We start from the raw sequence: 144,179 nt of genomic DNA on the forward strand, positions 1-144,179 counted from the left end.
AAAGATAGATGAGACCACTGAAATAAACAAACAAAAAAAAAGTAAAACAAAACTAGTATGTCATCATGGTAGTTAACTTTTAAGAACACAGTTATTATTACTTTTTAGTCTCTCTAGCCTAATCACTGATTAAATATATTTGCCTCCAAGCACTAGGCTCTGCTCTTGCCTCAAGAAAATTATATACCTCTTTTCCCTAAAAAAGCTTTATTTTGATCCAAGATGTATATATTTCCTCAGGCTACATTTTTAAAGAGGGCATCAGAGGGAGTCATTATTTCTGTTCTTGATAAAGAGGCTAATTGTGAACTTACCTTTTTTTCTATCAGTACCTGGTGACAGGCATTTGCTGAGACATAGTGACAGGTGTAAGTTGACCTCTACAAAATTGTAACCTAGTTTCTGCCCATATAATAACTTACAGGCATCAAATAAAAATGTATTCTATGAAAGCCTAACTTCAGATTATTTCAACTTTAAAAAACATATAGTTAATAATGTACTTAAATTATAAATATTTATCATGACTAACTGTGTGCAATACTTAATCTTTAATTTAGAAAGCAGAGCATATTGTGAAAAAGCTATTGTAACAAGCAGTGGATAAGAGAATGAACATACCTGTCCCAACTCTGATCTTGATTTGTTGTGTGACTTTGAATATAACATGCTTCCTTGTGTTTATGCATTCTACAGATAGCTTCTCTTCTATAAAATTAGATTACCTGGATAGATGAATAATTAGATCCCTTTTAATTCTGGCATTTTTGTGATTTGGTGAAGCTGGGCACCAGAGAACAGTTAGCACGATTCCTAGCTGCAATGGGTAAGTGTTAAGGCTATACTACATGCCAAGCACTGTACCAAAAACTTGAGTTGAAAATATGTGGATTGGGCAGCAGAAAAAGTATACTCTGAGTTGTGTGTGTGTGTGTGTGTGTGTGTGTGTGTGTGCGCGCGCTCTGGAAGATGTACCTAGGCATTCCCTGAGTCATGCACAAGGTTTGGCATTATTGGTTGGAGTGGAATTCACATTGTTGATTGAATGAATGAACACTGGAAAATTCCTTAAATTGTCAGTTCCCAGAAAAGTAGCTTTAAGAGGAATTATCAGAGGTAGAACAACACATGGAACAGAACTTTGGGCCTTACTTTTCAGGGCAAATGCAAAATAAAAAAGCACAAGTTACAATATTAAAGTAGCCTTTGCAACAGAGGCTGTTGTCAAGGATGAGAGAGAAGCTCTTATGAGTACCTGACAAAGACTTTCAGTCACATTCCACACCTTTTAAAGTTCACTGCCATTAACATATGATCCTTAGGTTGTATAGACGCATGCAATTCTTATTTCTGAGGAAACAAGCTTTAAGTCTCTTGTTAATGTCTCAATTCCTTGATCATTGACATTGTGACACTCTTTGACATTAAAGTTGTCACCCTCTGAGTCAAAGCAGGACAGATTTCCTGTCTATAGTACAGGGCAACACTGTTGCCTGTACTTTGAGACTACCACACAATTCATCATGAATACTGTCAGAAGGCACACTATGCCCAGGCCCAAAAGCCTTAGGCAATGATTTGTGCTTGGTTCAGCAGGCCAGATGCAGTTCTGCACGCTTGAGGCTCTTCCTAGGGCACAGGGACATTCTAAGAGATTTTTAAATCTTACAGAATTTAGAGCCCAGAGGGCACCAATCGCTATTCATTCAATTTCTTTATCAGGAAAATTAAAAGTTGAAGCTAAGAGAGATTTAATATTAACTCAAGGTCACATGGCTAATTACTGGAAGAAGATTTGAGTAAAGACTTAATTCTTAACTTCTCATTTCAAAATTATTTGCAATACAGCCCCATATTAAAAAGCAAGACGTTTTTGGTCAGGCGCGGTGGCTCATGCCTGTAATCCCAGCACTTTGGGAGGCCAAGGCGGGCGGATCACGAGGTCAGGAGATGGAGACCATCCTGGCTAAGACGGTGAAACCCCGTCTCTACTGAAGAAATACAAAAAACTAGCCGGGCGTAGTGGCGGGCGCCTGTAGTCCCAGCTACTTGGGAGGCTGAGGCAGGAGAATGGCGTGAACCCGGGAGGCGGAGCTTGCAGTGAGCCGAGATCCGGCCACTGCACTCCAGCCTGGGCGACAGAGCGAGACTCCGTCTCAAAAAAAAAAAAAAAAAAAAAAGTAAGTTTTTTTTTGTTTTTTTTTTTTTGTTTTTTTCTGGAGATAGGTAGAGCATACAAGCACAGTTTAAAACCAGATGATCTACAAAACGGCAAAAGAATCATAAACTCCATTTCACTTCTAACTCTCTTTGGTTTCCAAGGCTCTTTCTAGGACACACAGCAACCATCATAAACCCATTTTGTTAAAACTAGATTTGAAATACTGAGAACTGTAGAGCGGGCCATGGGACAGTTGTACTTCCTGTAATGTCTGCTGGAGGGTCACATTTGTTAGTAAGAGATTTTGAAGGAAACACGCTCCAGCTGCATGCCAGGCTCATACTTATGGTTATATAGAGGTAATGAGCAAAGTATGAAAAGCTGCAGTCGGGAAACCTGTTTAAGGACAGAATCATTGTCTTTAAAAGATATCAGATGTTGGCAACAAACTGAACGATCAGGGCCATGATACCTGGAAGATTAGAGGCAAGTCTAAATTTAAAATACTATAAAATAAAGAGAAGTAAAGTAAAATACAACTACTAATCTACAAGAAGAAGGGATTGAAATGACTCTTGCCTGTATGTTTAGACTTAACTCTCAGTACTTCATATGCTACATTTCATTCACACTGTGTGATTTCTCAAACATTCTCATTCATGTGGTCCTTAGAACACATGATTCTCTCTTCTGGTATATTCTTTCCAGGTTTACAACCTATTCCACTAACAGTTATTCATCATTTAGAATGAAGCTCAGATTTTGTCTCCTTTAAGTAGAGTGATTATATTTTATTCAAACAAGGACAACTTGAAGTGAGAAGGATATACTGTTGATAACCACATATTATAAGAGGTATAAATAGTATAACCAGTTCTGTTCTGGGGAAACTAGTGGGTGAGGACACTTTAGTCTAAAGTCCCTCTTAGCACTATAGATTATAGGTAGTAGTTATCTCAATTCTGATTAAAAATCATTCTCAACAAATAAACCTTTATAAGTCAACTTATTTTTAAATGTTCATAATGTTATTCTGATTCTAGTCAGATACGTTCAATGTGAGAGTTTTTATTATCTTTTTACAAAGCTACAGCTTTTCATTTGAGAGAAAAAAAAACCTTACATTTAATTTGATTGTACATTCTTCAAAGTGTAGAAAGTATTAAACAAAGACTATGTAAATCCTGTGTATAAGAAAAAAAAAAAACTCATTGTCAATAAAAAAAACACTGAAAACTAAAATGTAAGACAAAAAAAAAAATGAATCCTCTTCTAAATTTTCTCTTCATTGTCAATCCTGAAGGGTAGATGTTTGATCACAATTTAGTCTAAAATTTTCATTAAGCTCTATTCATTTGAAAACAACTCTTTAGTGTCCTTAACTGAAGGGAACTATGCTTGGCAGGTGACATAAAGAAGAGTGAACCAGCCATTTGTGTTCTAGATAGACCTGCCTTATGTGTCAGCAAATCAAATTCTTCATGGGACAATAAAGGGTGTATATATATATTTCCCTTATCTTCCAGCACATCTCTTAAACTTTAAATAATCTGCTGTGAATCTCCTGACAATTATGACAAGTGAAATTTCAGTTTTCCCATTGGGGCTGGCATTTTGTTTTGAAAATAGTGACGAGCAACATATGATTGTCAGAGGAAATAAAAGGAAAATATTTCCATTCTATCCATGGGCAAACATACATATAGATTTATACAATAAATTATACTACACAGTATAATTTTTAAAACTATCTGATTTTGTAGAACAGGACATCTGCTCTTTTCAATCAATGAATTCTTTTAACTGTTGGAGCTGATTGAATTCCATTGAGCTGATAGAAAAGCAGATTTTTTATATTATGGGTAGTTATTCTACAATAAATCATCACAATCACCTGCAATAACAAAAGCAATCCAAATATGAAAAGAATTTTAGCCATAATTTGTTGAATGTTTACTATGAGCTACATTTATTCTTATTTTAAAAATCCCTAAAGCGTAGTAGTGTAGTCCTGAAGGCATAGAGTGATTAAATAATATTTCTGAGGTTTCACGTAGCTGGTAAGTAAATAAATACAAATATAAAAAATAGTAATAAAAAATAGTTACAATAATAAAACAATGGAAATACTGGCTGTAATTTGTGTAATCTTTCCCTTGAGCTAGCTATCATTAATCTATACTTACAAAAAACCATTCAGGGTAAATTGCACAGTTCCAATTATCCAGATGAAAAACTGAGAGATAGAGAGAGTGAATAACTAACATGCTAGTAAGTGTATAATAATAATAAAAACAGCAGTCATGACAATTATGAAAAGCTTGAACAATTGATAAGTCCTTCCTAGCACTATAGGTAGACTCTATTCTAAATAGTTTTCAAAAATGTGGTTGAAGGTGCTGTATTTACTCTCCTCTTTCTTTTCGCTCTATGAAAGCCACGCACTGTAGTTTCTTCTAGTAGGTCATCTTGGCCTCCTTGCTAATCAACCTAAATGTTCATCAATGACAAACTGGATAAAGAAAATCGGTGCATATACACCATGGAATACTATGCAGCCATGAAAAATAACAAGATCATGTCCTTTGCAGGGACATAGGTGGAGCTATTGCCATTATCCTTAGCAAACTAACTCAGGAACAGAAAAGTAAATACCACATGTTCTCACTTATCAGTGGGAGCTAAATGATGAGAACACATAGACACATGGAGGGGAACAATTACACACTGGGGCCTCCCAGAGGGTGGAGGGTAGGTCAAGGGAGAGGATCAGGAAAAGTAACTAACGGATACGGGAACAACACACACTGGGGCCTACCAGAGAGTAGAGAGTCGGAGGTGGGAGAGGATCAGGAAAAATAACTAATGGGTACTAGGCTTAATACCTGGGTGATGAAATAATCTGTACAACAAACCCCCTTACACACATTTACCTATCTAACAAACCTGAACATCCTGCAAATGCACCCCTGAATTTAAAATAAAAATTTAAAAAAAATTAGTCATTATTCATTAGAAAAATCCCAAGGTATTATTATTTCTCTTAAAATGATAACAAATTAAAGCACAGACTGGCATGTCTAAATCAAAGGCTCATGATGTCAATTATTATACTAGAAGGCCTCAATCATAAGAGGATAATATGTTGTTCAAAAGATAAAATAATAATAGTAAAAATCTCAGGTTTTCAGATAAATCTGCAGATTTTATTTTAAGCATTGAAATAGTATATCTGCCCCAATTATACAAAACCTTGGCTAGCTAATTGGCTAGTTTCACCATGGAAGGGCTTTTGATTCTTCATATTGAGCATCTATTTAAAGATTATTAACACGGAAAAGCGATCTTGCACCTAGAGCCTTTTTTCATGCAGTCTATTCACAAGCATGCCAATTCATCAAAACTCCTTGTCATCCCTCTCCCCAAAAAAGCCCAGATTTAAATTTATCTATTTGACAACTAATGTATATGGTCCTTAGTACATCAACAAAGTTATTTACACCAAACTGAATTGGGAGATCTTCATTCCTATGCATTTATTTCCTAAAGATCATAGTATATACAAAACCTGCACACATGACCTTTTCATGTATCTATATATTATCCTTAATGGGTTGCCTATTAAAACAGTCTGAATGCACAAATGGCTCCTTTTGACCACCAAACCATCCCAGGGGGAGGATTTCAGCAAGAAAAGAGGGAGAGAGTGTGTGAGAGGGAGAGAGAGAGTATGTGTGAGAAAGAAAGAAAAAAAAAGAAGAGCGAGAGAAAGGAGATAATCCTCAAAGAAAAAGTCTCTATGGAGAAGGTAATACTTTCTATTACTTAGTGAGTTAAAAATTCAAACAATTTATGAAATAAAAGAAATAATTTATTTTTTATCCTTCCTCTTCTTAACAGGATACCCGTAATGTTAATCAGATTCCTCAATTATTCAGAACACTATTGCACACTATCAAAATGTCCTTAAGTAAGTATATACATATCTTTTGTATATGCACCATTTATTGATTCCACAAATGTTTATTAAGTATCCAATGGGTGACATATATTTTTAGATATAATCAAGTATATCCCCTAACTACCTTCAAGTTGTTTTAGTTTTGTCGAATATGCAAAAACAACTAATGATAACATGATAAAGAACATTGGTACAAAATGAAAAGAGATCAGCTGGTAGAAAGAAGTGAAACAGGCAAGAGTTCACATATGGATTTTAATTGCTTTATTATTTCCCTTCCAGACTACAAACCTATTGAGAACAAGCTTCATGATAGAATTGCCATTTTGTCCTTCAACAGGTCTCCACACAAAGTTTTCCTCATAGTAAACACTCTGCATATCTGCTAAATAACTACATAAACTAGAAAGTAACTATGATTTGCCTTCAACTATGGTAGCTTCACTGAAAACACAACATTTCAACAGAAATTGTATACTCTTCAGAACAGCTCTATGTGTGTAAGAAGAAAATTGCTCCATAATTAGAAAAACTGTTCCCCACTCGCTCTTCAAGAATATGATGACCAAAATTGACATTTTCCTAACCTGAAACTACATTCTAGATTGAGGAAAGTAAAATAATAGTGTTTGTTATAACCCTTCACACGCTGTGTGGTTTTTTAAATCATGTAGAAGACTTGCTTTGACTTTTAAAGACAAAAATGAACAAATAAAAAATAAGTTGAAAAAAATCAACCAAACTTCCTATGAGGTAGCAAATATGAAATGAAACTGGCAAATATAAAAATGTATTGGCAACTTTAAAATTTGAAAAACATAACCATGAATCATATTTGATTTTTATAAAGAATTGCATTTGATCTTGTTACCATCATAATAGAGCCTTAGGGTCTTTGAAACTTCACTTTGATAAATTTAATAAAGGGGAAAGGTACATTGAAGAGGAAAAAATATAGCAAAATACACACATACACACGCAGAATGTCTGTCTACATGACTAAAATCATTTTTTAGTGAAACTGAAACAATATTTGCAGATATTAAAGATACAGCATGCATCATAGGAAGTAATACAAATCAGCAATATCATGTGATAAAGAAAGTTATTGAGATACACACACATATAATGGAAGGATAAAGATGTGTGTGTGTGTGTGTGTGTGTGTGTGTGTGTGTGTGTGTGTATACATAACTGCAATGGGAGAAGAACTCGTGCTAAGACAGACAAGCTATTGCCACTTCCCCTGTGACATCTGCTTTCACAAGGAGACATGGTGAATTTCATGAGCTGCCATTAGGAGACAATACTGTAAGTTTTGAGCTGTTTCACTCTCAATATATGACTTATATGAATTACAATTAAAGTGGGAACAAAAGCATAAAGTGTTTCTCAGTTTTGAAGGCTTCCTCAATATCTTAAGAATTATTAACTGTCTTATAATTTATAATATTCCTACCAAAGACTAGAAAAAAACTAATCCCCAATGTCGCCAAAAAGAAAGAAAACATTCTTATTCTACATAGTCACTTTCAATTATATGGGGAGTAAAAGTTGGAAACACAGAATTTCACAGAGCAAGTAAGAAGTCAGGCTGGATCTGAAGACCTTGACTGTGAGTGAGCACATTTTAATTATTCTTCTCCAAAACATCAGATGTTTTTGTTGTCGGGAGGGCATATTTTCATTCATGAAATGAATGTCACCAGCCTAGGTCTGAAAATGTAGTGTGACAAAATCCAATTCTTGCTTTATACAGGTTGTTTTGGCATCAGTGATGAGAACTGAACTAGAATAAGGATAAAAACGGTTGACAAGAAGTTTCCGCCATCATCCAGGTAACATGATGATGACTGACCAGGGGCCAGTGGTGGAAGTGATGAGGAGCAGTCCAATGTTGGATATGATCTGAAGGCAGATCCTAGGGAATGAGCCTACTGGATAATAAATGTGAGAAAACCAAGAAAGAGTCAAGAGTGCTCCCAAATATTGATTGATTGATTTTTGTCTGATCAGGTGGATAAAGGAAATTGCCTTTAATGATCTGGGGTGTGGACATAGTATTGTGAGGTGGGAAGGGTAATGAATTATTCCATTTTAAATGTGACTTTAAAATATCCAATTTTATATGTAAGTTGGAAATTTGGGGAGAGATGTGAGCCAGAGGTTTACACTGGCATGATGAGAAGACAGTACTAATGTTAACATTTGGGTAGAGAGAGGGCCCAGGAGATGAAACAATACTGGCAAAGCTCATGGAACAGAGAATGTGAGCTAATATCAGATCCATTTCTTTTTCCTCTTGGCTTCCCATTTCCATGAAATTTCCTGGCTTCCCCTTGAAGCTTTGTATGACTGAATTGTAGCTGATGTGCCATTCCTAAGCCTGGGGCAAATAAATTTCTTCTGTACGATTCTTCTTGTTCCTTCACCCTCTACCAGCTTGATAACAGAAATGCACAGTGACGTTGGAAATCACGTGTTGAAGATGGTTGTGGAAGACATTGCTGGTGCTCCCTATATACAGTTTCTACTTCTCTATATACGTAGAAAACTGTTTCCAAGAGTCCCTTTTCCAGTTGTGGTAAAAGTGATACTGGTTACTTCTAGACTGAAGAATTTAATTACTAGTGACTTTCCTCCACTTCGTTGACCAAAGAGGCTACATGTTTAAGCCGTGCCTGCAAGATGGTGAAAGTTTCTTCAGATTTGGCCTCATGAAGATAATTTTCCACAGCGAGGGGCTCAGCCTTATGATAGACTTCACGTAGAATAGGAACCTTTGCTGTGTAAAATCAGATTTTTGTGGTTGGTTGTTACCATGGCATAATCTAACACATCCTGAATAAAAGAATAGTGGCACTATAAGCTAGAAGACCTGGTGTAGTGAATTCCAAAAAGAGAGATTTTACTATTACAACAATATATTATTTGAAATTATAAGCTTCGCAATTCTGTGGTTTTCCCTGGAATTATGAATAAAATTTAGAAAAACAATTTTTAACCTATATAAATTATGAGAATGAAGAAAATATTTTAATAGAATCTAATTTTGGTTTGGTAACTTAAGTTCAAATTTGGGCAAATAGGCAAAACATTAAGCCCTGAATATGTACTAACTATCTCTATGTTTTTATCCATAAGAACTATGTTTCTCATAAACTAGAATGAGGATTAAATTGGATGATTCATGTAATGCACTTAGTACCATGCTGGATATGTAGTTGGTTTTCAATTAAGCTAAGTATTATTCTTAGTTTTTAAGTGGTAAAATGTATTTATATTAGGAATAGAATATTTCAGAAGTAAGTTATATATAGTTTTTTTCTGAATCTTATTTCTAGTATTACTTAGTTTAGTTCCATAAACCAGATTAATAGTCAATGGTTAATATAAATTCCAAATTGGTTAGCACTTGTTTAGTGAGAATATTCTACCAACATTCAGGTAAATGGCCTCATTATGAAAATGTGAAGTGTATTACTCAGAGTGAAGACTCATAGAATAAAGTAAGGAGATTTCTTCATGGCTATTTCCCAGGGTTAATGTATGTATAATTCTGTTCAGAATCAGAGAACTCTTACAGATGAACTTCTAAGGATATCATTTCCCATTTGATGATTATGGGGAATTGAGGAAATCTTGGACTTAATCTAATCCACTGAGATTATTCTGAAAAACCCACAGCCCAGAAAGATTGAACAAATTACCCAACATTCCTAAATTTTTAGATAAGAATCTCAAGACTGGACTGGAATTCAAGTTTTTATTCCATTCTTCCATAATTTCCAGTTTGCATACGTCTCCTAACTGGCCAGGTAGTAGGTTAAAAAGAAAAGGACATGAGTGTGTTTTGCTTTGTTAGAGCCATCAAGTTAAAATAGTATGTCTTAGACCTTGGGATCCTATTTATTTCTCAAAAGTTAGTATCTTCTGCAATGTTTGGAAAATAGTGCAAATTAGCTACATGTCAAATGAATGGCATAAGCAGCACTACTCTTCTATAGGGAAAGCATACTTCAACCTTCGGTCCTGAGATGAAACATGTTCAGATAGTCTCAAGATAACTCACACTTCCATGTATAGCTGCTCTATCAAAGTCTAACAAGGGAATACCACTTTTATGGATAATAACTGAGTGGTAACTGAGACACGTTTTTAAAACTTCATATTGAGGCCAGGCACAGTGGCTCATGCCTGTAATCCTAGCCTTTGGGAGACCAAAGCGGGTGGATCACGAGGTCAAGAGATCAAGACCATCCTGGCCAACATAGTGAAACCCCGTCTCTACCAAAAATACAAAAATTAGCCAGACATGGTGGTGCATGCCTGTAGTCCAAGCTACTCTAGAGGCTGAGGCAAGAGAATCACTTGAACCTGGGAGACGGAGGTAAAACATTTCAATATTGATACCAATATCTTCCATATTTTGTGTGAGAAAAGTTTTGTCACATGCTAGTCACCCAGCGGCACTTGTAAGAAGGTACATGAAGTATTTTGTTTCAATGTTGCATAATTGAAAGGACAACATTCCAAGATAACAGCTATTCACGTAAGTATTTATTTTAGCTTGGAAAAAGGGAGAAATCACTGGTTTCAATAGTTGAAAATTCTACTTACTGCTAAATGCAGGTGCTCAAATGAGGGTATTAGAATTATCTTTTTCTACTTTTCTCCATTGTGCTTTTGTTTGTGATGATTTCATTCTCATGCTCACCCTCCCGCAAGGGAGCCAAAAGCTTCTGCCAGCAGCTCTAGGTCTACATCCTAACAATTCAGCAACACCACCAGAAATAGAGTCTTGAGTACCAAAAGGGAGGACAGATTCTAGACAAACCAAATGACACATGTCCAGTACATCTACTTAGCTACCATGGCAAGATTTAGAGAGTCTCTAGAGTGTCAAATATATTTAGGAAGTGTCATAAGCACCTAAGAGCCCTTCATTGCTCTCTTTTTCTAGTAGTCATTAAGTGCCCATGGTTGAATAGCTTTTTTTAATTCAAAAATGATTTTCCCATGTGTTCTAGTTTTCTGAGTACTAAGGATGGAAAAACACAACCACTGATGTGTACAGTGTATTAGGCTTGAAAATACGTGATCACAATGCCATGATATCATTGTCGTAATACAGATGTGACAAAGACCAATTGGTGCTTGCAATAGGCACACATGAGTCTAGGGAGAACAGGAAAGCTTTTCAGGTTAAGTGATTAGGTATTAATAAAAAGGCATTGTGGCTGGGCGCAGTGACTCGTGCCTGTAATCCCACCACTTTGGGAGGCCAAGGCGGTTGGATCACAAGGTCAGGAATTTGAGACCAGCCTGGCCAATATGGTGAAACCCCGTCTCTACTAAAAATACAAAAATTAGCTGGGCGTGGTGGCAGGCACCTGTAATCCCAGCTACTCAGGAAGCTGAGGCGGGAGAATCACTTGAACCTGGGAGGCAGAGGTTAAAGTGAGCTGAGATCGAAGTGAGCCGAGATGGCACGCACTCCAGTCTGCGTGACAGAGTGAGACTCTGTCTCAAAAAAAAAAAAGAGAACAAAAGACTTTGTGACAGTATGCTAAATTAAAGATACTTTTCCAACAACTTCCCCCTATAAAAATATTGTATGCTCTAGCAGCCACTTTGAATTCCCAATGCCACCCAGACGTGGTTCTTTCCTTCTTTGTGGCAAGTCTGGGATAAGGCAGAAGTAGATTACAATGCTGCCCTATCAAAATCAAACAGAATGGAGTCTTGCTTTATCCCTGCAGAGTTGATGCATCTGTATTTTACTGGGAATGTGGAGTTTGGTGTTCAGATATATTGAACATTGAATAATCAGGATTCATAAATCTAAGCTTTCAACAAATCTTCCCTTGTTTTTATTTTGTGTAAAGGGGATAGATCCTGAAAGATTTTATTAAAATCCAACCTAAGAATTTGCTCTAGTCTCTTATTTCCGGGCCATGTTGGTTTTCCTTACTTGTAATGGATTGGTGAAGAGCCAAAATGACAAGCCCAACTTGGTGTATTTTACTCACAAGTAGAGTATGACTTTCAACTAGAAATAACAGTGTCTTCTCAGCAATGCTAAAATACTTTATGTATCCTAAGCCATACTTTTTCAACATCATAATATTTTCATTACATCTTACAATTAATGACCTTCCAGTTAGTGACAATATTTTGGGTTTTTCTCCTTTATAGGTAGAACAAATGATGGAGAATCTTAAGCCAACAATATTAGATTTGGTAAGTTCTAGTATATAGCCCAGGAAGGATGAAAGCTATGTGTGGAGGATCTATTCTGAAGCCAGTCTGTATGTTTGTATCTAGGCTCCAACACTTACTGGTTGGGTGGCCCTGGGTAAGTTACCTTCTCTATGTCTCATTTTCCTCCTCAATGAAATAGGTATAATAAGAGTACTAATTTCAAGGGTTTTATGATATATATATGAGTTAGTGTTTACAAAAACCTTTAATGGCTACCATACAGATAGCACCTTCAGTTAATGTTAGCTATTGTTAGAGGTCCCATTTGTCATACATTCAGCAGACTGTCAATGCCAAACCCTTAAATATTATTTTCTTTATATTGCTTTCTAGTTTCTTTCTATTGCTTTTCCTTCAGTTATAAATGTCACGGAGCTTGTCCCCAGCAAGTTCAGAAAGGCAAGACAACTTAGGGTGTGGAGTTTGATTTGCAAAATGTTCTACTGCACTGTCCAATGTGTAGTTGCTGTCACACATGGCTATTTACATCTAAATTAATTACAATTTAAAAAATTAAAATTCAATTTCTGTGTCACATGGGCCGCATGTCAAGTGTTAACCACACGTGGCTAGTGGCTACAATATGGGACAGCAGAGATAATATAAGACTTCTCCATTATCACAGAAAATTCTAATAGGTCACTGCTGGTCTATGATCCCTAAACCAGTTTCCACCAGAAGCCTCCTTTTAATGATTCCATTATAAATTTAACAATAATGTGGTATATTTACAATTAGGAGATACCAAATCATCATAGCTTTTATAAACTTCCTATTGCAGGGACAATTATTATTTTGTGATAATCAATCTTGTCTTTAAATCTAGATAACCATAATGCATACTCATGATAAACACATTTAGGCTTGGGTATGCCATCTATGACTTCTATATAGAAGAAAAATTATCTAGTCACGATGAGCTGATGTTTATCTTAGTTAAGGAAACCTAATTAGGATGATATTTTCTTTATTTTAACAAATGTCTATTGAACTCATTTCAAGACAAAAGCTCTCTACTTAGTTGTAGGTGGGGAAACCAGCAAGAATATGATACATTTCCTGAACTCAAATGACTTGTTCTATTTGGGTTATAAAAAGAATACAATGAAATACTATGAAAATTAGGATATTATACTTTTAAATGAGATGAAAGAGATGAAAGTTTTCAGGTTCAGATGAGGAGAACATAACAGAGTTTTTCTAACTTGATCTGAAAACTTTCCTAAAGACTGTAGTTATATCTCACCGTCTGTCTCCTTCTCTTCCCGTCTCCATTCCTGACCTGGCTTCTAACTTCCAAAATGAATAAAAAGGTCCAGTTACCTGGATCTTCCACACAGGAAAAATTGAACCAACCATAAGGTAGGTTTGGATAGGTCTCAAACAGGATCTCTTTACCAAAGTCTACTTAACATTTTTATAATTCATATTACTTTAATTATTTTGTATGGTTTACAGAACTTAAACCTGTTTTAGATGTGTTCTTTGGAAAAATGCAATAGAGATTGTGTAACAGTAAGTCATATAACATTGTTAGTTACTGAAAAAATATCAACTTTCAAGAGTAATTGTGATGACTACCATCATGTGTACTGCAAAATCTTTTAAACAATTCTTCAGTATTTGAGTTTTACTTAACAAAATAACATTTCCTAAGGTTTTTAATTAAAAAGTCTTAACAGCTTCCTTGTCAAAAGACTACTTTTTACAAAACGTAATGCAAAGTATAAAACCTACATACTTTCTCACCAAGTGATACACAACGTAATTCAACAAATCACAACTTTTTTCAAAGGATAACTTGAACCCACTGACAGTTGCTTTGTTATAGGATTGCTCCTGGTTATTTATCTGACATTGGATAGTAAAGCAAAGCCTAGGAAAGACAATGAATTCAAATATTTCACCAAGCTGTGTTCCTTGAGTAGGTGAGGGAGAATGGGAAAGATCTCTTTTTAGGCTCACACTCCTTTCAATTTAAAAGATAATACATTAGTAAGAAATGTTTTTATTCAATCCTTTTCCCGTAGATGAAAGGAATATCCACTTCTCAGAAGAATAGGAACAGGGAAGAAGTACTTCCTAGCACCTTGCTTCACTTCCATGGGAGGACTAAGTTGGAAGACGTGATGGAGTAGTTGTGATTCACCTGGTTCCCTCTTGCACAGTAGTGGTTTATCCTTGACATGCATATATTTTTCTCCCTCTACTAGGCTAAAATGGCCTCTCCCTTTAAGGAAGACCCAGTGATGTCCAACTCTGCCTGAGTGTCAATTCAAGTTTGTGTTCTGTTTTGTTTTTTCTTCAATTTATCCTCATAAGTCATGAAGCTGATATTTTGAGTCTCACATGATTGGATCATAATTTTTCTCTGAATGCTTTCAAACTCAAAGGAAGAAGAGGGGAGTGATTTCACAGTACCACTCAAGACCCAGAATCCTTTGGAGTCTATTGACTCTATACATATATAATCCATTAGGCCAATAATTGAATATTGAAGTTGTTGCAAGAAATGTTGTTTTTAGAAGGCTCATATAATCATATATACATAATCATTGAGTTCTTCACTTTTGTGGTGTTTTACAAAAATTCAATACTATTGTTAAAAAAAACCTTAGAAAAATTAATTTTAACAGAGTTTAATTAAGCAAAGAATGATTCACGAATTGGGCAGCCTCCCAAACCCATGTAGGTGCAGAGCGACTCCAGCTCAGCCTTTTGGTGGAAGAACATCTATGGACAGAAAAAGGAAAGTAACTTACAGAAAACAAAAGTGAAGTACAGAAACAGCCAGACTATTTACAACTTGACTTGATGTCTGCCTTGTTTGAGCACAGTTTGAACCGTTGGCCAACTTTAATTGGCCAAAACTTGGTGATTGGCACAAAAGTATGTTACAGTCTGCTTACACAACCATTTAGTCTTCAATTTACTAGGTACAGAGAAACCTTTAGGCTGAACTTAAAATATGCAAGAAGGCAGCTCTAGGCAAAACTTACTTTAACACTATGCTATGCACCTTTAACTACATCTTGCTTTTGATGTTCCCATTTAAGTATAGATTGTAGATAACCTTCCCAACTGTGTCCTAGAGATCTAATTATATCTTTTGGTAATGATTGTATACAATTTTATAGTATGAATATGCCACAATCTTCACAACCCTTCTCTTACTAAGGGAAATTCACTGTTGTTAGTTTTTGCTATTATAAGTAGTGCTGCTATGAATATTCTTGTTTATTTGTCCTTATTTGCTGGTACATTTATTCCAAGGAGATAGATTCTCACAATGGGTTACCATTATACATCAAGGTTCATTTCTCATAATTCCTATTCCTATGCTTTGAACTTCTTTGTTTTGAAGTTTCTATTTTAGTTTGCTATAGTTAGTATTCCATCTTTATAATATCTTTGGATTAGATATTTGGGTAACATATTCGTTGAACTCTTACAAAGTCATACTTTTTTCCTTCATGAAAAATGACAGATAATATGACTGTCTGTAAAATTTAGGATTGTGTTCTTTTTGTATAAATAGTTTTGTAGGTATTGTGTTATTGTTTCACATCTAGTCATATGGCATCTGAGAAGTTGACTCCTTGAGTTTTCCTTTGAAAGTAATATGCTCATTATGTTTGGAAGTATACCAAAGGTTGATTTTCTTTCGTTTTATTCTTTCAATCCACAAATATAGTAAATTTATCTTCTTCAGAATTTTTGTAAATTTCTATTTTTATCTTTATTTTTCCCAGAAATGCTTTTATTTTCAGCTATGTTTTCATTAATTATTCAGCAATTTACTTCAACATAATTGATGTTGAATTTTTTCAGGAGTTTATTTGTACATATTTTATTATATTTATTTGTAAGTATTTTATAATTGTTGGTATTATTTGAAATGGGATTTTTAAAGTTTTATTTCCTAAATATGTGCTGTTAACATATAAAAATGCCTTGTGACTGTATTATATCTACTTTTTAATTCTAACAGTCCATTAGTAAACTCATTGTTATTTTCTATGTAAGCTACTACATCATATGACAATAGGAGGAATTTTTACTTCTTTCTTGAATACTTTTATGAATTTTATTTATTTGTCCTATTGTAGTGTTAAGAATATCCAGTATTATGTTAATTGGAAATGATAATAGCAGGCATCCTTGCTTTGTTTCCAGTCAGGGGAGAAATTTAAGTCTTCTAGTATTAAATATAAAGTTTTCTCTAGGCTTTACAAAGATCTTCATCATCTGATTAGTGAAAATGTCTACTTTCTTGGTTTGCTCAGGTTTTTTTAGTCATAATTGGTGTTGAATTTTTTCAGGAGTCTTTTCTGCATTTATTAAATATCATAAGCTCTTATATCTTTATGGTCATAATATGATAAATCACACTGATTTTTCAATCTGATATTCCTAAGACAATCCCTACTTTAACATGGTGTTTATCCTTTTACATATTGTCAGATTTTATTTGGCATATCTTGTTAAGGGTTTGAATCTACATTCATGAGAGATAATGTTTTATAGTTTCCTAGTTTTCTAATTCTTTGTCAAAATTTAGTATTAGGATTATGCTGATCTTATGAAATGACTTATGCAGAGTTTTTCCTGTTTTGTGTGAAAGTTCATATTAATTTAGCATTAATAATTCCTTGATATTTGAGTAAACACATGAGTAAAAACATCTTCCCTTAGAGTATTTATTTGTGGAGAGTTGTTTTTATTTATAACAAGCAGATTTTATTTAATAGGTATAGGACTATTCAATTTTCTATTTCTACTTTTGTCAATTTTGGTAAGTTGTATTTAACATGAAATTTTGCCACTTTGTCTAAGGTTCACAGTTGATTGTATCAAATTGTTCATAATATTCTCTTTATCCCTTTAATGTTTGTAGAATCTGTAATAATAGCCATTCATGCATGCTTAGTATTGATAAATCTCTTTTTTATTTTCTTGATTAGTCTTGCGAGAGGTATGGTAATTTGGTTAATATTTACATATAACAAGATTTTTATTTACTTTTTCTAATTTTAAGTTTTTTTATTCTTTTCACTTATTATTTTAATTATTCTACTTATGTTAAGTTTACTTCCTCTTCTTTTCTAACCTCTAATGGCATAATATTAGGTCAACAACTGTAGAACATTCTTATAAAATAACAATTTTAAAGATATATGTTTCCCTTTAAGAACTGCTTTAGCTGCGTCCCACAGTTTTGATGTTCCAATTTGTCTATTGGCTTCTTGGTTTTGGTTGTATTTACAAAAGATGATGGGGGAAAGGATATATTTAAAAAGGATACCTTTTTAAACTAACTGTTCTAGGAATTACAAAGCAAAACCTAACTTGTACATGCATAGTTACACTTAATATTTTACCACCTCATGTAAAAAATTAAAAGCTTACATTCTCTAATTATGCTATGATTTTTATATTTCTTGTTTAAACTCTAAAAGACAATGTTTTTTCTTTAAGCAGTCATGCATAATAGAATGAATTAAGAGTAAAATTATCATTTATATGTACCCAGGTATTACCATTTCTGTTGCTCTTTATTTTCAAAGATCCAAGTATGCATCTTGTATCATTTCTCTTCAGCATTTAGCATTTCTTGCAGAACAAGTCCATTGGTGACAAATTTTTCTTAGTTTTTCCTTATCTAAAAATGTCTTTTTGTTTTACTTTCTTTTTTCAATTTCACTTTGAGTTCTGGGATACATGTGCGGAATGTGCAGGTTTGTTACATTGGTATACATGTGCCATGGTGGTTTGCTGCACCTATCAACCCATCATCTAGGTTTTAAGCCCCGCATGCGTTAAGTATTTGTCCTACTTCTCTTTCTTCCCTTGCCCCCATTCCCCTGACAGGCCCCATTGTGTGACGTTCCCCTCCTTTTGTCCACGTGTTCTCATTGTTTGACTCCCACTTATGAGTAAGAACGTGCGGTGTTTGTTTTCTGTTCTTGGGTTAGTTTGCTGAGAATGATGGTTTCCAGCTTCATCCATGTCCCTGCAAAGGGCATGAACTCATTCTTTTTTATGGCTGCATATTCCATGGTGTATATGTGCCACATTTTCCTTATCCAGTCTACCACTGATGGGCATTGATGGGCAACCAATTTTCTTCTATTCTGTAGGTTACCTGTTCACTCTGATGATAGTTTCTTTTGCTGTGCAGAAGCTCTTTAGTTTAATTAGATCACAGTTGTCAATTTTGGCTTTTGTTGCCATTGCTTTTGGTGTTTTAGTCATGAAGTCTTTGCCAATGCCTATGTCCTGAATGATATTGCCTAGGTTTTCTTGTAGGATTTTTATGGTTTGTGGGTTCTACATTTAGGTCTGTAATCCATCTCCAGTTAATTTTTTTGTGTTATGCGCTTAAGTAGAAAAACTTTAAGAAGTAAATTTGGAGCATTCTTTTTTAAGAGTTTAAGTTTATTTCTAGAGGAGATTTTCCTGATGTAAAATTCTGTTTTGGCAGTTCCTCAGTTTTAGAAATTAAAGATATCCCATTCTTTTTGACATCCTTTGTTTCTAATAAGGAGTCCATGAACATTCAAAATATTGTCTCCTAGCATGTGATGTGTGATTTTCCCTTAGTGGTTTTCAAGAATTTTTCTTATCTTTAATTTTCATCAATATGAGTGTAAGATAACCATGATTGGTTTTCTTTAAATTTTCCTGCATGTGGCTGAGTTTTCTGAATTTGTAAATTTGAATCTTTCACCCAATTTGATAAGTTTCCAGTCATTTTTTTACATAATTCTTTTGTCTTTATTTTCCTAATCTTCTGGGACTTCAGTGTCATGTATCTTAGACTTTTCAATATTACCCAATAGGTCCCCCAAGATTATGTCTTTTTTCAAATCATATTTTGGTCTCAAATACAAGATAATTTCCATTTTGTGAAATTTGGTTTCACTCATTCTTTATTCTAGCATCTCCATTTGATGCATATTTCCTTTCTTTAAAACTTTAGTCAGAGTTATTTTTAAATATCTGGTTTTTTCACTAGTGAAAGGAGATTCAGTTCTGCTTTTGTGGTGATTTTGAGTTTACCTTTCAGTGTCAATACCCTGAAGCTCTAAATTCTGCCAAATGTCTTGAGAGACTCATTACCTTTAGTCAGTTTCCCTCCCACGGTCTATTCAAGAAGCTTTCTTCTTAGCTCTCCATCTTCACAAAAGCTGCACCAGACCAGAACTCATCAAAGATTTCAAGTATACAGGGCTTCTTAAAGCAAGCCCATACAAATGTAAAAAATGTACTGGTTTTGTTTTCTACGATAGAGTCCCTCTGCTTTGGCCAAACTTGAGACTCAGTTAATATCTAAAATTGTAAAAATAACTCTTACAGGTTAATTGAAATCATGATCCTTACTTTTACTTATTTATTTTTTAGAGACAGAGTCTCACTGTGTTACCCAGGATGGAGTAGTGCAATCATGGCTCACTGCAGCTTCAACCTCCTTGGCTCAAGCAATCCTCTTCCCTCAGCCTCCCTAGTAACTGCGACTACAGGCACACACAGCCACACTCAGCTAATTTTTTCAAAAATTATTTTTTGTAGAGACAGGATGTCCCTGTGTTGCCGAGGTTAGTCTTGAACCCTAGCTTCAAGCAATCCTTCTGCTTTGGCCTCCAAAAGCATTAGGATTACAGGCATGAGCAACCACACCCAGCCTCATGTCCTGTTTTTCTCCATTTTTATTTTATTTGGGTATGTGAAACATTAACATAATTCTATTATATCATCATTATTTTTCCCTTGTACTTGTAGACTTTTGAAGCCTCCATGTTGCCACTATCTCTTGCTTAGGTTTAATCTTATCTTTGTCAATAATAGAAACCAGCATTTTTTTCTCATTCTTTACTGTAGATGCTTTTCTGCTTCATGTATTGGAGGTAAATTGCCTATTACGAAAGAACACCACCCTTTGTCGATATACTGAAGATGTGAAATCCATTATTGAATTATTTTCTCATAGTTTTACTCATGCTTAATGATTTTTAGAATTATGCCAGCAGAGATTCTTTTTCAAAGTTTTGTGTTCAAGATAGAAAGATTTCATAGTATGGCAATAAAATGTCATTATTTAAAATTACCAGCTAGCTTGCATGACAGCTACTTGGAGTTAGTCTATAATACATCTTCATGAACCGATTACATATTTTTGAATTTACATTTTTTTCTCAAGGTTGAATATTTTTAAAAAGTTGCAACTACTTATTTTAAATTTATAATATTTCAAGGTACATTTAAAGAATATATTAAAAGAGAATGCTCCAAATTCACTTCTTAAACTACAGGTTTTCTACTTAAGGTAAGCACCTTTCATTCTGGTGCATATATAACTGACTTCTCAAAAAAACAAAACAAAACCTTCCTGAAAAGCCCAGTGATTTTGCTGAAGTCTTAGTATAGCTCTTATGGATCTGGGTTTTTTATTTATCTAGATTCAGTTATAGGATGCTAGGAATGCTACAGCAAGTATAAAACTATTATTTGTGTCTGCGAAATGCTTATTTATTGAATTTGTAAATAGAAATTCATTTAGTAGAAATAAGAAAATATGCTTGAAATTACTGGTGTTATTATTACTTTGCCATTTCACATACTTGGACATAAATATGCTTCTGTTGGTATACAGGAGAGCCAATTAATGAAGAGTCTACTGTGTAAATTGTGCAATATTCAGTGAATGTATTTTGTGTGCTCTCATTCTCCATGCTTTTGTTAATAAATCCATTGTATTATAAAACTAATTGTGTTCCAGGGAAAAAGTTATGTATCACTGATTGTTTCAATTATTTTACATAAATGTTAAATGCCTAATACCTGTTAAATATTTAAGAGACACAGAATGGAACACGTTGTAAATCACTTGTTTCTCAGTAGAGAAAATCACATCTAAATTACGAGATTGGCAGAAGTGATGAAAACTAAAGAAATACTGAGTTCTATCAATATGACAGATCAAATAACCTGATAATCCCCCTGGTCAAGCATATTACAGTGTATAATAAAATATAACAAGTATCTTTTTAAGTGCTAACCAGAAAAAAAAAAAAGAAAATTTCTGAGGTCAGAAACAAAAAGCAAACTAAAACTGATTCTGATTTTAGCTGATGCTACAGTTACCCTGCCCTGGTAGACGATGACAAGAAGTATTGGTTTTGTCATCTAAGAGCCAAATTTTTTAAACTTGCATGGAAAAAAATGAGCCTTTAGTCTGTATGATATGGGGAGATAGACCAGAACTACATGAAGAAGGTGGCAGGTTTGAAAGGTTGCATTCTTTGTGGAATACTAGAGGAATATAGAAAAATCCCCACCCCGGCACAGGGAGATAATAAATAATTTGGAATAGGGCATGTGCCATAAAGATTAAGGACAGAGCACATCTATTTTCATATGGTCTCTGAGTGAACAAAATTCTGTATCTACAGCTATGTACCCTGATGGATTTGGAGTTTGAATTTACACTATTTGAATTTTTCAGGAATATGAAACAAAATATGTTAATATTATAAACGCTTCAAGAAGGGACTAAAATGCATTTGGTGTGTTGGAAGCAATTGTGAAACTCCTCTAGACAATCATGTCCTCAAACCAAGTTGCATATTATGCCACAGTAAAATTAAAGCAGAAATAAAAATTAAAATAATTTTTAAGAGTCTAAAACATAAAGGTCACTACATTCTATGACTGAGATAACAGAATCAACCATAGAAGCATCGGACCCTGTATCATTCAGAGTTCCATAAGAAATCAGGTGGCATACTCAAATTAGGATAATTCAAGGAGAATTATTTAAGAAAAGATAGATGACAAAGGAGTAAACTGCGTGTAGAAGAGATAGTGTAGTAATCTTTTCCATGGCAATGGAGCTGAATTCTGAAAGGACGGATGAGGGAAGATTTTCAGAAATCGAAGTAGAAAGAAGTATTTTCAGCAAGCTTTCTGGAGAGGGATAGTCACTTTTTTAAAAGGATACAGCAAGTTTAAATCAATTTTTAAAATAGCAAGCATATACACGAATGCCCTGACCTCATTGCTCCTTCTCCCTTCCTGTAGTTAGTTAAAACCTCTAGTCAGACCCAAACAGAAAACACAAAAATGAGATCCTTTATGTGCAATTTACACTTGTCGATCTCCTGAGTTACAGAGCAGGTGACGTATAAGGAAAATGGAGGTCAACTTTCTGACCTCCAGAAAATGTGAAAAATGGAATGAACTTTTACAGCCTAAAAAGAGAGTACACTGGCGGGTGGTGGCTCATGCCTGTAATCCCAACACTTTGGGAGGCCAACGTGGGCAGATCACGAGGTCAAGAGACGGAGACCATCCTGGTCAACATGGTGAAACCCCATCTCTACTAAAAATACAAAAATTAGCTGGGTGTGGTGGCAGGCTCCTGTAATCCCACTACTTGGGAGGCTGAGGCAGGAGAATCGCTTGAATTCAGAAGGCAGAGGTTGCAGTGAGCTGAGATCACGCCACTGCACTCCAGCCTGGCTACACAGTGAGACTCCGTCTCAAAAAAAAAAAAAAAGTATACTTAAAATGATTAAAAGCATACGTATATTTTTAAATAATGACAACGAAACTTTAGAAATAAAAATACATACTCAATGGAATTAAAACTTCAATGAACAGGTTGAATTCAAAGCAGGTTAAGGAAAGAGAAAAATTTATAAAATGTAATGAGAAGCTGAATAGGTAGGGAATTATCCTGGGTCCCCTAGGAAAAACAACCTGAGCCAAAGCTTACATACTAATGCTTTATTTGGCAGTATAATCCCAAGGATCACAAATGAAGGAAAAAAGAGAAACTGAGGCAAAGAAGAAAGGGAAATAAATTCAATTCAGTACATTAATAAGTGGCTACATCTTCTAAGAAAGCACAGTTGAACTCTCAGAAATGTAAGAGTATCTGGACAGACAATACAGAACCTATGTGCTTCAGAGCCGTCTTTCAGGGGAATGAAAAGAGTTTTTCTGCCTTCCATCAAAGGTGACTCCATGGATCATTAACATTTCCGGCATTTTCACAAAGAAGGGGAAAAACACACTCCAGACTCCAGGCCCCATGGAGAGGTGCTTCACAGGAGTTCAGGTCTAGAATCAAGTCTAGTTCTGAGGAAATGATTCAAGAAGAGCAACAACCAGGTCTCTACAATGATTAAGCTGCCCAGAACCCAGGAGGCAGGTGTGTTTCATTAAAGCACGGGCTGCACATACATTGGGCACAATACAGATGGAGACTAGAAAAGTTAAGAGAATTCCAGAAAGAAAGGATAGACAAAATGATAAATAGATAATATTCAAAGAGACAAAGACTGACAATTTTTCAGAATTGATGAAAGATATGAATCCCCAGATTTAAACAGTAAGAATAACAAACAGGACAAATTAAGCAAATCAACCCATAGACATAGGTTTTTAAAGCTAGAGGCAAAGAGATTTTCAGAACTATGAGAGAGAAAAAAAGGAGCTATATTGTCAGAAAAACAAATGTTTAAAGCATAGGAAAAACATTCACTAAGAGGATTACTTTAGGAAAATGCTAAAACAAAAGAAGGCTGTGAGGTGAGCTGCAAGAATAGTTGGTAGCAAAGACATTTGTAAACGTGGGTTCTTATAAATCAATTTGATTACATAAAACTATAATCACAATAATGATTTGAATAATATATAATTAATGCTGATGTGAACTATCAGAAAAAAATACGATGAAAGACATTAACAGCTAATGAAATATTCTAGTATTTTTGAGGAGGTATAGTTACTAATTAAATTTATTTTTAAGTCAACTATTTATTTAGAAATGTTAAGATGAGCTAAAAGAAATAGAATACGTAAACCAAGCATGGTGGCACATGCCTGTAATTACAGCACTTTGGCAGGCTGAGGCAGTGGAGTATAGGGAATCAACTTGAGGCCAGTAGTTCAAGACCATCCTGGCTAACATGGTGAAACCCTGTCTCTACCAAAAATACAAAAAACAGCCGAGTGTGGTGACGCACATCTGTAATTTCAGCTACTCAGGAAGCTGAGGCATGAGAATTGCCTGGGCTTGGGAGACAGAAGTTACAGTGAGCCAAGATTGCACCCTGCACTCCAGCCTGGACAACAGGGCAAGACTCTGTCACAAAAAAAAAAAAAAAAGAAAGAAAAAAAGAAGAAGAAGAAAAAAGAAGAAGGAAAGAAAAGAGAAGAAAGAAAGAAAGAAAGAAAGAAAGAAAGAAAGAAAGAAAGAAAGAAAGAAAGAAAGAAAGAAAGAAAGAAAGAAAGAAAGAAAGAAAGAAAGAAAGAAAGAAAGAAAGAAAGAAAGAAAAAAGAAAGAAAGAAAGAAAGAAAGAAAGAAAGAAAAGAAAAGAAATAGAATGAAAAACTTTCAAATCAATAAATAATAAAAATTTAGCAAGATAGAAAGCAAACTTGACAAAATATCTAAAAAGTTCAAGGGACAGCAGAAGGAAAAATATAAAAGCAAAAGTATGATATAAAGAAAGGAAAAGGATATATTGACAGAAAAAAGTCTAATGTAAAGATATTTAGGATAAATGTAAATAGACTAAGTTTTTTGGTAAAAAGATGTACAAATTATATTTTATGCACTTATAGGAGATGTATATAATACCAAAAACTTAAATGTACAAAAATATCAAAAGTAAAAAGAGAAATATCTGCTTGTTATACTTAAACTTGGGGAAACTGTAACTAATATGACAATAAAAAGTGTTACTAGGCAAATGTATTACTTCTTCCTGGAATCAAATAATTATCATCATAAGAATAATAGCAGGAATCATAAGGTTAAACACAAGTACAATTTAAATTTGTACTCATTTAAAAACTTTTTCATATTTCATAACTTTTATAACAGCATTACAAATTACTGATCCTTCAAAGAAAAATATAAAACATTCTGTTTATTTTTTTAAAATGATAATAGGAATAAAGAGAATAATTACATATTTACATAAGAAGTGAAATTCAATCGGAAGATATAAAATTCTGAAATTGTGTTTATCTGATTATATAACCTTTAAAATATGTAAAATAAAACTGACTTTAAAAGAATTACAAAGCAACATTAGCTAAGCTATTATAACAGGAGATTTTAACAAATTCCTTTGTAGTTATTTAGAGACTAAGATTTTTTTAAAAGAAATACAGAAAATTAAAGTAATATAAGTGAAAATTGATCTCAGGAATATATCATCTTGATAATGTAGAAAAATAACATTAAATTGAGAAAACAGAAAAATTACATTTTGATGCAAAATGTAAATATACTATATAATAAAGAGGCAGAAGAGAAGAAATTGTTTAAAGATAAATAAAAGAGCCAAACTCAACCAAGAATTATTAAAAAAAATTATATGGCACAAACAAACATTAGAAATATAAAATTATAATAAATTTGAACCTGTTAGAAAATTAAAATGTAGTAGAAATATAGTAGAAACAATATAATACCAATAAAATTAAAATTTTAGGTGATATAGACACATTTATAATAAAATTAAAATGAAGTCTATGATGCCTACTAACATTTCTCTTCAAAATTATGATATTAATACTACTCAAAAGTTATTATAAAGTGAACTAAAATTATAAATATTGGAAAGAAAAAGTAATATGTTTATTATTCACAGGCAATATTACTTCTTCAAAGGAAAGCAAATCATAGATAAAATATTACTGTATAAAATAATACCAGTTTCTCTAAACAAAAGTAACAAATTTTTGGAAATATTATTTTAAAAAATTAGTTAAAATACCAACTAAATTTATAAGGAACCAAAAAATAATTATCCCAAAGTGTGAATAACTAAAAGAAGGAAAAAAAACTACTTAAGGAAATTAACTACATTCATAAATAGAAAGATTGTATCTTAAAAATGCAAATTATTTCTTATTCAATTTTAATTGTATACTTAACTTTTAAATATGTATTGACTTAAAAATAAATTGAATTAGTAAGAATTTTCATTTTTAAGATACAGAGTCTTTCTCAGCATTCATATATAAGGTATGGAATAACAGAATTCATCTTATGTAGTGCCAGAACAAACCTTGATCATCTTTTTGTTTGTTTAACACGAAAAGATGATCACAAAATTCATGTGGAGAACTACAGGCCAAGACTAGCTAAGATAAGAACAAAAGAGTAGAGTTACTTGTCCAACTATACATTGGTATCAATTCAAGAAATGACAAAAAAGAGTCTAGAAACTTTGGCATATATGGAAATATTATACAGAGATGACACTGAAGATTGACAGGGAAGGTAGTAATAATGTAATCAATTGATTAAAATGTATTATACAATTGTTTATTACTCCTGAAATAAACTTCTTATGATATGAAAAATAATATTGGATTCATATTTTATTCCAAATACACATAAATGAAACTAGATTAATCAAGAACATAAAAGTAAAAGCTGAAACTTTAATTCATTTAGAAATAGATATAGAATACAATCACTAAGACCTCATTAGAGGTTTAATTTCTTAAACAATGCACAAACTTCTAAGCATAAAAGAAAACATAATTCTATTCAGATATATTAAGATTAAGAATTCTTCATGCAAAGACATCATAAAGTAAAAACATAACCCACAACCTGGGAGAAGATATTTATGTCATACATAAAAAAGACTCAGTATCCAGAATACATAAACTATTCCTACAAATCAAATAGAAAAAGATAACCAACACAATTCAGAAACGCATGAAAGGCAAGCATTAGGCACTCACAGAAAGAGAAAATAACCCAGGCTCTCTTATACAAATGCTTAGTTGATGTCTCCATTAAGATGTACAAAACTGAACCCATGTTTTCCACCTGTCCGAAAATCTGCTCCTCTGCCATCTTCTCTTCCATGACTGGCAATTTCATCTTTCCAGTTACTCAAATCTCGACACTGGGAGTCTTCTTTCACTCTTACTCAGCGCATTGCACAGTTCATGTAGAAACACATCCCGTACTCTGCACTTTCAAGACGTAGCCAGCATCAGATTGCCACTCACCACTTTCCCTGCTATCACCCAGGGCCAGAAAGTTACCAACATTTCTCATCTATCCACACTGGTCTCTACACCCTTCATTCTTGCCCCATTAATCTTTTCTTAATATATCAGCCAAAAGATCCTATTATCCTTCGCAAACTAATGCAACAACAGGAAACCAAATATGCATGTTCTCACTCATAAGTGGCAGCTGAATGATAAGAACCCGTGAACACAAAGAAGGGAACAACAGACACTGGGGTCTACTTGAGGGTGGAGGGTGAGAGGAGGGAGAGCAGCAGAAAAAATAACTATTGGGTACTAAGCTTAATATGTGGATGATGAAATAATCTGTGCAACAAACTCCCGTGACATGAGTCTACCTGTATAAAAACCTTCATATGTACCTTTGAACCTAAAGTAAAAGTCAAAAACGGAAAAATGTAATTCAGAGCAGGTAAGTCTTCTGCTTAAACTTCACAATAGCTTTTTGTCTCTTTCAGAGTAAAAGCAACATTTTTTTTATGATTTCCTTGATCTGGTCTCCCATTACAAATCCTTTCTTTTCTCCTGCTACTCTCTCCTTCCTACCTACACTCCACTCCGGCCATACCAGTAATTTTACTTTTTCTAATACATGTCAGATACAGTCCTGAATCTGGACTTGTTCTTCAGCCCTGACATATTCATAGATATAGTGTTTCGTGAAGTATTATCTCCCTACATGCATTCAGGTCTTACCCTGAAAACTACCTGAAATTGAACCCCTCCATTTACAAACTTTTCCAATCCTCTTCTTTCCTGCTTTCCTTTTTTTCTTAGCATGTATTGATGTTTAATGTTTTGTGTTTATTTACCTCGGTTTTTTGTCTTACTGCAATGTAATCTTTAGAAAGGAGGGTTGTTTTCTGATTCGTACACGGCTATGTTCCTCATATCCAGAACAGTGCCTGATCCTAGAAGACAAAGTAGAGAAATCTCTTACCTCAAAATACAGACACGAATATAGGGAAAATATGAGACAAATGTCAAGAAAATAAGATGGCCCATTCAAAAACGACAATATCTGAATAACAGAACTCCTGAACAAGGGAACAAAAAAAAAAATGTGAGGAAGGGGAGAAAATTTTTAAATTGACACAAAATATTTCCTTAAATTAAAGGACATGCTTTCCAGATTGAAGCTGCTACTTTTTGTGCAAAAATAGTTCTCAAATTTGTGAACAAAGCCATATAACCTGGAATTTAGAATACAGAGATTACAGAGAAAAACCTAAAACCTCCAGAAAGAAAAATAATTTTAAAAACATAAAGCAGGTTACCCTCAAGTCATTAGGAATCGGGTGAAATCAGGTTTCTCAATTGCAACCACTAGAAGCTGGAAGAATGGGTAAATGCCTTCGAAGTTCCAAAACAAATGAGTACCTAGTACTCTGAGTACCCAAATTATATCTGCCAAGTATAGAAGTAGAAAAAAGGACGTTTTTCGGCATCCATGTCGTACAAGCGAGAGTTAACACAGCAAGCCTGATGTGGTTACTTCCAAGAGGACGTGCTCGAGGCATGGAAGCTTGGGGTCTCTCCTAGAAACTTGGCCCATGCAATGGTTCCCTGCTTTGTATGGATAAGGTTGTTTTGCGTGACTAGGGCACGAAATTTGGTTATACCTGCCTTCTATGTTGTGCAGATGATGTGATTTGTGATGAACACTTGCTTTCTTTCTGTGAGTCTGGAACTTTGGCAGTTCCAGTGAAAAGTGGCCGATTATTCAGGCAAAGAGCGCGTACATGTACAGCCCCCAATAAAAATCCCGGACTCTGAGGTTTAAGCAGGTTTCCTACAGCAGCAGCACTCGACATGCACTGCTGCATTTCACTGTTGGAGGAAGAAGTATTCTGTCTGTGCCCCCGCCACCGTGTGAAGCAGACATTTGGAAGCCAGCTCCTGGACGCCTCCAGAATTTGCCTGATGCCTTTTATTTCCCTTCCTTCAGTGTGCCCTTTTGCTGTAATAAACCGAGGCTCTGGGTAAAAAGAGCCTCTGAGTCTTGCGTGTCCTTTTAGCCAGTCACCAAATGCATGGGTAGGTGGGGGATACCCTGTCCTCCCACGCCTCGTGGTCTCAAAAATTGAACACCCATACATGCTTTCTCAGGAATTTCCCAAAAGCTCTTCACACATTTGACGAAGGATAATTAAATCTTTTAAAAGGAATACAAAATACAATTAACAAAATATCTTGGGGCATATATATTACATATTCAGGTGAAGTTATGATTAAAACTTAGTCTGGGGGTTTCAGCATCATTGGCTTCGGTCACTAGAAAATAATTTGCTGATTAAAAACATAAAGCCGATATTCAAAATGAACTTATTTGGTTTTCCCTTACACACACTTGGCTTGCGTCTACACATATCCACAGTTGTTAATATTACATTCATCCCTCTATGGATCCTCTAGAATTGTATCCTTCCAATTATTTTCATCCTGTCTTTCTCTCTCCACTGATTCTGAGCCCTGGTTCCACAACGGGAAATACAACAATGTATTTCATTAGCATTACCTCCCCATCAATCTAAATTCAATCACAATCACTCTATGCCCAGCCAATCGAACTGGAAGACTAATGAATATTCATGGGCTTCATTAAGACGTAAATGAGAAGGGCAGAAGTGGAATCCCAAATAAAGAATGTTGATTTTATATGCAATGTTTATGCAAGTAGGCATAGTGTTGCATTCTAGGAAAATGACTAGACAGAATGTGGAGAAAAGTTTGATGGGGCATGACTGTGGTTAGGAGCCATGTGAGAAGTATAGGAAAGCAGTTCAGGAAGAAGCCGTAAGCAGTGTATCAGCATGAAGATGCATAAAGAATAAAGATTTGAGCCATACCAGAAAGAAAGTAATGGCAGTCGGGAATTCTCTCAGGTGTTTGGTTAGTAAAAACATCTTCTTTGTAGGGTTACTATAAAGAATCCTACAGGGAAAGGAAAGAAAGGAAATCATCTATTTGAAGCATTTTGTATGTCAATAAATACTACTATTAGTACTATTTAATTAGGCATATGCATTGTTTAATAGTATTAATGTACATAAATAATATTAATCCTTGAATTGGAAGGCTTTTCTTACCAATACAGTGCCAAAAATATTGATAAAACTCTATATGAGGCTCTTTTCCTTTTGTAATATTTAAATAAGCCACAATATCCCTTTCATTAATAGGGATAATTAGTCAGTGAATGAGCTTGGCATTAGGAACTCAATTTTTCTTTCATTTAATACAATGCCCATGGTGCAGAACAAACTTTGGTTTAGGAGCAGAAAAACGGGTCTCAGTCTTTGCTGTATTTCTGGCTACCTATTTGATCAGAAGGCCTATTTGATCAGAAGAAAATTTACCTACTTAAAAGTTCACTTTTAAACTCTCACAAGGGAAAAGATATGCCTGCATCCCAGAGTTTTGAAAAGTTAAGTGAGAACAGGGTGAAAATTCCTAGTTGGAAAGAAGTCCTTTTATCACTGCATGAGTTATTTTGCTGATAGAAGATTCTTTGACTATTTTTCTTGTTTTCTATCAAATTCTCAAGTATAAAAATTCTATACAATGCACAGGTTTAAAAACATGGCTTAATTATAAAATAATGAGTTATAAATTATAAATTTGACTAGGGTGATGACACTTTTAAACATTTTTATTCTCTAGTTATACTTAAAGTGTGCCCCTACAGCCTATACTTATATTTAACTCCCACAGTAAAAGTAAAAATCATTCCAACTCAGTCATTTCAGTTGCTTTTAGGCAGGCTTTCTCTTTCTTGAAGTACCAAAACCAAGGCTGCATGTAGAATCCAAGAGCAAAAGGGTGGGTTCATTTTATTTTCATTCCATTTCTCTCTCTCTCTCTCTCTCTCTCTCTCTCTCTCTCTAAGAATACTTCTTTTATCCAGTTAAAATATTCTGGACCAATAGTGATTAAAAGAATCCTTTTCTGGGTCCTATTCACTGCTTAGAGGTCTTAATTTCAACTGGTTGATCTGAATTATTTTTGACTGAAGTGAAACTTCATGTTTGCCTGCTCTCAAGTTTATCTGTCTGGGCTCTCAGCAGTCGCACAGCCTCTTAAGCCATTGCTGAGGGTTATTCCCATTAGCTTGGCACTTCTCAACCCAGGAAGCCATACTTTCATCTATAAACTTATGATCATCTCATAAGTGGTCCTTCTTCCGGAGCTGTTATGTTAAACTATGTTAAATAAGTCTGCAGAGCCCTAGCACCCGTCCCTGGAGAATACTACTTTTATTCACTCACAAGTTAGAGAAGGCAATATTTTCCTTATTTTTTTTTTCATTTTTAAAAGCCAGTAGCAGCTTAATTGACAAATGCTTATTTTAATTTCATAATAACCGCATTTATAATATACATTCATATTTAACCTTGAAACCATAGCCAGATTTGGAATCTCACTAAAAACAAAAGAGCAATATTAGATACAAGAAACACATGTACAGCATATCTGAGCCAAATAACTTTTTGATTTCTAAAATCACAGTAATGACACATAAGCTCCCTGATTCTATGTCTTAATATATAAAATAAAAAGCATGATATCAACTACTATGGTTTGAATATATTCCCTCCAAAATCCAGGTGTTGAAACGTAATGCTCAATATCATATATATATTTAGAGGTGAAGCCTTTAAGAGGTGATTAGGCCATGGGGGCTTCTCACTTGTGAATGGGATTGACCCTTGTTTAAAAAGTTGGACACAGTGTTGAGGCCTGTCACTCTCCTATCTTCTGCCATGTGAGATCACAGTGTTCCTCTTCAGAGGAAGCTCAACAAGGTGCCTTCTTGGCAGCAGAAACCCTATCCCTCACCAGGCACGGAACCCACTGGTGCCTAATCTTGGACTTCCCACTGTCCTGAACTGTCAGAAATTATTGTCTGTTCTTTATAAATTACCCAGTTTCAGGTATTTTGTGAGAGCAGTACAAACAGACCAAAACAAAAAATTGATATCAGAGAAGTGAACTATTGCTATAACAAATACCTAAAAATTTGGATGCAACTTTGGAACTGGATAAGGCATACAGGCTGGAAGAGCCTTGAAGACTAGAAAAAGCCTGTGTTGCCATGAAGGAAGCATTAAGAACAAATCTGGTGAGGGTTCCAAAGACAAGGATAGCTGCATAAGAACCTCGGTCTTCTTAAAAGTTGTCCAAGAGGTCCAAGGTGCTGTACGGCTTCCTTAAGTGCTTATAGTAAAATGCAAGAGGTGAAAAATGATTTAAAGACAAAATTTAAACCTCAAGACTTGGAAATTTCTTAACCTGGCCATGTAAATAATAAAAATCATGTAAAGGAGAGAAAACCAAGGGTGTGGCCAAGTGATGTTTGATAGGGAGATTGGTGGGCAGATCTTTGAGGCTGCCGTGCCCATCACAGGCCCAGAATGCCAGGGCCTTGGGAGAAGAGTGGTTTTGAGAGAGAGAGGGGTCCAGGGATCCTGTGCGAATTCAGCGTTCACTGTTCAGGGCCTCAGGCCTCTGCTTTCCACATTCAGGTGCCACACTTCTTGATGACTTCAGCTATGGCTCAAGAGGACCAAAGAAGCTTGGACCACTTCTTCCAGAGGGCACGGTCAACAAGCCTTAGCAGCATTCACACGATGTTCACTCCGTAGGCACACAGAGTGCAGGGGCTGTGGAGGCATGGCTTCCTCCATGTAGATTTCAAATGATGCCTCAGAGAGCCTCGGGGCCCAAACAGAGAATTTTCACAGTGGTGGGGAACACCAAAGAGAACTCCCACTAGGGCAAGGCTTAATGATTCTGGGTAAGGACTACCACCAAAACCCCGGACCTGCAGAGCCACCAGCATTGCAATGCCAGCCAGATAGAGCCACAGGCACCCGACTCCAACCTGTGAGAGCTGAGGCATGGAAACTTAACTCCCACCTCAGCGTGTCTGGAATGGGGGATTTGGAATCAAAGATTATTCTAAAACCTCCAGATTTCATGTTTGTCCTGTTGGGTTTTGGATTTTTCTTGAGACCTGTTTTCCCTCTCTTTTTGTCTACTTCTCCCTTTTGGAATGGAATATCTATCCCATCCTTGTTTCATCACTGTTTTTTGGAAGTATCAGGTTGGTGCAAAAGGAATTTTGATTTTTGCCATAATGGCAAAACGCAATTACATTTGCACCAACCTAATAATTAACTTCTTTGATTTCAACAGCTCAGCTGCAGAGAAATTGGTCTCAGGATAAAAGGTGTCTTGAGTCTCACCTATAGCTACTTTAAATGAGACTGACTCTTAGAATTTTGAGTTGATACCAGAATGAGTTAAGACTTTGGGGACTATTCGAAATGTATTTTGCATGTGAGAAGAACATCAATTTATGTGGTTCAGGACAGAATGCTGTGGTATAAATGTGTCCCCTCCAAAATTCAGGTGTTGAACTAAATGGCTAATGTAATAATATTAAAAGGTCTGGCTATAAAGAGGTGATTAGACCACAAGGACTTTTCCTCATGAATGGCACTAAGGCCCCTAAAAAGTGACTTCACACAGCATTTGGCCCTTGCCCTTCTGCCTTCTACCATGTGAGGGCACAGTGCTTTGTCCTCCAGAGGATGTAGCCCTCAACAGACAACTGAACAGGCCAGTACTATAATCTTGGACTTTGGAGCCTCCCAAACTGTATGAAATAAATTTCTGCTCTTTATAAAGTACCCAGTCTCGTGTATCATGTTATAGCAGGACAAATGGACTAAGACACCTATGACACGGACAATTATAAGGATGCAAATCTATATGCCTACTGCATGTTGGCTGTCATAACTATGTATTACATTAATTCATTAAATAATGGCATGCAAGTGACATGAACAAAGAACCACTGTGCTTGATTAATACATGAGAAAACAAGCTGCTCTTCTAGCTCATTAATCTATATAACTACATAGATGGGGTCACTTCTCATGAATATGTTCTTGCAGAAAAGCAAATGAATGGAGAGACAGAGCCTTAGAAAAGAAATGCTTGTTAACATTTTTCTTGGCAGAATCTACTGCTGCTAAGGTGCTAACCTAGTGTATTATGAACAGTAGTTGAGTGGTTCCAATGTTGATGTTCATTTTGAAATGCTTTTGTTACTATGGAAACAATGCAATCTTTGGAAAAGAAAGGGTTTAATGGTACCCACAAGTGTACTGCAAATTGTAAATGCACATAATGTCTCTAAACACCTTACATATGTACAAATTCATATGAGGACACCTTGGAATATTGCACTATAAAAATATATATTTACATCTATTAAGGTATTAACGAACAACTAAAAACTGCAGAGTTCAATTCAAATGTCTCTTCCACATTGGAACCCTCCCCCAGTTCCTACAAAGATGGAGAATTAATTCCTCTATTCTTTGTGATGCTATAACACATTAGATAATTATACTTATTCAAACACAGCATCTGTCTTCGTAGTTATTTGGGGTCATGAATTTCAATTTGTGGTCATGATTTTCTGGGTGGGTGAGTGGTCGTATCTGTCTAATTCTGTCTAGATATGTTAATACACATATATTTTTCTTTGCTGATCAATCAATATGTGAATTATTTTAATACTCAAAAGTTGAAACAACCTTGCATTTTCCATTACTGGAATAAAACAGAGTTGGTTGTGTTACAATATTATTTTTACATACAACAGGTTTTTTGGCTAATTGCTAATGTCTCATGAAGGCAATTAGCAAAATTTTGCTAATTTTCTAATTGCTGATATCTTGTTAAGACTTTTTGTGCTTATATTCATAAGGTATATTGGTCAGTAGTTTCCTTTAATAGTTTCCTGTTTGGGGTATGTAATTCTGGCCTCATATAATAAATTGAAAACATTGTTCTCTTTTATATTTTGGAAAAGTTTACAGAAAATTAGTGTTTTTTATTACTATGGAAGATGTTGTTACTGAATTGAGCCCTTTTTAAATATAAACATTTAATACTATAAATGTCCCTCTCAGCACTGTTTTATCTGTACCCTATAAATTTTATATATTGTGTTTTCATTTTCATTTAATTCAGTGTCTTATCTAATAACCCATGACCTTTCATTTGTCTCTAGTGTTAATAAAAAGCATAATATTTAATTTCTTAATAGTTGAGTTTCCAAATGCTTTTTTGATTGGTGGTTTTATTATCTTTGTAGTTAGACAACATACTTTATACAATTTCAATTATTCTACGTTTGCATAAATTTGTTTTACACCCTAAAGTCTGTACAGAGAATGTTACATGTGCACTTGCAAAGACTGTATTCTGCTTTTGTTGAGTGAGGTGTTCTGTGAAATTTCTAATTGTTCAAGTTGGTTGATAGTGCTATTCAAGTCCTCAATATACTTATTCGTTTTTATGTATTTGTTCTATCAATTATTCGGAAAGGAATGTCAAAATAGCTAAATATAGTTGTAGATTTATCTAGTATTTTTTCATTTTTGTTTCATATATTTTAAATCTTTTGTAATTACACACATTTTTAGGATTGTTAGGTCTTTTGTGCAATTGACCACTATATTGTTATCTAATGTCTCACTTAATTATTGGTAATACTTCTTATTATGAATTCTCCTTTGACATTAATAATTCCATTTGAACGATTTAAAATTAGTATTTGTATGAAAACTCTTTTGTCCATATTTTAGCCTTTTAAATCTATTTCTTGATATTTAAAGTAGACTTGCTTTAGATGGTACATAGTTGAGTCTTTCTTTGGAGAGGAGTCCTGCCTTTTATTGGGTATTTAGCCTATTTGCATTTAATATTTTTTTATCTTGTTGGCTCTAAAGCTATCATATTTTTAGGGTATTTTTTTAATCTTTGACTGTTGATTTTGGTTTTTGTTCTCTTTCTTCCTGTATTGTTTTTGTATTATTTATGTTACATCTTATTTCCATGATTGGTTTTTTGATTATACATCTTTTACTATTTTTAGCATTTCCCTTTTGGTCTAATTAGATAGATAAGTAAGTAGATAGATAGACAGACAGACAGACAGACAGATAGATAGATCAACAGCTAGACTTAAAATAATATAACAGAACATTACATACACTATAATAACATTACAGTATTATATTTCCAGCTTCTCTCATTCTGTGTGTTAGTACAATTATGCATTTTACTTTTACATGTACTATCAACATTATACTCATTCCATTTTTATCTTTACAGTCCTTTACCTTTTAAAGTGATTAAAATTTTAGAATCAGATAATCACTTTTATATTTACCTTTATTTGACCATTTTCTGTAATCTTTGTTTCTTTCCATAGCAAGTTTCTATCTGGTATCACTTTTCATCTTCCTGAAAAACATTCTTTAACATTTCTTTTGTACAGATCCTCTGGCAATAATTTCTCTGAGTATCTTTATTTTTTTTTAAACTATTTTATTTGACTTAAAAAGAAAAGTTTTTCTTATGCTTTATTTTTGAAATATACTTCAATTGGGTATACTATTCTGGGTTTTGTTTTTGCTTTTGCTTTCAGAACTTTAAACATGTCACTGCCTAGTCTTAAAACTTTCATAGTTTTGAAGTAATTTTTACCTTTATTTTGCTGTATATAACACTTAATGTTTTTTCTGCCTTTCTTTGAGGATTTATTTATTTATTTCATTGTGTAATTTGTGCAGTATTTTCTTAATCCTGCATCCATTTCTCTATTTCTATAAGCTTTTTGAATTTGTATTTTAATATCTTTTCTTATTTAAAAAAGGTCTTGTCCATTTTCTCTTTCATTTATTATTTCCCCCTTTCTCTCTTTTCTCCTCCTGGGACTTCAGTGAATGTATGTTAGATAGTATAATTATGACCAACAGCTCTTACATGCTTTTGTTCTCTTTTTTAACTCTTTCTTTCTTCCTTTTTCCATTTCAGTTTCCAAAATTTCTATAGACATATCCACAGCTTCACTAAGTCTTTGCTTAACAGTCTCTATTCTGCTGATAAGCCCATGAAAAGAATTATTCATCTGTTATGTCAAACATTTTTCTATATAATATTTTCCTTTGTGTTTTTTAATTGTTTCCTGTTCTTGGCTAAAATCTGTCATATGTTTATATGCATTGTCCAATGTTTCCAACCACATGCTTTATCATATTAATCATAACTACTTTAAAATTTAGCTCCAATAATCCTGATATCTCGGGCATCTCTGAGTTTCTTTCATTAATTGCTTTTTCTTGTGACAATGGGTTTTTATCTTGCACTCTTTGTGCCTCACAATTTTTTATCAAATGTCATATACTATATAACAGAACAGTGAAGACAGGCACATAATATTATCTTAGGAAATCATCACTCTTCTGTCAGATCATTAATTTAGGTGGTTAAACTAATCTAGTTAAGAGTTGAACTGGGCTTGAATTTTGTTATTGCTCCTATTGCCTTCAGTGTATGACAAGCGTAAAATTTCTTTAGTGGTGGACAACTGTCACCTGATGGTAAGACTGAGTGCTACTCTACCAGAAGGCTTTATTCACAGTCCCACCTCTCTCTCTCAGTTTTGAGCTATCTCTGCACACTAATTCCATGAAGAGTTCTCCCCATACTCTTGCCCCTTGCCCAGAGTCTCTTGGCAGAGACAGAACACTCCATTGTCCTGCCGAAATATCAATATTAAGCAGCCCCTCTGCACCTAGGTCCTAGATCTCAGGGGCAAAGCATTTTCATTGTCTTTTATTTATTTATTTTTTTCTCCTCCTGGCACCCAAACTCCGCCTGCCTATCTGTGGTTGGTCTTTGGTTGGAATTTCCGGCCTCTTCCTCAGCTACATAGACGTCCACACGGTATCAGTGTAGAAAGTGGACCAAGAGAGTTCTCCCCATTCCCTTAGGAATAGAGGTTTTTGGCTTCTACCCTAACTCCAACGGTAATAACTTTTTGTCTCAGAATTGGGATTTTTATTACTCCTAGAGAGGCAGATCACCAGAAGCAGATGGACTTTCCTTTTGTTCCTCCCCAAGAAGCAATGGATCTTTGTCCAAGCTGTATGGATTCGAGCATGTGCCACTCCTTCCCCAGGGGCTTGTAGATTTTACTTATATGATAGAAGTGATTGGGAAATAGGTGGGGCTCTTGGTCTGCTCCTCTCCCACAAACACCATCACGTCTTTCACTTCTCCTTCATGGAGGGCTCCCTCTGTTCAGTCCTCAGTCTTTAATGTGGACTCCCCTTGGAGGTCTCTGGGAAGAGCTTGAGAGTGATAATGACCTTCCTTTTGGACATTCCCAACCAATACTAGCCCACGCTTCGCCTATAAGAATTTGTTGGCGGGGCGCGGTGGCTCAAGCCTGTAATCCCAACACTTTGGGAGGCCGAGGCGGGCGGATCACGAGGTCAGGAGATCGAGACTATCCTGGCTAACACAGTGAAACCCCATCTCTACTAAAAATACAAAAAAAATTAGCCGGGTGCGGTGGCGGGCGCCTGTAGTCCCAGCTACTCGGGAGGCTGAGGCAGGAGAATGGTGTGAACCCGGGAGGCGGAGCTTGCAGTGAGCTGAGATCCGGCCACTGCACTCCAGCCTGGGTGACAGAGCGAGACTCTGTCTCAAAAAAAAAAAAAAAAAAAAAAAAAAAGAATTTGTTAAAATTTTAACTGATTTTTTAACCCCTTGTACAGTGGCCATATCCTTCTTCTGTTCCGTGCAAAAGCTGAGATCCTTTGTGTCCCCATCTTTCTTTGGAGCCTTTCTTTGTTCTTTCATTTCCTTACAACCTCACCTCTCTGATGGGCTTTAAAAAGTTGATTTTTTTGTGTGGATTATCCATATAATTCTCATTGCTGTTGTGGGAGCAACATTTTTGGCAACTTTTTACAATATTCTAAGCAAAAGTGGAAGTCTCAACAAAACATTTTTTAAAGTAACTATGTTATTGCAAACAAAACTAGAAATTATTAACTCGAACAACTATTGAATATTTCAAATTAAAAAAATAATGAGAATGGAAAAAAGTAAAATATGATTGTGAAGAAGGGCATCTTAAAAACTCATATTGATATTCCAATTGTCTAGAAAACAGCCGTCAGTGAAATAAATAAACCATTAGGCAGCGAGAAAGCATAAAATATATGGCCTACTAATTTGCTGTTCTTGATAATGAATTGATCTTTAACTCTGACAAAAATTCACAGTACACAGATAAAACACAATAATGTAATTTCTCTCAGCATTCTGAGATGACATATGTATCAAATAATGAAAATAAACTTCCTTCTCCACTTATTACAATATTTACTAAGTCCCAGGGCTTCAGATTTAAAGTTCTTCTTAAAGTATAAGAATAGAGAAGAAAAAAATTTTTGAAATGCCTGAAGCAAAATGAGATGTAGGCATATTTCTAAGAATGCGTAAGTTACTTCTTACCTTCTTTGATTCATGCTGGAAATAGTGTTGTATAAAAAAATTAAATCTTCCTACTGCATTGCAACAGGGAGACAAAATGAAATCAAGAGATTTCTCAATAACTCTATAGACTTCTAATTCCAGAAAAATCATAACCCACTTGTGTGTGGAGTGGATATTTCTTATGAGTATTATGTAAACATTTCATGCTGTTGAACTCAAATTATTTTAGATTAAGAGGAAATAAGAAAGCATTATGAATCAAATCTCAGAAAAATAGCACTCATTTTCACGCCAAATACTGTTTTATAAATTTTGGGGGAAATTTTAAAATTATATCTGAGGGTATTTTTCTGATTTATTGGTTAAATAAAATGCATCTGTGTTCCTGAATGCAACTGAATTGGCTTGTTTTGTGTTTATTTTTATAGATTGTAAATGAGTAATTTTAATCTAGGTTACTCATTTTAGAATCTATGAGTTTGCTATGATTCAATGTTTGTGTCCCTTCCAATATTCATGTTGAAACTTAATCATCAATGTGATAGTAATAAGATATGGCACAGTTAGAAGGTGGTTAAATTGTGAAGACTCTATCCTTATGAAGGAGATTAGCTACCTTACAAGAGGATGGAAGGGAAATAGCTGAGCCCTTTTGCTCTTCTGTCTCTTCCTCCATGCAAGCACACAGCCTTGAAGGCACCCTCTTGGAAGCAGACTGGGCCCTCATCAGACACCAAAACTGCCAGAGCCTTCATCTTGGACTCACCAGCTTCCAGGACTATAAGAAACAAACTTCTTTTCTTTATAAACTATCCAGTCCAAGTTTTTTGTTACAGCAGCATGAAACAGAGTGTAAAATAAGACAGACTCTAACTATGTCTTACGGAGTAATTTTCCACAAGACAGAATCTAAAAACTTTTTATGCATTGGTATGGTATGGTAATTAACCATAACATTTTAATACCATTTGTGAGTGTCCTTCATCACATTGATGTCTTTATTCCGTTCTTCACAAGTTTAATTCCAAGACCCATCACATTTTGCGCTTTGCATACATACATAATTTTCTTGACTTTTTATCTTATTGGCTTCACAAAATCTGAATTCAGATAAACCAAACTCTAACTTCTAACTTCTCACCTATACTAAAGCAGCCAAATATCATCACAGAAAAACACAGTTGGCTGGCCTCGCTTTAAATTTATAACTGCGGGTCAAAAGTGGGTCCTCAGCACTGGCAGGCTATGAATCACTGTGTATTAATTTTGTTAATTTTAATTTCCACTCTCTGACTTGATTTTTTTTTTTAATTTATTTATTATTATTATACTTTAAGTTGTAGGGTACATGTGCATAACGTGCAGGTTTGTTACATATGTATACTTGTGCCATGTTGCTGTGCTGCACCCATCAACTCGTCATTTACTTCAGGTATAACTCCCAATGCAATCCCTCCCCCCTCCCCCCTCCCCATGATAGGCCCCGGTGTGTGATGTTCCCCTTCCTGAGTCCAATTGATCTCATTGTTCAGTTCCCACCTATGAGTGAGAACATGCGGTGTTTGGTTTTCTGTTCTTGTGATAGTTTGCTAAGAATGATGGATTCCAGCTGCATCCATGTCCCTACAAAGGACACAAACTCATCCTTTTTTATGGCTGCATAGTATTCCATGGTGTATATGTGCCACATTTTCTTAATCCAATCTGTCACTGATGGACATTTGGGTTGATTCCAAGTCTTTGCTATTGTGAATAGTGCTGCAATAAACATACGTGTGCATGTGTCTTTATAGCAGCATAATTTATAATCCTTTGGGTATATACCCAGTAATGGGATGGCTGGGTCATATGGTACATCTAGTTCTAGATCCTTGAGGAATCGCCATACTGTTTTCCATAATGGTTGAACCAGTTTACAATCCCACCAACAGTGTAAAAGTGTTCCTATTTCTCCACATCCTCTCCAGCACCTGTTGTTTCCTGACTTTTTAATGATCGCCATTCTAACTGGTGTGAGATGGTATCTCATTGTGGTTTTGATTTGCATTTCTCTGATGGCCAGTGATGATGAGCATTTTTTCATGTGTCTGTTGGCTGTATGAATGTCTTCTTTTGAGAAATGTCTGTTCATGTCCTTTGCCCACTTTTTGATGGGGTTGTTTGTGTTTTTCTTGTAAATTTGTTTGAGTTCTTTGTAGGTTCTGGATATTAGCCCTTTGTCAGATGAGTAGATAGCAAAAATTTTCTCCCATTCTGTAGGTTGCCTGTTCACTCTGATGGTAGTTTCTTTTGCTGTGCAGAAGCTCTTTAGTTTAATGAGATCCCATTTGTCAATTTTGGCTTTTGCTGCCGTTGCTTTTGGTGTTTTAGACATGAAGTCTTTGCCCATGCCTATGTCCTGAATGGTACTACCTAGGTTTTCCTCTAGGATTTTTATGGTATTAGGTCTAACATTTAAGTCTCTAATCCATCTTGAATTAATTTTCGTATAAGGAGTAAGGAAAGGATCCAGTTTCAGCCTTCTACTTATGGCTAGCCAATTTTCCCAGCACCATTTATTAAATAGGGAATCCTTTCCCCATTTCTTGTTTCTCTCAGGTTTGTCAAAGATCAGATGGCTGTAGATGTGTGGTATTATTTCTGAGGACTCTGTTCTGTTCCATTGGTCTATATCTCTGTTTTGGTACCAGTACCATGCTGTTTTGGTTACTGTAGCCTTGTAGTATAGTTTGAAGTCAGGTAGCGTGATGCCTCCAGCTTTGTTCTTTTGACTTAGGATTGTCTTGGAGATGCGGGCTCTTTTTTTTGGTTCCATATGAACTTTAAAGTAGTTTTTTCCAATTCTGTGAAGAAACTCATTGGTAGCTTGATGGGGATGGCATTGAATGTATAAATTACCTTGGGCAGTATGGCCATTTTCACGATATTGATTCTTCCTATCCATGAGCATGGTATGTTCTTCCATTTGTTTGTGTCCTCTTTTATTTCACTGAGCAGTGGTTTGTAGTTCTCCTTGAAGAGGTCCTTTACATCCCTTGTAAGTTGGATTCCTAGGTATTTTATTCTCTTTGAAGCAATTGTGAATGGAAGTTCATTCCTGATTTGGCTCTCTGTTTGTCTGTTACTGGTGTATAAGAATGCTTGTGATTTTTGCACATTAATTTTGTATCCTGAGACTTTGCTGAAGTTGCTTATCAGCTTAAGGAGATTTTGGGCTGAGACAATGGGGTTTTCTAAATATACAATCATGTCATCTGCAAACAGGGACAATTTGACTTCTTCTTTTCCTAACTGAATACCCTTGATTTCTTTCTCTTGCCTGATTGCCCTAGCCAGAACTTCCAACACTATGTTGAATAGGAGTGGTGAGAGAGGGCATCCCTGTCTTGTGCCAGTTTTCAAAGGGAATTTTTCCAGTTTTTGCCCATTCAGTATGAATGGCTGTGGGTTTGTCATAAATAGCTCTTATGATTTTGAGGTACGTTCCATCAATACCGAATTTATTGAGCGTTTTTAGCATGAAGGGCTGTTGAATTTTGTCAAAAGCCTTTTCTGCATCTATTGAGATAATCATGTGGTTCTTGTCTTTGGTTCTGTTTATATGCTGGATTATGTTCATTGATTTGCGAATGTTGAACCAGCCTTGCATCCCAGGGATGAAGCCCACTTGATCATGGTGGATAAGCTTTTTGATGTGTTGCTGAATCCGGTTTGCCAGTATTTTATTGAGGATTTTTGCATCGATGTTCATCAGGGATATTGGTCTAAAATTCTCTTTTTTTGTTGTGTCCTTGCCAGGCTTTGGTATCAGGATGATATTGGCCTCATAAAATGAGTTAGGGAGGATTCCCTCTTTTTCTATTGATTGGAATAGTTTCAGAAGGAATGGTACCAACTCCTCCTTGTACCTCTGGTAGAATTCAGCTGTGAATCCATCTGGTCCTGGACTTTTTTTGGTTGGTAGGCTATTAATTGTTGCCTCAATTTCAGAGCTTGCTATTGGTCTATTCAGGGATTCAACTTCTTCCTGGTTTAGTCTTGGAAGAGTGTAAGTGTCCAGGAAATTATCCATTTCTTCTAGATTTTCCAGTTTATTTGCATAGAGGTGTTTATAGTATTCTCTGATGGTAGTTTGTATTTCTGTGGGGTCGGTGGTGATATCCCCTTTATCATTTTTAATTGCGTCGATTTGATTCTTCTCTCTTTTCTTCTTTATTTAGTCTGGCTAGTGGTCTGTCAATTTTGTTGATCTTTTCAAAAAACCAACTCCTGGATTCATTGATTTTTTGGAGGGTTTTTTGTGTCTCTATCTCCTTCAGTTCTGCTCTGATCTTAGTTATTTCTTGCCTTCTGCTAGCTTTCGAATGTGTTTGCTCTTGCTTCTCTAGTTCTTTTAATTGCGATGTTAGAGTGTCAATTTTAGATCTTTCTTGCTTTCTCTTGTGGGTATTTAGTGCTATAAATTTCCCTCTACACACTGCTTTAAATGTGTCCCAGAGATTCTGGTATGTTGTATCTTTGTTCTCATTGGTTTCAAAGAACATCTTTATTTCTGCCTTCATTTCGTTATGTACCCAGTAGTCATTCAGGAGCAGGTTGTTCAGTTTCCATGTAGTTGAGCGGTTTTGAGTGAGTTTCTTAGTCCTGAGTTCTAGTTTGATTGCACTGTGGTCTGAGAGACAGTTTTTTATAATTTCTGTTCTTGTACATTTGCTGAGGAGTGCTTTACTTCCAATTACGTGGTCAATTTTGGAGTAAGTACGATGTGGTGCTGAGAAGAATGTATATTCTGTTGATTTGGGGTGGAGAGTTCTATAGATGTCTATTAGGTCTGCTTGCTGCAGAGATGAGTTCAATTCCTGGATATCCTTGTTAACTTTCTGTCTCGTTGATCTGTCTAATGTTGACAGTGGAGTGTTGAAGTCTCCCATTATTATTGTATGGGAGTCTAAGTCTCTTTGTAAGTCTCTAAGGACTTGCTTTATGAATCTGGGTGCTCCTGTATTGGGTGCATATATATTTAGGATAGTTAGCTCTTCCTGTTGAATTGATCCCTTTACCATTATGTAATGGCCTTCTTTGTCTCTTTTGATCTTTGATGGTTTAAAGTCTGTTTTATCAGAGACTAGTATTGCAACCCCTGCTTTTTTTTGTTCTCCATTTGCTTGGTAAATCTTCCTCCATCCCTTTATTTTGAGCCTATGTATGTCTCTGCGTGTGAGATGGGTCTCCTGAATACAGCAGACTGATGGGTCTTGACTCTTTATCCAGTTTGCCAGTCTGTGTCTTTTAATTGGAGCATTTAGTCCATTTACATTTAAGGTTAATATTGTTATGTGTGAACTTGATCCTGCCATTATGATATTAACTGGTTATTTTGCTCATTAGTTGATGCAGTTTCTTCCTAGCCTCCATGGTCTTTACATTTTGGCATGTTTTTGCAATGGCTGGTACCGGTTGTTCCTTTCCATGTTTAGTGCTTCCTTCAGGGTCTCTTGTAAGGCAGGCCTAGTGGTGACAAAATCTCTAAGCATTTGCTTATGTTTAAATGATTTTATTTCTCCTTCACTTATGAAAATTAGTTTGGCTGGATATGAAATTCTGGGTTTAAAATTCTTTTCTTTAAGAATGTTGAATATTGGCCCCCACTCTCTTCTGGCTTGGAGAGTTTCTGCTGAGAGATCTGCTGTTAGTCTGATGGGCTTCCCTTTGTGGGTAACCCGACCTTTCTCTCTGGCTGCCCTTAAGATTTTTTCCTTCATTTCAACTTTGGTGAATCTGGCAATTATGTGTCTTGGAGTTGCTCTTCTCGAGGAGTATCTTTGTGGCGTTCTCTGTATTTCCTGGATTTGAATGTTGGCCTGCCCCCTACTAGGTTGGGGAAGTTCTCCTGGATGATATCCTGAAGAGTGTTTTCCAACTTGGTTCCATTTTCCCCCTCACTTTCAGGCACCCCAATCAGACGTAGATTTGGTCTTTTTACATAATCCCATACTTCTTGCAGGCTTTGTTCATTTCTTTTTCTTCTTTTTTCTTTTGGTTTCTCTTCTCGTTTCATTTCATTCATTTGATCCTCAATCGCTGATACCCTTTCTTCCAGTTGATCGAGTCGGTTACTGAAGCTTGTGCATTTGTCACGTATTTCTCGTGTCATGGTTTTCATCTCTTTCATTTTGTTTAGGACCTTCTCTGCATTAATTACTCTAGCCATCAATTCTTCCACTTTTTTTTTCAAGATTTTTAGTTTCTTTGCGCTGGGTACGTAATTCCTCCTTTAGCTCTGAGAAATTTGATGGACTGAAGCCTTCTTCTCTCATCTCGTCAAAGTCATTCTCCGTCCAGCTTTGATCCGTTGCTGGCGATGAGCTGCGCTCCTTTGCCGGGGGAGATGCGCTCTTATTTTTTTTGAATTTCCAGCTTTTCTGCCCTGCTTTTTCCCCATCTTTGTGGTTTTATCTGCCTCTGGTCTTTGATGATGGTGATGTACTGATGGGGTTTTGGTGTAGGTGTCCTTCCTGTTTGATAGTTTTCCTTCTAACAGTCAGGACCCTCAGCTGTAGGTCTGTTGGAGATTGCTTGAGGTCCACTCCAGACCCTATTTGCCTGGGTATCAGCAGCAGAGGCTGCAGAAGATAGAATATTTCTGAACAGCGAGTGTACCTGTCTGATTCTTGCTTTGGAAGCTTCCTCTCAGGGGTGTACTCCTCCCTGTGAGGTATGGGGTGTCAGACTGCCCCTAGTGGGGGATGTCTCCCAGTTAGGCTGCTCAGGGGTCAGGGACCCACTTGAGCAGGGAGTCTGTCCCTTCTCAGATCTCAACCTCCATGTTGGGAGATCCACTGCTCTCTTCAAAGCTGTCAGACAGAGTCGTTTGCGTCTGTGCAGAGGTGTCTGTGTGTCTTAGTTTACTGTGCCCTGTCCCCAGAGGTGGAGTCTACAGAGACAGGCAGGTTTCCTTGAGCTGCTGTGAGCTCCACCCAGTTCGAGCTTCCCAGCAGCTTTGTTTACCTACTTAAGCCTCAGCAATGGCGGGCGCCCCTCCCCCAGCCTCGCTGCTGCCTTGCCGGTAGATCACAGACTGCTGTGCTAGCAATGAGGGAGGCTCCGTGGGTGTGGGACCCTCCCGGCCAGGTGTGGGATATGATCTCCTGGTGTGCCTGTTTCCTAAAGCGCAGTATTGGGGTGGGAGTTACCCGATTTTCCAGGTGTTGTATGTCTCAGTTCCCCTGGCTAGGAAAAGGGACTCCCTTCCCCCTTGCGCTTCCCAGGTGAGGCAATGCCTGGCCCTGCTTCAGCTCTCGCTGGTCGGGGTGCAGCAGCTGACCAGCACCGATCGTCCAGCACTCCCCAGTGAGATGAACCCAGTACCTCAGTTGAAAATGCAGAAATCACCGTTCTTCTGTGTTGCTCGCGCTGGGAGTTGGAGACTGGAGCTGCTCCTATTCGGCCATCTTGCTCCGCCACTCCGACTTGATTTTTTAACAACATTTTCCTTCTCGAGACTCAGTCTCCTCTGCTTCTATTCTAACGTTCCTTGTCTCTAAGAAAAACAGAAGCAATTAGAATAAAACTATTTAATTTAGCAACAACAATGGGCCAAACCTCTTGGACTTACATTCGTCTACTCTGTCTTTTTCTTCTGTTAAAGTGGGCCCAATGACTCTGCTTCTAGCTAAGATCAACTCCCACATTGGCACATTGGATCATCCCCACTTGCCTCAGTGGCAATGCCGCTGCAATTTTCCTGTTCTTCCTGCATCATAAATCTAGTCCTATTTTCTGAACTATTTGCATAATCAGAGAAACATGCCATTGTATCTCCCACATGAAAAATGTGATTGAATTTCTGAATTACCACTTCCCCCTGCAACTACTATTCCATTTTTCTGCTTGCCTTTATAGGAAAACTACTTCCAAGACCCAGACTTCAATATCCACCTATCCACTTGATATTTTCCATTGAATATGCTATAGGCATTTATGGGGTAGACATGACTAATAGCAATAACTTAAATTATTGCTATAATTTACGAGAATGACCCTGTATGGCAGATGCACCCAAATAACGTGTTTGGAGTTCTGAGCTGAGGAATCTGAGAGTGGCCAACTTGGAGATCACTCCTTATCTATGAGGAACATCTGAGCCCCAAATTCTTCCCATGAAACATAACAGGGGATCAAGCCTCTTTGTTTAGGGTTATATGAAGGTTGACAGGTGGAGGTTAGGGAGAGGGTGCTAAGTGAAAATGCCTTGCAAACGGTATGCTTCTTACAAGCAGGAGGTAGTTCCCCTGTCTAGCCTGCAGACACTGGGCTGTGCTGTTCTTCTAACCAGCCCGCTACCACTACACCATGTTTTAATTTAGTTACCTCTAATAAAACCCCGTGTCTCATTTGCTGGCTCTGGGTCTCCTCTTCAGCCTCTTGCACCTGGGGCCATCCCTATTGCAGTTAACAGGCATCTAGCATGACAGTATTTCAACCTCAACTCCTCCACTAAACTCCTAATATTTCTCGCTTTACATTACACTGACTTGCACAGTCATTTACTAACTGCTTCACCCAAATAATTAGAATTCATATTTCATCTTTGTCTTTCTTTCATACTTCATGTCATCTTCACATCTAGCAGCAAATGCTATTTTCTCTTCCATCAAAATTTGCCCTGACTTTGAATGATTTTCATGACCTCCACTGCTCACATTGTAGACTGAGCTATATGGTACCCTGCCTAAGTAAATTCAGTAGCTCTCTAACTTGTCTTCCTACTTCCACACATCTCTTATTTACACAGAAGCCAGAATCATACTTTTAAAACATAAATTAAATAATGTAGGTCTACCAATCTGCTCCTCTGTATACAAATAATTTTGATGGCTTCCAATTATACTTAGAAGAAAATAAAAAAAATTGTACCAAGGTGTAAGAGACCCTCTGCGACATTACAATTCTGTTTTTCCTGAATCATTTCCTCTGCCTTATCCATTAAAATATTTATTGTAATAAGTCTTCTTGCTGTTTTCAAAAGCAAGGTTTTTCACATCTGGATTTAATAGTTGTGTTCTCTTGGTCTTTAACACTTTTATTCCAAGTTATCACATATTTTGATTCTTCATGTTAATTAAGCCTTTCAATAAATAGCACTGCCTGTAAAAAGGTCTTCCCAGATTACTTCATATAAGACAGTGCCCTTCGGTGACTCTCTATCACACCCTTTTAACTTTCTTTGACAGCTCTTCTCACTTTCTGACATGGCATCCGTGTTTATTTGTACATGTGTTTGCTGCCATTGCATTACAATATGTGGCCATAAAGGCAGGTGCTTTCTTGATCTTGTACACCATTATACATCACCACTGCCTAGACTAGTGCCTGGCACATGTAAGGGATTCATAAATATGTGTAGAATAAATGAACTATTGTATCAGATTCCTAGGACTACCATAACAATTACCACAAACTTGTGGCTTAAGACAGCAGACATTTTTCATTTTATAGTTAGGAAAGCAAGACTCTGAAATCCAAGCATTGGCAGGGTTGGTTCTTTTGTGAGGTCTCAGAGGGAGACTCTGTTCTGTGCTTCTCTCCTAGTTTCTAGTGGTTCCCAGTAATCCTGGGTGTTTCTCATCTTGTAGATGTATCTCCCCCATCTCTGCCTTCATCTTCACATGGTTGTCTCCTTGCATGTCTTGACATCATCTACTCTCTGCGTGTGTCACTGCATCCAAATTTCTCTCTTCTTGTAAGTACACCAGTCATTAGATTAAGACCCACCCTAGTTCAGTATGGCCTCATAATTACATCTGCAAAGGCCCTATTTCCAAATTAAGTCACATTCTGAGGTTCCAAGTGGACATTAATTTGCAATGAAGGAAGGGGGATATTATTCAACCCAGTATAACTACATGCACATCAAGTCATAAAGATTACAAATGTTCCATTCATATCAAAATAATTCCAGAATATCACTTGAGGGGCACTTATTATTATTACTGAAAATAACAGCAAAGGATTGAAAGACTTGAAGGTGCTTTCAACCCTCATTTCTTCATTCAAATATTTATTCTTTAAATGTGGTCTATGTACACCATGGAATACTACTCATTCTTAAAAAGGAATAAAATAATGCCTTTTGCAGCAACTTGGGTGGAGCTGGAGGACATTATTCTAAGTGAAGTAATTCAGGAATGGAAAATTGAATACTGTATGGTATCACTTGTAAGTGAGAACTAAACTGTGGGTATGCAAAGGTATACAGAGTGGTACTGTGGGCACTGGAGACTCAGAAGGTGAGAGGGTGGGACGGGAATGAGGGATAGAAAATTATGTATTGGATACAATATACACTACTCGGGTGATGAACGTGCTAAAATCTCAGACTTCACCACTGTGTAATTCATCCATGTAAACAAAACCACTTATACCCCAAATGCTATAGAAATTTCAAAAAATCATTTAAAAAATTTGTTCTTTTTATTTTTGTATTTGTATTGATGTATCATAGTTGTACACATTTTGGGGGTACGTATTATATTTTGATACATGTATACAGTGTGTAGTGGTCAAATCAGGGCAATTAAGATATCCGTCGCCTCAAACATTCATTTTTTCTTTATTTAGGAGAACATTACAATTCTTGTAGCTATTTTCAAATAGACAATAAATTATTGCTATAATTTTCCTGCTGTACTATTGAATATTATTGTGTACTTGTATGTTATAAGTGATAAGTAATGTAGACACATTGATGAACAAAACAGAGCTTGGTCTTACTCTCAAGAAGGTAACAATCTATTAAAACAATAGCGTGATTTTTGTTCATGATATTTACCATCACCTGAAATCTTTAGCTTGTATCAGTCATGATTCCATTGTAACTAGATGGCACTCCAATGAAGTAATATGAGACAAGTTCAATAAAAGAACAAATTTTAATGTTTTAGGAAGGCTTTAGAAAAGCCATGAAGAAATAACACAGTATCCCCAGGCAGAGCAAGCAATAGCAGGGGTCATTTACCATCCTTACCACCTGTGGGGACAAAGAGAAAAGAAAGAGTGAAAGAAAGGATTCTTTTCTAGTATCTCAATATCTAGAAGACTGTTTCACTTTATAACCATAGTTCTATATGTGCATTTTTATAAAGTGCCTGTGTTTATTGTGGACAAAGTACTATCTTTATTTTGCAACACCTAAGCTCTTTAAATGTTTTGAGATGACAGTGAATGATAAAAAGTAGAACTACTGCATTAACCAACTTGAAAACATCTTTTTTGTTATATTTAATAGAAAAGAAGCATCTTGCACATGGAACTGTTAAATCATCTCTGAGCAGTTAAATCAGAACTTATCATGTTGGCAGCAGAAGCAAGTACAAAGGAACAGGTGTATGCAGAAGTGCTCATGGTCACACTCTGATTGTAATCCTGGTGAATGTGTGCATTTCTCTTGGCCATACTATGTGAATTAGTTTTAAAATAACTAAATGACAATATAACTTCTTGCTAATATTTTAATCATATACATCTTAGAATCTCTTAGAGTGTTATGCTTATTGCTCTGTGTCTCATGCTAAATTAAACATTAAGAATACACAGTATTTTAAATGTATCTCTGACACCGTCTATAGCCACAGGTCTGTTGTCATTTTGTTTTTAAAGAAATTTTTGTCTTCACAAAAGGCTGGAATACCTTTCTTTCCTGATTGTTGTGGTGTATATTCTTGGTAATCAAACTACTTGTGGCTTTGGAAATTTGAATTGGCAAATATCCGTGATATAAATAAAGTCAAAATGTTTACTCCATTGTGTACATGGACACACGCAACAGGACGGCTTGCAAATATAGAGATGAAGCAGAGACTAGAAGGATGCGTTAGAATAGAGTGATTGTACTTATGAATGATTGTGTCTTCTTTGTTTCTTCTGATTCCCACTTTTCCGTAACAAGCATGGAAAGTTTGGGAGAAAGGTCTCACTACAAAGAAATCAAGATAAAGAGTACTCAAGACAAATGGACATCCTCTAGAATAAATTTAATAGCAAAGACTGCAGGGAAAAGTTAGGAAAAACGAAACATGATTTTTGGTAAAACATGGTGTCTAACAACATGGTAAAATATCAAGTATGAGGAATTTGAAATAAAAATACAGTATCATTCCAAGTGTGTTTGTGTGTTTGCATGTGTGTAGATATATACATAGAAAGATGCAGATACAAACTGACTTTGTTCATATCCATTTTCCTGCCCCCTACAAAAGTATATTGATTCGCCATAGAAGAATTCACCCCTCTCAATTATCCAGAATGTTGTCTCAGAGGAATTCATTCCTAGGGGTAGGTCCTGATTGCTTTAGCATACCCCATTCCTCAATTCAAAAGATTTCTTTTGTAAATGGTCATTTCACCAGATTATAATCAATGTGATAAGAGGATATTGAGACTTCTAGAGGTAAAAGGAGTCTTTTTCTTGGTTGTTGTTGTGTTGGTTTTTATTGTTGTTGAGTTGTTTTATGGTGTTACTATAAGTAACTGTTTTGCATTTGACTTACACAGGAAAAAAATGCAAGCCCAGAAAATAGAGCATTCATCCTCTAAATATAAAGGTAGGCATACCCTACAGAAAGAAAACTGAGGAGTAGAGATAAACAGAAACGTGCTCACAATTATTTCACTGTCAAATCAATCTAAGCACAAAATGTCTGTCTACCTCTTGTTCATTCAGCTAATAAACCAGGCAATTTTCCTTATTTAAATAAATTTGATTTTAGGTTTCTGCTACTTGAAAAGCATGATTTGTAATTTTTCCTTAACTTAAACTCTAAAAAAAAATTAAGATATTGATATATATGTTTATATAAACATATATTTATTTTGGTGATTATTTGATTTTTATGAGGTTTGGCTCATTGCACGTAGTGAATGCAATGTAAAACATGTATGTTTACCTTGATCCCCTGGGCATATGTACATTTAAGTCCAATTTCTGCACTTGAATTATTTTACCATAGACTTCAGTAATGTTTTATTTTAAAGTATAAATACCAGGTAATATTATCCTAGTACTGATAGAGGTTATATTATATATATTATAAGGAAGTAAACTTAATATTTCTTTGCCCACATAATGATGATAATAAAGAATGCATATCAGTCTCTCTGAGGTTTTCAGCAAAATCAATGCTTTCAAATTATTTTAACTACAGAAAACTTTGAATTTATGAAATATTTACGAGAAGTCACATCACGTCTACAGTGGTTCTCAGCTGTGACTCCAGCATATGGTTTGTAAATTGAAACAGGTGTGAGAGAACACGTGGTCACCGCCGAGTAAAGGAAGGATTGGAATTTACTGTGGGGAAGCAACAAGATAAAATACCACCATTGGCATTGAAGGCAACTTGCTGACTTGATGGCAGATCCTAAAAGATGCTCACAGGGGTAAATACACTTGACAGCACTTGAGATGAAAGTATTCACCCACTCAAGTCTAGATGTGGAAGTTGGGAAGCAGTCAGTATCACTTCCCGTGGTGAACAAATGCAAGTGAAACTTTATATTAAATTTGAGTAGTTTGCAACTCAATTGCATTAAAAGAATAAATGCATAAACCTTTTCTCCTACTTCTTTTAACACAAAAACTGGTCCAAAGAGGGCCTGCGGCCACTTTCACCTCTGTTATCCACGCCATTTCTAAGAATGATTCCATATTCTAAATCCACAAACTCCAGGCATCAGAAAATCATTCCACAACTTTTCTTTTTGGAAGAGATTGGTATAATGCTTTCCTGTTACTTCAGAAAATGCCTTTAAAATAAGTCTTTCCAAAATGTCATAGTGTTTACACAATTCAGGTAATAGAATATAGCATTTATGACTTTTAATCCCCACCCCATTCCCAGTATCTCATTCTACATTCATTCAGAGCTTAATAGTCCATACTAATGGAATGGAACTATGATACAGTAAGAGCTAAAAAAATATTTCTAGATGGATTTGGAATCACCATCTGTATTTAAATTTAAATATGAGCTTTTACCTTTTAGATATTCATAAAGTTTCCAACCAACTATTTTATGGAGTTATATTTTAATAAAACATCAAATAAAAATCTGGAGAGTAACTTGCCTTCCTAATTGTCTTGTTTTAATCCATAACCTGGCATACATTCAAATGAAAATGGACCCCACTACCTCAAAAAGCAGTATAAAATTTTAGGAAAATTGAATTATCCTTCCTCCTCCTCTCCTTCTCCTTCTCCTTCTCCTTCTCCTTCTCCTTCTCCTTCTCCTTCTCCTTCTTCTTCTTCTTCTTCTTCTTTCTTCTTCTTCAGACAGAGTTTCATGCTTGTTACCCAGGCTGGAGTGCAATGGTGTGATCTTGGCTCACTGCATCCTCCACCTCCTGGGTTCAAGTGATTCTCCTGCCTCAGCCTCCTGAGTAGCTGGGATTACAGGCATGTGTCACCATGCCCGGATAATTTTGTATTTTTAGTAGAGATGCAGTTTCACCATGTTGGTCAGGTTGGTCTCGAACTCCTGACCTCAAATTAGCCACCCCCACCCCGGCACCCCTAAAGTGCTGAGATTAGAGGCATGAGCCACCGTGCCTGGCCGAACTACCCTTCTTTATCTTTCTAAATTTCTTTCCACAATTTATAAACTTGCCTTACAGTGACTAAAAGGGTTAATTTTTTAGAGCTAAAAAAAGAAAGAAAACAGAAAATAAGGCAGAGTGACAAGTAACAAGGGACTTTATCATCACATACTTTCTCACTGAATGAAAAGTAGGGGTAGAGGATGTGCAATACCCAGCTCACCTTCATCCACAAACATGTGTGCACATACACACACATGCACTGTAGGACTAAGCATCCTTCTTCCTGCCTGTTAGAAATGTTAGTGGCTAACAACTCTCAGGTAATTCCTTTTTCCCAACTATTGCCCTAGGATAAAGAGAACCACCTCGGTAAAGGTTGCACTTCTTTCCCAGAAACATCTCACCTCCAATAAAGAGACAGCTCTGCAGAGCCCTCCCAGCCCCAGAGCTCACCTTGGCTGTGCTAACATCATCTAAGGTCTCCCTCTACTCATTTCTATGCTCTTCATTTTCTCACAAGTGTTCACCCGAAGAGCACTACCAGGGGAATTTCTTGTGCACACATCTGTCTCAGACGCAGAAAAGCACAACCTGCAATAGTTGAAGCCAGATGTGATCCAAGAAAGCAGACTGCATCACCTGTTGGCTGGCAGAGCACTGATATTTCTTGGCACAAAGTGGTGATGAAATTCGTTGAAATGTTTACTGCTAGGAATTGGTATGCACTGGAAGGGAATGCACTGATAGAAGTAATGTATCAGCCTTTTAAGAAGCACATCAAAATAGTCTTTGTAAGACAAATGGACTTGGATCACTATTTTAAGGGAAACAGATGACTTGGAGTAAAAAAATAAGATGATTAATCAACAATTAAATCCTAAGAGTTTCTACTTGGCAGCATATAAAGAGACTCCCACCTTCTGAAGGCTGAAGACAGAAGAATCAGATTTAATTATAAAAGTAGCAGAATCTCAAAGAAGGTTGAACGCTTATCACTAGCAGGTTTGCTGTCCCAATAGGGTTTCTGTATAAAGTATGAGGAGCTATGCAATTAGGTAATAGTGCATGCTGTGCCTACAAGCAAGATAGACAGGTGACCCTCAAACTATGAAAACAAAAGAAATTAGGATTGATGATCAGGATTCTTAGAGTGGTCACCTGAATAAAAAGTTGCAACCCTTTGCCTAGTTTCTAAATTTCAGCCAGTTTTTAAACCCAGAACCTGTGTACTGAAGCTGTTGAGTTTTCAGAAGGAAGGACTTTGTAACACCATGACACACACATGTGGATGTTATTCTCCGATTCCTTCCTCAAAGGAAACTACAGTTACTGACTTCAGGAACTATACAGTGGGGAAAGCAGAATGCCCAAAGATATTGAAGACAGTCATACACAAGGCCTACACTGGCATTTATAACTAACAACCCAAAGCATCATAAGGCTTCTTTGTTAGAGTGGGGGCATTATGAAGGCCAGGTAATATATGGAATTCTGGCCAAATGTCGCTTACAGTGGGTCCACTTCACCTAGTGGTAATTCTCCTAGTTCCCAAATGTAAAATTGAATGGATGTACTCATAGTTGATAGATGTCCGGCCCCACATTGCTTCCCTGTTCTGTGGAGTAAGAATCATCATAGTGAGAAAGTCAACTGGCAGCTTCCAAAAGCACCCTTCCACCAGCCAAAATAGAAACATAAAAAAACAATATCATGTCGTGGAAAGAATGGAAGAGGCTAGGACTATCCTTGGGGTGACGATGTTCATTATATCTCCATTCAAATCAAGTTTCTGACGCATAAAAAAAGTCAGACGGATCCTGGAGGACAGCATCCAATATTGCCATCTCCACCATGTAGCAATGCTAATTGTAGCTGTTGCGTGGAATGAGAAATCTGTACTAAAGCATATTAATATGGGATCAGATAAGTGATCAGCAGCCATTGATGGTAAAAATAAATACTGTTCTATCCCTAGAAAAAATGCAGATCAGGAATAGTACTTGCAAGTGTCCATTTAGAACAGATAACAGTACACCTTTTTGTCACAGGCTTATGATAGCACTACTGCTCTGTCACAAACAGTCCAATGGGAACATGACTTTGTGGAAGTCCCACAGATAGATGACCTCCCCTTAATGGGACCAACTGAACAAGAAGTGTCAAAAATGTAGGAAGCCTTAGAAGACAAATACACTGCAGAAGACAGGAACGAATCTTTACAAACATTTAGAAGCTGACTATATCAGTAAGGTTTGGGGCAGGTCTGGAATCCTGGGATGCCATGATAATTTCTCCAGTGTAAAAGATAAATGTTTGCATTTTGCACCTCCCACCACTAAGAATGAAGCACCAATACCTATTAAGCATCTTTAAGTTTCAGGGGTAGGGTATTCTACCTATGGGAATACCACTATGATTTATAGACAAAGTAACTTAAAATGCTTCCAAGTTTTAGTAGAACCTAGGAGGAACATGATTTCAGAGTGACATGCATGAAGCTCTGTCACTTTGGTCATATGACCTAGTAGGGAAGTATTCGAGGTGTTTGTGTTGGGAAAAGAGGTTGCATGGAGTGTATGGCAGCCCCGATAAAAAGAATCACAGCATAGACAAAGTTCTGGAGAAAGGCCATGCCACTTGTAGCAGAGAATTATACACCTGTTGAAAAACAGTCCATTGCTCAATCCCCAGCCCTGAAAGTTATGGGGTACTGGACCACAGGAAACCACTTTACCATGAGGTTGGAATTCCCATCATTTTCCAATCAGGATGTGATGTATCAGTTAGGGTTTCACTAAAGAAACATAACCAGTCTCTATGATACATATATACATACAAATATTATGTATGTATATAGATGGCAGAGCCACAAGCCAGGCTATCAGGAAGGGGGAGCTAGAAACTCAGAATGAAGCTGAGGCTTTGGCCCACAAATGGAATTTCTTCCTCTTCAGGAAAATCACAATTTTTCTCTTAAAGCCTTGAATTGATTGAATCAAACTGACCCAGATTATCTAGAAGAATTCTCTTAAAGTGAACTGATTGTAAATCTACATTACATCTACAAAATACTTTGAATGAATAACTAGGGACTATTGCTTAGCCAAGCTGACACGTAAAACTGAACATCACACCTGGCTTTTTCCAGGCCCACTGTTTCATAAGGTCAGGTGTATCTAGAAGTAATCCATTATAGTATTGAAGTGGCACCTTCAGAATTTCACATGAGCAGGGCAAAAGGTTATTAGCCGGTGGCCATGGAACCCAGGTCATCCCCCACTGTTAAACCAGTGACTTGCTTTTAAATGGATTTGGCTGCCTTCCAACCTTTTTCAGGGTGCCCCTAAAAACAGCAGTGAAAGGAAATCACCTCATTGGAGAACAATTCTGGTGGTTAACTAGGCCATCCTCTGTGTGTGGAAAGAGAAGTGTCCATTGTTCAGAATGTACATAGACTCATGAACATTGGTGAATGGCTTGGCTGAGAAGTAAAGGACTTGGAAGGAATAAGATGGGAGAACAATGAAGTCTAAAGGTTAAGCATATGGAGAATAGTCATGAGCTGCGAACATCTTTGCAAACTAATATGATCTTTAGGCTTCTCATGATTGTCACAGGCTAGGTTTAGAGATGGATCTTTTTTTTTTTTTTTTTTTACCATGACTTGTTTTCTGCTGTTTTGTTGACTATTCTTTCTTCCTTCTCCTCTATTTTTACAGGTTCTTTCTTTCTGTCTTGAAATATATTTATTAATATTAGGCCTATGGGACTGTTGTTTTTTATTTATTTCCCTCCCTTGTATGTGTGTATATATATTTACTATATACTATATACATATAGGCATATGTGTGTATAATTGGGGACTCTACCTTCTAGTATATTTCTAGAAGAATTTCTAGAATTTGTGAAAACACAAATTTGCCTGGAGTAAGAAACACAAATTAATTAATTAATCTTAAAGGTGTTTTTAGTATGTGACTTCCAGTATGAAATGCGCAAACAACACAGTAACAAATTCAACCTGCCACCCAGCCATATACAAAGAAAATTAAGAATCATGCCTGAGAATTTTTATGGATTCTCATTCATAGTGAGGAAAGGCCAAAGTCTGACTGTTAAGACCTGCTACACTCACATCACATTCTACCCTTCCAGATTTTAACTCAATTTCTCCAATTTATATACTGCACTCTAGGCAAACTGAACTACTTAATTTTCTCTATAGTTACTTAGAAATTTTCCAGCTCCATGACTGTGCCCATGAGTTTCCTGTACCTTAAAATATCTTTATTTACGAAGCTATCCAACAATCTTCTGGGAGCAGTCTTTTCCACCTCTGAACTCATATATCAGTTCATCTTAGTGAAAAAGATGTTAAGGATATTTGTGCATCTTTATCTTTCCCTACTAGACTATCAGCTCCTTGAGTACAGCAACAATGTCTTTTTTCAGCTTTCAATCTCTAAGACCCCTCTCACATCCAGAACCTAGAAAAAAGTGAAGCATAGAAGCCATCTTCAGTACATTTGTTGAATAATGTTGTCGCACTTTGTACATCCAAATTGTGCTGCAGGGATTAGTAACTTTTGTTTGTTTGTTTGTTGTTTGTTTGTTTGTTTTGAGACAGGGTCTCACTGTGTCACCCAGGCTGGAGTGCAGTGGCATGATCTTGACTCACTGCAACCTCTGCCTATTGGGTTCAATCAATTCTCATGCCTCCGCCTCCCAGGTAGCTGGGATTACAAGTACACATCACCACACTGGGCTCATTTTTCTGTATTTTTAGTAGAGACGGGGTTTCACCATGTTGGCCAGGCTGATCTTGAACTCCTGACCTCAAATGATCTGCCCACTTTGGCCTTCCAAAGTGCTGGGATTACAGGTGTGAGTCATCATGTATTAATGATCAAATTCAATATATATTCCCTGACTTGCTCAGTAAGAAAATGTTTAATTTTAACTGTAAGAAAATGCTTAATTTTATACAAAGGGAACTGAACTTTTCTCCCCAGCACTGGCAGCTGTGTGATCATCTGACTAAATTCTAGAAAATAAGATATAAATTACACAATATATCTGGCAATAATGAAGAAGAACATCTCATGCTTTTAAAAATGTCTTTAGAAAAAAATTATTCATTACTGATTTTTGGAGTGCTATATATTCTGGTGCAAATTATTTATTAGATATGCCCTGAAAATGTATGCTCCTACTGTGTAGTTTGACTTTCTATCAGTCATTGCTTTTAATGAACGTGTGCTCTTAGTTTCAAGTCAAATGTATTCAAATTTTTTTATTTATAGTTGGTATATTTTGTGGTCTGTTTAAAAAATTAATCCAAAGATACGAAGATATTTTCCAAATATTCAAAGCTTTTTGTTAACTTTCATATTTAGGTCTGTTACCTTCTGGTTTAGTAATTATTCCTACATATATGGATATAATAAACCTTACTTATTAGCATTTTTTAAAGCTTGCTTTCATTACCACTTCCACCAATTTATCCTGGTAGCACTTCCTAATAAATCACTTTCTCATAGATCTTTATCCCAGGACTTACTACTTCAGAAACCAACTTAAGAAAGCCCTTCTTCCTGAACACGTGTTTTGCTGCATAGAGTCGACAGATTTATTTGTTTACTTGTCCCTTTGAGGATAGCATAGCATTGCCTCTCTGTTGTAAATCAATGCAATGGTCTTCACATGCCTGTTTTAATGTAATAATTGTCTTGATGGGTAGGCTGAATTTTCTTTCTGGCTGCTTTTGAAACATTATCTTTGACTTTGGTGTTTGCAGGAGCACACTGATATTGTCTGGAAATAGAATTATTTTAATCAGTTTTTCTCAGCATTTACTGGGTATTTTTTGTAATGAAGAATCCCTGTCTTTAATCAGCTCTGGAAAATTGTCAACTCTGATTTCTTTAAAGATTTCCTGAAGTATATTCTGAATACAATATTTCCCTCTGGAACTATTAGAAATACGTTGCATCTTCTAAATTTTTATTCCTTGGACCTCAGTCTTCTTATATTTTCTTTCTTTAATATTTTTCATTTTGTATAATCTACTTCAATTTCACTAATAACTCTTCAACAATGTCATTTTTTAAATTAGGATATTTTTAATTTATAGAAGGTCTATTTCAATATTTTTCAAATTTGTTTTTCATTCATCGTATTCTCTCTTATGTTAGTGTTTCAAATCCTTCTTTCATAATTGTGTGCTTGCTTACTTTATATTGACTTTCTGAATATATTTCTATTACATTAAGCTCTTAGGCCTGGGAATCCCTTTGGGAATGCCTGTCAAGATAAATTTTACATTTATTTGCTTCCACTAATCCCACAGAAGTTTCACATTTTACCTCCTCTGCCTTCTTGACAACATCCCTCTCTCTCTCAGTTTCTCCTTCTTTTTCTCTCCCTCCTTTTGTCTCTTTCCCACTTCCTCTGTCCCACTCCTTGTTCTAAGAGTTATAAAAACACACAGGCAGTATAAAATCAAACCACAAATCTAAAGGAGGTATAAACATAGGTTTTCTAAATCTCAAGTTGGACTTCTTTTTAGTTGACTAAATGGCAAAGCAGATAAACTACAGATTTAAAAAAAAAAATCTTTGTTGTAACTCTGGTTTTCAGTCACCTCCTCAAAGTGGAGGGTGGATTTTTAGTCTACATTTTACTGAAAGTGAAAACACAATGGTTTTGCTTTTATCTCCCCCTGCCTGCTATAAGTCTGTGTCTTAGTTTTCTGTCCCCGAAATCAGCATTAAAACCCAATCCTACTGGTAAAAAAATACAAACAATTACATCCACATGCACCTATCCTTACCCCAAGTGCAGCTCTATCCTAAGCTCAAATTTTAATTGCTCTGGCCTTCATTTCTCTCTTGGTTTGAGGCATTCATAGAGTTTCTTTTCTTTCTTCCTATTTTTCTTCCGTTTCTTCCTTTATTTCCAGCTCAGGTGACATTTAATATACATTTTGTTAAACTTTTTGCAACATTTCTAAGTGCTGGAGGGTTTAATTCTGGAGGGTTGTCAGTTTTTATCATCTATCATAAACCTGGAACCACAAGTTGTGCACTATTTTCACTTTAAAACTGGAAATCAATGCCATTTTTCCCATCACTAAGGCCTGTTTCAGAAATGTGAGTTTATGCATGTGATGATTCAAATAGGCTTTTCCTAGAACTATGCACTTGTACTGCTTGAGAGCAGAGAGCATTATGCTAAATTGACACTCTCGCAGAGCAGTTACATTATTCACCCAAGTTAAGCACTAGCTATAGGAAAGACACAAGGCTAGCATTTAAGGTCCCTGTCCCTCAACACCAGGCCTTTTGCACACTATTGTTACCTTCTTTACAAACACATGACTTTCTGCTTTCTTTGTAAGTTGAATGTACAGCCAAAACAACAGCAACGACAAAACCTATGGTCTTTGAACATAAAGAGAAAAAGTTTTGTTCCCTGGCTTAGACATTTACAGAATCTAGCAATGTAACTGGGCAAACTAAAACACTACCTGATCCAGCCTCAGGTTGCTCATCAAAAGTCAACAAGAAATATGAACTTTTTTTATAAACAAAAAATATGAACTTCTCTGTGTTGTGATAAATAGACCTAGTGCATGCAAAACATTTTTACAAAATTTTATGCACAGAAGATAATAAGTGAGCTATTTTTGATATATTATTATAATTATCTATATTAGTAGTAAAAGTGGCTTATAGTAGTAAAATTATTTTTAAAAGCAATGCTTTCTTAAATATCTTTTTTCTCACCTGATATTGTGTCTGTCATAAAATAGCCGCATCATTTCACTAGCTAACCTATTGTCAATGTCATGCTCCTATTTGATTTGCCAGTATCTTTTCTTACCCATTAAAATGTATATAAAACCATCTTTGTACCTGCTATGAATCCTGAGTTTTAATTTCTAAAGCATTTTGCATTAAAACTTTCTAAATTCTCCATGGTGTTTTGCATTCTGTATCTTATTTTTTAAAGTTACTAAAAATGGTCTAATGTAGCCCTGGTAACTTGATTTTCAAAATTCAGTCTAACAAGGCAATTTTCATTTTTATAAAAAAAATATGAAGGATGGAATTTGCCCAACTTCTTCTACCAACACAAGTACTCAAAGCTTGATCTTCTTATGACCCTGCGTAGAGTTTAGACACATAACTAGTACTTCACACAGAATACAAAGAGAGGGAGAACCAGCACTTGATTAAAAAAAAAAAAAAAAAATTGATTTTCTTTTTCAAACCTCTTTCAATAAAATTCACAACTTGTTTCTCTCTTGTCCTACAATAACATGTTGGCTTAAAGGCCTTTATGGATTTTTTTTCCATATAACAACAACCACATCTTTCGTGGTCAAAATGCCATTACACCTCATCTTTGAGGATAAACAGTTCCTGCTTTGATTCTGTATCTTTTATCTTGCTTGCCTTTTATCAAACTGCTCTGCCATCGGCCATCCAAGTCACCTGATCTCAATCTTCCCATTCCGTGTCTTACTGATTCTCATTGTGTTTCTGTTTTAATCTCAGAGCACAGCCTATCAGGCAACTTTCCTCAGACCACCTCATATAAACATTCAGTGTTTCTCACTTGAATGTTTATAATGCGACTATCTTTCTATTTAACAATTGACATGGTTTCTATTATTATTTTATATAGATGCAAAATTTAAAATAAAAAATCTTAACAATTTTCGTCTCATCATTTTATAGAGCTTCTCTCCTGCTGCAGAACATAAGTAAATCCAAGAATTAATTAAATAGTATGCTATTCATTTATCCATTGCTTTATACAATACAAAATGATTTCAAGTAAATGAATTTGCTTTATCACAGTTACAATCCTGAGGCACATAGAACAGGTTTTAAAAACTGATTTTTAGTGTCTTTTAAAGATTAAAAAATAATTGTAACTAGGGGTTTATGCAACTCACCAAAGCTCTCCCTAATAGATGGAACTGACGTTGAAGACCGTATTTTCTGACTCTTTACCCTCTGTGCCTCATATTACATTGGTCACTGCATATGACCATTATAAAGTGAATGCTTTAAAATTTTGAATATTGAGATAATCAGTACAGATTCTCAATACCCTGAAAGCTATTCCTAATTAGGCTTCAAAAAATGAACTTGGCATGATATAACAGGGAAGAGCAAAGGATTTATAATCACACAAAGCTAGATTTGGACTCTGACTCTGGTAATTAATCACTTAGTTACCTTCTGTCCTAGATATTTATGCAAGGCTAATCATATCATAGATATGGAAGTTATTGTTAAATTCATACCTATGATATGAATCATATTTATGACATGGAAGTTATTGACTGAATGAAAAATGTAAGAGGTAAGCATTACATCTGGAAAATAGCAAATAATTAATAAGTGGTACTATTATACTTTTTCTCAGTCAGACTTTTGGAAAATTTTTGAAGCAGGAAGCTGATTTTGAACTCTGAGCTCCAATATCATCCCACTTATACATGTGTCCCTACATTCAACTTGCTACCACTATCTTCCTATCAAAATTTGTTGTTGTTGTTGTTGCTCTTTCAGTCATCTCCATATAAAACATAACTCTAAAGATTAGAAGGGAATTTTGAAGCATGTTATCCAACAACTCAGTTTCCAACTCATGGAAAATCTGAGTCACAGAGGGGTTAAATGGCTCAAACAGGGAGAAATAAGGACTGGTATGTACTTTGGATATGGCCTAACCTAGAAGTCAGTGCATTTCTTAAGGGGTACAAGGCTTTACAAAGGGTATAAAGCCCACAGTCCATTCTCTGTGCTGTCTTTTTTGGAAGGGGGAGGAGATGCTGCAATCATATCTCAGGCCATCTCCCATTTCACTGTGTAAAGGCCATCCCTAGTCTTGTAGAACTCTGTTTTCATTGCCTGTCTTAGGTCACAAATGCTCAAATGAGTCAAGAGCAGAAGAGTGTCTTCAGCAGCAGCCTTTAAGCACAAATCTATTCTCTCAGTTCCTTTCTCTGTGTGCTTCCCATTATTTATCTTACCCTTGTTTTCTCTTTCCTTTCTAGGCCCTCATCTTATCTTATTTTCAACTGTAATTATCCATAACTGGGGTCTCCATTTCTGGTCTCTCATATTAAGACTGGATTTCATCTGTTGAAACAACTGCCTAAGTCATTAGATTTCAAACTTATTTGATTATGAACTGCAGAAAGAAATAAGGTTTACATCAGATGGTAGACACACAAACACATACACACTCATATACACACAAGCAAACAAAAGAAGACTTTCATTAATACATTTACTCATATTACATGCATTCTGATTTATGACATTTTCTATTCTGTTCTATTTCATTTTTTAAGTTGGCTGTCCACTAACTCAATATAGTATCACCTTTGATAAGTTAGAAGGCATAGAAAACCTATCATGAGCCAAGATGGCCAAATAGGAACAGCTCCAGCCTCCAGCTCCCAGCGTGAGCAACACAGAAGATGGGTGATTTCTGTATTTCCAACTGAGGTACCAGGTTCATCTCACTGGGGAGTGTCGGTCAGTTGGTGCAGGACAGTGTGTGCAGCCCAAGGAGCAAGAGCCCAAGCAGGGTGAGGCATCACCACACTTGGGAAGCGCAAGGGGGAAGGGAATTCCTTTTCCTAGCCAAGGGAAACCATGACACACAACACCTGGAAAATCTGGTCACTACCACCTTAATACTGCGCTTTACCAAGGGTCTTAGCAAATGGCGCACCAGGAGATTATATGCCACACCTGGCTCAGAGGGTCCCACGCCCACGGAGCCTCTCTTATTGCTAGCACAGCAGTCTGAGATCTAACAGCAAGGTGGCAGTGAGGCTGGGGGAGGGGCGCCTGCCATTGCTGAGGCTTAAGTAGGTAAACAAAGAGGCCCAGAAGCTCGAACTGGGTGGAGCCCACTGCAACTCAAGGAGGCCTGCCTGCCTCTGTAGACTCCAACTCTGGGGACAGGGCATAGCTAAAAAAAAAAGCAGCAGAAACCTCTGAAGATGTAAATGTCCCTGTCTGACAGCTTTGAAGAGAGTAGTGATTCTCCCAGCACAGAGGTTGAGATCTGAGAAAACGGACAGACTGCCTGCTCAAGTGGGTCCCTGACGCCCGAGTAGCCTAACTGGGAGAGCCTAACTGGGAGCAGCCTAACTGGAGTGGACCTCAAGCAAACTCCAACAGACCTGCAGCTGAGGGTCCTGACTGTTGGAAGGAAAACTAACAAACAGAAAGGACATCCACACCAAAACCCCATCTGCACATCACCATCATCAAAGACCAAAGGTAGATAAAACCACAAAGATGGGGAAAAAGCAGTGCAGAAAAGCTCAAAATTCAAAAAATCAGAGTGCCTCTCCCCCTCCAAAGGAACGCAGCTCCACGCCAGCAACAGAACAAAGCTGGACAGAGAATGACTTTGACGAGTTGAGAGAAGAAGGCTTCAGTCAATCAAACTTCTCAGAGCTAAAGGAGGAACTACGAACCCAGAGCAAATAAACTAAAAACCTTGAAAAAAGATTTGACAAATGGATAACTAGAATAATCAATCCAGAGAAGTCCATAAACGACCTGATAGAGATGAAAACCATGACACAAGAACTACGTGACAAATGCACAAGCTTCAGTAACCAACTCAATCAACTGGAAGAAAGAGTATTCGCGATTGAAGATCAAATGAATGAAATGAAGTGAGAAGAGAAGTCTAGAGAAAAAAGAGTAAAAAGAAATGAACAAAGTCTCCAAGAAATATGGGATTATGTGAAAAGATCAAATCTACGTATGATTGGTGTATCCAAAAGTGATGGGGAGAATGGAACCAAGCTAGAAAACACTCTTCAGGATATCATCCAGGAGAACTTCCCCAACCTAGTAAGGCAGACCAACATTCAAATTCAGGAAATACAGAGAACGCCACAAAGATACTCTTAGAGAAGAGCAACTCCAAGACACGTAATTGTCAGATTCACCAAAGTTGAAATGAAGGAAAAAATATTAAGGGCAGCCAGAGAGAAAAGTCGAGTTACCCACAAAGGGAAGCCCGTCAGACTAACAGCAGATGTCCCAGCAGAAACTCTACAAGCCAGAAGAGAGTGGGGGCCAATATTCAACATTCTTTAAAAAAATAAATTTCAACCTAGAGTTTCATATCCAGCCAAACTAAGTTTCTTAAGTGAAGGAGAAATAAAATCCTTTACACACAAACAAATACTGAGAGATTTTGTCACCACCAGGACTGCCCTACAAGAGCTCCTAAAGGAGGCACTAAACATGGAAAGGAACAACCAGTACCAGCAATTGCAAAATAAAAAGACCATGGATGCTAGGAATAAACTGCGTCAACTAATGAGCAAAATAATCTGCTAATATCATAATGACAGGACCAAGTTCACACATGACAATATTAACCTTAAATGTAAATGGACTAAATGGTCCAATTAAAAGACATAGACTGGAAAATTGGATAAAGAGTCAAGATCCATCAGTTTGCTGTATTCAGGAGACCCATTTCACATGCAGAGAAACACATAGGCTCAAACTAAAGGGATGGAGGAAGATTTACCAAGCAAATGGAAAACAAAAAAAGGCAGGGGTTGCAATCCTAGTCTCTGATAAAACAGACTTTAAACCATCAAAGATCAAAAGAGACAAAGAAGGCCATTACATAATGGTAAAGGGATCAATTCAACAAGAAGAGTTAACTATCCTAAATATATATGCACCCAATACAGGAGCACCCCGATTCATAAAGCAAGTCCTTGGAGACATACAAAGAGACTTAGACTCACACAGAATAATAATGGGAGACTTTAACACCCTACTGTCAACATTAGACAGATCAACGAGACAGAAAGTTGACAAGGATATCCAAGAATTGAACTCAACTCTGCACCAAGCAGACCTAATAGACATCTACAGAACTTCCCACCCCAAATCAACAGAATATACATTCTTCTCAGCAACACATCGCACTTATTTCAAAATTGACCACATAGTTGGAAGTAAAGCACTCCTCAGCAAATGTAAAAAACAGAAATTATAACAAACTGTCTCTCAGACCACAGTGCAATCAAACTAGAACTCAGGACTAAGAAACTCAATCAAAACCGCTCAACTACATGGAAACTGAGCAACCTGGTCCTGAATGACTGCTGGGTACATAACAAAATGAAGGCAGAAATAAAGATGTCCTTTGAAACCAATGAGAACAAAGATAAAACATACCAGAATCTCTGGGACACATTGAAAGCAGTGTGTAGAGGGAAATTTATAGCACTAAATGCCCACAAGAGAAAGCAGGAAAGATCAAAATTGACACCCTAACATCACAATTAAAAGAACTAGAGAAGCAAGAGCAAATACATTCAAAAGCTAGCAGAACGCAAGAAATAACTAAGATCAGAGCAGAACTGAAGGAGATAGAGACACAAAAAAACCTCTTCAAAAAATCAATGAATCCAGGAGCTGGTTTTTTGAAAAGATCAACAAAATTGATAGACCAGTAGCAAGACTAATAAAGAAGAAAAGAGAGAAGAATCAAACAGATGCAATAAAAAAATGATAAAGGGGATATCGCCACCGACCCCACAGAAATACAAACCACCATCAGAGAATACTATAAACACCTCTACATAAATAAACTAGAAAACTTAGAAGAAATGAATAAATTCCTGGACACATACACTCTTCCAAGACTAAACCAGGAAGAAATTGAATCCCTGAATAGACCAATAGCAGGCTCTGAAATTGAGGCAATAATTAATAGCCTACCAACCAAAAAAAGTCCAGGACAAGACAGATTCACAGATGAATTCTACTAGAGGCACAAGGAGGAGCTGGTACCATTCCTTCTGAAACTATTCCAATCAATAGAAAAAGAGGGAATCCTCCCTAACTCATTTTATGAGGCCAACATCATCCTGATAGCAAAGCCTGGCAGAGACACAACAAAAAAAGAGAATTTTAGACCAATATCCCTGATGAACATCGACACAAAAATACTCAGTGAAATACTGGCAAACCGAATCCAGCAGCACATCAAAAAACTTAGCCACCATGATCAAGTGGGCTTCATCCCTGGGATGCAAGGTTGGATCAACACACACAAATCAATAAACGTAATCCAAATAAAAACAGAACCACAGACAAAAACCACATGATTGTCTCCATAGATGCAGAAAAGGACTTTGACAAAATTCAACAGCCCTTCATGTTAAAAACTCTCAATAAATTCGGTATTGATGGAACGTATCTCAAAATAATAAGAGCTATTTGTGACAAACACACAGCCAATATCATACTGAATGGGCAAAAACTGGAAGCATTCCCCTTAAAAACTGGCACAAGACAGGGATGCCCTCTCTCTCCACTCCTATTCAACATATGTTGGAAGTTCTGGCCAGGGCAATCAGGCAAGAGAAGGAAATAAAGGGTATTCAGTTAGGAAAAGATGAAGTCAAATTGTCCCTGTTTGCAGATGACATGACTGTCTATTCAGAAAACCCCATCATCTCAGCCCAAAACCTCCTCAAGCTGATAAACAACTTCAGCAAAGTCTCAGGATACAAAATCAATGTGCAAAAGTCACAAGCATTCTTATACACCAATAACAGACAAATAAAGAGCCAAATCATGAATGAACTCTCATTCACAATTGCTTCAAAGAGAATAAAATACCTAAGAATCTAACTTACAAGAGATGTGAAGGACCTCTTCAAGGAGAACCACAAACCACTGCTCAATGAAATAAAAGAGGACACAAACAAATGGAAGAACATTCCATGCTCATGGATAGAAAGGATCAATATCATGAAAATGGCCACACTGCCCAAGGTAATTTGTAGATTCAATTCCATCTCTATTAAGCTACCAATGACTTTCTTCACAGAATTGGAAAAAACTGCTTTAAAGTTCATGTGGAAACAAAGAAGAGCCCGCATTGCCAAGACAATCCTAAGCCAAAAGAACAAAGCTGGAGGCATCACGCTACCTGACTTCAAACTATACAAGGCTACAGTAACCAAAACAGCATAGTACTGGTATCAAAACAGAGATATAGACCAATGGAACAGAACAGAACCCTCAGAAATAACACCACACATCTACAGCCATCTGATCTTTGACAAACCTGAGAAAAACAAGAAATGGGGAAAGGATTCCCTATTTAATAAATGATGCTGGGAAAATTGGCTAGCTAGAAGTAGAAAGCTGAAACTGGATCCCTTCCTTACTCCGTATACAAAAATTAATTCAAGATGGATTAGAGACTTAAATGTTAGACCTAATACCATAAAAACCCTAGAAGAAAACCTAAGCAATACCATTTAGGACATAGGCATGGGCAAGGACTTCATGTCTAAAACACCAAAAGCAATGGCAACAAAAGCCAAAATTGACAAATGGGATCTAATTAAACTAAAGAGTTTCTGCACAACAAAAGAAGCTACCATCAGAGTGAACAAGCAACCTACAGAATGGGAGAAAATTTTTGCAATCTACTCATCTGACAAAGGGCTAATATCCAGAACCTACAAAGAACTCAAACAAATTTACAAGAAAAAAACAAATAACCCCATCAAAAAGTGGGGAAAGGATATGAACAGACACTTCTCAAAAGAAGATATTTATGCAGCCAACAGGCACATGAAAAAATGCTCATCATCACTGGCCATCAGAGAAATGCAAATCAAAACCACAATGAGATACCATCTCACACCAGTTAGAATGGCAATCATTAAAAAGTCAGGAAACAACAGGTGCTGGAGAGGATGTGGAGAAATAGGAACACTTTTACACTGTTGGTGGGACTGTAAACTAGTTCAACCATTGTGGAAGACAGTGTGGTGATTCCTCAAGGATCTAGAACTAGAAATACCATTTGACCCAGCCATCCCATTACTGGGTATATACCCAAAGGATTATAAATCATGCTGCTATAAAGACACATGCACACGTATGTTTATTGTGGCACTATTCACAATAGCAAAAACTTAGAACCAACCCAAATGTCCATCAATGACAGACTGGATTAAGAAAATGTGGCACATATACACCATGGAATACCATGCAGCCATAAAAAAGGATGAGTTCATGTCCTTTGTAGGGACACAGATGCAGCTGGAAACCATCATCCTTAGCAAACTATCGCAAGAACAGAAAACCAAACACCACATGTTCTCACTCATAGGTGGGAATTGAACAATGAGATCACTTGGACACAGGAAGGGGAACATCACACACCAAGGCCTGTTGTGCGATAGGGGGACGAGGGAGGGATAGCATTAGGAGAAATGCCTAATGTAAATGACGAGTTAATGGGTGCAGCACACCAACATGGCACATGTATACATATGTAACTAACTTGCACGTTGTGCACATGTACCCTAGAACTTAAAGCATAATTTAAGAAAAAAAGAAGGCATAGCTTGAAAAAAAAGTCTAAATGACTTAAGAAAGTTGTTCACTTTAATGTAAATTATGTTTATTTCTATACGAAAACTATTGAATGATCAACACTTTCTTTTTGTGTGCATTTCAATATTACCAGAATTTGTAAATAGGTCATTAGCTTTAAAAATGAACAAAGTGTCAATTAAATTAATCAAAAGGAAAGATTAGAATTTAAAAACCAAAACATAGCACATGTGGTCGGCATTGTAATCCTAAGAATCAAATAGAACACTCCTTAAGAAAATATTAAACTATGAGATAAAGGAGGAAAAGTGTTAGCAGACCAGGAGTGGGGAAAAAAGTAATTTTCTAATCTCTAGTCTACCTTTTTTTTTTTTTTTTTTTTTTTCTTGAGACTGAGTCTCACTCTGTGGTCCAGGCTGGAGTACAGTGGGGCAATCTCGGTTCACTGCAAGCTCCGCCTCCCAGGTTCACTCCATTCTCCTGCCGCAGCCTCCCAAGTAGCTGGGACTACAGGCGCCCGCCACCACACCCAGCTGATTTCTTTTTGTATTTTTAGTAGAGATGGGGTTTCACCGTGTTAGCCAGGATGGTCTCAGTCTCCTGACCTCGTGTTCTGCCCGCCTCAACCTCTCAAAGTGCTGGGATTACAGGCTTGAGCCACTAGGCCAGTCCGGCCACCTTTCTTTAGTGCTGCATTCATGTCTCTCATCCAAGAGTCATGATTACGGCACAGGTTAGTAGTCAAAACACGTTTCACACCAATTAATAGACAAAAGAGATTAAATGAATATTACATCCAGTATCAAAATGACAAATCCAAGGCAATGTAAAAAAATGTTTAAAATCCTATGTAAATCTCAGTGTAATGTGCTCGTACATCTCACCTAGCAGGTCACTATTTCTGGTGAAAGTCACAGCCAAAGTTACACTTTAAGAACTTTCTTTTGTTTTCATACACAGGTTCTCTATTTCTCCAACAATGTATTAAGATCATGAGGAAACAGATTCCATTTTGCTTTCTTGTTTAACTAGCTTTGTATGAACTCTTGTTAGCTATGTCTCAATCTCCAAACCTGTAGAATATACACGCCAGGCACTTGCCCACACTATGTATAATAGTCACACTACTTCACCCTCTTCAACAAAAATAAGTGGAAGAATCTGGATTATCCAACTGTTTTTAGTCCAATGAGTTCATGCCATTGTGTACACCAAGCTACTAAGACAAAGCCACCAGGAAGAATGCAGCTTCTTTCAAATTTGTGAAACTGGGTACAGGAACATTTTTATATTTTTGTATATTTTTATTTGTACAAACTTATAGACAGAAAAAGATTTTACTCTCATAGATATGGCTTCCTGGAAGGGAATGCACTACCTAAGTGTCCAGAGATTCTTTTACCAAATCAGTGGCAATACCCAACAACAAGAGGAAAAATAACTCAACAGCCCTTTGATAAATGGTTTACTTTTCCCACATGTATCTTTACCAGTCTGCAGCCATTGTATGTGCAGAATTACCAATCTGAGGCTGTTTTATGTTTTTACCAAAGATGGTGCCAAAGAAAAACGTGCTGCAAAACTCTCTGGGTAAGCTTTTATTTCAAGCTGTTTATGAGATTTGATAATGAGAAAAGATATCTTATATATCTGCAAAAGTTGCCCCCTGTTACTCCCAGATAAATATTTGAGAGCTCATGAAAAAGGAAAGATAGATTTTAAAAAAATAAAAGCAACAGAATATCCTGTTGGGTGGAAATAGTATTTTCATCCTGTGTCTTTTAAGGCCACAGTCTCACAGCCATCTACATTTTCTGAATGAGACATTGCATTTCACTATTTTATGTTAAAGATACCCATTACATCAGAATTAACCTTTTTACCAAATTCTGTCCTTGAAAAACTTATTCTGTCAGTTTAGACTCATAATATTTGCATTGATCCATAATGGGAAATATTTTTAAAAACTGAACATAAATTGACATAGAAATACATACTTCTAGTTATTCTATTCAGTCAAACTCTTTGACGACAATCCAAGTTATTTAAAGAGAATATTATATAACTCTTGAGCGTTTCCTGAATCGTCTCTAGAACATGCATCACCTCCAGGTTATGCACTTCTCAGTTCCCTGAAAATTGTTACCATTTCTTGACCAATGTGAGATTCTGTCAAGAAATGTGTTAATAGCGTGAAAATTGCTTCACACCTACTCTCCATATGACTACAAGAAATATTTTTAAGCCTCCTCACCCCAAACAGAACAAATGTTGAAGGGAAAAAGTGCTAAACTACCTGCAGAATTGTCTGCTGAGGAACAGCCAAATGAAATAATTTATTCTCTCTTCAAATCTCTTTCCCAAAATACAAGAAAACAAAATCCAGAGTTATGCTACCTAAGAAGCAAAATAATTAAAACCTGAATATAAATTAGTTTTTTTTTCCATTTTCTGACTCAAAAACCCCCTGACCCTGAATGAGATTATGTCTAACCCTCTTAGATGGCAATGAATAAATGACTAAATGTTTATTTAAGACTCGTTTTCTAGTTTCTAAACTTATTCTTTAATGGAAGACAAGCAATATCCTGTCCCTCCTTTCATACACAAATACAAAGAGATAGTAAAATAATATCTGATGATTCAGCCTTTGTAACTCCTTTGCTTTGGGCAAAGAAATGTGAGTCACCTGTCCTACCATGTGGCTGTCACAAAAATCCATCCAATTAACACAGTTCTCCCTGTCTTTAAAGCAGCTAAATAATGTATCTAACTGATCTACCAGAAGTTACACATGGTTACTTTTTACTCCTTCTCTAGCTTCCTATTCCACAGCAGGCGGCCACAAGTCCTCAACTGTAGGGATAATGAGAAAACCCAAAAAGGACTGCAACACTGCGTATTCAGAGATTGGGAAGGTATCTTATACCTCTTATTTTAGGGACAAGACAAGTAAGTCTTTGCTTAAACTGACAAGTCCCACAAGGAAGCATTTTCTCCATCCAAATATGAACACAGTATAGAATAAAATCATTATACTAACATGCACTTTCAATATAAGTAAAAAATTATAATTTAGATTGATGTAAATTCCATGACGTCTTAAACAAGTCACACCATCACTCATTATGCCCTATTAAATGTTTTATTAGATTGTTAACCGTTGTTACAATGAAAGACATCAACGCATCACAAATATCAGCTCCAATTCTATCTGCAGGTTACTATGCGAGCCTCATTCTTCACACTGAAAATGTTTACTCTGAATATCTATGGTTAAATCATTTTCCCTAGAGAAAAGCCTCCAATTCATATTCAGGAAAGCAGAACAAAGCTGATGTTTTAAACTGTACAATCTATGAAGATAATGGGGAAAATCAACCAATTAGTATATCTGATATTAAAAAGCATCAAACTAGTCAAAATAATATATTTCTCTGTGTGTATGTATATGTGCATATGTGTATAGATAACTCATTTAAAGTATGGGATTAATTTTGTTTTAAGATGAAAATTGATAACTATTGTTTGAAAGACAGTGTATCTATATAATGCATTATCTTTGCCAAGGCAGTTTGGAATTTCACAGCCATTGCTTCACTAATACGTATACCTATTTTTCAGATGAACAAAAAAGGATCCCAGAGAATTGAAAGAACTTCCTCCACAAGACAGCTAATTAATTACGGATGATGGGCTAAAGTCTTGCTTCTGTTTGATGTCTCTGTGGCCCAAAAGATTTTCGGGAATGAATCCAAAAGTTAGAGCAGTGTTAGCAAGATGCACAGCACATATATTCATCATCAAAGATGTAAACTCAGAGCTGCAGCCTCTAATGATTTATAAGCATGTGTTTGATAAACACTGTGATAAACCCCACTCATAACACAGGATTTCCTTTACTTTCAGTTATTTTTTAGACTGTTAGAACCCTCATTTACCCTTCAAACCTTGCGAGGTAATTAAGCAAATTAGAAATTATAGATATTCAAGGACAAAAGAAATACTTTCAAAGAAAACATAGTTTTACATACAATTGTCATTTCTGTATTAAAGAACAAAGATAATAAGCTTCATCAAGTTCTCTATTGCTTATCCACACCTGAGAAGATGAAGAATCATCTATCAAGTTAAAATTTGGAAACCATAGGAACAAAAGAACGTTATTATTTGCCCACAATATCAGAGATAACCAGAAATAAAATTCTCACTTAGTGACCTCAGAATGCAGATACCCAAATTTTCTAATAAATGGCTTTGCCATTGAAACCCAAGTGATTTTCCCATATTACTGTTCAAAATCTTCTTTTGTCTTCAGACCACTGTCTCTTTCAATGCTGATCCCTCTTTCTACAGTCTCCTCCACACTCCATCCCTACCCCACCCCTTGAGCTCCTCCCCGCTCCTGTACACATTTTCTCATTCAGATAGCTGCAATACAATTTGAGAGCCGTCCCACTCCAACCAAACTCTTTTTTTTTTTTTTTTTTTTTTTTTTTGAGATTGCGGTTCACTCTTGTTGCCCAGGCTGGAGTTCAATGGCACCATCTTGGCTCACTGTAACCTCCACCTCCTAGGTTCAAGTGATTCTCCTGCCTCAGCCTCCCGAGTAGCTGGGATTACAGGCACCCACCACCACGCCTGGCTCATTTTGTATTTTTAGTAGAGACAGGGTTTCTCCATGTTGGTCAGGCTGGTCTCGAACTCCCAACCTCAGGTGACCCGCCTGCCTCAGCTTCCCAAAGTGCTGGGATTACAGGCCTGAGCCACAGCGCCCAGCCCCAACCAAACTCTTTCCCCAGTGTGCTCGTGCATCTCTACCTTCATCATCTTATAATACAAAATTTGTACTTTTGTGCCTATATGAAATGCTTCCATCTGCTTCTCAAGGTCTCTAAACTCACACCCTTTGTAAACCCTCACCAAAACACCACCTGGTTCATGCTAGCAACAACACAATAGGCTTTTAATTTAGCACTGCACTGACTTAGCTTTATAGAAGACTACAGGCCCAGCAATTGGACATTTTGTTTCTCCGTGGGAGGTCCAGCAGCTACCTATGTACAACTTCTCATCCCATCAACCTTACTCAATTTACCTACAGAAAGTATATACCTGTCAGGGATGAGACCTGGGTATGTGCAGCTCACTTTGACATGGAGAAGCTACTGCTTGGTTTCTTACCCATCTTTAATGTTTTTTCCAGTTATGTAGAATTAAGATGTGTAAGTAACTTAGGAGAGCTTTTTGACTCCTAAGTTGACTTACACACCATAATTCTAGGTCTACACGTACAGTCCAATAGATCAGGTGTTGCACAGTTAAAAAGAAAAACCCTTAGCTCCTGGAATACATTATTTTTCATCCATCTGAACTCTGTCATGTCCATAGAAATGGTGCCAGGACAGGTAGATCCTAGATCAACTTCCGTAGCAAGTCTAGGATTGTTCAGAGTCCAATGATGATAACCCTTTACTCATACCAGTAAAAACAAAAAATCCTTCTTACATTTTTCATTTGATGGATAATCACCCACTGATTTCTGTTATTATCATTGTTATTGTTATTGCTCACATCGTTTGTTTCTTCTGGTTGATTACAGTCATAGAATGTTAATAATATTTCAGATTTCTGTTCACTGCCTTATTCTGTTTTCCTAATCTTGGAAAGTCTGCCTTGTATTTATCTCTGCGTTCTATTGTTGCTGTATAGTTGTAACATTGGGACCCCTGAATGCGAGGCTCATATTATTTCATTTATCTCCCAGACGTTTTATGTCCTGTAATTTTGCTCTAACAGGAAAAAACATTGTTTTAGAACCAGACAATCTCAACTTTGGTTACTTATCTAGCTAACCACGTGTTGCTTGACTATCTGCCGCAGTATGAGTAGAGTCATCATTGGCTCTGAGATACTAGAGAATGAACACATATGCCTTAATGTAACCAGACCAAAGGTGATGGATGTTTTCTTATAACCGCTTCACAGGCAAATGACAAACAGAGAGAACAGAATATTTTAAAACCACAAGAAACAAGCTCAGTTTTGTGTGCTCAAAAATACATATTTTCTGTCTAAAAGAAGGTCTTGGTGTTTAACTAGGAAAAAAAAGTACTTCTTTAGAGATCACGTCTATCAGATGTATTCCCAGAAATGGAGAAAGTACATACTCTGTTTATTCTGTATTATTGTTTAATTCCTTTAACAACACTCTGAGGTGGGAATTTTTATCTTTCTTTCTGACAAAGCATGACTCAACCACAGGCCTCTGACTCTGAGTCCAATGCTCTCTTTACTTAGGTCTATATAGATGATTACACTGTATAAAATAGAAACACACATAATTCACAGGCAGGAAGTTTCACCTTAGTTGAAGAAGGTATGACTTAAACTTAAGTGGAAGGAAAGTGGAGAACTCACCTGGTTTTTACTCATGTTCCCATTTCTGAGTTAGAAGAGGATGGTTCAATCAGGCAGTGTACTTGAACCCAGTATGAGAGCTAACCACATGGAATCTTGAATCAAAATAGCACACGAGTTGACATCTAGTGAAAAGGATGGGCAAAATCAATACAACCCTAGTGTATTGCTAGCAAATAAACTCTAAACCTATCATCAATAAACTGTGTTGCATAAGCTTGCAATAGCACACTAGAAATAAGTGTAGCTGTAGTAAAACAATTCACTCTGCATAACCTGGGTGAAGTGTGGCTTGTTTGAAATGGAGTAGAAGGAACATTATTAGTACCAATTCCAGTTGCAAAGATATTCATTCAAAGACCATTTTTGTACATGTTACATAACAGGCTCTGGCTAAGGAATGAATAAAAAGAAATGAGTCAACATCCCTCGTGGATAAGCTTTCACATTCAAGGTAAAACAGTAAGATAGGGAGATACAGGAAATGGAAAAATTTTGCAAAGATAGTATGGGTCACAAAAAATATATTTAATTAGGCCTTGAGAGATAGGGTTGGGGTCGGTCAGCAAAGCTTTAAGGAGATGATGATATTGAAACTGGGTTTCGAAGGATTACCAAGATTTGATTAGGTGGATCAGGAATGGAAGCTGGTAGTTTGGAAATGGTGAAAGCAAGATGTTTCATATAGAAGAATCACCAATTAAAGAGGCATTGTGAAATGAATGACAAGGCATGGACTCTTTGGGGAATGACTCAAATGGTGAAGACTATGGACTTTATCTTGTATCCAATGGGTGGCCACTGAAGTAGAAAGGCCACATGAATGGATGTGTATCCTGCATAAAGACAAGCAAGTTTTGTTAAAAAGTGATGCAGTGTTCAATTTTGTATTATTTTCTCAAGTATTCAGAATATGATCTGAATTTCTTATCTGAGTGGTCTCTCTACCATCACCATTCTCTCCATGTCTTCATCCATTATAAATGTCTCAAAATGTGTTAAATCTCTACTATGTGCCTGTCACCATGTGAAGTACCAGAAGTATAGATTATTGGCAACTATTCTCAAGAATCTTGCAGCAGAAATGGAAATAAACGAGTCTACTAATTAAATCAGTATAATAAAGTCCTGAAATTACCAGGATAGATTATGGACAGGGACAAGGGGAAATGAAGGGATGTTCACTTTGCCAGGGTGTTAGGAAAGGCCAAAGAGAAGATAGCACTTGGGTTGAGCCCCATGCTAATATGTAAGATTTTAATATTTAACTTTTCTGGAGTACCTATTTTGGTCTAAATGCAGATACTTTTGGAAATTCTATACTATTTAAACCTCACTACAAATGTGTAAGTAGTCAAACCCCTCCCTTTAATAGTTCAGAAAGTAGGATTCGGAGAGAAAAACAGAACCTTGGTAAAGGTCACACAGGTGTATAGAGATGGAACTGGGTTCTAAATGTTTTATGCCCTTTTGAAAGAACACTTGATGTTCTTCAAAACTCACGGAGAAGGGGCACTTAAAGTAAAGGCTGTCATGTAGTACCCAGGACTGTCCTGTATTTTTTGCCTCTTTACCTTGACAGCAGTTTTCCTCTTATTTCCACTCAAGCACCAATGAGTCAATGGTCTTCTAACAGACTAGGTGATAGTCTTCAAGAAAAGGTATGGAACATCACAGCATTTCTTTAACCAAACAGACATCATCTAAATATCCCTTATTCTTATTTTCTTTATATACACTTTAGGAACATTTTATTTTGTTTTCTTTTATACACTATATGTTTTGGAGAAAAAGCTGGGAAGGAAAAGGAATTTTTATAGGATTAAAAAGCTGATTTTTATCATTAAATTTAAATTGTTAAGACTTAGGATGACCAGTTAGACTGCGACTGAGGGGTTCCTCGGGGTACAGGATTTTCAGTACCAGAACTGGGACAGTACTGGGCAAACCTGGATGAACTGGTCACCCTAGTATTCCTGTATTTATTCCTGCCTTCCTTATGCTTAGTACATTGCAGAAATTCAATGAATTTGGGATGAAGTAATCTTTATCTTTGTTTAAGTTGTTACTAACAAGCTATTGTATTTTTTACAACAAATGCAGCTCTGTGGAAAGAAAAGGGACTATTAAAGTCTAGGACACACAAGTTGCAAACTATGTAAAGTCCATGCAGTTCACAGGGCATAAGTAGCATCGATAGAATTTATGCTTCCAGAAAGCCAGTCTCATTCGTGTCTAAATACCCAAGAGAGCAAAATAATCATAGCACAAGCACTCAAAACAATTCCATCTCCTTCTTCTTAAAGCAGGTGTCAAGATTTACAAGTGTCACAGGTTTACAAGTTTATAATCAAAACTTGAAGTTTCATATGCATAATAAACAGAAGGTCTGAAAAGTTTTAAATAAATAATTTAATAATGGATACATCTCACGCCCTCCATTGGGAACTGAAGGGAAGGAAGATCTTTAATGAAAGTTATTCTGAGAAGCAGGAATCAGAGATACCCACTGAAGAGGATTCAAAGATTCCAGTTTGTGCAAATGACAAACACCAAATTCAAAAAAAAGCAAGTTACTTTTGTAACGAAGATGTTTCATCTAGAAAGTTTTGGATGGATACAATGAAAACACTACAAGTCTGTGGTTAAAATTTCATTGTTGATAAAACCACTACAAGTCTGTGGTAAAATTTTGTTGTTTATCAGTGCCTTTAACTTTAGTGGTTGGTATGAAATGTAGTTCTTTTGGAAAACAGCTCTAAGAGATGTATTCTAATCATCCAAATGCATTTGTTTCTTTCTATTGTCAGAGATTGTGCAACTAGCAGTTACAAATAGAAGAAAAATAAATAAAATCAAAGTTCCGGATCTAAAGGAGCTTGCAGACTATCCAGGACACCAGATAACAAATAGGTACAGTAATATATGAAAAGTGTGAAAATTCAGGTTTGCACTGTAAAGGAAGCAACAAATGCTGTGGGAACATTCAGGTAAGCATCAAAGAAGAGGTGACATTCAGCCTAAACCTAGGAGAATGAATTAAGCTCTGTGTTAAACACACACACACACACAAGCAACACACACACACACAAATATATGAAGAGTTTAGTCTCTAAGCTTTTTAAATGTATATAAAATAAAATGATACCAAGTATAGCAACCAATTAGCCTACCACTTTGACAGAAAGATATTTTATAAAGATAAGAGTGGAGGCTTCTGGGTGAACATAGAAACCTAACTGTTTGATTCCTTCACTTCTGCTAACAGGTCCATGGAGTGAGAACTATCAATGATCTACGTGTTGAGAAAAAGAGAGATTACAAAGAGCTGAAAAGATTAGATGGCCCTGCCTGAGAGACAAGAGAGGTGTCAGCCACACTGTAGGCTTTTAAAATAGATATCAGATCACATCACTTCCTATTTTAAAATCTTCTAGCTGCTGACTCTTAAAATTACAGTAACTCCAAATTCTTTCTCATGGCCTTTGAAGAACCCCATAGTCTGAGCCCTGCCTGCTTCTCTGATCTCCTTACACACTCCTCTCCTTTACATGGCTACTCCAACTACAGCACCCTGTCTGCTCCTAAGACCCTGCAAGCCTGTTCCAGCCTGCATCCTTTGCACTTGCTTTGCCTTTCAAGAAAAGCTCTGAGTCTACTTCTTTCATCTGGCTGCTGCCACTTTGAAGACATGGCCAGTGCCACCCAGCTCAAACTGCCTGCATCCCTCCCTCCCAGTCAGTCTGTAATCAATGATTGCTATGGGTTAAACTGTGGTCCTCTAAAGAAATATGTTGAAATCCTAACCCTGGTATGTCAGAAGGTGACCTTATTTGAAACAGGTTACTTGCAGAGGTAATTAAGTGAAAATGAAAGCATTAGGGTAAACCCGTAATTCAGCATGACTTAGGTCCTTACAACAAGGGAAAATTTGGACACAGAGACACCCACACAGAGAGGATGCCATGTGAAGACGGAAGTAGATATTTGGGGTGATGCTTCTACCAGCCAAAAAATAAAATAAAATAAGATAACAGAGAAACTGACAGAAGTTAAAGGACAGGCAAGGAACAGATTCTCTCCCTTCACAGCCCTCAGAAAGAACCAACCAAGATCAACCTGACACCTTGATCTAGGACTTCTAGCCTCGAGAAAATAAATATATGTTATGTCGAGGGCATAAATATATGTTCTTTAAAACACTCAATTTGTGGTACTCTGTTATGGCAGACCTAGCAAACGGATACAAGTGGCCCAGGTTTTTTGTTTTTTGTGTTTTTTTTGAGACAGAATCTAGCTCTGTCACCCAGTCTGGAGTGGAGTGTAATGGTGCAATCTTGGCTCACTGCAACCTCTCCTCCTGAGTTCAAGTGATTCTCCTGCCTCAGCCTCTTGAGTAGCTGGGATTTTAGCCACGTGCCACCACTCCAGGCTCATTTTTGTATTTTCAGTAGAGACGGGGTTTCGTCATGTTGACCAGGCTGGTCTCAAACTCCTGACTTCAGGTGATCTGCCTGCCTTGGCCTCCCAAAGTGCTGGGATTACAGGTGTGAGCCACCGCGCCCAGCCATTTTTAAAATAACGTTTACCTATAACTATACCTATAACGTATACCTATAACGTTTACCTATAACTAAAACAATCCTATGTATTTGTTAATTCCTCCACTGGAAGACACGCTTCAAGAAAGTATTGAGTTTTTCTTTCTTGCTCATAGCTCTACGTTGGCACCCCAAAACAGTGACTGGCATATACTAGCCACTTTATAAATATTTTTGAATCACTGAGGAAAAGACAGAAAGAATGAATGAGTATAAAGTGGGGCAGAATTTACACGGAGACACATGCTAGAGAGGACAATCTAAGGATGTTTCCTGGTGGTAAATAAGCAATATTACCACTCTTATCGATTGTTTTTCAAATTATTGGGATAGTTAGCAGTGATAACATTGAACTGAAATGAAGTTATTTTGTTATATTTACCTTTTAGTAAAATTTACATTTTACTGATATTTTAGAACAGTTGTGATGTTAGAATTAGGCAGTTTATTATTTCTTTTTATTTGGGTTTCTGAGTCGTGATTGTTTATAAATGTGAATTTGTAGAAACTGGTACTTTTTTGTTTTCATTTAGTTCTACTCGGTAGGTATTCTAGCTCCATTTTCATAAGTTTTCTCCCAGGTTCTCCAATAAAACCTTCCAGAAATGTAACATTCACATGGAACTTGTATTGCTTTACATATGTGACATTCCACATGGCATATTTTTTAATTTGATTATTTTGAGAATATAATAAGTAAGCCATCTCTGTCACTGAAAATAATTACATTTTGTTGTTCACATTGTATGAAAGCAATACAAGATCTGATGTTATTTTTGTATCTTTTCTCACTCACCACAAATATCCAAAATTAGACGGAAGAATTAGGATGTCTTACTATTAGTAATACAGAATCTTAACCAGTTAAGAGAGTTACAATAACACTTCTAAATGGGCAAATAACTTTTTACTTTGTGAAATTACATGAAAATGCTCATTCCAAGTGTATTATGTTACATGCTCTATAAAATATATGAAATATAATTTTTCCACCTGAAAACCTGGAAAAATTAAATAGATTTCTATATTTGCTACATATAATCATGAAATAGCTTAAAGACATAGCACCTTTTTTGTTGTTGTTGTTTTGTTTCTTTTTTTTTTTTTTTTTTTTTTGACAGTCTTGCTCTGTCGCCAGGCTGGAGTGCAGTGGTGCAATCTTGGCTCATTGCAACCTCCACCTCCCGGGTTCAAGTGATTCTCCTGCCTTAGCCTCCCGAGTAGCTGGGACTATGGGTGCATGCCACCATGCCCAGCTCATTTTTGTATTTTCAGTAGAGACGGAGTTTCACCATGTGGCCAAGATGGTCTCGATCTCTTGACCTCATGATCTGCCTGTCTCGGCCTCCCAAAGTACTGGGATTACAGGCATGAGTCACCGCACCCGGCCCAGACATAGCATCTCTAATTAATGTCTTCTACATGAAAATAATTTTAACTCACTGAATTAGTTGAAAAGCATTATATTTAATAAAAGTGTTTCAGTGCAATAATGAATTGAAAAGACACCTTAAGATGTGTGCTTTGTGATTGTTGCCCAGGCTGGAGGATGCCAGGAGCTTTTCAGTGGCTCAGCTCCTTTGGGGAGAACAAAGCAGGGTGACACTGTTTATTGCTGTGAGTCTCCAGATGGAAGAAGGTTTGCTCCCCCCTGCTTAGCTGTAATTGAGACTTATGTCCAGCCTCCTACTCTATTGCACATGTAAGTTTGATATTCCTAATTCAATATTATTATTTGATGTTTTGCTATATTTGACCACGTGTGAAATTTAAAACTTGTTCCTTAACAAAAGGTTTGTCAGACTTAAATACAAAAGATATGTGGCATGGCCTACTTTGCAACTGATTTATTCAACTATGTCTCAGTGGGAAGGATAGATTATGGTTGAATCTACATAAAGGACAATATAGCCACAAAAAATAAAAAAGCTTAATAATGTCATCTTCCATAATATTTTAAGTATTGTTTTGAGGAGTTTGTCAGATCAATAGATACATAATTTTATTTCCTTTTTCAGAACATTATGTTATGTCTCCCTGATGATTTACTAGTTTTAGTTTATATTAAGATCTTTTCTAAAATATTTTTTTTCTGAATTCTGAGGGGTTTTATTTTTGTTTATACAATTACCACCTTTATGGATTAGTGATTAAAATGGAATGATTTTTTTTTCAGACATTTATTTGAAAATAAGTAGAATTAGAAAATTAATTGTAATTAAATCACTTATTTTAGTCTCAGATAATTAAATTTTGTTTTGCTAATCTGGATTTAAGAAGGCCATTCTCAATAAGCCATCTGTTTATGCACTAAAAGAATCCTGGAATCATGGCTCAGTCCTTTGGTGCAGGTGCACTTTCATAGTGACACTGTCAGATCCAACTAGGAAACCTGCTTCTATTGATTTATTTCTTAAAGTATCAAAAACGTGAGAGCACCTGGCACTGTCTTTAATGCAGCTTATAGTAGAGAAAAGGAATCAAGAAAATTCCCATGTGAGAAAGCTGAATGACTCGGGCTAATTTGTTATAATAACCAACAATCCCAGAACAGAAGAAGGTGAATTCCCCTTCTGGAGTAAAAGACAAAATCATTTCATTTGTTGCATGAGTGTCCTAGACCACAGCTGTGAGTAGAGAATTATTTCCCAAAAATAGCTTTGCAAAGGCCTCTTCTTCAACTTCAAGAGGCCTAATGCTTGGTAGAGGAGAGAGAGTATGAAATTTGAAATGAGACAAATATGAGTTTGAATACTCTCTATGGTTATCATCTTTGTATACATTTTAAAGAGTAATCACTCTAAGCCTATCTTTCTTTTTCATAAACTAGAAGTCATGCTTATTTTGCAGTATTATTATAATAATTAAATGAAATCTCCTATAAAGTAATGGGCTTTCTCTTCAGAACCAAATAATGGCTAATATGTCATAATAAAACGAGATACAATAGAACTAGAACCACATAAAAGAGTAAAATCTCATATATTTAGACATTTAAGGCCTCTTCGCTTCTCAGAGAAAGTTTTTTGTACAGAAATATTTAAACACTCTTTACTTTTGACTCATAATTTATTTAGTTGGCTATTCATCACTTTTGGTTCAATTTCCATTCCCAAAATTAGTGGTCTAAACAAGTATTCAATATCTGAACTTTGATAAAAATATAAATCATGGATTAAATTCCAAGATGGCGAAGACTATGTGTATTTTACTCACCAAAAACCTCTAAAATAGCCCTGTCCGGTAGAATACAATGGGCCGTAGGCATTCAAAAATCCCATTAGCCACATTAAAAATGGAAAAAGAAGCAAGTGAAATTTATTTTAATAATGTATTTTAAATTAATATATCCAAAATGTTATCATTTCAACGAATAATCAATATTAAAATTTTATAATGATTCAAGTATTTGTATGTTAATTAATTAAAATTAAATAAAACTAAAAATTCATTTCCTTGGTTGCACCACCATGGCTCAGGTGCTTGTAGCCGTAGGCTCCCTCATTGGGCAGTGCAGTTCTGGCACCTACCACAAAGCCTGGAACAGAGGAGGCACACAAGACGAATTGAGTACATTAAAAAATAAATAAATGAAAATTATCATAACACTCTATGTATAACGTCTCTCATCAATGGTCTGCCATAAAAATTATTGCTCTCTTTGCTCTTTAAAAGACTTTTAGAGTCTTCCTGGAAGTAATTACTAACCAAAAGGGGTCAAAGGAAGTTGTCCCATAATTGAGAGATATATATACTTATGTATATAAAAAGTAATCTGATTTTATATTTGAGGATGGGGCCCTGATAAGCAAAATTATTATATGTAGTAAAAGTTATATATATATATATAAAATGTTATTCCTTTTACTATATATAGGAAAACAAATATATATACCAGTTTTATGCTATATAGTAATAATATATATAAATAAATAATATATATTTCTGTATAATATATAGTTATATATTACTATATATTATACAGTAATATATTATATAATATATAGTATAATATATATTATATAGTATAATATATAGTAATACTATATATATTACTATATAATATATAATACTATATATATTATATAGTAATTATATAATATATATTACTATGTAATAGTATAACACATATAGTAAAAGTAATAATATGATAATATTTAAAACTTGATTATTTGCACAATAAAGTTATGTATGTTTAATTTTTCCAAAAAATAATTATTTTAACAAATTCATCATCTGAATGAAAAACTAGGTATTTCATCAGAAATGACTCTACAATGCCTTTGGAAATTCTAAGGCATCTATGTCTATCAGATCTTTCTGATATTTTCTGTATTTTTTAGAAGCTCTTTAAGTTTATATACGTTTCTGAGACACAAGTAATCAGTTAGAATAAAATAGTAGAGACTGTAATGCATTCACTTAAATTTAGTTGACTACCAACAGAAAAAACACATGAAAGATACTGATATGATAAGTAAACTGATGAATGAAAGAAAGCACACATTCTAAAATTCTTCACTCTCTATCCCCAGATCTTTGTAATTTAAAGTGGAAAATGGATCCAGAAACCAATTCTACTGTGAGAAGCTGGGCCTGCCAAGTTTATGAAAAAGTTATCTTTTTAACTGTAAGTTTTTGTTGTAAAATTAAAGCTACATACCCAAATGGAGTGGAACATATAGGCAAAGTCGCTTTCAAGAGGTAGTATGTCCCCTAAATCAACAAGATTCTATTATAATCTGACTGCACACAAATATAAAGGCAGTTGTCAGTGAAGATGGCTGTGATCATTGTGGATTGCTAACAAAAGCAATATCACAGAGGCAAGTTTGAAAGGGCCTATTCTAGTACAAAAAGAGAATGAATTTCTCCTTTTGTGTGACCATGACTGTAAGCAGCTGTGGTCAATTTACCTTGAGTATTCTGGTAATTTTTGCTAGATGCCATTAAAACTTCAATCGTTTTGTGTGCTTAATCTTGATTCCATATTCAACAGCAACTCCTCATTACAACCTGGCTTCCCACGAGGGTCTACTTCTACCTTCAAGAAGAAAATATGTTGAATATATAGTTTCGCGGGAATCTGGTTTACAGGCTTTTTTGACATTGTGTGTTAGTTTTGGAACATGGTTAATATGAATCTGACCTTTGAGATACATTCACTATTGGTGAACTGACTATCAAGTTTTCAACACTGCAAGGCAGAGAGCCAGACATTGGAAGATGAGAAATTCATCATGAGACTCACTACCACCTGTGAAGGCTTATAGGGATTTTTTCCTGCACACAAACTCTCAGTGTTTGTGTGACGACTTACTAAAGTTATTTACGTTGTCAGAGACTCTTCAAAGGGACAAAAATAAAAGAACTCAATGGCCATGTAATACCTTGCTTGTGCAAATAAAGTCATAAAGCTATTTATGACAACTGAACCATGGTAAAAAGAAAAGGATTTGTCTGCTCTTGATCACATGTTACTGAAATTTTAGGATCAATCATTTTCAATGTTTTCAGCATGTTTTACTTTATTCTCACTCAAAAACATAAAAACTACTAACTTAGCTTTGCATTATGAACCTGGAAGTCGAGCTTAAATGAGGAGTCTTCAAAAAGTTCCCAGAAAAAAATGTATATTGTAACAAAACTAAGCATTGATTTCAGACATTTTTGCACCAAAATAAACTTGTACTCACTTGTCATAACATGTCTGAGTAGGATGTAGTTTGAGGTACCAAGAAGGTTAAGACAACAGTTTGAAAGAGTCTCTACCAGAGCAATATGGATTGTGCTCAAAGTGAAGTGAGAAGAAACATCAAGTTTATGGTGAAGCTTTGGTGAAAGAATAGTGAAATCATTGATGTTTTACATAAATTTGAGGGGATGATGCCCCAAAGAAATCAGCAATTTTACAAATAAATAACTCATTTTAAGAAGGGACAAGATGTTGAAGATGAAGCCTGCAGTGGAAGATCGTCCACATCAATTTATGATGAAGCAATTCGTCTTGTTTATGCACTAATCGAAGAGGACTAACAATTAAAAGCTTAAACATGTTTGCAGTCCCAGCGACTCAGGAGGCTGAGGTAGGAGGATTACTTGAGCCCAGGAGTCTGAGACCATCCTGGACAACTTAGAAGACTTCGTTTCTTTCTTTCTTTCTTTCTTTCTTTCTTTCTTTCTTTCTTTCTTTCTTTCTTTCTTTCTTTCTTTCTTTCTTTCTTTTTTTAATGCTTTTCCAAATTTCCCAATTTTATTTAATAAAATTAGTTTCAAAATAGAAAAAATGCCAATAGTTTACATACATATTTATATGGATATAATTTCACATATGAAGAAAAATAGCAAAGAAATGCAAAAAAGGATGACATCTTCTTTGAAGTTATAGAATAATGTTTTTTCCTAAGAGGAAAAGTGTTTTTAATTTGAATTTAAATGTCTTTTTTAATAAATGACCCTAATTTTAGTTTATTCCTGTAGCAAATGTCCACTTTCAAATGTAACTTATTCTTTATTTTTATTTAGTTTTTTTTTTTTTTTTTTTACATTAAGCTTCAGGATACATGTGCAGAACGTGAAGGTTTGTTACATAGGCATAGTTGTGCCTTGGTGGTTTGCTGTACCTGTTGATCCATCATCTAAGTTCCCTCCCCTTGTCTCCGGCCTCCCAACAGGCCCTGGTGTAAGTTGTTCCCCTCCCTGTGTCCATGTGTTCTCTCATTATTCAACTCTCATTTCTGAGTGAGAACATGCGGTGTTTGGTTTTCTGTTCTTGTGTTAGTTCATTGAGGATGATGGCTTCCAGCTTCATCCATGTCCCTGCAAAGGACATGATCTCATTCCTTTTTATGGCTGCATAGTATTCCATGGTGTATATGTACCACATTTTCTTTTTTCTTTTTTCATTTTTTTTTTTTTTTTTTCGGTGGGGGACTTAGTTTTGCTCTTGTTGCCCAGGCTGGGGTGCAAAGGTGCCATCTCCGCTCACCACAATCTCTGCCTTCTGGGTTCAAGTGATTCTCCTGCCTCAGTCTCCCAAGTAGCTGGGATTACAGGCACCTGCCACCAAGCCTGGCTAATTTTGTATTTTTAATAGAGACAGGGTTTCTCCATGTTGGTCAGGCTGGTCTCGAACTCCTGACCTCAAGGTGCCTGCCTTGGCCTCCCAAAGTGCTGGGATTATAGGCGAGAGCCACCACGCCCATCCATGTACCACATTTTCTTTATCCAGTTCATTATTGATGGGCATTTGAGTTGGTTCCATGACTTTGCTATTGTAAATAGTGCTGCAATAAACATACATGTTCATGTCTTCATAGCGGAAAGATTTATATTCCTTTGGGTATAACCCAGTAGTGGGATTGTTGGGTCAAATGGTATTTCTGGTTCTAGATCCGTGAGGAATCGCCATACTGTATTATTGTCTTCCACAATGGTTGAAAAGGCGTTCCTATTTCTCCACAGCCTTGCCAGCACCTATTGTTTCTTGACATTTTAATAATTACCATTCTGACTGGCATGAGGTGGTATCTCATTGTGGTTTTGATATGCACTTTTCTAATGATCAGTGATGTTGAGCTTTTTTGTATGTTTGTTGGCCATGTAAATGTTTTCTTTTGAGAAGTGTCTGTTCATATACTTTGCCCACATTTTTGATGTTATTTTTTTTTTCCCTTGTAAATTTGGTTAAGTTCCATGTAAGTTCTGGATACTAAGCATTTGTCAGATGGGTAGATTGCAAAAAATTTCTCCCATTCTGTAGGTTACTTGTTTACTCTGATGATAGTTTCTCTTGCTGTGTGGAAGCTCTTTAGTTTAATTAGATCCCATTTGTCAATTTTGGTTTTTACTGCAATTACTTTTGGCATTTTCATCAAGTCTTTGCCCATGCCTATGTTCTGAATGGTATTGCCTAGGTTTTCTTCTAGGGTTTTAATGGGTTTGAGTTTTACATTTAAGTCTTTAATCCATCTTGCATTAATTTTTGTATAAGGTGTAAGGAAGGGATTCAGTTTCAGCTTTCTACATATGGCTAGCCAGTTTTCCCAGCACCATTTACTGAATAGGATATCTTTTCCCCATTGCTAGTTTTTGTCAGGTTTGTCGAAGATCAGATGCTTATAGATGTGTGGCATTATTTCTGAGGTCTCTGTTCTGTTCCCTTGGTCTACATGTCTGTTTTGGTACCAGTACCATGCTGTTTTGGTTACTGTAGCCATGTAGTATAGTTTGAAGTCAGGTAGTGTGATGTCTCTAGCTTTGTTCTTTTTACATAGGATTGTCTCAGCTATACAGGGTTTTCTTTGATTCCATGTGAAATTTAAAGTAATTTTTTCTAATTCTGTGAAGAATGTCAATGGTAGTTTGATAGGAATAGTATTGAATCTATAAATTACTTTGGGCAGTATGGCCATTTTCATGATTTGATTTTTCCTATCACTGAGGATGGAATGTTTTTCTATTTGTTTGTGTCCTCTCTTATTTCCTTAAGCAGTGGTTTGTAGTTTCCCTTGAAGAGGTCCTTCACATCCCTTGTTAGCTGTATTCCTAGGTATTTTGTTCCCTTTGTAGCAATTGTGAATGGGAGTTCATTCATAATTTGGCTCTCTATCGTTGGTGTAAACAATGCTTGTAATTTTTGCACGTTGATTTTATATCCTGAGACTTTGCTGAAATTGCTTATCAGCTTAAGGAGTTTTTGGCTTGAGATGATGGAGTTTTCTAAATATAGAATCATGTAATTTACAAACAGAAACAATTTGACTTTCTCTCTTCCTATTTGAATATGCTTTATTTCTTTATCTTGCTTGGTCGTCCTGGCCAGAACTTCTAATACGATGTTGAATAGGAATGGTGAGAAAAAGCATACTTGTCTTGTACTGGTTTTCAAAGGGAATGCTTCCAACTTTTGCCCCTTCAATATGATATTGGTTGTGGGTTTGTCGTAATCAACTCTTATTATTTTGAGATATGTTCCATCAATACCCAGTTTATTAAGAGTTTTAACATGAAGTGTTGTTTAATTTTATCAAAGGCCTTTTCTGCATCTATTGAGATAATCATGTGGTTCTTGTCATTGGTTCTGTTTATGTAATGGATTATGTTTATTGATTTGTGTATGTTGAACCAGTCTTGCATCCCAGGGATGAATTCAACTTGATCATGGTGAGAAGTTTTTGATGTGCTGCTGGATTCAGTTTGCCAGTATTTTATTGCAGATTTTCACATCAATGTTCATCAGGGATATTGGCCTGAAGTTTTCTTTTCTTGTTGTGTCTCTTCCCGGTTTTGGTATCAGGATGATGCTGGCTTCATAAAATAAGTTAGGGAGAAATCCCTCCTTTTCAATAATTTGGAATAGTTTCAGAATGAATGTTACCAGTTCCTCTTTGTACCTCTGGTAGAATTTGGCTGTGAATTCATCTGGTCCTGGGCTTTTTTTGATTGGTAGGCTATTAACTACTGCCTCGATTTCAGACCTTGTTATTGGTTTATTCAAAGATTCGACTTCTTCCTGGTTTTTAGTCTTGGGAGGGTGTATATGTCCAGGAATGTATCCATTTCTTCTAGATTTTCTAGTTTCTTTGCATAGAGCTGTTTATAGTATTCTCTGATGGTAGTTTGTATTTCCGTGGGGTCAGTGGTGATGGCCCCTTTATCATTTTTATTGTGTCTATTTGATTCCTCTCTCTTTTCTTCTTCATTAGTCTAGCTAGTGGTCTATTTTTTAAATTTTTTCAAAAAACCAGCTCCTGGATTCATTGATTTTTTGGTGGGTTTTTCATGTCTCTATCTCCTTCAATTTTGCTCTGATCTTAGTTATTTCTTGTCTTCTGCTAGTTTTTGGATTAGTTTGCTCTTGCTTCTCTAGCTCTTTTGACTGTGATGTTAGGGTGCCAATTTGAGATCTTTCAAGCTTTCTGATGTAGGCATTTAGTGCTATAAATTTCCCTCCTAACACTACTTTAGCTGTGTCCCAGAGATTCTAGTACACTGTGTCTTTGTTCTCATTGGTTTCAAAGAACTTCTTTATTTCTGCCTTAATTTCATTATTTACCCAGGAGTCTTCAGGAGCAGGTTGTTCAATTTCCATGTAATTGTGTGGTTTTGAGCAACTTTCTTAAGTCTTAGTTCTAGTTTGATTGCACTGTGGTCTGAGAGACTATTTGTTATTATTTCAGTTCTTTTCAATTTGCTGAGGAGTGTTTTGCTTCCAATTATGTGGTTGATTTCAGAATAAGTGCCACGTGACATTGAGAAGAATGTACATTCTGTTGATTTGGTGTGGAGGGTTCTGTAGATGTCTATTAGTTCCACTTGATCCAGAGCTAAGCTTAAGTCCTGAATACCCTTGTTAATTTTCTGTCTTTTCAGTCTGTCTAATATTGACAGTGGGGTGTTAAAGTCTCCCACTATTATTGTATGGGCATCTAAGTCTCTTTGTAGGTCTCTAAGAATTTGTTTTATTAATCTAGTTGATCCTGTATTGGGTGCATATATATATTTAGAATAGTTAGTTCTTCTTTTTGAATTGTTCCCTTTACCACTATGTAAGGTCCTTCTTTGTCTTTTTTGATCTTTGTGGTTTCAAGTCTGTTTTGTCAGAGACTAGGATTTCAATCCCTGCCTTTTTTTTTTTTTTTTTTTTTTTTTTTTTTTTTGCTTTCTATTTGCTTGGTAATTTTTCCTCCATCCCTTTATTTTGAGCCTATGTTAGTCTTTGCACATAAGATGAGTCTCCTGAATACAGCACACTGATGGGTCTTGACTCTTTATTCAATTTGCCAGTCTGTGTCTTTTATTTGGGGCATTTAGCCCACTTACATTTAAGGTTAGTATTGTTATTTGTGAACTTCATCCTGTCATAATGATGTTATCTGGCTATTTTGCACACTGGTTGATGCAGTGTCTTCATAGTGTCATTAGTCTTTATATTTTGGTGTGTTTTTTCAGTGGCTAGTAATGGTTTTTCCTTTCCATATTTAGTGCTTCCTTCAGGAGCTCTTGCAAGGCAGGCCTGGTGGTGATGAAACCCTTTATTATTTGCTTGTCTGGAAAGGATATTTTTTCTCCTTCACCTATGAAACTTAATTTGGCTGGATATGAAATTCTGGGTTGAAAATTCTTTTCTTTAAGAATGTTAAATATTGGCCCCCAATCTCTTATGGCTTGTAGGATTTCTGCTGAGAGGTCCACTGTTAGTCTGATGGGTTTCCCTTTGTAGGTGACCTGGCCTGTCTCTCTGGCTGCCCTTAACATTTTTTTCTTCATTTCAACCTTGGACAATCGGATGATTATGTGTCTTGGGGTTGATCTTCTCATGGAGTATCTTAGTGGCGTTCTCTGTATTTCCTGAATGTGCATGTTGGCCTGTCTTGCTAGGCTGGGGGTAAGTTCTCCTGGATAATATCCTAAAGTATGTTTTCCAGTTTGTTTCCATTCTCCCCATCTCCTTCAGGTACTCCAAACAATCATAGATTTGGTATTTTTACATAGTCCCATATTTCTTGGAGGCTTTGTTCATTCCTTTTCATTCTTTTTTTTTCTCTAATCTTGTCTGCATGCCTTATTTCAGCAAGGTAGTCTTCAAACTCTGATATCCTTTCTTATGAATGGTCAGTTCAGCTATTGATACTTTTGTATGCTTCACAAAGTTGTCCTATGTTGTTCAGCTCCATAGGGTCATTTATATTCCTCTCTAAACTGGTTATTCTAGTTAGCAGCTCCTCTAGCCTCTTATCAACATTCTTAGCTTCTTTGCATTGGTTTAGAACATGCTTCTTTAGCTCAGCACAGTTTTTTATTACCATCATCTGAAGCCTACTTCTGTCAATTTGTCCATCTCATCCTTGGTCCACTTCTGCGCCCTTGCTGGAGAGGTATTACGATCATCTGGAGGAGAAGAGGCATTCTAGCCTTTTGGGTTTTCAGCATTTTTTTCTTTGATTCTTCCTCATCTTCATGAGTTTGTCTAGTTTCAATCTTTGAGGATGCTGACCTTTGGATGGGGTTTCTGTGGGGACTTATTTGTTGTTGATGCTTTTGTTGTTGCTTTCCATTTATTTTTCTTTCAATGATCAGGTCCCACCTCTGTAGGGCTACTGCGATTTGCTGGGGATCACTTCAGACCCTATTAATCTGATTTGCTCCCACACCTGGAGATGTCACTCAAGGAGGATGGAGAACAGCAAAGATGGGTGTCTGCTCCTTATTCTGGGATCTCTGACCTTGAGGGGCGCCAATCTGATGCCAGTAGAATCGCTCTTATATAGGGTGTCTGACAACCCCTGTTGGAGGGTGTCACCCAGTTGGGTGGCACAGGGAGCAGGACCAACTTAACAAAGCACGTTGACTGTCCCTTGGTGGAGGGGGTGTGCTTCACTGGGGGTAAACCCACTCATCTGGGCTGCCCAGATTCCTCAGAACTACCAGGAGGAAAGGCTAAGTCTCCTTGTCTCCAGAGACTGCGGCCACCCTTCCCCCTAGGAGCTCAGGACCAGGGAGATCAGAATTCTGTCCCTGAGCCTCTGGTTGGAGTTGTTGGAATTCCTGCAGGGAGACTCCACCCAGTGAGGAAGGATGGGTTAGGGTCAGGCCTGAAGGGATGCTCTGGCAGCAGTCTGCCACAGCCAACATGTTGGGCTGTGAGGGACACCTGCCTCCTTGGCTCCAGCATGGGAAAAATATGGCCTGGAGCTATAGAGATGAATGCCAACCTTCCCACCACTGGGAAATTAGCATGTTAGGCAGTTATGAGTCCCAGTCCTGGCTGTTGGCCCTCCCTCAAGGAGTTCAAAGGGCTTAGACAGCAGGCAGGCGTAGCTGTTGTTCTGGTCACCTCTCCCCCAGGGAACTCAGCAGAGTTAAGCAGATTCTAGCTGAGAAGCTGTTGATAATCTGCGCAGCTCTGGGGTTAAGACCCTAGGCCCCGGTTGTGTGGGTTCATGAGAGGGATCTTCTGATCCATGGGCTGCACAGTTCTGTGGAAAAGGCACCGTTTCCCCAGCTGGGTAGCACACTCACTCACCACCTCCCTTGGCTGGGGAGTGGGAGCTCCCCTGTCCCATGTGACTCTCAGGTGGGCTGCTGCACCACACTGCTCTTCATTCTTGACTGTGGATCACGCCAGCTGCCTAGTCAGTTCTGATGAGAGAACTTGGATACCTTGCTTGCTGGTACAGGGTTCACATGCTAATTATGGTTCTTTTCAGTGGGAGTCTCCAATCACCACTGCTTCTAGTTGGCCATCTTGGCCCTGCCTCCTGAACTCTGTTTTGAAAAAAAAAAAAATTAAAATTAACCAGGCATGGTACCTTGTACCAAGTTCCAGCTACTCAGGAGGGAAGTCGAGGTGGGAGGACCACTTGAACTCCAGAGGTCAAGGCTGCAGTGAGACTTGATTGCACCACTGCACTCCAGCCTAGGTGATAGAATGATAGAATGAGTCAATGTCTCCAACAACTACAAAAAAAAGGTTCAGCTTCCACAATCCTGACTGAAAAATTAAAGCTAAGCAAAGTAAGCTCTCCACTCAATGGGTGCCAAAACTGTTGCACCCAGATAAGCTGCAGACAAGAGGAGAGCTTTCAATACAAATTTTAAACAAGTAGAATCAAGATCCTGAAGAATTTCTTCAAAGAATAATAACAATAAATGAAGCATGCCTTTACCAGTATGATTCTAAAGACAAAGCACAATCAAAACAATGGCTACCAAGAGATGGAAGTGATTCAGTCAAAGGAAACATTAACTAGTCATAAGCAAGGGGCATGGCAACAGTTTTTTGGGATGCTCAGGACATTTTGCTTGTTGAGTTTCTGAAGAGCCAAAGAATGGTAACATCTGCTTATTATGAGAGCTAACTAAAGCTTTAGCAAGAAAACACCCAGAAAATCTTCACCAGAGAGTCTTTCTCCACCACAACAATGCACCTGCTCATTCTTCGCATCAAACAAAAGTAATTTAGCCAGAATTTCAATGGGAAATCATTAGTCACCCATATTGCAGACATGATTTGGCTCTTTCCGACTCTTTTTATTTCCCAATCTTAAAAGATATTTAAAAGGCACCTAGCTTTCTTTAGTTAATAATGAAAAAAGATTGTATTAACATCGTTAAATTCCAAGGACCCCCCTTTTTTTTAGGGATGGACTAAATGTCTGATATCATACTTACTAAAGTGCCTTGACCTTGGTAAAATTTATGTTGAGAAATAAAGTTTATATTTTTATTTTTATGTTTTAATTCCATTTTCCATAAACTTTTTGAAGATCCCTTGTATTTCCCAAGTAGCATAAAAAAGAAAAAAAAAAAATCCCTTTCTACCAAAGAGAACATATGTGCTTGAAAGCTTGTAATCCTATTGACTAAGCATTGTAAGTATCTTCTGGTCATGGACCCCTGGCTATGTACTAGAATGTATAGTCACCCTGAAGATCACCACTGATAAAGGATAAGCATGCAATGTTATGTACTCCTTTGAAAATAATGACATTTTCAGCTGAAAGCTGGGTGCACAGGAGTTCACTAATAAAGGAATTCCTCTGAAAGTCAGACTCTAAATAACTACATTTTAGAGTCTTACTTGCTACTTATCCTATAAAGGAGTCACAAAATCTAGCTAGTTTTACACAGAATTGCTGATTTTCAACTTTTCTCTCACTTGAGTAATTCTTATGACCAAATTTCTCCAGGGTTCGTGTTACTGAGAAAAAAAAAAAAATTGTCTAAGTTACTGAGCAAGGAAGGTAATTTGATTCTATTCAGACTTCCTTAAGCCATCGAGTTTTCAATGAAACCATCATTACATGCAATCATCGCATCGGGTTTCTCTTTAATTGGTCAACTGCCTGCAAGTTATTTTGGGCAAGCCAGCAATGCTTAGCTTTCAGAAAACCAATGCAAGTACAGTATGCAATTCAGCAACCAAAGCATTATGGAAATTTAGTATCAAAAGCATATACTTGACATTTAAGTGTCCTGTCAGATTTCACTTGACATTGTCACTATAGTGACAATATCAGAAGAAAGACTAAGAATAATATGTTTATGAAATGTGGTTTAACTCTGTTTTTTTTGTTTTGTTTTTGTTTTAAGTATTCTGTCCGCATCAAGTTCATGGTACTTTGTTATCAAACTGAAAAATCTTGATTCTATGAATAAATTTTACATAGTTAGTTTAACAGTACTAGTATCAATCTAATTTAGACTGGCCAATGGTCTCCCTCTAAACTCTATAGTGCTTGGCACCTTTCAGGATATCCTGAAGCCTGAAAATGGGTTCCTCATTTAGTTTCATTCTAACAATTAAACCCAAGTAGCAACAGCAATTTGTGTATTTGCAAAATTGCTTCATAGGAAACCAGACTGGGAGAGTCTTCCATATCTTTGGCTAAAACTGTCAGTCAGTGTAAACTCAATGCTCTCATATTCAGGAAGACCTCAATGACCTATTATCAGATTGGCATGAAATTGTGATTATTAATTTGTCACTTATGAAAACTTTCTGCTTCTGTAATGGCTTATAATATGTCAACTCAGCTAGACTAGCTAAACTATGAGGATGGAGTGAATAACCAGCAGGCATTTTGCCACATTTGCACACCGCCTTTCAGTTCTTCAATCAAGCACTAATCTAGTTGCTGCTGTAAGGGGACCTTGCAGATGTAACTGAAGTCCCTAGTCAGTTGACTTCTTAAGCTAAGAAGAGCATCCTTGAGGAGCCTGACCTAATCAGGCAAGCCTTTTAAAAGGACTGTGTTTTTCCTGGCAAATAAAACTTCAAATAGCAGCTGAGACTATAATTGCTCTCTCTTCTCTGCATCTTCTCTTCTGAATGCCTGTGGCCAGAAAACAGCTTCAGCTCAGCCACGTAGGCTCCCTTTTCCGTGTCTTACAAACTTTCATTCCTTGTAATAAAATCTCTCTATATTTTCTCGTCCTCCTCCTCCTCTTCTCCTTCTTCCTCCTTTTCTTTCTCTCTCTCCTTCTCTTTCTCAATCTATCAAATGCTCTTCTGGTTCTGCCTCTTTGGTTGAGCTCTAATACAGAACCCCACACATTAGCTGCTATACTTCAACAGCTATGCTTTTCATGAAAGCTGAGTGAAAACTGCAAAATTAAATAAAAACTACTGTAATGTACCTGTATTATATTTATGCCCAACAAAATAGCATTCATTGGAAAAATGGTAACATATATTCATTGATTTATTCCACAGAAAAATTGAGTGCCTGCCTAATTCTATTCTCTATGTTGGGGATATAGGAATGATTAGAACAGAAAGTGCTGTTCTCATGACTTTTTACAGTAAGAGTTGAGGAAAGAAACTGAATATAAAGAAAGAAAATACTGAAGTTACATGGTAATAAGGGCTAGGATGAAACAGAAGTTTCTGGGGTGATTACATAAGTCTTTGCTTTATAATAATTTATCGTATTATACATATATTTTACCCAGATTCAGTGTGTATTGTATTTCACAATTTGAAAAGTGATAACAAGTACTAAAGGAGGTTTGGTGGAATAAGGACTGTCAGTGGGCCAGGGTTGGGGAGAATGTTGTTTTATAAAGGCTGGTCAGAAAAATTAGTTCAGAGCAGGGAAAGAGACACAACCCCTTGCAGTTCAGGTTTATTGGTTTGGAGTTATTGACATCTAAGAAAGGAAGGAATTCTCTAGCCCTTGTGATAGAGTTCAGGTAAGATGAACAAGATGTATAGCAGTCTCTATTAGTGCGGTTCTTCAAGGGGGCTTGGTAGTGATTTCAAGCATATTTGACTTTATGATCTTTCATGTTTTTAACTATAACATTTACATTATATATCATAACCTACTACATATATCATTTTTTCAGGGAGCACTGTACTTTGAAATGTCTTCCTTGAGATTTCCTGATTCTCCTGTTGACTGGGACTGGGTCCCAGCAGTACCATGATCCCCATTGCTCCCCTATTAGATGTTCTGACTCTCTACACCCACGTGGGGTTGATCATGTACCCCAAATTACTCCGGGACTCGTGCCTCTGGGGATGTCCTGGGATGTCATGACTGGGCCGAGATTCCAAAGACAATTTAACGTGGAGATCAATCCCTCCGGCCAATGGAGCATTTTGGGAAGGGTGGGGATTGCATGATATTGGTCTTCCAGAATGGTGTTGATATCCAAATTTGGGTGATTGAAATTGTTTCTATCTGCAAAAGTAAACATACTTGCTTGCTTTTAAAAAACAAACAAAAAACAACCATACTGTTTATACTTTCTCTGGTTTCCTTTTCTTCATTTAATGATGTATCCTAGTGATTGCACCAGACCAAAACGTCAGTGTCTAATGATTTCCATATCAAAGAATAAGTTGTAACTCTTTCTTTTTGCAACTGCGTATTTCACTGTGTGGCGATTGTGATTCAATGATTTTCTTTTAATAAAGATTTAGATCACCTCTAGTCTTTTTGCTAGCAAGATGTCTTAATGTATAACTTAGTGGAGTTATTTAACATTTTTTCGAGTGCATCTTTGAGATTGTTTCCTTGAAGTAGAATTCCTGGGCCAAGGATAAGTAATTTAACCAGATATTCCCAAATTCCTCTCCATAGGTGCTATATTATTTTTTTTCATTCCCACCTTTTTGGTTCCACATAGTCTTGCCAACAGAGTATTTACTTTGAATTTTTGACAGTCTAATAATTGAGATATTATGTCTCAATGGAGATTAATTTGCATTTTTCTTTTTATGAATCTGGATGAGTAATTTACGTATAGCTAAGAGTCATTTGAATTTCTTTTGCATGTAAAATCCTTGATTCCTCTTTCCTACTTATCCCATTCACTTTGTTGGAGTTTTTCTTTTTCATACTTCGGAATTCTTTATATGTTTGAAATATTAGTTCTTGGCCTATGGTAAGTCACTAATATTATTTTTCCATTTTATGTTATGTCAGTTGATTTTACTGCTGTTCTTTTTCTTAAACCATGAAAAGGTGTAGTGGTTGTTGTCACTGTTGCTTAAATATATGAATTTCTGATTGTTTTTATTGCCCCAGAATTTGGAAAATAGTTGGGAAGATTTTTCCTAATCCTAAATTATGAACGGACCAACAATATTTTCTAAAACTTATATGGTTTCATGTTTTTTACATTTATACATTTGATTCATTTGATATTTATTCTAGTGCACACCATGTGAAGTCTAAATCTAGCTTTAATTTTTCAAATGGTAATCCTGTTTTCCCAGCAACATTTACTAAATAAAATAATAAATATCTACCTTTCTCTGAATGTTAGATGCTACTTGTATCAAGTACTAATTTTTAAATATACTTGAATCTCTTTCTAAATTCTTTTTTTTTTTTTTTTTTTTTTTTTTGAGACGGAGTCTTGCTCTGTCACCCAGGCTGGAGTTCAGTGGCGCGATCTCGGCTCACTGCAAGCTCCGCCTCCCGGGTTCACGCCATTCTCCTGCCTCAGCCTCCTGAGTAGCTAGGAGTACAGGCGCCCGCCACCTCGCCGGGCTAGTTTTTTGTATTTTTTTTTAGAAGAGACAGGTTTCACCGTGTTAGCCAGGATGGTCTCCATCTCCTGACCTGATGATCCGCCCTCCTCGGCCTCCCAAAGTGCTGGGATTACAGGCCTGAGCCACCACACGCAGCCTTCTCTTTCTAAATTCTAATGAATTCCGTTGTGCTTTCTGTCTACTCGCATCCAAATACAATATTCTTCTACTTACGTAGCCGCTGTAAAGTATTTGAATATCTGGTAGGGCTAATTCCCCACCTCATTGTACTGCTTTAGACACCACCCCCACCAGCTACTTCTTTGCATATTTTCCCATATGGACTTCATAATTAACATGTATAGCTCAAGAAATAAAACATCCTGCTGGTGAGTTTGCTAAAATCATGTTCAATTTACCGAGAAAAGAAAAAAGTGTGGGATAATTGACCTCTTTCTGGTGCCATCTACTTTTCTAAAAACTTGGTGTATCTTTCCATTTGTTTAAATTCTTTCATATTTAACAGGGAAAAAATGAAACTACTGACCTAAGAAAACTAATTAGGGATCAGTTCACAAACCAGTAGTTTTCCTAAGGGCCTAGAAACAAAAGTTCAATTCAGAATAAACTAAAATAAAATAATATAATTTTTGCATACACCGTCAATACTTCTATTTCAGACACCAGGAATATAACAGCATACACTGATTTTAATAAGAACTATAATACCTAGGTAGAAAGTTTGGAGGAAAGCTGGTTTTAGACTTGTGGCTTGAGAGATCTGAATTCTGGGACAACAGGGATTTCTTTTGTCAGAAAGATACATTGAACAAAAATAAAATTTTTCCTCTGAGTTCTATTAGTAAACACTATTTTCTGACAAAAAAAAATGAATTTTAAATGGCTACTAATTATAGCATAATATTTCCCTTTGCTTCCCCCAAAACACCTGGCAACAAGTATGCTTGGAGAAATGCAAAACAAATTTTTTCAGAGAAATGACAATATGTCTTTTTATGTCATATTAAGACATATTAAGATAACACATCTTATTAATCTCAGACACTTAGATTAATAAGACATAGCAAAGCCCTACTGGAAACACAACAGTGCAGCTAAGAAGTAAAAATTAAAATAATAATAAAATAAAATAAATAAGAAGTAAAAGTAAAAGCATTTTACAGTTCTGTTTTGCTTTTTTATCCTAGTACTCTTAAAGGAGGTCTTTAAAATTTCTATGAATACCTCTCCAACTGTCTCCCATGCATGGGAAATTCACCAGTACCTTTATATATCAGTTTCTTTTTCTGTTGCATAGCTCTTGTCTTCTCATTCTTTGACACTACAGTATTCAACTATGGTTTTATTAAATTCTCATAGAAAGGCTGCAATGAAAACATATCTTATGAGAGCATATGCCTAACTGATGAGCTGAAGCAACAAGTTATAGGTATACTATAAACACAACAAAACTGAAGTAAAAAGTTGCAACATACCAACATACGTGTTCTACCAGCTGCCTTGCCATTTATTAGATGATTTGAACTTTACTCACTCTCTTTGATTTTCTGAATGATATTTATACATTTTCTCATTTGCAACATAAAATCACAGCACTTATCCTATTTACTTTAAAAATGGCTGTGAAAAATAGTTCACACATATAAAGAAACATTAAAATCATGCAATATTATAAAATTTCAATAATTTTATGTCTAGCTTATTCCACTTAGCATAATATCCTCCACACTTATCCACATTGCGGCAAGTGGCAAGACTGCAATCTGTTTTTTTTTGAGACTGAGTCTTGCTCTTTCACCCAGGCTGGAGTACAGTGGCGTGATCTCAGCTCACTGCAACCTTCGCCTCCCAGGTTCAAGCAATTCTTCTGCCTCAGCCTCCTGAGTAGCTGGGATTACAGGCATGCACCACCACGCCCAGCTAATTTTTGTATTTTTAGTAGAAATGGGGTTTCACCATTTTGGCCAGGCTGGTCTCGAACACATGACCTTATGATTTGCCCAGCTTGGCCTCCCAAAGTGCTGGGATTACGGGCCTGAGCCACTGCACTCGGCCAAGACTGTAACCTTTTTTAGGGTTGAATGATATTCCTTTATATGTATATATAGCAGTTTTTTAATCCACTTGTCCATTGACACTTTTTCTGACATTTTTTCTGTATCTTGGCTAGTGTGAATAATGCTGCAATGAACTGGGGAATGCAGATGTCTTTATGAGAGGGTGATTTTATTTCCTTTCTGTGTGTGTACATATATATATATGTCCAGAAAAGGGACTGCTGGGTCATATGGTAGTTCTGTCTTTTTATTTTGTTAGAAACCTCCATACTGTTTTCCATAACAGCTGCACCAATCTACATTCCCACCAACAGTGTACAAGAGTTCCCTTTACACCTTCGTCATTTGTTATCTCTTGAATTGTTGCTAATAGCCATCCTAATGGGTTGCCCTCTCGTAGGAATTTTGACTGCAATTCCCTGATGATTAATGACGTTGAGCACCTTTTAATATACCTGTTGTTCCTTTTTATTTCTTCTTTGGAGATATGCCTTTTCAGGTCTTTTGGCCTTTGTAAAAATAGACCATTTGTTTTTCTACTATTGAGTTCTTTCATTATATATTTATATTAATATGCTTATATTTTTGTGTTAATAGTCATATGTTTATATATCGGGTATTAACCTGTTATGTGTGGTTTGTGAATGTTATTCTCATTTCATAGGTTAGTATTTTATTTTGTTGACTGTTCCCTTTGCTGTGTGGAAGCATCTTAGTCTGATGTTGCCCCGTTTATTTATTTTTGCTTTTGTGGGTGTACTGAGCTTTTGGTGTGATATCCAGCAAATCCTTGCCAAGATCAGTGTCAAGATGATTTTCTGCTATGTTCTTTTCTAAGAGTTTTATAGTTCCTGATCCTACATTAACCTTTTTATTCATTTTGAATTGAGTTTTAGGTACAGTTTAAGGTAAGGGTCCCGTTTGATTCTTTTGCATGTGGAAGACCAGTTTTCCCACCACCATTTGCTGAAAAGACTAGTCTTTCACCATTAGGTCCTCTTAGTTCCACTGTCAAAAATTAATTGACTATATATGTTTGGGTTTATTTCTGGACTCTACTGTCTTCCAGTGGTCTATGTGTCTTTTTTATGCTAATAGCATACTGTTTTAATTTATTATAGCTTTGAGTTATAATTTTAAATCAGGAAGTGTGATACCTCCAGCTTTGTTCATTTTGCTCAAGATTGTTTTGGCTATTTGGAGTCTTTTATGTTTCTGTATGAATTTTAGAAGTTTCTTTCTATTTCTGTAAATAATGCCTTGGAGACTTTGATAGACATTGCATTGCTTCTGTTTGTTTTGAATAGTATAGACATTTTAACAATATTAATTTTTCAGTATGTGAGCATAGAATATTTTTCATTTATTTGTGTATTTATTACTTTCATCAGTGTTTCATAGATTTCAATGTACAAATGTATTTTTTGCCTCCTTGGTTAAATTTATTTCTAAGTATTTTTAAATTTCATTATAAATGGAATTTTTTCTTGATTTCTTTTTCAGTCATGTCATTATTTGTATGTAGAAATACTATTGAGGCTTGTATGTTGATTTTGTATTCTGCAACTTCACTATATTTATTAAGTATAACAGGTTTTTGTAGAATCTTTGGGGTGTAAAGTTTTTGATGAGAAATCCACTGATAGTCTAATAGAGATTCCCTTATATGTGACTTGATGCTTTTCTCTCACTGCACTTAACATTTTCTTTCTTTCTTTCTTTCTTTCTTTCTTTCTTTCTTTCTTTCTTTCTTTCTTTCTTTCTTTCTTTCTTTTTCTTTCCTTCCTTCCTTCTTTCTTTTCTTTTATTATTATTACTTTTTTTTTGAGACTGAGTCTTGCTCTGTCTCCCAGGCTGGAGTGCAGTGGCGTGATCTCGGTTCACTGCAAGCCCCGCCTCCCAGGTTCACGCCATTCTCCTGCCTCAGCCTCCCAAGTAGCTGGGACTACAGGTGCCCACCACCACACCCGGCTAATTTTTTGTATTTTTAGTAGAGACGGGGTTTCACCATGTTAGCCAGGATGGTCTCAATCTCCCGACCTCGTGATCCACCCACCTCAGCCTCCCAAAGTGCTGGGATTACAGGCGTGAGTCACTGCACCCGGCCTAAAATTTTATTTTTACTCGGCTTTTGACAGTTTGGTCACAATGTACCTTGAAGAAGAACTCTTGGGGTTGTATCGTTCAGGGACCATGAGCCTCAAGGGTCTGGATGTCCATATCTCTCTCAAGATTTGGGAAGTTTTCAGCAATTATTTTATTAAATAAGTTTTCCATCCTTTTCTGTCTCTTCTCTTTCTGGTATTTCTAGAATATGAATATTTGGTCACTTAGTGATATCCCAAAATTTCCACAAGTTTTCTTCATTCTTTACTTATTTTCATCATTTTTTCTTTTTTCCTCTGAATGAGTAATTTCAGAAGACCTATCTTAGAATATTTTTTCTTCTACTTGATCTTCTGCTGCTGAAACTCTCTGTCATATGTTTTATTTCATTAATTAAATACTTCAACTTCTAGATTTCCCTTTAGTTCTTCTTTATTATATCTATATCTTTGTTAAATTTCTAATTTGTGTCATTAATTATTTTTCTGATTTCACCGAATTGTCTATTTGTATTCTCTTGTTTCTCACTGAGTTACTTTAAAATTATTATATTGAATTCATTTCCAGGTAATATGTAAATTTTTGTTCCTTTGGGGTCATGTTTCTTGCTATTTTATGTTTCTTGGGTCTCTGCGTTGATGTTCACAAATTTAATGGTATAGTCACCTCTTCCAAACTTTACAGAGTGGCTTCTTTTGTAGGGTCGGACTTTCACCAGCAGATGGGTTTAAGGGTGCTGATTGGGCGAAGGCTGGCTGCACATGCATGTGCATGCAGTGGTGTAGCACCATGCAGCTTCTTCAGTTGTGATAAATGTCAGCAATTACTACAGCTGCCTCAGTGGTCTAGGCTGCAGGAATTTGGCCATGATGGTGGCTGTGTAGGTTATTAGGACAAAGGCTTTAGGAATCTTTCTGTTCTTCTCTTTCTCTCAGTGGGAGACTCAGCTGAAGGAGTCTCTTTCGATGTCAGGTCTGACACCACCCTCAGACAACAGCAGCAGCACCAGGAACCAGGTCACAGGTGCTTGGAGCAGCTGTGGAGCTGAGTTTCTTGCCTCAGAGCCTTGTAAAACTACTGTAGCACCTGGGACTTGAGGGGCAGGTTCAGCTTCCAAGACTCAATTGAATTGGATGCAGTTTTTTCAATAAGCTGGGGTCTACTGCTCTGAGGCACATCTGAGCAGCTCAGGCCCAGAGGGCTGATAAATATCTGTGGTTCTGAATCCAGGGGCCAGATGCAAAACTGACATGGCTCTGGAAATCATGGGGTGCAACAGAAGCTTGGGCCCCAGGGAGAAGGACACAGCTGCAAGTTTGGACGTGGAACCAACAAGGTAGAGCAGCAGCTGGAGCTTCAAGGAATGAAGTATCATGCAGTGGTGACTCTGTCCAATGGGATGGGTGGGACACAGCAACAGCCCAGACTCTTTAAGGCCAGGTGCAGAGGCAGCAAGGAGCCAGGAATGGCAAGATGACACTGTGCCTTCAGCCCCAGGGGCTGGAGAGCAATGCAACAATGATGACAGCTCGGATTGCGTGGGGCTTGTTCAGTCCAGGTAGGTGGGACACTGTGCCTATATGGCCTTTTCCCTGCAGAAATAATTCCCTCCTGGTTTTGCACTGACTAGGCGGATGGAGAGGTACAGGCAAGGTGTTTCCCTCTCTTCTCTGTGTGACCATCCTTGGTCTCTGTATTCTACTGGATTTCTGCTGCTTCTTTGCTGTTCTCTGGAACTCTATTTTAATTATTTTGATCAAAATGTAGTTTCATTTTTATATCTGTAGATTATGAAATGAGAGTCAATATTTTATTTTTTAATTGATAATTTGTTTCCTCTCCCTGTTTCGTGTTCAGTTTTGCTAGGTATTTATTAATTGCATTAACTTTTTCAAAGAATCTTCTCTTAGCCATGTTAATTTTCTCTATTGATCTGTGTATTTTTGTATTATAGATTTCTGCTCCTAGTTATATTATTTCCTTCCTTCAACTTACTTTGGGCTTACTGTGCTCTTTTTTTCCCTAGTCCATTAAGTCGAACTTAGATTCTTAGTTTTAAACCCATATTATTTTCTAATGGAAAATTTAAATCTCTGTATCCATCTCCATGCCATGTTATAGCTGCAACCCAAGTTTTAATATGTTGTGTTCTCATTACTTTCCATTCCAAGTATTTTCTGTTTCTTATCCTGATTTTTCCTTGATTCACTAGTGTTTATATGTGTGCTGTTTAATTTATAAATACTTGGTGATTTTTTAGATATCTCATTGCTATTTATTTCTAATTTATTCCCCTTATTTAACTTAACTCTCACTTACTCTGTAAGATTTAAATATTTTAAATTTACTTATACTAAGACTTACTATAAGAAAGTAATTTTAAGGCTGAGGGTATACTTGTCTTGGTGAACATCCCATGTATATTTGAAAAATATGTATTTTATAGATTCGAGGTATAAGATCCAAGAAATATCAGTTGGGTAAAGTTGGTTGATATAATTCATATTATCTTCTCTATTTTTTATTCTACTTTTACATAAATTACTGAGAGAGGTATCTAAGAATATTCACCAATGATTATGGATTCTCATAGTTCTTCTTTTAGTTCTATCAGTCATTGCTACATGGATTTGAAAGCTCTGTTACTACAGGCACATGCATTTAGGAGTGTCATGTATGGCTGATGAATTGCCACTTGTTTCATTATTAAATACCCTTGTCTCTGGGTAATGTTTCTTGTCTTGAAGTACACTTTGATGTTAAACATTTTTTTGGTTACTGTTTATAGAACATACCTTATTTTTTTGCAAATGCTTTATACTATTTCTGTATTTATATATAAAGCACATCTTTCTTAAACACAAAAGAAGGTGCCTTATATGCAGTCTAAAATTTCCTATGCTTTATTTAGTATTACATTAATATGACTATTGTCAACTAAAGAAAAAATCAAGCTTTTAAATAATTAAAGTTAATTTTGTTCAGAAGTCTTCCTAAAGATTGCAGACTGAGGCCTAGGGCCAGAGAGCAGCCCCTTAGAGAGTTACTATCAGACTGCTGTAGTATAGTGCTTTAGCTCATAGTTTATATATGGGTTGTGGAAGTTCAGCATGTGCAAAATCACACCAAACTTTATTGCTGTATTGAAGCAGAATCACATCAAGGTTTGTGTGGAAGAGTACATTTTAGGCCGGCCACAGTGGCTCAAGCCTGTAATCCCAGCAATTTGAGAGGCTGAGGTGGGCAGATCACCTGAGGTCAGGAGTTCAAGACCAGCCCAGCCAACATGATGAAACCCCTTCTCTACTAAAAGTACAAAAATTATCTGAGTGCAGTGGCGGGCACCTGTAATCCTGGTGATTAGGGAGGCTGAGGCAGGAGAATCGCTTGAACCGGGGAGACGGAGGCTGCAGTGAGCCGAGGATATGCCACTGCACTCCAGCCTGGGTGACAGAGTAAGATCCTGTTTCAGAAAAAAAAAAAAAGAAAAAAAATACATTTATTGTAGATTACAGAAACATAATCACTAACCCCATCAGATGTTGTTTTATCTTTGGTAAAGGTAAGGACTAGGGTCATTTAAGAAATACGGTGCCTTAGGCAAGGGAGATGTGCTCTATCCTGTGCTGTCTTCAAAGCATCCTTCTGGAGTCAGGGGCTTGGTGAAAGCATGCTGGTGAGCAGAAATAAGCAAACATCCATCTTGTGTGTTACTTTGTCTCACACGGTCAATACAGTGAGTTTAAATGCACCATCTAGCTAGTATTTCCCTATTTATTTCATCTATTTTTGTTTCTCTGCTTTTCCTTTCCTACCTTTATTTTAGTATTCTTTTTTAATTTTATTGATTGTTGTTTAGCTATTATTCTTTGTATAATTTTATTGGTTGCTTTTATATTGTAATATACATTCTTAACTATGACAATCTACTTAATGTACCAGTTCATGAAAAATGTATAAATGCAAAAATGGTATAATCTTTAATGTCTGTTTCCTTTTGCTATTGTTTATCTTATGCTACATTTTACTGCTGTTCATGCTATAAAGTCCTCACAACCATTAATCTTGTATTAAGCAATTATTTGTCTTTTAAAGAAACTAAGAGAAAAATTATTGTCATTAGCTTACATACATATTGACTATTTATAGTGTTCTTTATTTCTTTTTATTCTGTCATGTTTCCATCTGATATTTTAGCATAAAAACTTGGTTGATTAATTCTTGTAACTCAGATTGACTGGCAAAAAAATCTCAGCTTTTGTGTATATAAAATGTTTATTTCACTTTCAATTTAGAATATTTTTTTCTTTTAGCACATCAGATATATAATGCCAATGACTTCCGACTTCCACCACTTCTGATGAGACAAAATTTGTAATTCTTGTGTTCTTCTTTTTGCAGGAGCTGATAACAAAATATTTTCTTTATCATTGGTTTTCAGCAGTTTCACCCTATGTTGGTTTTATTTTTATTTATCCTGTTTAGCCTTCACTGATTTTTTTTGAAACTATAATTTGACAGTTTTTACCAAATTTAGGAAATTTTTGGCCATTTTTTCTTTAAACACTTTTCGTCATGCTCTCTTGGTCTCTCTCCCTCTCTCCCTTTCCTAGGACTCTAATATACGTATGTTACGTTGCCTGATGTGGTTTCACAGGAAGCTGAGGCGTGGCATACTTTTTAAATATTTCTCCCACTTTTTCCATTTGGATAATTAATATTAATTTAACTTCAAGAATGCCAACCTTTCTCTTGCAGTATTAACTCTGCTATCAAGCCCATTCACTATTTTTAATCTTCAATATTATACTAAAAATCCTCATTTAATGTTTTTTCAAATTTTTTATTTCACCACTGAGAATGCATATTTCTTATTTATTATGCACATTTTTTCCTTTAAGTATTGGAATATATTCACGCTATTTTTGTTTGATTTTTTCTGTTTTATTATTATATAATCATGAATATATAATAATATAAATTACTATATAATTTTCTGTATTCCAATGGTGGTGATGGATTATATCTTCACAAGTGTTTTATCTGTTTCAGTATTATATAATCATGAGTACATAATATTATAAATTATTATATAGTTTTCTGTATTCCAGTTGTGGTGGTGGATCATATATATTCATGTGTGTTAAAATCACAGGCCTCTAGCCAGATGGGGTAGCTCATCCCTGTAATCCCAGCTACTTAGGAGGCTGATATAGGAAGATGGCTTGAGGCCAGCAGTTTGTGACCAGCATGGGCATTTTATTATATAGAAGACCCCATCTCTAAAAATATATATTAAAACTTATCTGGGCATGGTGGCACGCACTTGTAGTGCTAGTTACTTAGGAGGCTGAGATGGGTGGATCACTTGAACCCAGGAGTTTAAGGCTGCAGTGAGCTGTGACGACACCACTGAACTCCAGCCTAGGTGACAGAGCACGATGTCATCTCTAAAAGAAAAATAAACAAAAAATAAAATCGCCGGGCACAGTGCCTCACGCCGGTAATCCCAGCACTTTGGGAGGCCGAGGCAGCCATATCACCTGAGGTCAGGAGTTCAAGACCAGCCTGACCAACATGATGAAACCCCATCTCTACTAAAAATGCAAAAATTAGCCAGGTGTGGTGGCACGTGCCTGTAATCCCAGCTATTCAGGAGAATCGCTTGAACCCAGGAGGGAGAAGTTGTAGTTAGCTGAGATCGCACCACTGCACTCCAGTCTGGGCAACAAGAGCAAAATTCTGTTTCAAAATTGAATGAATAAATAAAATAAAAGTATAGGACTCTATACCAAAAGTCAATTTCTATAATTGTGGTTCTCAGCAAACACCTAAAATTTTTAGTTATTTCTCACACTTTTGCTGGGCCACAATTCCACCTTCTGCTAGCACTGCATGACCTCTGACATTCCCATCTATCTCCCAGGCCTGCAGTAGTGTCTCTTCACGGGGCCTCCTATGTTTTGCCCCATGCATGTGTAGTCCAGCTGTTAGCCAAGGACTAAGGATCATGTGGGGAACCCCAACTCAGGCTTCTCACATCGCCATCTTTGCTGCTGCCTCCTCTCTAGAACTATGCCCAGCAAATTCCAGATAGTAAAGCAGTCCAAACTTAGAATTCCGCTTTCTCGACACAACTATCCTCCTGCCTTTTGCTTCAGCTTCACCACTCCGCACACACATCCAGACAGCGCACCCAGAACAATCCGGGGGTGGAATTCATGTGTTTTTCTTCTCTCCGAGATCACAGTCCCATATCTCTGGTTGTTCGATATGTGCAAACAGTTATAATGTCCAGTTTTATCGTTGTTTAAGATCAGAATGAAGTCTGATACCAGTGACACCATTGACTATGGAAGTCATCGAATAAAATATGTGTTTTTGTGCTGTTTCTCATAGTTGGAGAAACTCTAAGAGCTGAGAAATTACAAAAGTATGTGCTAGGTTGGTGCAAAAGCAGTTGCGGTTTTTGTCATTAAAAGTAATGAGAGTAAATACTAGAGTCAAGACAATTATTTGGAAAGCAATTTTAGAATTTTTATAAAGAGTCTTTACATTTCTTATACCTTTTGACTCAACAGTTTTACTTTTGGGAATTTTTAATGAGCAGAAACAAATTTGCTTAAGGACTGCCATTACAGATATTTATAATGGGTGGGGGAAGAGAAAATAATCAAATATCCAATAAACGGGAAATTGTCTAGTACATTGTGGTTGGCATATACAGCAAATTATTATACAACCACTAAAATTGCTTTCCAATGACATTTAATAACGTGGGAATTGCTCATGATATAATAATAATGAGAAGAAGATTATAATATTAAATGTACACAATATGATTCCACTTTTGTTCATGCATATCCAAATACAAATCAAGATTGAAAGCACCTAAATGGCTATATCTTTAATGCAGAATTATCAGTGATTTTTCTTTTCTTCTTTATATATGCTCTTACATAGTTTCCAAATTTTCTACATTGAACACATATTATTGCTATATTTTTTAAAGCTTAAGCAAATATATAAATGCATTATAATTTCTACAAATTAATGTAGAAACAGTAATAAAATTCCTGAAACATTTAAACTGGTTCAGACCAATTCAAATATATATAGTATATGTATATGTGTGTGTGTGTGTATATATATATACACACACACAATGTTTATGTGTGTGTGTGTGTGTGTATATATACATATAGTGGGGTGTTTTTTTTGTTTTATTTTGTGTGTGGTTTTTTTTTTTTTTTTTTTTGTAGAGACAGAGTGTTGCTCTATAGCCCAGGCTGGAGTTCAGTGGCATGATATCAGGTCACTCACTGCAACCTCTGCCTCCCGGGTTCAAGCAATTCTCCTACCTCAGCCTCCCGAGTAGCTGGGACTACTGGAGCAAGGTATTTTAGTTGAGACAGTGTTTCACCCTGTTGCCCAGGCTGATTTCAAACTCCGGAGCTCAAGCAATCTGCCCACCTTAGCCTCCTAAAATGCTAAGATTACAGGCATGAGCCACTGTGCCTGGCCATAAAGTGTTTTTAATTGTGGCAAGAACACTTGACATGAGATGTACCCTCTTAAATTTTGAAGTGCATAATAGAGTATTGTTTACTATGGAAACAAGCTGTACAGAAGTTACCTAGAACTTTTTCATCTTGCATAACTGTAACTTTATATCCTTTGAACAGCAACTTCCCATTTTCCTTCCCTGCCAGGCCACAACCATCACCTTTCCACTCTCAGCTTCTAAAAATTTGACTATTTTAGATATCTCATATAAGTAGAATCATGCAGTGTTTGTTCTTCTTTGATTGGCTTATTTACCTTAGCATAGTATCCTCAAAGTTCATTCATGTTCTCTCATATAGCAGGGTCCTCCTTTTTAAGACTGAAGAATATTTCACTGTATGTATACTCCACACACTTTTTTCTTTTTCTTTTTCTTTTTTTTTTTTTGAGACAGAGTCTCGCTCTGTCGCCCAGGCTGGAGTGCAGTGGCACGATCTCGGGTCACTGCAAGCTCCGCCTCCCGGGTTCACGCCATTCTCCTGCCTCAGCCTCCCGAGTAGCTGGGACTACAGGTGCCCGCCACCTCGCCCGGCTAATTTTTTTGTATTTTTTAGTAGAGACGGGGTTTCACCGTGTTAGCCAGGATGGTCTCGATCTCCTGACCTCGTGATCCACCCGTCTCGGCCTCCCAAAGTGCTGGGATTACAGGCTTGAGCCACCGCGCCCGGCCTACACACTTTTTTCCCATTCATCCATCAATGGACATTTAAGTTGTTTTCAGATTTTGACTATTGTGAATAATTCTACAATGAATATCAGAGTGTAAGTATCTCTTCAAGATTCTGATTTCAATTCCTTTGGATAAATACCCCAAAGTGGGATTGCTAGATTATATGGAAATTATATTTTTAATGTTGTAAGGAACCTCCATACTGCTTTCTACAGCAGTTGCCTCATTTTACATTCCCACCAGGAGTCTACAAGCTTTCTAATTTTTCCACACTTTCATCAACACTTGTTACCTTTTTTTGTTTTTTGATAATGGCCATTTGAATAGGTATGAACCAGTATGTCATTGTGGTTTTGACTTGCCTCTCCCAATGATTAGCTATGTTGAACATCATTTCATATACATGTTGACCATGTATATGTCTCCTTGAAGAGATGCTTATTCAAGTCCTTTTCCTACTTAGTTAGCATTTGAAAAATGGTCTAGAGTTTCCAGGTTCATTTGTTCTCTATTATATTACAAATGTCGCTCATAGTTGTTCCTATTTCTGCAACATCCTATGAGACAAACTTCTGCACATTTTACACACAGCTGCTTACTCATGTTTTCAACATCCTTAATCCCTTCTCTCCTGTGAAGTGTGATAATCATAATATTCTATTATGGAATTATTATTATAGAAAAGTATAACATTATCACCATTACTGTTAGAAAATTAGTTTTTACTTTTTGATCATATTTCTTTTTAATTTTTATTTGTACCATGCCTTTATTTTTAATTCATGTACTGCTTCCTTTTGCAAGAGCATAGAAAACTCATAAAAATTCCAGATACCCAAGATAACCATCATATAAACTTATTTTAAAACAAGCAGCCAAATATTAGACTCCCAAAGCATTAAAACACATTCACCTTTTCAGTCATAAATAAATTACATCCTATTAAGTAGTAAATAGAGAGAGAGAAAAAAATCCTTTAAATATTAAAAATCAACATAGATCTTTCCTTATATCCTGACTGTGTTAACATCCATTTCATTCCCTCTCCCTCAGCTGTTCTTAGCTCTCGGCTTTACTATATTTAAATCCCCTGTTGATATTATCTTGAAATTCACTAAGTTTTTAAACATTACTACTTTTTGAACGACTGTAATTTTTTTGGTGTTCTACTGCAGACATTTTCCGCTTAGTTTAAGCCCTTTCCAGTGGGCCAGTACCTTCTGTCCAGAGTAGTGACACCTGTCAACTATCTAGTTTGCTCCAGTTATATCTCAGCTGTTCCCTATCCACCCCGAAAGAGCAAGTCACATGCATTTTTTAATAGAGGAGAGAAAATAGAGGAGAGAAAAGGGGACAATTAATATCCATTGCATTTCTACTCTGTGTCAGGTTCCCAACATGAATTTGTCTTCTGTAAACTCTTGCAATAACAGAATGAAAAAAGTTTATTTTCTGCTCAAGCTCATACAGCCGGTTAAGTGTTAAAGCTGTTATAAACCTAAGTCTAACTAAGTCTAACTCTAAACCGAAAGCCCCCCCGGTTTTATTTTCTCTTTTTTTTTTTTTTTTTTTTTTTTGAGACGGAGTCTCGCTCTGTCGCCAGGCTGGAGTGCCGTGGCACAATCTCAGCTCACTGCAACCTCCACCTCCCAGGTTCAAGTGATTCTCCTGCCTCGGCCTCCTGAGTAGCTGGGACTACAGGTGTGGGCCACCACACCCAGCTAACTTTTGCATTTTTAGTAGAGACGGGGTTTCACCATGTTGGCCAGGATGGTCTCGATCTCTTGACCTCGTGATCTACCCACCTAGGCCTCCCAAAGTGCTGAGATTACAGGCGTGAACCATGGCGCCTGGCCCCGCAAAGCTCTTCTTAATAGTGCTTGGGCTGGGCATGGTGGCTCATGCCTGTAATTCTGGTGGCTCATGCCTGTAGTCCCAACAATTTGGGAGGCCAAGGGAGGAGGATCATTTGAGGCCAGGAGCTTGAGAGCAACCTGGCCAATGTGGCGAAACCATGTCTCTACTAAAAATATAAAAAATTAGCCAGGCGTAGTGGTACACGCCTGTAATCCCAGTTACTTGGAAGGCTGAGACATGAGAATCGCTTGAATCCAGAAAGTGGAGGTTGCAGTGAGCCAAGATTGCACCACGGCACTCGAGCCTGGGGGACAGACAGAGACTCTGTCTCAAAAAAAAAAAATAAAATATAGTTCTTGGAACCATATTCTACATTAAGAAAAAGAAAAAACAGCACTACTTACCTGTAATTACAAAATTACACCATTTAGCAGAATAATTATAAATTGCTTCACAGAAAGAACAACAAGCAGTTCTTTCATGCTTTAATTTGGAAAGAATTACATTTATCTTAAAACATTAAAATATGTTCAGTTTCAGGAAAACAAGATATTTCTGGTCACTTTTTAAATTTTTTTTTATTTAAATAGAGTCTCACTTTGTCACCCAGACTGGCGTGTAATGGCTTGATCATAGCTGACTGTAGCCTCAAATTCCTAGGCTCGAGCACTCTTCCCTAACCTCCCATTTCAGCCTCCTAAGTAGCTGGGACCACAGGCACGCATTACCATGCTTGGCTAATTTTTAAATTTGTTTTTGTAGAGATGAGGGTCTCACTATGTAGCCCAGACTGTTCTCAAACTCCTGGCTTCGAGCGATCCTCCCACCTTGGCCTCCCAAAGTGCTGAGATTACAGGGATGAGCCACCACACCTGGGCTAAAAGTTACTTTCTTTTAACAGATGTATTTACATCCATTAACCTAATTCTATTATATTCTGCATGTTTTCCTGAATGTCTTGGAATGATATGCTTCAATACCATTCCAATGTCCAATCTGTTGGTATTTTTAAGAATAAATGGGCCCTTCCAGAGATTTAGCATTTTGCTAATCCATGAGGATGTTGTATACAAGGGCACAACGACTATGAAATGGTTCCACATTCTTCCTACAAAGGACATCCGAAGGACATTTTTCAGCCTCTAATAAAATCATGGAATCAGTAGTTTCTGATTGGAAAGTTTAAAGTTTTTGAATACCGACCCTTTAAAAGCATGTGTCATAAAAAATAAACAGATGCAAAGACACGTGGAGAACACAACAAGCAGACTTGGCAGAATTAATCCTGATTTGAAATGAATTTTGGAGAATCAGTAGATGATGAACTATTTCAGTAATGTGTTTTCCTTCGCCGCACAGTAGCCTATGCCTGCTGAATCTGCCGTATATAGCCATGTATAAGGTTTGCTTTTGATTTAAACCGTTAACATTTCTTCGTTTAAACCAGTAATGCTACGTGTAGCAAAACACTGTAGAGTAAAATATAAAAGCAATTTTCTCTTTATAAGATATTGATTTTTAAATAACTAATCAAGGTTTGAGGTTACCCTATGGAAGGAAAAAAGGCAAACTCAAAACTAGATTAATAAAGGTATACACACAATTTCAGTACTCTGAACCTTGGTTTTAAAGCAATTAGTGAAATAACTCAGGGACCAATGTTAGATGATAACATGACAATAAATATATAGTTTTAGTTTTTTAAGTTTTAAAATGAATTTTAAATTTAAATGGAGGTAAAATAATTATATCCTTGCATTTAGGAATAATTCTAATCAAATGCTTGGTTTGGAGACACTAAACTTTTCCTCAAGGTTACTGTGAGGCTTGGGAGGCTGAGAAGTAACAAGAACAAGTTCATGCAGCTTTAGTGACCTTGCCTATAGCCAATTTAAAGGCTCTGAGAACAAGTGAATTTCTGAATAAAGCTATAGCTCATGTTTTGGTATTTCATTTTAAACTTTAGCCTCAGTATAAATTGGTATAAAAATATTTGATTCCTCAAGGACTCTTTCAGTTATTGAACAACCTGAATGGAGCCTTGGAAGCACAGCTACCTGCAAACACATGGAAAATGGAGAACAAGAAATTAAAGTGAGAATTCAATTATACACAGAGCTCTACGGTGCTAGGGCCAGCATATTACTCCTTGAACATCAGAGCACTTAGCCCATAGGAAAAAAAAAAAAAGCCACAAAAGACACTACGATATTTAGCTCATAGAAAACAATATAAAAAACAGTTTGATCCCTAGACTCAGAAAAGGACTGCCTTTATAGATAGCTAATGCATGTTTTTACATGGACTCTCTCTGATATTTCATGCTCTTTTTACAAAATAGGTTTTGGGAGGAAGGTCTCTTGATATCACTTAAGCAATCAGAAAATGGGAAAACAAACTGTGGAAACCCTTTGATTCCTCAGCAGTGTTTGTGGTTTTGTATCATGGGTTTGACTCTTTGGAAGAACACAGTTCTTAAGGTAAGATATCTTAAATCACAGAAAACTAAACGAAATTATCCCAACGCTTGTTCTCCTCCAAAATATTATTTATATTGGGGTAACAGGTCAATATTTTTTTCTAAATGCTTATAAATTTTTCACAGCAGGAAAGAATCATCATTGCAAATAGCCTTTTTCTAGAGTCTACTGTATGCCAAAGATTTTACATACAAGTTTCAAAGATGCATTGATTCACCAAGGATTTTTTAAGCACCTGTCTTAGTCACTTTTGGCCTCTATAACAAAATACCTTACACTGGCTAGCTTATAAACAACAGAAATTAATTTCTCACAGTTCTGAAGGCTAGGACCTCAGCAATCAAGGCACTGGCAGATTCAACATCTGATGAGGCCCATTTTGTGGCTCATAGATAGCACCTTCTCATTGTGTTCTCACATGATGGAAGGGGCGAGGCAGCTCTCTGAGGCCCCTTTTTAAAGGCACTAAACCCATTCATGAGGTCATTGGAATGTAATCATCTAATATCATCACATTACCATTAGATTCTCAACATACGGATTTTGGGAGGACACAAACATTTAGATCATGGCAGTAGCTTACTATGTTATAATCCTGACAACAAATCTTCAAGGTACATATTATTAGCACCATACTTCAAATGTGAAAATTATTCTCAGTGAAGTCAAGTAATTCAACAAAATTTATAAATATAACATCATCAGCACAAGTATTCAAATCCAGGATATTTTGTCTTGCTATCTTAAGCAACGTAAGCATAAAGAATCTCCAGTGCTTATGGATGTGACCTATTTGGAAGATGAAATCTTTCATCTTCCCAGGTAGGTTTAGTCTGTGATGATAGTATCTTACAACAATACAGGAAAAGTTGTAAGAATAAAACAGATTTTGATGCAAATTTTTAAGGAGAAACACAAAATGTCAGGTAGGATGGATTATTCTTTATAGTTTATAGAATAACTCAAAGGGTTATAGGAGAGAAAAAATAACTGTAGAAATCTTATATGTTTCCAACTAATCATCAGTAAGAATTATGTAAGAACATTCTCATTCCTGTCTCTATGACCAGTAAGTGCAGTGCTAAAGTTTGAAAAGTAAATTGTATTTTCCATTCCTGATTTCAGTTATAATGACAATGGCTTCATCTAAATAATCTAGAAAATATTGTCTTCTTCATTTTAAGTTTGCCCATTTTGGGAGAAAGCTGTCATAAAATGTTTGAATATCTTAAAAAGTTTAAATTGGTACCCTGCTATAATCATGGTAGAATCAGGGAAAGCCTAAAGTCGTAAGAGTAATAAAACAATACAGAGCAAATTTGCAGTGATTAGATGAAGATAATTTACATTTCTATTTGAATGTACAAATCATATGTCAGGGTATGCTATTTATCTACCATACCAAATATTTTATATCAAATACATTTTTATAAATAATATTAATATTCAACTGCAAGAGTCCTCCAGAGTACTGTTTCATTAATCAATAATGTAAAAACCTTAATATTGTATGTTACAGATTGTATTGACATACTGCAAGTACATCATTCTAAGTGTCCTGATAACAACCTTAAACTTTTATTCTCTAATTAAACTTTAAAATTCTGAGATTTATTATTGTCAAATTATTTTTTCCAAGTCGAGGTTGCACCTGTGGTCATTTCATGGCTGTCCTAGACAAAGTTAAATGTCATTTCCTACACAATTGTCACCAACTTTAACTTCCCCTTTAGACAGCTCACTTTTCGGTCTTTTTACTAACACAATTTCCATGCAAAGCAGTTTTAGACATAAAAGATAACTTTTGAAAAAAAATCTCAATTTCTATGGAAGACCTGATTTATGATAGCTGTTTTAATTTTTTTACTACATAATATTCTATTTTTAAAAAGCTTGTTATAAAACCTCTTCCGTCTTCACCATGTAGTACCGTACTCTATTTTTATTGATTTAGCACTCATTTTCGTCCTCTGGCAACTGCTGTCCCTAGCATAATCTCTTATTGGCTATCATGCAGAACTTATCAATGATTAATCCTGTCAAATTTAGAGTCAGCTATGTGACCAGGGACTCCTGATTATTTCCTGAATCTTGCCTAATCTCAAGAACCTTAATGTAGCTTCAATCTTAGCTTGCTCCTTATTTTCTCTACAAGATGATATTTTCACGTTAGCCAATACCAATCTCCTATTTCTATCAGCTATATAATAGTGTCAGTTTAAAAAGACAAATTTCTTTTCTAAAAAAATGATTACATAAAAGCAGATTATCAATAAAGATGAATAACTGCCTTGTAGTCTCTAAAATAACTCTAGCACCTTTTTGTTATCCCGATATACTCTTCAACTACCTTGATACAATTTCTACAGTAAAGATAAAAGCATAGTAGCAAAACATTTTGTCTAACCTTGGTTTACAAATGAAGGTGAACTGATTTCTGAGATGGTCAGGAGGGATCATATTTGAAATTTCAATGCAATTGTCAGATTCATTAAATATATTTATTAAAAAATCATTGTTGTGTAAAAGAAGGATGCCTTTATGGGAGTTACTTTTTCCACATATGTACATTTATTAATTTACTTCAAAGGGGTTAAAATTCGTCTTTTTTAAGATAGACATAGATTTATTTTAAATCTTCCATCTAAAGATGTCATTGGCAATGTTAAAAATGGTCATCCTTTAGCAAAGTCAATATAATTCTCCAGATAATATCATTTACAAATTTTGCATGTCTAATTAATTTCTTGTTAAAGCTGCTGTACTGTCGTGTTAATTGGATTATTGCTCTAATTATACAATTCTCATTTTTTGTTAACACTTATTTGATTATTTTATTATGAACATAACACATACATGTTTTAACATATTTAGACATTTAGGAAAAATGAGGCCGGGCGCAGTGGCTCACACCTGTAATCCCAACACTTTGGGAGGTGGATCACTTTGTGGGTGGATCACTTGGGTTCAGGAGTTCGAGACCAGCCTGGCCAACATGGTGAAACCCTGTCTCTACTAAAAATACAAACATTAGTTGGGCATGGTGGTGTGCACCTAATCCCAGCTACTTGGGAGACTGAGGCAGGAGAATTGTTTAAACCCAGGAAGCAGAGGTTGCAGTGAGCCGAGACTGCACCATTACACTCCAGCCTGGGTAACAGAGTGAGACTCCGTCTCGGAAAAAAAGAAAAAGAAAAATGAGTTATCTACATTTACCCCCAAAAATCCAAAACCTCACACAATGCTTCAGAAGAGGAAGAGCCCATGTAGGTGCCTGAATCAGTACCCAACGAGGAGAAACCCTCCCTGAAGGGGCTTTGTGTTAGGAAAGCAGACGGAGGTCCTGGCAGGCAGATGCCCAAGGCAGCTATGCAGAGGCCACCACCTGACTCCTCTTTTCACTGCTGGAAACACAAGGCATTTTTCTCCAATATATACTATGAGAACCTGATCAAGCTCCTGGGTAAAACTCACAGAAGATTGAAGCTACCTCCATGACTGAGTTCCTCTAAAGTGTTTAATTCTCAGAATTGTTTTTACTGATCCTCTTACAGTTTGTTAATTACAGTCCAGGTTTTCCTACCCTGACACTGGTTCCTGTGGAGGTTTCGGTTCACGAGTTTCTTCTTCCATAAGTTTTGATTCTGTGTATTGCCTATCTGTCTCCTTAATTTGGGGGTAGCAGCTAGCCCTATGACCTCGTTTCCCCTGTGACTCAATAAAGAGTGGTTGATTTTTCAGTTTGTTCAGCTTTTTACTTGTTTTTAGGATAAAGTGGCAATTTTAAGCTCCTTACATGTGGAAACAGCCTCATTAGTTTTTCTATTATTAGTATTCAAATAAGTGTTGGTAAGAAAGAAAATCAACTAGAATATTGATTTATTGCTGGTGAGGTGTCAATTGATAAAATTGCTTTGGAAAACCATTTGGAATTATCTACTGAAGTTGACCATATGTTTATTCTATGAACTGGCAATTTAACTTCCAGGTACACACTCAACAGAAATTGTACATGATGTACACATTTCAACCAAAAACTATTCCCAAGAATATTTGTGACAGCAATATTTATAGCAGTCTCAAACTGGAAAAAATCCAAATGTCCATCACTGTAATCTGAAAATATATTTTGGTAGTATATAAAATGAATAGTGCATAGCAAATAAACAAACTGGTACCAAATGCTACCATGTAAAAAAATACATAAACATAAAACTGAGTATAAGAAGCCAGACCCCAAAGCACACATTGTATGATTCTATTTACATAAGAATCTAAAAGTGAAGAAGAGCTGATCTATGTTGTTAGAACTCAAAATATAGGTTTAACTTTCAGAAGCAGAAGGGGAGTGAGGAATAGTGATTAGAGGGGCCATAACACAGGCTTTTGGGTGCTGGTAATAGTCTTTTTCTTAGCCAGGGTAGTGGATATACAAGCGAGTTTCAGTTGGTCTCAGAAGCTCAACTGGTATTCACTGTCTCCCTTCTGCACTGCCGTTCTAAATATTTCTCACCCTCAGCTGTCACCTCTGCAGGTCTTGATGGCTTACAGGTGGTATGACTCAAGCCTTTATTCCTGAGTAGTGGTAACCACAACCTTCTCAAGCCAAGGTTGCCGTACATGTCCATTTTCAGTTATAACTGGGTGAAGGATTATCAAATAGTACCCAGGTGGATCATCTGATTTCCACAAGTATGCCTCTCTCCCTACTGTGTAAAAAGAGCCCCTTTTTTCCCTTACTGATCTGCATAAATTGTCTCTGCCAAGACAGTGACTTATCTCCTTGATTGCTGATTGCTGGAAATGAAGAGTCCAATGTGTGCAGGTGGCAGCTGTAGCTTACATATCAATAAGGCCATTGTTCTTTCACTGAAAAGAGTTCTCTCCTTTCAGGGACCAGAATCTCTAACCCTACAGATTCCAGCACTGCAAGGACAAAAACATAAAATCCTACAGAAGATTCTAGGAAGGAATGATGAATGGGGTCACTCCGGTTTCCACCCCTTAGTTCCTGGCTCATATGGAAATAGAACCATATGGAGATGGTTGAGTCAGTGCATATACTGTGCTTTGAAGAATGGAATGTGATGCTTGAAGAGTACCCTCTCTGAGCTTGTATTTCAGTGGTGCCTTCAGTGGACCATTCAGATGCTGTATAAAGCTAGATACTTCTGGATGTTTAGTACATGACACAATGAGTGAACCCCAAAATTACGGACCTGCTCCTGCTTCTATTTGGCTATGAAATGAGTTATCTGGTCAGTTGCTATATTGTTGAGAATTCATGCCTATGGATCAGGCATTCTTTAATTATCATAAGACACCATAATCCTATGGAAATTGGTTCAGCAGGCAAGAAAGGAAAAGACCGTACCCTGAATAGGTGTCTATCTTTGAGGATGAGCCACTGGCCCTTTCAGGACAGAGGGGCTCAATGTAGTCGACTTGCCACCTAGAGACCTACTGATCTGTTTAGGAATAGACTTTATCAGCATTAGTCTCTGTGGCTTTAGTTTGGACATTCAAAGGTAGCATTATCTAGGTCAGCCTTAGTAAGTAATAAACCATGGCACCATTTCTGCAAATGGCCACTCCATTCTTATGACTATGATGCTAGTTCTGAGATGGTTGTTGATTCAGGATCAAGGTCCACACTTATGTGTTCAGTGGCTTTTCTATGATAAATGCTTTCTAAAGGGCAATTCTATGTGATGCAAAAATCTTCACACTTTGGGCACACTGCCATATGCTCATTCTCATGAATCTACCCAAGACTTCCTTGTCTTTCAATTTTCAAATCTTTTCCTTCCAGGCACCCTGGCGTTTGGCTAGATCATTGGACACTGATCAGAAGTTTGTATATATTCCTACTTCAGAGCACTTTTGCTTTCATGAAAGTAGATGACCAGGTGTATTTATTTGATCTTTGCCCATTGAGAAGATTGTTTTCTCTCCACTGTCTCTCAAGGTAATTTGCAAATGTACTTGTAATGCAACTGCTATCCATTTTTGGCCTATACCAATTTACTGGGCTTTAAACCAAGTTTAGGCTTTTTCTCTTTAAGCCAAGTCTTACAGAAACTTTCAATGGCCATAGGTATATGCTAGTGGAGAGGCACTGTAAAAACTATGGTGAGGGGCATGGCAACTCTGGGGCCTCCAGCTTATGGTTTACTCCTGTCCTCTTGTCCTGTGCAGCCTTGATCCCAAAACCACCATTACAAGACTATAATGAACTACTTGCTGGGCATGCATATCATTACACACTGGGCATGTAATCATAGCTTTATGATTTGGCAAGTTAAAAGCAGCCAGCTCACAAAAGGAAGCTCCAGATGCTTTGTCATTTAGTGCTCCATGGTCATTAATGATACACAAGCAGCTCTTCCTTGATTCTAGACAGCCTAGCTTTCTTCAGAACCCCATTTGTACTTGCCATCCACTGCATATTACTGACAGCTTCAACAGCCTGAGAACTGCTGGATCATATGGCCCAAGAAGGAAACCCGCTTCTACCATAGCCTATATCTGCTGCGGTTCTTTTCTACTTCAAGCAACACTCAAATTTGGCAGTCTTCTGTATTCCTCAGTATATATAACAGAAAGGAATTCCTTAGTATGGCATGAATTGCTCCTAGGACCCAAAGAAAACTACTAGCGATTGTGGTTCCTTTTTGTTTTGTGGTATGGGATACAAAATAGTACAAGTTTTCTTTTACTTTTGAGGGAGTATCTCAACATGTTAACATAATCATGGGATATAGCCCCTCCAGCTTGCTCTGTTCAGTCAATCTCACACATGTCACACATGTAAAAACTTTTGAGGGAGTATCTCAACATGACAAATTTTATCTTCTGCCTTCTGGGAAGCATAGATATTACCCAGGCCATTAGGATTTTAGCCCCTCCAGCTTGCTCTGTTCAGTCAACATGTTGACAGTGTGAGATAGACTGTTTAAGACAGTGTTCATCATGTCAAATAAATGTTGGTGTTCTTTTCATTCTAATGTAAGATGTTTCTGAATCCTTTTGATTAGAATGGAAAAAAAATAAATTCTCCAAATCAATGGCTTCATATGAAGTATGTGAAGCTTTAATGATCCTCTCTAATAACAATACTATGTCCAAAACAATAGCTGCAATTGGGACTACTACTTGGTTAAGATGGGATCATTTACAGTCATTCTCAAGGATCCATCTGGTTTCTGCAGGAAACTAAATGTTGAGTTAAATGGAGATATTCTTTAGGAAAAGTTGGTATTAATATCCACCATTAATGCTGGAATGCAATACTGGCTTTTGTGTTTGCTTTTTGTTTTGCTGTGTGTGTGTGTGTGTGTGGGTGTGTGTGTATGTGTGTGTGTGTTGTGTATTTAATTTGATTTGGTTTGGTTTTGGTTTTACAATATCTTGGCTGAGGTCAAGGGCATTTTCAGAAACTTCCACTTAGCCTTCCCCAGTATGATAGCTTTTACCCCACAGGCCAAAAGCTTAATGTGAATATCCTTCCAACTGGCAAGTATATTTATCTCAATTCAATTATACTCTAGAGACCTTGCAAAAAACAACTAAGTAGGTCTAGGGACCTAGTGGAATCACAGTAAAATAAACATTAGTCAGAATTTCATTCATTATCTAGTCCTTACAGGACCCCACTCTAACAAAGGACCCAGGGAGATGTTTTAGGTTTTCAGATTTCAATGTCTGCTCCTATCCTGTGCCTAACAGTCCTCGGTATAACTGGATGGTCTTCTTTCACGGTATACAGTCACCGGAGTAAGTAGCCATAGGTTTGGGGAAAGAGAAGGTTTGGGGAAATCATTATGGTATACAATTGTTTTTATGTTGCATTCTCTTCACTTATTGGGTCAAGGTCTGAAAATAGATCTGGTCCAAGAGCTAAAGAAGGAATCATGATTTTTTATTACGGTGACTGCTCTTAGCCCTCTATTCTTGCCGCCTTCTGATTGCAGACGGTAGGGAGCACCCTCATTAGCTGCCCATCTATCTTTCCCCTAGGAACATCAGAGTCTATTAGCCATCTCTGAAGGTCATTTCCACCTAGCTGCCTCTCCACCTTGCCATTTGGTACAGTAATTGCTGCTCTCTGGCCCCCTGACAGTTAAGCACCATCTTCTGTCTTCCATTACTTTTGAAGCCTCATCATTCCCATGGTCATTAACAAGCTCATTGCTAAGAATACCTAATATCTATTCTCCCCTTCTTTCAACAATTGTGTCCCCAAATTTTAGTTAGAAACATGTCAAGCTATAGACCACATGCCTAGTCTCCCTTACAGGTAGTCAAGGCATTTGTGGCCAATGAAAAATGAGCAAAATTCCTGTATTATACTTCCAGTTGGCACCCTTAGAGGCCATGCAGTCATAAGCTTGCTTTCTCTCTCTCTACTTCTGGATATGGAGTCGGCCTATCAAACATAATGACATATCATTTTGAGCACAGGATTGAGGTGATGCTGGAGTGATGAGGCAGAGATAGTCTGGGTTTCTAGAAGACTTCAAGGAATAAACAGTTTACCGGTCCTGAATCACCTACCTCTGAACTATCCCATAAGAAAGAAAGAAACTTCTATCTTGTTTAAGCTCTTTATCAGCTGAGTATTTTTAGAGCAGTTAAATCTGTATTCTAACTAAGACTCATCTCTGTCACTTCATCATAAATTTATTTTTAACTCTCAAACTTTGACTCTTAAAAACTAAGTAACCAGTCCTTTAATATAATTTCTGGTGTCACTGATATTTGCATGGATAATTATTACATAATGACATAGGTATCGTCACATTTAAAATGCATAACAGTGTCCATGAATTAACAGAGGATTAAATTCTAATTTATTGTTAATATCTTAATATTCAATTTCAAACATAAGTAGGCATTCTGTATTTAAGGTGGAATGAAATTCACTTCATGGGCTTGTTGCAATTTTTAGACATTTGCTGTATAGCTATGTTTTGGAAAAACTCTTAAACCATGTTGTTCTTCTGCTCTCACACCAACTCAACAATAATCAACACAGAAGAAGACTTCTGTACCTCAAAATATGTGGGGATTTCTTGCCATCAGCAAGGAAGCAATCAATTCTGCACCAGACACCAACTGGATGTCTGCCAATTCAATTCTGACACTACCCACCCGGAGATAGCATCAGATCCCCCAGATTGAGGGCTCAGTCTCCAAGACTGCCCCCCATCCCACACACCAGTCACAAGTCCGGGCCTCTAGTACTTCTAACCCACCAGCTTCAAGTTGGCATTTTCACAACGGTCTCTTTGAGTTTGATGAGTTTGCTGGAGTGGTTCATAGAACTTATGAACTTATGCATTTGCTGGTTTATTTTAAAGGATATTGCAAAAAACACAGATGAAGAGATGCATAAAGTGAGGTATTCAGGAAGAAGCGTGGATCTTCCATGCCTCCCCTTGGTGCACCACCCTCCAGGAACCTCTATGCGCTCAGCTATCCGGAAGCCCTTCAAATCCTGCCCTCTTGGATTTTTATAAAAGTTTCATGATATCAGCATTTCTTTCCCCAGGATAGAGGGCAGAACCCTCTCTGGAATAAGAGTCTTATGACCCACAGTCAGAAAGGCCAGTGATGGTTAGAGTCCTACTCTGGGGCAGGTGAAAGATGGGCAGGAGAAGGTCAGAGAGAGTCTGTTTCATGAGGCCTGCTCTTGAAGCCCAACACACGAATACACCCAACATTATAACAAAAGGCAGTTACAAGGGCTATGGGAGTTATGAGTTGGGAACTGTGGACAAAAACCTACACACACACACACACACACACACACACAAGTTTATAATGTCAGCATTCCTTTAATTTTAAAATACTATTAATGGTAGATTAGAAGGAATGATGACATCATGAAGCTTTAATAAATACCCAAGAACACAGGGTTTGAAGAGCTATCAGATAGCTGAACATGTGGAGATCCCTGGATTAAACATATAGCATGACACCACCATCTATTATTGAAATGGAAAATACCGTGATAAGCTAGTACAATGTGAAAGCTATTACTTTTATAAACAGAAGTAAATTTTAAGAATGTTAATTAAATAAACAGGTAAATAGACATGTAGTTATTTATATCCAATTTGAGTCAACAGTATATTAAGTACTGAACGGAAAAGTAAGAATTCTGATATTAATAGTATTTTAAAATTAAAATTTAACATTTGAGAATGGTATTTAGTTTTTGATTTTTGAATCTTTTTTTGGCCATAAGTCCTTCTAGAATAAGTTATATTTGGATATTCTTCACCATTTGAAAAGAGAAACTAAAATCAGAGGATCCATTTGCCAGTTCAAAATCTCATAAGAAGGAGAAATAGCAAAAACACATGCAACAACATAACAAAAACATTAGTCAAACAAGAAAATAAGACGTTACAAAAATGCTTTAGGAAGAATATTCCTTAAAGTTTTGACACTATGGGTGCTAAACACTTAAACAAAATCTTCGTTCTAATGATTGGCACAAACTGGCAAATATTTTTACTACTTGAAAAGGAAAGAATTTGAGAGATTTACAAAAACCTATTAACCTTAGATTCAAAGTTCTTGTTGGAAAAGAAGTTAAGAAAATCATTTTTTCTTTCTTCATTATATATTGCTATACATACAAAAGTCTGTGATATTATTAAACACATTCTTGCAGTCTAGTTAATCAGTTGCTTTCATAAACAGAAACAACAGATGATTTTTTCAAACATTTGAAAGTATGTGGATTCATGATAAATTCAACAATGCTTTCATTTTTACCAGCTAGCTGAGAGATTTCTGAGTTTCATATAGATAACAACATGGCCATTCGGATAGAAGAAATATTTACAGAATAGAAAATAACACTGTTAGGTTGAATGTTCATAAAGTGATTATAGTGCTGTATAATACAGATGAACTACTGGCTATTATCAGAAAGACAGGTAACAACTCTCATCACTCTTTTTCAGCCAAAGACAAGCTCCTAACATACAAGATTTTGTTATTGCCTTGTATAATATGTACTAACATGATGGAACAGCAGCAATTACATGCTTAAAAACACATTTTAGGGCAAAAGAATGCCTTGTGCTGTACCTTGCATATAATAATACTGAAATGTACTTTGCATACAATAATACTAAAATGATTGGACTTTTGGTTGCAGCAAAAACAGTTTATTTGCTGGAAACAAATAAACCTGATAAACCTTGACAGTGTGTATATTTCTTACCTGGTAATTTCTATAGCATTTTATATCAGAGCAGATGGTAAAATTCGTGCTTATGCAATGAAAGCCAAGACACTAATGCAAGTTGAGGTATCGTTATCTTTAAGCCATTTTTGCTTCATTTCCATATTTTCACATCTACATTTTCTGTATTGTATAAACAAAACGTTTTATTCTTATCGTGTAAAGCAAAAATATTAGAAATAAAAAATAATAAGTGGAGCAACAATCTCAAATTTGCTTCTGAAAATATTCAGTAAGCATCTTTTGTCAAGCAATATAAAAGGTATGACTGATGGGATTATTTCAATAAAACTACCTCATCACCACTGACAAAATCTTATGTGGGGATAAAAATGAGATGTCTTTACCTAGTGTTTTACTCACAGTAATAAATAAAAACTTTATTTATTCCCTATTGGGAATATCTTTATCACAAGTACCTTATGTGAGCAGAGCTAGAAAAAAAACTTAGTCTTTGAAAGTAAACATCAATTTAGCATCACAAAGATACAATATAGTTACTATCTGAACAATCTAGCAGCTGACAACGCTGAGGAGGTATTGATACAGTTCTGTAAGGTCAAGTTTTACAAAATTGATGGCTATTTTAAATAATACAGTTGAAAAATTGTGAACATAAATAATATTTGAATATAATTCAGATTTATTCTTATTCATAATAGGGACACTTGGCTTTGGCCAATTATTGCCTTAAACACCAGACCATTGATTCCAAATGTAAGTTCCATCACACACAAGTTAAATCGAGTAAAACACGTCAGGGAAGGAAGCAAGGCAGTGAGGTGGGTAAGCACAGTGGATTCTGTACTAAGTAGGGTGGCCAAGGTAGGCCTCCTCAGGGAGCAAGCAATGCAGATATCTAAGGAAAAAGAATTCCACGAAGGAATAACACTGAGGAAAGAAATTCACTGGTATATTCCAGGAACTGTAACTAGGTCATTGTGACTGGAGGAGATTGACCAAAAGGGTAGATTAGCAGGTTATAAGGTCAGAGAGAAAGGAGCCAGGAATACAAGGTCTGTTGGCCTATTTTTAAAACTTAGCTATTTTTTCTGAGTGAAATGAGGAACCATTGGCATTCTTTGAGCTCAGTGATGATATGAGCTGATCTGTGTTGTTGAAGGATCACTCAATCTTTCAGGTTAGTGTTAGCATGTAGGGTGTAAGGGTAGAAACAAAGAGAACAAATCCAGGTAAGAGATGGTGGTGGTCTGGGCCAGGGGGTAGCAGTTAAATGAGATGAGACATGGCCTGGTTCTGACATATTCTGAGGGGAGAGGTCACAATATTTGCAAACAAAGAGGATGTGAAGTGCAGGAGCAAGATAGTACTTAAACATGACTCCAAGATTTTATATTATGTGAGAAAAAGGGCAGGATATGGTACTTCACAAATGTAATCCTAGCCCTTTGGGAGGTCAAGGTGGATCTCAAGGGAGGATCACTTGAGTCCAGGTGTTTGAGACCAGCCTGGGCAATGTGGCAAAACTCTGTCTCTACAAAAGATAAGAAAAAAAAAAAGTAGCCAGGTGTGGTGGCATGCTCCTGTGGTCCCAGCTACTTGGGAAACTGAGACAGGAAGACTGTTTGTGCCTAGGAGGTTGAGGCTACAGTGAGCTGTGTGTTCACATCACTGCACTCCAGCTTGGGGGCATCAGAGTAAGACCCTGTCTCGAAGAAGAGGAGGAAGAAGGAGAAGGAGAGGAGAAGAAGGAGAAGGAGAAGAAGAAGGAAAAGGAGAAGGAAAAGGAAAAGAAGGAGGAGGAGGAGGAGGAAGAGAGGAGGGATGGAGGTAGTTGTCATTCACTGAGATGAGGGAAAATGTAACAGGAAGACAGGAAGCAAATTTTGGAAGGAAGATACAGACTTTAGTTTAGAACTTTGTAAGTTTGAGATGCATATTAGACATCCAACTGCTAAGTTGAGAATGTGCATATGAAATTTAGAGACTAAGTTGGGATGCTAATAGGACTTGGAAGACCTGAGGATAAGAATGAAATTTCAGGCCTTGAGACAGGAAAAGATCATCAAGGATAGAGGAAGGAACATTCCATTTCCTTTTATGCATTTTCAATTCCTTGTCCCCATTTTCTTCCACTTAATAGGATGTCCTACTCCTGGTTAAATTCAATCATCCTGCCACAAGTCTAAGCCTGTACAGCTGAAGGCAATGAAAGGAAAAGCACATGACTCTTAATCAAGGATCACAAATAAGGATGTTTTGGACTTGCCTGGAAGTCCTAATATATCCAGCACTCAATTCACTGTTCCCTCCCAAAAAAAGAAGTCTATTATTTTACTCTCTCCTCTGAGTTCTAACATACCCTCTCCTGACTCTTAGATATTGGCCTTACATTTTATTGTCCAAAGAAAGCAGAAGCACCAGAAAAGGCTATTTCATCATCCCTTCATTAGACCTAGTTTCTGTCTCTATCTGTATTTCTACACTCTGCTCACCCTCCTTTTTCAATAGATGTAATCCCTCAGCTTCCCTCCAAGGTTTGTGCTGCCATCCCTACTGTATTGTAACCATCTTCCATTTTAGCAACAGCAACAAATTCTCAGGCTTCAGGCTCTTTGTAGCTCCTTTAGAATTATCCTCAATTAATAAGAAAACTCCGAAAATATGTATCTCGACTCACTCTCCTGATTCCTTACCTCCAATTCTCTTTTAATTCACTCCATTCAGCCTTCTAGTCCTCACACCTCATTGAACTCACACTCACAACTCCTCTTACCACTTTTTGACTCAGTAAGTCACTACATTTTTGTTTTTGTTTTTGTTTTAAGTGGTGTCTCACTCTGTCACCAGGCTGGAGGGCAGTGGCACCATCTCGGCTCACTGCAACCTCCACCTCCTGGGTTCAAGCAGTTCTCCAGTCTCAGCCTCTCGAGTAGCTGGGATTACAGGCATGCATCACCATGCCCAGCTAATATTTTTGTATTTTTAGCAGAGATGGGGCTTCACCGTGTTGGCCAGGATGATCTCGATCTCCTGACCTCGTGATCCGCCTGCCTTGGCCTCCCAAAGTGCTGGGATTACAGGCGTGAGGCACCGCGCCGGGCCTAAAATTCCATATTAAAGAAAGAATCGTGTTTTCTATTTCTTCTAAGGCAACAATGGAAACCCTAGTGATGAACCATAGAATAATTTAATGTGTTTGTTTCTGAGGGTAAGTGACGTAGATTCTGTACGTGTGTGACATCACAAGTATCAGTTGTTTAATGCAGAAAAAGAAAACCCCAAAACAGAGTAAGCCTGGAATGCAGGCACAACATCCCATCCATCTGCCCTACCCCAGACCATAAGGTATTCAATAAATATAATCTTTAAAAAGTACATCAATTATCATTGGCGAGAAACTTAGAATAAAGAAGTATTATTCTCTCAATTTCACAATAAGAAAACTGAAGATTAAGTAAATTTCCCAAGGTTACATGATTAGTAATTAAATCTCCTTCCAGTATTCCTACGATTTAGTTTCCACTGACCCTTCAGCTATTCAAAAAAGCACCAATATTTTATAATCTCCTTTCACCCAGGAGGCGGAGCTTGCAGTGAGCCGAGACGCGCTGTTGCACTCCAGCCTGGGCAAGGAGCAAGACTTCATCTCAAAAAAAAAAAAAAAAAACGCCTTTTATCATTAAAAGCAAAAAGGTAACTTTTTCGGTATTAAAATTAGAACACTCGGCCGGGCGCGGTGGCTCAAGCCTGTAATCCCAGCACTTTGGGAGGCCGAGGCGGGCGGATCACAAGGTCAGGAGATCGAGACCACAGTGAAACCCCGTCTCTACTAAAAATACAAAAAATTAGCCGGGCGCGGTGGCGGGCGCCTGTAGTCCCAGCTACTCAGGAGGCTGAGGCAGGAGAATGGCGGGAACCCGGGAGGCGGAGCTTGCAGTGAGCCGAGATCGCGCCACTGCACTCCAGCCTGGGCAACAGCGTGAGACTCCGTCGCAAAAAAAAAAAAAAAAAAAAAAAAATTAGAACACTCATCTCAAGATGAATGAGGAAAATAATCTTGTGAAGAATTTTATCCCAAAAGGTAGCCTTTAGGCTCAAATAGGCGACAGCTGACCTGTATTAGCATATTTTAAGGCACAAAATAATATTTATTAAAATGTTTGTTTTGGGGAAAAAAATCTTTTTTCAGAAAACAAAACAGCTAAAATGGAAAACTCTTAGAAGCATTAGCTTTACAAACTGAGCAAACAAAGAAATTATTTTCATAAACATCAGAACACTAAACAGCTACCCCAGATTCTAATTTTGAATTTACTATTCTATTCATTTCTTTTTCAAAATTCCCTTTGAAATCATATTAGTATGGAGAGGTGACTATTTTGAGTATAAGAAATGAAAGCCAAGACAGCCATGGGTATTTGACATTTATACGTTTGTAATCACCTGATCTCTGTGTAAATATTTATGAGGAAATATTCCCTCCTGGTTTTAAGACAGGCACTTTTGTTTGCCAAATCTCAGCTCTGGTCCTAATTTCCATCTTGGGGGAAAAAAAATCTTTTGGCTCCACCTGAGTTAGGAAGTCTTCTGAATGAGGATATGAATGTTTTTGCATTATCACCCAGTTATCTTTATGAAGGTCTTTCAAGTTCGAATGGACTTTGGCTCCTTTATTTCAGAGGACAAAACTGAGGTACTCGATGATCAACCCCCACATGATAAAAACATCCAAGGGAAGTTAAGGATTCTTGTCCTCCAGACATGAGGCCCATTCAATATGTAACCTTTCATCAGGAAGATCCACAGAAACAGAAAAGATTTTTAAGTAAATGCGATCAGCCCATTTAAAAAAGGTACACACGAAGGCATGCCAGGTGATCCAGATGTATGAAGAGTATTAAAAACTTCCATTTACAAAGCTCCAAATGAAACAAGATAAACGCCTGAGGAAAAGGTTGAGTTTTTCTTTACTCCAGGTAGTTTTACATTTCACCCAAATAATTTGCATTTCCCCAACCCAGTGTGTCAGGTAACTCTTCAAATATTCAAATTTTCCTTCTCCTTAGCACTGATGTATGTATGCCATTCTAAAAGGTTGTAATTACATTTCCTTTTTAAAAACGAGCCTATATGTAACATTTGTTTTCTCTCAGGTACTTTAGCCCTGTATTTTTTAATTGCTTCTGTGGAACCGCAGTAAAGGACCATAAGTTCTTTTCCTTTATAGGCCTCTACAATGTTTTACACTTGAATGGAAAAACAAAAACAAAAAATGTGGTTAAATAGAGAAGTGAAACTATGAAGACGTAGAGTATAGGTTTAGCGAATAGCGTTTTTGACCATATACCTGATCCTTTCAACATCCTCAGAAAGGAAGAAGATTTAGGAGATGCAATCAGTTCCATCAGTTACATAGGTCAAGAATATTACAAATCCAAGCCTGTCCCTCTGTGTCTGATATCACTACCTTATTTTCCAAGCTTCCCCTCTGTTTACTCAGATGTCTGCAAATTCTCTATGATGGACTGGATTTTCCAAATATGGCCTCAAGAATATCTATCTCCCAACCCATACGGTCTTCTGAAACTTGCTGCGCACACATCAACAGGGGCAAACTATTCTTCTTGCACTACATCTAGGTGGTTTTGCGACTTGCCTGTAAGTAATAAAATGCTGTAACTCTGTGAAACTTCCAAAGCTGAATCATAAAGTGTGGCTCAGCTTCCACCTATTTGCTAAAACACTCACCCCATGCCTGGAGCCCAGAGCCACCACGGTAGGGGTCAAACTAGCCTCAGGCAGCCATGCTGCAAGGAAGTTGAACCATATGGAGTGGCCCGCATAGGTTATCTGGCTAGCGGTACTCATCATCTGTTCTTCCCAGTCCAGGAACTAGCCATACGGGTGAACAAGCTTTCATGTAATCCCAGCCTCCTGACGTCAAAGCACCTGCAGCTTTAAAGTCTTGAGGACCCAGACATCATGGAACAGAAATAAGCTGTCCCTGTTGTACTCGTTCTGTATTCCTGACCAACAGGATCCATGAATACATTAGTGTGGCTGTTTTAAGCTTCTGTGCTTGAGGGAAATTTGTTATGCAGCCTCATCATAGCAGTTCCTACTTCTGATCTGGTCTCCCCGTGGTTTGTTTCTCACAATGTTGCCAGTCCTCTGTCATCCTTCAGAAATAAAAAGGTAGCCATGCTATTCCCCACATGACCCTCTTTTCTCAGATCCTCATTGCTTGCTACTACAAATTATTTGTCTTTAGCCTCAACAGCGCCCTAAACATGCACCAAAAATGCATTAATTCAGCCCTGGTCAATGAACTCTCTCATTGCCCCCAGAGTTTATTCTACCTCTTTACCAATAATCTGTAAGCTACTATTCCAGTAACTCTCAGAAAATTTTATTGTCATTTTTTCTCACTAGGAAAACTAATGATATCCAGGGGCAAATTATTTCAATTATCAACCCCCATCCCAATTTCATTCTACGGACACACATCTTTGGTTTTTTCCCTTCTGTCTCAGATCAGTAGTATCTTTCTTCTGTCTAAGGAAGAGTATTCAATCTTATACCGTTTATCACATTTTATTCCATCACCTCTGGAAATTTACTCCAACATTTATCTATTCTCTTGCATAAATATTTTTAACTCTCATTACCTCTTGGCCATCTGGCTGAATCTGTAACAGTATTCACAATTTTTTCCACACTCACAAAAAGTTATCTGTTTAAAAAAAAAAATCCCTTAAAACTTATCTCCCTTCAATCTCTTGCAGAACTTAGCTACAGTATTTTTCCATTCTTGTATGCATTCTTTGTTGTCATGAGATTTTTGACACTCCCCCACCAATGGATGAAGTCTCTATCTCTTGAATCTGAATGTCCCTGTAAATTGCTTTGACTAACAGAATATTGCCAACATAGGCAAAAGCCCAACCTAGCTTCCATTTAGAGAGATCCGGTTATTCCAGACATCACAATCACCTTCCCTGAGGTCCTATGCATAACAGCAAGGTCAAGTGTACAATGGGGCCAGAGATAAGTAATCCCAGCTGAGCCCAGATCAAATGGCCAACCAACAGAATTGTGAGCAAAAAAGTGATTATTGTTTCAAGTCACCAAGTTTATTGGTGGTTTGTTATGCAGCAAAAGTTAACTAATATAGCAGTTCATACCTAGAAGTGAGATGCTGCCGTGACAAACATCTAATACAGGTGTCATTAGTTTTGGAACCAGTTTCCAGTTGGAGGCTGGAAAAGCAGAAATGAAACTATGAACAGATACTTGAAAAGTGGTGAGAAGGACACAAAAATTGTGACCTCTCTTATGAAACAGACAAACAATTGTCAAGCTGTAAACTACACAAATTTGGAAGATAGAATGGGTACCTAATGAAGTTGTAGATTTGGCTAAGGATATTGGCAAGCAGAATGTTGAAATGAGCAAAGAAGAAATTGTTCCAGTTCACAAACAGAATTTTGAAAAAAATACAGAATGCCTAGAACTTGCTGAGTTAGAAAATAAAACTGTTTCTTACTTAGTCTTTCAAACCAGTAAACAGTTCTAACAGTAATAAATGGCTTTGTGCTAAAGGTAAAACTGAAGATGGAGCTATAAGGGTCCATGGGATGTCTGAGTAAAGCGAGGACTATCCCAACGAAACTTGTGTGATTTTTAACTGATGTTGTGGATTATAACATGATACACAAGATATGGATGAGCCTGGAGGATATTATGTTAAGTGATATAAGCCAGCCATAGCAGGATAAATACTGCATATTTTCACCCATATGTGGGAGCTAAAAAAAAGGGCTCATAGAAATAGAGTAGAAATATGATTATTAAAGGCTAAGAAAGGTATGGGGGGAGGGAAGAATAGGGAGAGGTTGGCTAATGGATAGAAAATTACAGCTGAATAGGAGGAATACATTCTAGTGTTCTATAGTACTGTAGGGTAAATATGGTTAAGAATAATTTTTTGTATATTTTCAAAACTTAGACAGGATTTTGAATGTTCACAGCACAAAGAAATGATAATAAATGTTTGAGGTGAGCATGCTAATTACTCTGATTTGATCATTTTGTAATTATTGTATACACCTGTAGATATGTCACACTGTAACTCATAATTACTACATCAACTAAAAGGAAAATAAAAAGCATGATGCACAGGAAATCCACCTCACAAAGTATTTAAAAGATCTGTAACACTGTAGACTGAAAAAGACTGGGACTCTTAAAATAAAATGGGGCCTCTGTGTCCCAAGTTTCTTATTTTAATATTATTTTTATTTTATTTTATTTTTTAATGACAGCATTTGCTCTGACTTCCAGGCTGGATTGCAGTGGCGCAATCATAGATCACTGCAGCCGTGAACTCCTGAGCTCACGTGATCCTTCTGCCTCAGCCTCCCTAGTAGCTGAGATTATTGGCACATCACCAGCCCAGGTATTTTTTTTTTTATTTTAATTTTTTGTGGAAACCAGGTCTCAATTTATTATACAGACTCATCTCAAATTCCTGGCTTCAAACCATCTTCATGCCTTGGGCTTCCAACTTTCTGTAAAAAATTAGCAAGCAAAAAAACTGCTAGCTAGGCCTTTTCTTATACGAAGGAAAGGGCATCTCAGAAGGCATATCCAAGAAACCAAAAGGCAGAGTCAAGAGCCTTTGAGAATAATACATTAGAAGATTCCCTCCAAGGGAGCACAATAGACCTTAATAAAGGAATACCTGGTGCCTCCAGGCCAAAAGAACCTGGTAACTTGTATCCTGCTGGATTTCATTGCTGTGGTCTAGTAACTATTTCCTTTTCATTCTTTTTTTTTTTTTTTTTTTAACGAATAACAGTAATTACTGTAGTCATTGTTTCCTTGTATTGCATGCTGAATGTGTGTGAAGCAAATAACTTTTCTTTTACTATTTTTTGAAACAGGGTCTCACTCGGTCACCCAGGCTGGAGTGCAGTGGTGTGATCACAGCTCACTGCAGTCTTGACCTCCCAGGCTAAAGTGACCCTCCTACCCAGTGCAAATAATTTTTATAATTATTATTATTTTTCACAGATCTCACACAAGGAGACACTCCGAAGAGTTTCATTTTCAACTAGACCTGAATCAGACCATGCAGTCATAAACTTTGAACTTTGGACTTTATGACAAAAATAGTTGAGAATTGTTTTAGTCCTGAAACAAGCATGAGCATATGTGACATGCAGGAGAAGTGTGTGTCTTTTGTGGACACAGAGAACACAGTAGTAAATGACCATGAATTGCGCTTGCTTTAGCATGCATATTACTTTGCAATGCAGCTTCTCTCATCCTCCCATCAAGATAGAAGTCTGCCCCTTCACCCCTTGAACATTGGCTGACCTTGTGTCCTGCTTTAACTGCTCAAAATGGCAGAAATGAACTTGAACAAGTTTTGAGCATAGACTTGAAGAGGCCTGACACAGAACATGCTCCTGCAATGATACCACCATGTGAACAAGCTTGACTGTCTTGAGGATGAGAGATTTTGTATAAAGAGAAGTCCAGCTGCCTAAAATATCTCAGACTTCCTAGCTGATGTCCCAGACATATGAATAAGCCTAGTCAGTACTCCATGACACAGAAAGCAGCCATCCTATCTAAGCCCAGTTCCAAGTGCCAGCCCTCAGAACTGTGAGCAAATTCAAATTGCTGCTTTAAGCCACTAGGTTTAGGGATTCTTTTTACACATCAATAGAAAACTGATACGAAGTCTTTCTTTTTATCCAGCCAGGAAAATTTCTTGAAAGACACCTTATTTTAAATCAATTTCTTCACTTCCCTTTTATGTTCTATTTGGAAAATTGTCATTAATTGTATGGTTTTAAAAGCCACAATTAATGTCCTGATATTAGAAAATACTTATCTCCAGTCACTTCTTGTTGAAAAACCTATTTATGTTCCTAATGTACATTGGAACTAATAATTGTAGTGCCTTTACTTAAGATTTATTTTGAGGATTCAATGCACTAATGCATAGAGCGTACTTTAAGAGATACCAAGTACGTAAGTGCATAAACGCATGAAGTATATTATATATTACTTCTAATCATTATTATCATTATAACTAACTTCATCTTACTATCTTTTATTTTACTATTACCCATAGTCCAATATATTTTAACTAGTAAAGCTAGTAAATTGAATGCTAGAAATCTCAAGTATTATGATAAAGTGGGAGATAATTTTTGGAAAAGGGGGATGTTTAAAATAAGAATTCTAAATTAGGAACTAGCTACCCACTGGCCAGTCTACCTGTAGTTATTTCTTCCCTGACTCATACGCTGATGAAAAAAGATTATTAATCTTGTCAATCTAGAAAGGACTTCAGAGATCTCTAGTCTAAATTTATTTTATAATAGGTAAACTGATACCCAGAGAGAATATATAATTTATCTGAGGACACCTAATAAATTACTATAGTCTTGGCACTGAAACACAAGCAAAACCCCGTTTCTACTAAAAAAAAAAAAAAAAAAAAAAAAAAAAAAGCCAGGTGTGGTGGTGGGCACCTGTAGTCCTAGCTACTAGGGAGGCTGAGGCAGGAGAATGGTGTGAACCTGGGAGGTGGAGCTTACAACGAGCCGAGATCATGCCACTGCACTCTAGCCTGGGCAACAGAGCGAGACTCCATCAAAAAAAAAAAAAAAAGAAAGAAAGAAAAGAAAAGAAAGAGACCTTTTCCAAAATCAATGACAGGCCCCAAACCCCAGATCCAAGAAGCCAAGGCAACACCAAGCTAGGTAAGTACCAAAGCAGGGAAAGAAATCAAAAAACAGAATAAAAAAGCTCGTTTGCACCTATCATTTGAACTGTCAAAAACCAAAGACAATATTAAAAACAACCATAGGACAAAGACACCTTACATACAGAAAAACCAAGACAAGATTTATAAAAGAGTTCTTACCAAAAACCATGTAAGACAGAAAACAGTGAAGGGCTATCTTTAAAGTGCTGAAAGAAATAAACTCTCAAGACATAATTATGTACTTAGTAAAACTATAAACAAAGATTGTCTCACATAAATGAAATGGAGGAAGCTAATTGCCATGGGTCTGCACTACAAGAAATGATAAAGTTCTTTAGGAAGAAATACATGATAGCAGACAAAAAACCAGATCTAAAACAAGAAATAAAGATCACAAGAAATGGAATAAATTAAATAAAATATATTTTAATTGAAATTACACTTTTTAAAAAAACTGTCTAAAGCAAAAGTAGTAGCAATGTATTGCATATTTATACCATATATACACGTAAAACATATAATGACAATAGCACAAAAATACCAAGGAAAAATGTGGAATATACTATTCTACTGGTTTATATTACATGTGAGATGTATATTGTTTGAATAAAGACCACTATTTTTCGAGATGTGCACTTTAAATCCTAAGGCAACCATTAAAAGTAATAAAAGCAATTCAGTGTTTTCTTAATATTCCTTGATTATATTACAATAATAAAAATACTATCTAAATATTTGGAAATTGATGACCAAATGTCAAATTTTTCTCAGCTACTTAGTGCCTTTGTGTTTTGCTTATTTTTATAAACTTCTTTGCTGTCTCTTCCTCATATAAAGACTTCCAATTGATATATATATACCCATACTTAAGTACCTAATTATTATCTCACAAACACTTGTCTTGTCTTCATACAAAGACTGTACTTTTCTTAATGTCAAAAGCTTTTCATTGCTTTTCTAAATCTTAGATCTAACAGAGTTCTCAGCACTTGACATACATTAAGTCAAATATTATTTATAGATGAGAGCCTCAGTGGTAGATGGTGAGATTTTCTTAACTTTCTCTGCTTATCTCAGATCTTAGCTATGTCTGGCACTGACCTCTAACTGCCAATACTTAGGACTACTGGCAGATGCTACCATAATGTTTCATCTTTCACTGGACTAGTCACGCTGGCAGTAAAGGCAAACTTAACATCATATTTCTGGCATTAGCTCTATCTTGCTTCTCAACAAAAAAGATTAAGTTTTTGTTAATGCTGTCAGTCATCTTTGCTTCATTTTGAAACCCTGTCAGAAATGGATAAAACAAAGCAGAATATCAAAAGTGCCCTTGTGTTATAACTGAAAAGGTGGTTAGACTGGATGAGCTCCTTATGCTCTTTTAAAATCTAAAATTTAGTGATTTGCTTTTTGCAGGTTTATTAAAAATGGCAACCCATGCCATAGTCTCAAAAAGAAAATGCCATGATTGTAACTTAGAAAGCAAGCCCTCGACAAGGCCTACCAGGATATTTCAGGTCCTTATAGCAATGGGGCTTGACTGATGGTTAAATTATTATTACTTTTTGGTGGGGAAGTCAAACTTACTCCATCGAACACAGACACATGACTAGTATTCAGCCTCTGAATCTCATATGGTATAGCTACAATACCACATGCTACTATACCACAGACAATTTCAGGGTCAAGTTGATTTTCTATTGTCTAAGATTGAAGAGGAATGGTAGCAGAAATCCAAAAATGAAGGCTTATTTTTTTTAGCCTTTGTATGCAGATAATGGAACAGATAAATACTGATTTGTGAGGGACATACCATAGAAATAGAAACGTGGGGGCAATCTTTTCTCCACCCGGGGCGTGAAGCCACAGAATGAAAATACATATTTCCAGAATAGAATAAAGAAGGAAAAAAATACCATGGTTTTTTCCCAGAGTAGAAATACACTGTTTTTTAAAAAAATTTATGTTTATGGGTTAAGCATTTATCAGCTTCAGATACTTTAATTGTGAATACCTTAAAGCCACAGGTTTCTAAATTAATCACATTAATCTTTAGTAACATTTAACTTTAAAGAAAAGTAAAGCAATTAAAACTTTTAGAATGCATTATGACTTTTTATAAACCAATGTCCCATCCCACTATAAATATTATAATGTTTGACAGCTTAATGATAATAAAATCAACTTCCCAAACATTTTTCAATTTTTCTATGTATTTCAAGACAATTCTAATGAGATAAGTGGAAGATACAAAGATAAAATATGTCAAAACTGAGAAAAATTATGTTCTATAGTTACACCATTTATCAGTTCTCTAGCTACTATATTTGTTATTCATTTTTATTATCATTACTACTTTAATGGTGTTTAGATACCTATCACAATAAAAATAAAATCATGTTAATTTTGATTAGCTGAATACAATACCTGGGATGCTGAAACAGATACATACAGCCAGAGCAAAAATTTCAATTGATTTACTTAGGAATAGCAAATAATAAACTTTTTTAAAAAAAAGAAAAGTGGATTAAAGGCACGTAGACATTTTTGTATACCATCATTTTTTGGCTAGTCACCAACTTTGCCATTGAAAGTAATGGCAAAAACCACAATTATGTCTGCACCAACCTAATAAATACTTATTAGGATTGGACAGTAATACAAACTGATACTGACATAGTCAGGAGGAGGACGGTCCACTGGAAAGAATAGGAGAGGGCTAATTGGTAGGTTCTGGGAACTGGGTGGAAACATATTCACCAATCTGGACCAGATTCTAGGTAACAGGACTAAATGCAGAAAGGTCTTACTCAAACAATGCTTAAAATATAGTGTCTAAAACATAAGTAGTATCTGAAATATAAGTGATGTCTAAAATAGAAATATAGATTCAGGTACAGGAGAAGAAGCAGCAGGGCAAGCAATGTGCTTCCACATCACAATAAGCCCTCAAATGTCTCCATGTAACATCTCCCTGCTATTATAACACGTAAGACTTTGGAGTTGAAATCCTTGTCTACATGTGGGCCCTGCCATTTCCAGAGTTTTAAGCTTGGGTACATGACTCGACCTTGCTAGGATTTAGTTCTCTCATTTATAATAAAGGAATAGTATTTGTCTAATAGAGTTGATTCAATGAAATTGCAAAGATTCAATAAAACAGTATTTTTGTAAGGTTAACACAGAATTATCACCCAATAATAGTTGTAATTATATTTATAGGGGTGGGGTGTGTGGTATGGAATGTCACAAACTCAGTTACTGAATCAGTATTGTAAATATATTAGATGTCTTATTGAAATATAGTGCATGTTTTATTTGCTCCATGACAGTGTGAAATTTGATATTTCCTTGCTTCTGGTATGGCTGGGGAGTTCCTAGTTTCAGTCCTCATGAAAATGGCAACTTAACCCTGGAAAAATTGTTGTAAAACAGCCAACTAAGGTCTGGAGACTAAAAAGACGCATCAGAGAGTGAAGGAAAATCAACTCCTGAAAGGAGGCAACAGCCCTGAGTGAATTTCCTAATTTAGGACTTGTACCTGAGAACAGGCTCTGGTCTCCACAATGTAGAAAGGCTAAAACTCTGGTAGAAAACCCACAGTCCTAACTGACTTGAAAAACCAGACAGCAGAGTTGAGAGCAAATGCAACCAATAGAAAGCGAGAAAGAAAATCCTAGAAAACAGAGTCCAGAAGCTCGGAACCTGTGAACAAATTCTTTTCAAATCTCTGGCTACTTGTGAACCACGCATGCACAGCATAAATTCCAAGCACCCCAGGTAAAGCCAACAAAACAAACAAACAAACAAACGGCAACAGCAAAATTTAAACTGTTACCCACCAAGGGGAAGATGGATTTTATACTTTGAATCCAGTCAAGTGCCTGCTAACACAAAGGAACAACAACAAAAGTATTAAATAGAATTTAATAGGTAGTGGCTCCCATAGATGTTATAGAATAACATCTATAACATCAATATAGAATATATTTAGAATCTATAACATCTATATAGAATAATATCTATAACATCATCCACAATGTCCCAGAAACAATCAAAAATCAATTCACATATAAAGAAACAGGAAAATAAGACTTATTTTTAAGGAAAGGAAACAATAGAGGACAGCCCCAGGATGACCCAGAAGTGAAAATTTTAATATAAGGACTTTATAACAGTGATTATAACTGTGTTCAAGGAAAGGAAATTATGCTTATCATGAATGAAAAGATTGGAAATATTAGTAAAGAAATAGAAATCCTAGAAAAAATGAAATGGGAATTCTAGGATGAAAATAACATAATATCTAAAATATAAAGTGAGAAGAGTGAAAATCACCTAACCTTACACAGCATACGTAGTCACAAAGACAATAACGCTGATCAAAATGTTTATGACGGCTACTGGAGCCTATATCAACAGGGATTCAATTTAATCTAGGAGATCAAGGAAGGCTTCTCTAACAATGAGATATTGAAGCTGAGATCTGAAGAATGAGTAAAATTGACCTAGGATAAAGAGTGGCAGAAGCAGGGGAGGAAAGGTGATGAATTCTCAGCAATGGGAAAAACGTTTCAGCAGGATCAGAAGAAAAGCAATTTGAATAAACTAAAAAGTAGAGAACATGAAAACATGAGTCCATAGAATACACCAAGACCAAACTATTTAGGGTCATGTAAATCATGCTCAAGAGTGTTCTGTGCTACGTGAATGTATTGAGTGATTTTATTCAGAAGCAAAACACGATTAAATCTACATTTCCAAATATTTATTTCCTGTGCATCAATTTTTTCATATGCAGTGGGAATGATGTGGCCACTTACAGCTTTCAAATTCTGTGAGATACAAATTAGGAGTCTTAGTAGATTTGCTCAGCAATCTATACATTCAAGTAATTGTGATTCCAAAGGACCATTGGCTTCGATGACAAAATCTATTATCTGAGATGCCAAAAATGCCTATGAAGAATTGAGTCCTTGTTATTCTATGTGAAGTAACTAAGGAATGGAAAACCAAACA

At 36.5% G+C, this 144,179-nt stretch overlaps 1 long non-coding RNA gene across 1 annotated transcript; it reads right to left on the reverse strand.

Moving 5' to 3' along the window:
• Window positions 1–60,729: 60,729 nt before the first annotated feature.
• Window positions 60,730–120,775, reverse strand: LOC126954357 (uncharacterized). Its single transcript, XR_007725602.1, has 3 exons — window positions 120,728–120,775; window positions 77,297–77,421; window positions 60,730–60,898 (listed from the first exon to the last, which is right to left on the reverse strand). It is a non-coding gene; the product is annotated as an uncharacterized LOC126954357 (long non-coding RNA).
• Between the last annotated feature and the right edge of the window lie 23,404 nt (window positions 120,776–144,179).

This window comes from Macaca thibetana, chromosome 5, assembly GCF_024542745.1.
Source record: "Macaca thibetana thibetana isolate TM-01 chromosome 5, ASM2454274v1, whole genome shotgun sequence".
Lineage (NCBI taxonomy): Eukaryota > Metazoa > Chordata > Mammalia > Primates > Cercopithecidae > Macaca > Macaca thibetana.